The sequence below is a fragment of the Quercus lobata genome, chromosome 5 (genome assembly GCF_001633185.2).
Source record: "Quercus lobata isolate SW786 chromosome 5, ValleyOak3.0 Primary Assembly, whole genome shotgun sequence".
Classification (NCBI taxonomy): Eukaryota; Viridiplantae; Streptophyta; class Magnoliopsida; order Fagales; family Fagaceae; genus Quercus; species Quercus lobata.
In genome coordinates, this window is record NC_044908.1 from 84,812,382 (window position 1) to 84,956,560 (window position 144,179).

A 144,179-nucleotide genomic window follows, 5' to 3' on the forward strand; every position below is an offset into this window, starting at 1 on the left:
AAAATGGTAATTTTTTTTTTTGGTTATTTTACCCTGCTCTCTCACCAACTTACAAGGACCTATAGTGGTGTTTAGAAACGCCACTATAGGTCCTAGGAAAAAAAGAAAATAAAAAAGATAAAAAAAACCTACTGAATCAACACTTTCCCACCTACCCTACCCCCATTATTTCCTCGATCTCCCACTTTACCACTTGCCCTTACTTTCTTCGTTTCTTTCTTTCTATTCTCTTTCTTTTCTTTTTCTTTATTTCTTCCTTTCTTCTTCAGGTCACATGCCTAGTTCTTTCTTTTTCTCTTCTTTTCTTTTTTATTTTTTAATTTTTTTTTCATGCGCAATTCTTCTTTTCTCTCACTTTTTTTTTCTTTGTTTGTTCACAGCTGCTTCTTCTTCTGTTTGAGAACAGATTATTTAGCTGAAATTGATTTTTTTTTTTTTTTGGCTGAAAGTATTATAAATAAAGCTAAAAGCTAGCTGAAATAGTGTAATGAGACTCATAAATAATACTAAAAAGTGTAATGAGATCCATGAATAGTAGCAAAATTAAACTAAATAGTAAAAAAAAACTACATTTTTTAGTCAATGTCAAACACAACCTTAATCAATCACTATCACTTTTATCTTTCTACATTTATGCACAGATGAGTATGTTAAAACCATCTCTTGTTTTCTTAAATTGGAAAATTTGACAACCTGACCTTGTACAAAAGGTTTTACAATGAATTATAAAAATTGAGCCCATAAGAGCACCCACAGCAGATGTGGGATATGTGCCAAATGCTAAATATTTGGAACATATCCCACACCAAACACCATTTGACTCATTTATAAGATGTTTTAAATGCCATATTTTTTGCAACATGCTACAGTACCATTGCAAATTTGCAACGGTACGGAATCAGAATGGTATAAGTTTTAATCATTTTTTTGTTCACTTTTCTCTCTCCTCTCTCTTCACTTTATTCTTTTCTCTTCTCTCTCACCTCTGTTCTCTTTCACCAGTTCCCTCTCACCGATTCCCTCTCTCTTATAAATTGTTGATCTTGATCCGTCATTGCCGATCTCTCACCGATTGCATTTTGCATCGTCATCGCTGATCTCTCCGGGCATCGTCATCGTCATCGTCATCGTCATCGCCATTGTCATCACCGATTGGAATCGACGTGGGCATCGATGTTGAGGTGAGATCGTAGTGTTCGTCATGATTGTGGGCATCAACGTTGAGATCTTGATTGTGGGCATCGACGTTGAGGTGAGGTGAGATCTTGATTGTGGGTTGCCGGTGCTCGTGGGTTTTGGTTGTTGGTGCAAGTGGATTCGTGGCTTTGGGTTGACGGTGCTAGTAGTTTCATGGGTTTGGGTTGCCAGTGCTAGTGGATTTTGGTCATGTTTTCTGGGTTTGAATTGCTATGTTTTCTAGGTTTGAGTTGCTATGCTAGTGGGTGTTGCTCTGTTTTTAATGGGTTTTGTGGTGGGTTGTTGATGACGGTGGTTGTGGTGGTGGTTTTGTTTTTAGTTTTTTGTTTTGCAATGGATTGTGGCTGCCACGGTGGTGGTGGTGGTGGCGGCGGCAGCAGTGTTGTGGTTGTTATTTATTGTGTTAGATATATTATTTTATTGTGTTGTTTATATTATTTTAATGTGTAGTAAATATTATTTTAATGTATAGAATTGAATGATAAAATATCTGATAAATGAGATGTTGTAAAATGATATGGTAAAATAATAAAGTAGATATTTGGTGTGGCAAAATAACATTTTTTTTGCTGCTATGGATGCTCTAATAGTTTTGCATTTGTAGATAAAGGGACATATATATCACGTATCTATTGGCAATGACTATCAAACTTTCATTAATTTGTGGCCAAAACTGAAAAGGGGTTTCTTTGCACCCCCAATAAACATGTTTGTGTCATCATTCCATTTCCCCCAATGTTCATGGATCATGACTCAAAGCAAGGCACTTCTTAGAGTGAATTCCATGGCCCAAAGACCATATAAAAAATGGTAACATCCTAGACACCTTTTTTGGTTTTACAAGGACAAAACTTGGGCCTTGTCTTGAAGAGCATTCACCAAAATGTTGTGTTGAGAGGAGCAAATCTTCTCTTTCGCCAAAGAGGAAGTCTTCTTTTTACGTTTTGAAGGTGCAGCAACAGGTTTCCTTTAAGATGTAAGACAGACTACATTGGTCTCTCAATAAGAGTTTGGCTTGGGTTTGGGAAGAGCAGAATCACGTGAGTCGTGAGGGCTGTACTTAGTGCCCATTTGTTTCGGCGTTTTCAGCCCAAAACGCACGTTTTCAAAAAAGCCAGCTCGAAAATAGTGTTTGGTAAGTATAAAACGCAACTTTTTTGGAAAAAGTTGTGTTTTATATTTGTGAAGAAACGCGCGTTTGAGTTTATGGAGCTCTAGAGGTCCATAAACAAAAACTTATGCACGTTTTGATTTTGATCCGTTGGGCTCTTCCAAAAATTACCAAATTATCCTTGATAAATCATTAGTTCTCATCTTATCTCTCTACTCTCCCAACAAATTTCCAAATCCAAACACAAAAAAATCTATAACAAATTCCCAAATCATCTCTCTGCTCTCCCAACAAATTTCCAAATCCAAACACAAAAAAATCTATAACAAATTCCCAAATCAGCTAAGGAAAAAAAAAAATCAATCCCTTGCAAATTAGGATTCCTCAAAATGCAAAAAAAAAAAAAAAAAAAATCAGAATATAGCAAAATCTTTCAAATGGAGTTTGTACCCATCTTGCGGTGGATGAGTTCCGGTGGAGAAGAAGTTGAAGAGTCTCTCCAAGAGGACGGATGAGTTCTGGTGGCTCTTAGAACACGTTGGGAATGCAATCATTAAAGCGACCGGCACCGAAACAGTCCCCGCCATCGCCGTCTCCGTCGTAGGGACCCTCCAAATGCCAACAACCACTCGCGACTGCACCACGGCCACCGCCACCTCCACAACCACCGCCACGAAGAAACGTAAACGACCGTCAAATAGCGAATTCGTGGACGTTGTAAACAACGGCAGGGAAAAAAAATTAAAAAAAAAAACAAAAAAGAGGAAGAAGGAGAGCTTGGAGCGTTTTGGAGTTTGGAATAAACAAAGGAGGAAAGAAGGATAAAAAAGAAAAGGGTAAGGGGACGTGTGTGGAGGAGAGAAAAAGAGGGGAAAAAAAGGAAAAAAAAAAAAAAGAGAGAGAAAGAAATGCCGTGTGTGGAGGGGGAAAAATGTTATTACAATATTTTCACTATTTTTTTACAATAAATCTTAAGTGGTAGGTTATTATTAGCTAATATTGGTGAGAAAAAAAAAATTTTTTTAGAAAGAGAAAAAAATAATTTTAATAGTACGTTAAAATTAAAATCAATATAAATTTTTATCACAATATTTTCACAATACTTTCACAATAAATTTTAAGTAGTAGGTTATTATTAGCTAATATTGGTGAGAAAAAAATAATTTTTTTAGAAAGAGAAAAAAATAATTTTAATAGTACGTTAAAATTAAAATCAGTATCAATTTTTATCACAATATTTTCACAATACTTTCACAATAAATTTTAAGTGGTAGGTTATTATTAGCTAAAATTGGTGAGAAAAAAATAATTTTTTTAGAAAGAGAAAAATTGATTTTTAGGTATGATGAAGTAGTTGATTTAAGTATGAAACAAACTCCTTTATATTTACATTGTCCTTTTTAGTAATTTACCACTCAAACCACCACTTTTATAAGTGCTAGCCAAACACTCAGTTTTTTCAAAAAACACTTTTTAACAGTTTTTACCAAACACTCAGCTTTTTGAAAAATCACTTTTTCATTATGCACTTTTTTAAAACCCTACTCTTTAGAAAAAGCCAACTCTCAAAAAGCTGAACCAAACTCACCCTTATTGGGCAAGGAATGAAGTTTGAACCAGTTGCTTGATGCTTTTCCCTTGGTTTTTGGTGTTTCCATTTGCAGGTCCAGCTTTGGCTTTTGGCTTCCTCTTGTTTTCCTCCAATCCATGAACTTCACTTGATTATCCCTGGACTAGGACTGTCGTCCCATATTCCAGCAGCAGGTTGCACTAATGAGATGGAAAAAAAATCAATTAGAGAAAAATATAATTTTAAGAAGAAGGGAAAATTAGATAATTTGGTACGAAAATAGAAATTTATTTCCATACACACACATATATAGTCAACCTATCTTTTATAAAAAAAATTTAATGACACAAAACAACTTTTCACTATTTTATAATTTTGTTGGTGTATATATATATATATATATACACACACCTTAATTTCTAGTTAAAATCTAGTTTTGTCTCTAGTAGCAGCTTAATCTTGGCATCGATGAGCATGAATTGGTTCAGGTGTCTTAATAGGTCAAAACTTGAGGAACGTCTTGAGGTTGAAGAGCTTTCACCAAAGTGTTGTGCTTCATATCTTCAGAGGAGCATGTCATATCTCTTTCACTAAAGGGGAAGGTTTATTTATTTTTTTTACTTTTGAAGGTGCAGTAATATCTTTCCTTAAAGATGCAAGTAAGATTGATCTCCTCAATCAGAGTCTCTGGCTTGGGCTTGGGAAGACCAGCATCACGTGAGTGCAAGTTGCTTGATACATGCTTTTCCCTTAATTTTAGTGTTTCCATTTTCAGGTACAGCTAGTTTTAATGTACAGAAAGTTAAAACCCAAAAAGAAACGTAGATGTATAGTTATCAAAACAAAAGGAAACATACATTGTGTAGTAAACTAGCTTCCAAACTGGATCTGCTCTCTCTAAACCACCGCCGGCCCCGGCCTCATCTTATTCTCCTCCCCCCCCCCCTCTCTCTCTCTCTCTCTAAACTCAAATCATGGTTTAAAATGGTCTAATGATAAAAATAAAAAAAAAGGTTTGATATTTTTAAAGTATATACACTTTTGACTAACACACTTAAAAAAAAGTAAATACACTTAAAATTAAAATGGTCTAATGGTAAATTTTTTTGAATTTTCTAATTAATTTAATTAGATTAATAAAAAAAATCGTTTAAAACTAAAAAAGTAAAATTTTTGTTTGTTTTTTATTTTTTAAAATTAAAATTAAAATTGAGGAATTAAAATTTTTTTGTTTAATTTTTTATCAATTGAAATACTAACGTGACATTTAAAAAAATGCTAAATAATTTTTTTAATAATATTTTAATAGCCACATCAACACCATATCAGCAAGTATAACACTCCATTTGCTACGAAGGAGGTTTTTGTTAGTCAGTTAACGACAGAAACCAAAATAGAATTGATTTTCTTTTTTTAGGAACTATATTAGTAGTAAAATCAATTTAGGAACCAAAATAAAAATTGACCTAAAATATAAGAACAAAAAATGTATTTTTGCCAAAGTTTTACAAAGAATTATAAAAGTTAAGCCCATAAAGAAGCCAACGGCAAAACAGTTTTGCATTTGTAGATAAAGGGATATATATATATTTATCACATATCTATTGGCAATGACTATCAAGCTGTCATTAATTTGTGGCCAAAACTGAAAAGGGATTTCTTTGCACCCCCAATAAACATGTTTGTGTCACTCCATTTCCCCCTATGTTCATGGATCATGATTCAAAAGAAGGCACTTCTTAGAATGAATTCCATGGCACAAAGAAGGCACTTGAAATTTTGCAAGTATGAAGGTTCTAAGAAAAAAATTTTAATTTAATGGTAGATTTATCAAAATTCATATTCAATAAAAAAAGATTGAATGGAGTTGTAGTCTTAATCTACACTCAAGTTTGTTGTTAAATTTTGTTCAAAGTATAATTATGTTGAACCTAAAAAAATTTAGGGTGGTCTCAAATATTTTTTAAAGATAAAAAAATCTTAAAATCTTAAAATTTACATATAATAATTAACGTTTTTCCAAGTCGGTAGTCCTGTGACCACCTTGCACTCTACGTGGAGCGGCCGGTGGGCCCAAAGACTATATAAAAAACGGTGACATCCAACACCTTTTTGGGTTTTACAAGGGCAAAACTTGGGCCTTGTCTTGAAGAGCTTTCACAAAAATGTTGTGTTGAGAGGAGCAAATCTTATCTCTTTCACCAAAGAGGAAGTCTTCCTTTTACGTTTTGAAGGTGCAGCAACAGGTTTCCTTTAAGATGTAAGACAGACTACATTGGTCTCTCAATAAGAGTTTGGCTTGGGCTTGGGAAGAGCAGAATCACGTCGTGAGGGCTGTACTTATTGGGCAAGGAAATAAGTTTGAACAAGTTGCTTGATGCTTTTCCCTTGGTTTTTGGTGTTTCCATTTGCAGGTCCGACTTTGGCTTTTGGCTTCTTCTTGTTTTCCTCCAATCCATGGACTTCACTTGATTATCCTCTGGACTAAGACTGTTGTCCCATATTAATTCCACCTGCAGGTTGCACTAATGAGATGGCCAAAAAATCTATTAGACAAAAATATAGTTTTAAGAAGATGCGAAAATTAGATAATTTGGTACGAAAATAGAAAATTTAATTCCATACACACACATATATAGTCAACCTATCTTTTAAAACAAAAGAAGAAAAAAAAAATTAATGACACAAAACAACTTTTTCACTATTTTATAATTTTGTTGGTGTGTATATATATATATATATATATATATATAGAGAGAGAGAGAGAGAGAGAGAGAGAGAGAGAGAGAATACTACAGATTTATTATAAAGTTCATTTGTATAAAATGTTTTAATGAATATCCAATTAGTGTTGTTCATTTCTTGTTATTCAGTCTATGAGGTTTGGGATTCATTTTGTTAAATATATTAGTGTGTTATCCCATGTTATATATATTAGAGCAGATGCAGAAGAAAAAACATTGAATAGGAACAAGAGAACACATATATATGTTAGAGTAGATGCAGAAAAAGAAGCATAAAATAGAAACAGTAGAACATGAGAATTACATGATTTAGCCTTGTTGGTCTATATTCATGGAGGAAACTCTTAAGGATTATATCTTTATTATATAAGAGTGTAATACAAAACCTGTATTACAATGAACTATAACATGAGTATATATAAACAACTAAACCCTAAATTACTAGTACAAGTAAGAGTGGGTTTGAACTTATTAAATTGGGCTAATATATCTAATATATCTCTAACGCATTCAATCATGATATTTGAAAATATATTTACTTATATAATTTTCTTTAACAAGTTACATCTCATTCAACACATGGTATGTGATTTTCGAAATTATATTTACTTATATAATTTAATTTTACAATTAAAAATATCTCAAAATAAAAAAAATATATATGGTAAATATTATTTTGGTCCTTAAATATTTTTTTAAAAAAATTTGTTTTTCATCCTAAACTTTTAAAAGTTTATTTTTTGAATCATTTCCTCCTAAACTCCTAAACACTTTGTGTATGAGAGCTGCCAACTAAGTTACAAGACTTTTGATAATCATGTGACTTATTTAAATAATACATAGATAATTTTATGAGTTGTTATGTTATATGTCAGAGGAAAACTTTGTCAATATACATATGTACATTGGTATATTTATGGCATATTTTTACAAGATTTTTTAAAGTCTTACATGATATAAAAATACACACACATATATATCTATATATATATATATATATTTCATTTTAAGAATGCACCAGATATAAGAATATTAGACTACTATAGTTGAAGGTTTCTACAAGTCGAAAAACTTTATTCAATATGTTTTAGTTTGTATAATGAATCGTCTGTTTACCAAAAAAAAAAAAAAAAAACTTTATACAATCTAGAGGTGTATACAAGTATACATTTAGCTTCTCACAGCATGAGCCTTATTGGTGTGTACAGTGGCAGTTTTATGATTTTTTTTGGGAATATTATACAAAATCGAATAATTTTTTTTTTGAATATATAAATTATTAACATCACAGGAAAAAAAAATGTAAATACATGAACTTTTAAGTTAAAATGTAGTTTCTCAAAAAAAAAAAAAAAAAAAAAAAAAATCAAATGTAAATAAGTGTTGCTGGTTCTTGCTTTGGCACCTTAATTTTAAATTAAAATCTAGTTTTGTCTCTACTCTCTAGTAGCAGCTTAATCTTGGTATCGATGAGCATGAAATAGTTCAGGTGTCTTGGATAATAAAAAGGAAGGTTTTACAAGGTCAAAACTTGAGGAGCGTCTTGAATTTGAAGAGCTTTCACCAAAGTGTTGTGCTGCATATCTTCAGAGGAGCACGTCTTATCTCTTTCACTAAAGGGGAAGGTTTTTTTTTTTAAAGTTTTGAAGGTGCAGTAATATCTTTCCTTAAAGATGTAAGACAGACTACATTGATCTCCTCAATCAGAGTCTCTGGCTTGGGCTTGGGAAGACCAGCATCACGTGAATGATACATGCTTTTCCCTTAATTTTGGTGTTTCCATTTTCAGGTACAGCTAGTTTTAATGTACAAAAAGTGAAAACCAAAAAAGAAACGTACATGTATAGCTATCAAAACAAAAAGAAACATACATTGTATTTGTAACTGGGTATGGAAACTTAAAACAATTTTGCAACCTGCTACAGTAAAGTTTTATTTATATAACATACTGTAGCAAGGTTGTATCATTTTAAATCAATATCTCCTCCCTCCAACATCACAGTTCCTCTCTCATGGCAGTCTGGCTCTCTCCACTCTTCTCTGCTCTCTCACAAGTCCTGCTCTCTCTTTCTTTCATTAATGTCAAACAAAAAAAAGTCTGGCTCTCTTTGTGGATTTTGAGCTCTGTGATGCAGTGGTTTTGGTTGAGGTAGATTGATTGCAGCAATGGGTTGATTTATGGTTCACGGGTTTTGATTTGGGGTGGTTTCCGATGGGTTTTGGGGTTAGAATTTGGTATGGGTTTTGATTTAGGGATGGCTTTTCCTTTTGGATTCAGATTTTGTGGGTTTTGTGTGGATTTTGCTTTGATTTTTTTTTTTTTTTTTGTGGGTTTCGTGCATGGTGGTGGTGGTGGTAGGGTGTTTCTGTGGTGGTGAGGTGGGCTGTTGCCATGGGTCTGGGGTGGGTGTTGCCGTGGGTCTGGGCTGGGTTTCTGGGGTGCTGCCGTGGGTCTGTAGGTATGAGGTGGTGGGGGTTTACCGGGATGGTTGGGGTGGCTGCCGTGAGGTGGGTTGTTGTGGACAATACATACACCACAGTATATATACACACTCTGCTTCTGATCTATGCTACATATTGATATTGCTTCTCTCTCATGTGTCTATTAGTTTTACATACACATACATGCATGCATGCTCCCATTTTTGCTCACCTGAACACGGAGCACACACAAGAACACAATAGCTTACACTGTCTGACGCTGTTCACGCGCTTCATACAGAACTCACGCGCCGTCGGGGCTGTGGCTCGTGGCTGACCCGTGAGGCCTTTAGCGTCCACACCACCTTTTTTGTGGTTCACGCGCCGCTTAGCGCCCCCTATGAACCACAAAAAGGGACTACTAGAGTTGGGTTGGGCTGGATCCGACCCATTTGATGAGGCTCAACCCGGATTAGAGTTTAAGCCCATTTCTGTTCACAATACTGAGCCCAATTCGTGAGTGGCCTTAGGGCCATTTCACAATCCAACCCTGAAGTCCGAGACCTTGGCCCAGTAGCAGCTCTTTAAGCCCACACTTTGGATTAAACCCCACATACACATAATCAGCCCACTTTTTAATAAAGGTCCACATGCAAGTTTTTCCATAAATTAATAAAATGCCATCATATTTCCTATATTTTTGCATATTTACATGTCATTCATATTTTTTATGCTCACATTTTGATCCATATTTCCTCATATTTGCATTTTGGTCCATAAACCTTGCATATTTACATTTTAATTCCCATAATGTTTCCCAAAATCATGTTTTAATCATAAAAATTCCCCAAAAAATTGCATTTTGAACTCAAAACTTTTCTAAAATTGTATTTTGACCCCCAAAAATTTCAAAACTGCACTTTGACCCCAGTACTTTTCCAAAATTACATTTTGGCCCCTATGGTCACCAAATTCCCTTTTTAATTTCTTTAAATGAACGAAGTGTCTTGTTGGTCAACAAATTCACATGTTGATAGATTAAAATTGTCTGATAGTCTCTTTGAAATTCACATGTTTATTCGGGTCCCAATCTAGCTAATATGCTTGCCTCTCCCCATTTTGCACTAATGTTTTGGTTTGTTGTGTTTATGCATGAGAAATGAGAAAGATGTGGTGGATAACAAGAAGGTACTATTTGTATTATCCTCTATATTCTACTCACATGCTAGTTATATGTATTTAAATTTAGCCTTTACATGCTATGTATGTATATATTTCACATGCTTTGATTGTCTGTAGTCCCATCAAACAAAAGACAGTCTTTCCAAACAATATCCTTTACTAGCACCCATAATAGTTGAAACTGTTTAACTTTGTTCGGTAGCTAAAATTTTGTTAGCTCTACTTTTAGTTCTTAGGTGCTCCCAATCACAATGAGTTGCATTCCATGTGCCATCAATTATAAGTAAAAGTTTTTCAAAAAACTCATATTCAAGTTGCTTCTGAAGTGTATCCAATTCCACAACATTGACACTTCTATTACTAAGAGTTTCAAATATGACTTTCATAAGAAGCCTCAAACCAAAATATGTGGGTATGGATAACCAAAATTGTTAGCAAAATGTTTTACAATCTTATAATTCTCATAGATGATTTGTGTAACAGTTGTTTTCCAATTCCAATTGTACCCACTACTAATATTATTTCAAAGCACATACTGAAATCATTCCTTCTTACCACATTCAACATACACAAAATATGTGTTTAGCATATTTATAGAGGATAAAAAAAATCAAAAAATAGAGCAGTCTAATTATGCAATTCACAACCTAGCTAGTCACGAAATGGTTGTGACTTGCCTAGTCATAGAATGTGTGTGTTGGCATATTTACATTGGGTATAAAAATATTAGAAAAGAGAGCAATACAATCCTGCAATTCACAACTTTGTTGCAAAATGGTCATGACTTGCCTAGTTGGCAACCTGTTTTGATTCTTCTTGTCACTCATAGGCTATGCAAGTTGCCTGATGTTTAATATTCTTTTATTCACTTACTTAACTAGAACACATACGGTCCTTTACTTACATCTTTAAGGAAACATGTTACTGCACCTTCAAAAAGTAAAATAGAAGATTTCCTCTTTCGCGAAAGAGATAATCTATTCCTCTAAATAAATGTGGCACACCATTTTTGTAATATATTCTAAGAAGAAAAATATATATACTCCAATCTATCTAAACAACAATAATAAATCTCATTATTTCAATAAGCCATGAGTAATTACTAAGTTTGTATATTCACTTACCAAAGATATTGGAGTTGAGTTGATCAATGCAGAAGATAGAGAGATTCACTAGCTCATTCGAAAGAGAAGATGTGTCAAACAAGTGATCATTTGCTAAAAAGTTAAAACTTAAAAGTGACCCACTACAAGCACTCCTACGGTCCTAACCCACCCCCAACGTTTACACCATTTTTTTTAGTGATAAAAATTTGCTAAGTAAAATGAGTAGCAATGAATGTTATTAATAAATATTAGAAAGTATAATGAATAATATCAAAATCACTTTCAAAAAATTGGTGACACATCACTTGTAAAAGTTGCCTCATAAAATCCCTCTTAATCTCTCTCCCACTGAAACCACATGTTTAGCAATCAACGCAAGAAACTTCACATTGCTCATGGATATTTTAGTAGTCAAAACTCAAAACAATAACATCCAATTATACCAATATGTTCTAAGAAGAAGAAAAAAACACTCCAATCTATCAAAACAATAATAAACATCCAATTTTTCCAATAAGCCATGATTAATTAATAAGATGGAATGTTCACTTACCTAATCAAGTTCCAAATATATTGGAGTTGATTTTAGTTGAATGGAGAGAAGATAAGATAAGTTAGGAATGCAAATATTAATCAATGCCTAGCTTACTGCTCTTACTACTATGGTGTGAACTACTCATTCAGTCACATACTCACAAAGGAACTACGAAGGGAAACAAGGATTGTGATGGGTATTTGTCTAGAAAATCAAATATTTGAGGTATTGTATTTGTGTCTTAGTCACCATAACATTCATTCATTTGTGTTGGTTTTAGTTACTTTAGCATATAATAATGTTAAAATAAATATACTTCTTTGCTGATGATTACTTTGCTTTCATCTAGTTGGTTGCAAAATGGTCATGACTTGCCTAGTTGATAGTCTAATTTGATTCTTTCGTCACATGTCACTTGTGAGTTGTGCAGGTTGCTTGAGGTTGCGACTTGCCCAAGGTGTAGCTTTTACAAAAATCATAGGACTTAAGTACTTTCTATCCTAAATACAATTAACCCTAGATATATATTAAAATTGGAAAAAATACATACAAAACTTAATAATTTCATGTTAGGAAATGTATATTTCTCCAAGTCATCAACTGTTGTTTGTAACTTATCTAATAATCTCTTAATCTTGAGTAGCTCATCTACAATTTCATCTACAACGTACTAGTATCTCTTGTAGCTTTTATAATGAATATAGCCTCCTACATTCCATATGCTTTGTACGATAAAATCTTGTAGCAAAAATGCTCTCTTTACCCTCACCCTCACTGCCCTTGTTCTCGTCCTCTTCCTTCTCGTGTAGTAACAAAGAAGACCTAGGATATAATTTACTTCCTTGGTATTTGAGAAGATGCTTGGAATTCTGCTTGGAAAAACGTAGGGCCATAGAGGAGATGAGATTTGATGTGATCGTAATGCTTGGGGAAACGTAAATAGGGTTTGGTACTTTTGATTATATATTTTAAAATTAAAGAGCCATGTCCCAAGACATCTGAGTTATTTTGGTTAGGTTTTATCTTTATTTTTCATACGAATTATGTATTTTAAAATTTTATGAGTTGTCATAATAGGTTAGAGGAAAACTTTGTCAATATACATGTACATATGTATATTTATGGCATATTTTAACAAGATTTAAAAAAAAAAAAAATCAAATCTTACATGATATGAAACACATACATATCCATACAGTATATATTTCGTACTGTATATTAATAAAAGAATGATATTATAGATATTACAAATTTTATTAGGCAACTTTTACAAGTAGATGTGTCACCAATTTTTTGAAAGTGATTTTGATATTTATTCATTATGCTTTCTAATATTTATCAATAACATTCATTACTACTCATTTTACTTAGCAAATTTTTATCACAAAAAAAATGGTGTAGACGTTGGGGGTGGGTTAGGATCGTAGGAGTGCCTATAGTTGGTTAGTTTTAACTTTTAACTTTTTAGCAAAAGATCACTCACCGTATTGCGTCTTCTCTTCCGCATGAGCTAGTGAGTCTCTTTATATTCTACATTTCTTTCAATTCCCAGCTTCTCTCCATTGATCAACTCAACTCCAATATCTTTGGTAAGTGAATATTCCAACTTAGTAATCACTCATGGCTTATTGAAATAATGGGATATTTATTATTGTTTTGACTGATTATAGTATTTTTTTTTTCTTCTTAGAACATATAGAAATAATTGTTTTTTTTTTTTTTTTTTTGACTACTACAATATGGTTGAGTAGTGTGAATTTTTGTTGAATTGATTGCCAAACATGCATTCGTGGTGTCAATGGGAGAGAGATTGAGAGGGATTGTTCTGCACATGGCACAACTCCTTCTGCATTGTTTGTTTAAAACTGTAAACTGTGGAAGAGAGAGAGAGAGAGAGAGAGAGAGAGAGAGAGAGAGAGAGAGAGAGAGAGAGAGAGAGAGAGAGAAGAATTTGTGAAGGAAAGCTAAAAAAGAAAAGGTAAAGACTAAACTTAAAAGTGAGGGGTTGGGAAAGCATAGGGCCATAGGGGAGATGGGATTTTATGTGATTATAGTGTTTGGCGAAACATAAATAGGTTTGGGTGCTTTTGTTACATTGCTGAACATATGCATATAATTCTACAGTGTTTTGTTACATTGCTAAACATGTGCATATAATTCTACAATGTTTCACATTAGCAAAAGATTAAGTAGAGACAAAAGTTGTAAGCTAGTAAAATAGTGGCAATAAAGTTCATTAAAAGAATAAAAAACAAAATGCATAAGAGGAGTATGAAACCAAAACCAAAAGCATGAGCAAAAAAAATTTTCAACTGAGACAATCCTTGATCATCTTCTCTTTCACATTTCTATGTAACTGAGCTAGAAGTCTCTCTTCTGCATATCTTGAAGACTTTGTTTCTATGTGATTGAATGAGTAATTTGCATGAATATTTTTCTTTCTTAACTTCTCTCTATTGATCAACTCAACTCCAATATCTTTTGTAAGTGAATATTCTAACTTAGAAATTACTCATGGTGTTAAAACATTGACCGAGATAACCTACTGTGTGCTTTTTTCATTCAAATTTCAAGCGAGCACTATTGTATATTGGTTCCTAACTTTCAAGATAATTTTCAATAAATTTTTTTCTTATGCATCTAACAAAGCAATGATATGTCAGTTTTTTTAATGATGTGGCAATTATTTTTATTATAAAGAAATTACATGCCAGCAAACCTCACCACCCTCTGCATCCCAATCTCTCTCCTCTAATTTCCACCGCCTTGAATTTGCTATTATCTTCGGAGTTAGTAGCAGCTCCACCTTTATGTCAGGGTGGTCACAGGATCACCCTGACTTGCAAAAAAATGTATATATATATATATATATATATATATATATATATAGTTGTAAAAATGTTGAATACCCTGACTTGAGAATCACAAGAATTCGGATTCAACAAAAATAAGATGGGTTATTGGAATAATAAAATGTTTATTATTATCTTGATATATTGGAGTATTTTGTCTTCTTATAATATATTGGAATAATTGAGTGTTTTTGTTTTGAGTTTTGACTACTACAATATCCTCTAGCAGTGTGAAATTTTGTTGCATTGATTGCTAAACATGTATATATAATTCTACAATGTTTTGAAGAATTGATTTAACACTTAGAAGAATGTAATGATAACTTAAGAATCCCTTAAAGGAAGAGAATGGGTGAGATATTTCGGGTGACTACATACATAGAGATGAAAGTCATAGTTAGGTGATAGAACTATCTACATGGTCATTAATCTCTTACATATTGATAGAGAAGTTAAGTATAATAGGTAACAATTTGCTTTGTAACGGCCTCTTTCTTATATTCAAGTTTTCACTCTCTATTTAATATTTTGAATAATCTTCTATTTACTAAGAATTTGGCTTCCATAAATTCTTGTGTAATACAATTATATTATATCTATGATTTTGAAGGGAATGTTGGTTTATATAAAATATATAGCTCAAAAAAAATATTAGAATGTGCATGTGTTTGCAATGTGTTTATTTATTTATTTTTTTTATGAAGAAAATTACTTTCATCAAACACAACTAAAGAGCACACAACATATTAGAAATGCAACTCATAGAAAGAACTAAAATAGGCCAAAGAATAAACAAATCTGTAATAGAAAAGAAAAACTCAAATCACAACTCAAATCAACAAAAGATATCAATATTGGAAATTGACTTCCATAAATTCATGAATATTGCTATTATATATTTTGCATATCAAACACAACTGAAGAACACAACATATTAGAAATGCAACTCATAAGAAAAAACCAAAATAGCCCAAAGAATAAACAAATCCGTAATAAAGAAGAAAAACTAAATCACAACCCAAATTAACAAAAGAAATCAATATTGGAAATTGGCTTCCATAAATTCATGAATATTGCTATTATATATATATATATATATATATGATTTTGAAGGGAAATATTGGTTTATATAAAATATATAGCTCAAAATCAATATTGGAATGTGCGTGTGTTTGCAATATGTTTATTTATTTATTTATTTTTTTTGATGAAGAAGATTACCTTCATTAAACACAAGAGAAGAATACACAACATATCAAAAACGTAGTTCATAGAAAGAACCAAAACAACCTAAGGGAGAAACAGATCTGCAATTGAAAAGAAAAACCAAATACAACCCAAAATGAGAAAAAGATACCAACAGAACACACCCACCAAAACTACTAACAAATTGGTGACTTGAAACTTTAAGTTAGACAATAATACAAGAACATATAAGTGGCACTTTGGCTTTAGTTGCTAGTAAAGGAATTTCCTAATTAAAGCAAATCTGTCTATTTTGTGGTTTATCTTTGAATCCTCCTCTTTGCTAAAATTTTTGCCTTTATCTCTTAACAAACATTGTTTATTAGGATCTCCTAGGATTTAGCCTCCAAAAACTCCTACATTTCATTGACATGTATATCTCCCTAAACCTACTTGTAGATCATAAATACTTTATGATGTAATTTTTTTTAACAAATTAAACAAGAAATTTAGAGTATGCTTAAAGTGTGAAAAATGATAATTTTAGGTGAAGCCACAAGTAACCAATAGCAAAGAATTATATTTAGTTTGACATTATTATTTGCTTAAATTAACTAAAAACGATGTAGAGGAATGAATGCTATGTTGAAGAAAGATAGTTTATATATATATATATATATATATATATGTTGAAACATAGCATTTATTATTACTACACTCTAGTTAAACCACATCATAGCCATGTTACAAAAATTGTTTTTAGGTTTCCACTTCACACATTCTCTATAATTAATCATCTTTTCTCTTTCTCAACTCATCAACTTCTCATCATCAATTTCCCAACTTATTTTTACACATTCTCCAACCTTTTCGCTCCCTTTTACCTTATCATATCCCCATCACTATCTACTTTAATATCACTCTTCCTCTATCCCTTTATCTTACTTTTATTTTTGGCTCTTCTCATTCCAATCCTTTTACTATAAATTTGCAATTCACTCTCTCATTCTATGCACAGTTTTCCCACACAAAAAAGGTTATTTCTCTCTTCCTCTCTCTCATTTTTTGGTTGATTTTATTATTTTTCTGCATCTCTATTTTAGGTTGATGAATTTTTTGTTTTTTTATAACTCTACTTTAGGTTAATTTGATTTAGTTTTGTATTTTTAAGTTGTTATAATTTTTTTTTCTTTTTCTTTGATTTCATAGATGTTATCTTATTGAATTATAAAGATACTATATAAGAAATATAATTTTATTCTATCACCTAGCATGACTTGGATAATTTGGTATTTATTACTATATCTTTTATTTTACTTTTTTTTCTTCTCATTCTCTCTTGAAAAAATGATTATTCTCTCTCTCTTGATTTTATATTCTTCCATGCAACTCTACTTTAGTTTGATGAATTATTGTGTTTTTTAAAACTCAATTTTGGGTAAATATGTATTGGTGTTGTATTTTTGAGTTCCTCATCACAAGTAGTCTCTCTCCCTTTTATGGCTTTTGTTTGATTTTTGTTTGAGTTAATACTTAGTTATTTTGGAAGTGATAATTGAATTTGAATAAGAAATTTAAAACTTAGAACTTTAGTTGTAAAGGAAAAAAAAAAACAAAAGGAAACATATCAAATCGGTCTTGTTTGGTCCATTTCAACTCATCCAGTCTACTTTGGTCCATTTTGGTCCAACTCTGTTCAATTCAGTCCATTCAATATACTTCGTTCACTTCGGTAATTTTTTGTCCAATTCTATCCAGTTTGATCTATTTGGTCCATTTGGTCCACATTTGTCCAATTTAGTATATTCAGTCAATTTCAATTCATTTTGGTCTATTTGTTCAATTTGGTTATCATAATAACCTCATTAAAAACTTAAAAATTTTAGTTGTATAAAAAAATTAGGAAAATATAATGCATAATAACAATAGTTAGAAGAATACGGACCATTTCAAAAAAGAATAATAATATCAATAAAAAACATATAAAATTATGTATTTGTCAAAATAGAGTGATAGAAATTACTTTTGAAATTGTTTAATTTTTAGGGGAAGAACAAATTATGTACAATAAAATTTAGATAATAAATTATACATATTCAATATAAGTTTCTTATGAATTTTTATTATCATGATAATCCCCTTTAAGAGAATGCAGAATTTGAAACTTACAAAGTTTAGTTATAGGGGAAAAAAAATAGCATACTATAACATAATTTTGAAGAATATGGACCACCTTATACAAGAATAATATCAATCAAACACACTTAGGGTCTGTTTGGGAATCGCTTATTTTGCTAAAACTGAAAACTTTTTGTGGAAATTACTGTAGATAAAGGTAAAAGATAGCTAAAATAATATAATAAGACCTATAAAGAGTACCAAAAAGTGCAGTGAGACTCATGAATAGTAGCAAAAATAAGTTGAATAGTAAAATAATTTAGTTTTTCATTTGCATCCAAACGCAGACCTAAAATAATAGAATGATATATTGGTAGAGATAGAAAAATGAAAAATAATTTTAAAAATTGTTTAATTTTTAAGGAGAGCAAAATTATCTTCAACAAATTTTAGATAACAAATTATACATTATATTACAATTATAAAATGATTATCTACTTCCACGCATTGTTTGGGTATGCAATTATTTTTAGGTAAAAGATAAAACCACAAGTATCCATCACCGGCAAGAATGAAAGTTTTAGGTTGGCGTTAGGTATATGCTAAAGTAACTAAAAGTGATGAAAATGTTCAAGGAATGATTGTTATGGTTTTCTTGAATTGAGTGAGACACAAATAGTAACATTGCCCCCAAAATGTGTATAGATAAATGCCACACACAAATGCTCGTTTCTCTCTTCCCCTGTTGGTGAAAATTTTGATTTTATTTAAGTGACTTATTAATTTCTTTCTCAGCTCTCATCTTCTTTAAGCAGTGAAATTCAACTCAGCTCAAATATCTTCTTGTATTACTCTGCCAATCTTGATTAGGTGAAGTGAATATTCCATCTTATTAGTCACTTTGCTGAAAACAAGCCTACCATTGTACCTTCTACAGTTCTACTAAATTAGGAGAAAGAACGAATATCAATGGAGCAAAAAAGAACATCAATAACTGAGTCAATCCAAGTTGCAGAAAATCAATAAGAAATATTACTATTTAACAACTCCAACTAGCAAATTTAACCACTATCCCCAGTAGTACTCGCCAACAGTCAGGCCATCTGCGTTTTTACCCATTCCACAGCTCTTTAAATTCTTTATTAACAGTTTGATCTCTTACTTCCCTGCAGAGAAGGAAGAATAACTACTTACTTTAGAAGAAAAAAATATATCGAGTCTCAATAGTTATATCCAAAGATAAGACAAAGAAGTAAAACTGGGGGGAAAAAGACATTGAAAAGAAATGCAGTGAGAAAAGGAAAATAAAGGAAGAACTTCTTAGCTAGTAATGCACTTGAATTAAAGTAAATGCATAATATGACATGCATGATCAAGTTGGATGCAGCTAGTCTAAAAAGATTAAATCCTATCTAATGGTTCCACCAGTAAATTATTCCTAAATATAAGCTTTAGGTTGCATCTATGATCATAGTCTACCTAACTGTTTATCTTTGATTCCCCTTCAGTCCTTTTCTCTTTTTAGAACTAAATTAATCTGTCTTTTGCAGTAATGCTTTAACAGGTGCTTGTCACAAACGATTGAAATATTTCAGTCCACTTTTGCTCATATATCTTCAAGAAGATAAGAACCATGGTCTGGAGCGAGCACTCATGAGTGCAATTTATTTATTTATTTATTTATTTATTTATTTATTTTTTATTTATAGAGTGGAACCTCAGCGAGGTAGGGCCTATGGACCTATCCTAGGGAGTAAAGTAAACCACAGATATATGACCCCACTGTCAAAACCGTGTATAATATCATCCAGGAGAACTAGTAGGGATTGATATATATATCACCTGAATTGTAATCCATGTGAAAAAGGAAGCTAAAAAATGAAACACAAAGTAGCTTTAATAACTCATTGAGATTCATTTCTTAGTATGAAATCCTTAGCATGTTTTGAAGATCACTCCTAATCTTGGAAAATTAGCTAGTTACATGCAACCAGAATCTTTCTTGTTTTGGAAGTTCTCACCAGCTTAGTATTTAGGACCTCATTTGGTTTTTAGTTTTAAAATATTACCAATCATGCCAAACGGGCACAACCAAAGAAGTATGCAAGAGTATACACCCACGGAAATGCAAGGCATCTTGAGATTTCCAAATATTTCAATATGAAAATTAATATTTATCTTGTGGGATAGGGTGCACCCTTTATCATTCATATATAATTTATTTCCTAATAATCGCAAAGCTGACACAAGAAGCTAAGAAACTTCGGGGGGGGGGGGGGGGGGGGGGAAAGAAGCTAGCATTGACAATAGGACACTGCATACAAGTTGAACTTCAGCCTTCAGGTTACAAATCGAGTGTGTTTTTATAAGGAAGGAGAAGGAGTATCGGGTTTTTATAAGTGTGTTTCACATTTCAAACACACTTACACACATTTCCATCTACTTTTTCACCCACACGCATATCAAAAACACTCAAACAATATTATTCAAACTCTTCTACCAAACACAAAGTTATTAAAAAAAAAATTAGAATTTTTGTTTTATAATGCTGAGGTTTTAAAAATAATGATGATGTGGAAAATTGTAGGAACTTCTACAACTTCGGTTATATATATATATATATATAGATTATTATTATTATTATTATATTTTAAAACTTATAATCTTTTCAGATTATTTTTTGGCGTAAATGCACTTTTAGTCTCTACCTTTTGGCTTTTTTTCTCATTTTGGTCCCTACATTTTCATTTTACCACTTTTAGTCTCTAAACCAATTAATGCGTGACATTTAAGTCCTTACCGTCACCCAATTAACAGAAAAAGCTGAAGTGGCTGACGGCATATTAAAATAATAATTAAAAAATCTATTTTGATAATAAAAAATGCCACATTAGCATTAATTTATTAATTTTAATTAAATAAAAAAATTAAAACAAAATTAAAAACAAAAAATCACATGAATTGAGATCTAAGAACATAAGAACCTAAGAACTTGTTCTTCAACGTTCTTCTTAAATCAAGAAATAAACCCAACACGACATCAAACTCATAATCAAAGAGCAAATCCAGATTGAATATCAAAGACATCAAACCCAGAAACGACATCAAACCTACAGGAAAAAAAAAAAATGAACATCACCAAATCAAAGAGCACGAACAAGAGCAAACACAGGAAAACCCACACCAAACCACACCCAAACCAAACCATCCAAAGAATAGAAACTCAGCAAAGCACCCAACTCGTCCACTCCCAAACCAAACCATAATCAAAGAAATTTCGAATACCACAACAAGTTAATAACTTAAAAAACAAAATGAAATTTCAAAATGCGAAATTCCCAGCAAACGCCAAAACCAAATCTCCAGCAAACCCAAACCCCAAATGTTAAGAAATGATCACCAATTAGACCAACAACAACAACAAACCCTGCAATCCTAACCAACGAACCCAACACCCACCAACACCTCTTTCTCTAAACCCAGAGCTGATCAAACCCAGTCAAACCCACCAACGATCACCAATCAAAGTCGAAGAGAAAGCCCAGATCCCAGCAAACCCAGTCGAACCTAGCACCCACCATCTCTTTCTCTAAACCCAGATCCAAAGAGAAAGCCGAAAGAGAGATAGAGATAGAGATTTTGATCAGAGAGAGAGAGAGAGAGAGAGAGAGAGAGAGAGAGAGAGAGAGAGAGAGAGAGAGAGAGAGAGAGAGAGAGAGAGAGAGAGAGAGAGAGAGAGAGAGAGAGAGAGCTTCATTTTAGACGAGAGAGAGCTTTAGTAAGTTGAATCTAGTGGATGAGCAATGACCAAAATGTATTTGGTCATATTTGCTGATGTGAATATTTTTTATTTATTTATTTGGGTGAACAAATATTCAATCTTTAAAACTAAAAAAAGTAAAAATTTTGTTTGTTTTTTATTTGGATTTCAAATAAAGGAAAATGTTGTTGCTGGGTTTGCTCTTTAATTCTGGGTTTGATGTTGTTGCTGGGTTTGATGTCTTTGATATTCAATCTGGGTTTGCTCTTTTTGATTCTAGGTTTGATGTTATTGCTGGGTTTATTTCTGATTTAAGAAGAACATTGAAGAACAAGTTCTTATGTTCTTAGATCTCAATTCACATAATTTTTTGTTTTTAATTTTTTATTTAATTAAAATTAATAAATTAATGCTGATGTGGCATTTTTTAATGCCAAAATAGATTTTTTTTAATTATTATTTTAATGTGACGTCAGTCACGTTAGCTTTTTCTATTAGTTAGGTGACGGTAAGGACTTAAATGTCACCCGTTAATTGGTTTATGGACTAAAAATGGTAAAATGAAAATATAGGGACTAAAAATACATTTATGCCTATTTTTTTAATGTTATTTTAGGTTGAGTAACTTGCATTTGTAAAAAACTAAAAATCAATAACAAATTAGATAGACTTTTACCAAATAATTCAATAATATATATATATATATATATTACATGAAAATAATATATATAAATATATTTTTAATTCATCTATATATGAATATAATTTTTAAGTTATGGCTCCAAAACAATACACTAATATTAACTGATACTAAAATATTTCGTTTTGCTGGTTAAACCGAAACGACATCTGATACGAAATTGACTCCTTTGACTAGGAGTGTGTTGGTAGAGAGACGGAATCAAACTCAGTGAGTAAGGGAATCCAGTTGGCAAAGAGAGCCCAAACTCGGGGAGCAAGCCAATTTTTGACAATTGACATCTTCATAGACAACCACTTGAGAGCATCTTTTGGAAATATCCCTTGAACCTACTAGAACTTTAGGTACTTGCTCCCATTATAGACTACCATATGCCTTAATCTTTTCCGTCCCTATCTAACAATTGAATGAAGATTAACACCACACAAAAGAGGATCTAAATCCAATTAAATTTGGATTTGCACAATAAAATGGCAAACTGAATGAATTTTCAAATAATGATGCGCATTCAATGAAAAATCAAATATATTTAAGATTTGGGAGGTCTTTCTAGCACATATCCAAATTATATCGAGGCAAAAATACATTTTACTTTTTGAAATATTCAAAAAGATATTTTTCCTATTTTTTATAATGACTCGCCCAACTCAAGCAAAAACAATCAGTTTGGAGAGAATTTTATGGTACACACGTTTCATTGGCCAGGCATTTAATACAATGGTTGACCCCTATATTTACTTGGCAAAAAAACCAAAGCCTACGGGACAGTCAACTAAATCAAACAAAAATGAAAAGTATTAGATTCACTATTTAACAAAAATAAAAGCAGACAAAAAATATATATATTTAACAAAAATGAGACAAAAAAGGGTTTCAAATTTTTTCTCTTCCTCATTCAAAAAGAAACTTCTCAAGCTTACTTGGCATGAACGACCGAATGAGGTTGTGTTTCTGGGTGAATTATTTATTTATTTTAATCAGTTTCTTACCTTCTTCTCTGTCTCTTCTTTTCTATGAATTTCTCAGTCTTTCACTATCTCTCTCCGTCCGATGTAGCTTTTGTTCTTCAAGTTGTTTTGTTGACTTGTTTTCAAACACTTTAGTGCTTTACAGTGGTAATTACAAAAGCCAAAGATCGGTCTATGGAATGGAACAAGTACGGTGGCTAGTTATTTTACCCTATAATTTATTTTTTTTGGTAACCTACCCTATAATTTATACGTTCTTAATTTGATATCTTTTTAATTGTAAAAGAAAATTATGTAAAAATATAGTTGCAAAAATCACGTGTCCGTCTGTGAAGCTTATTTTTTATTGGGTTATTTTATTATTTAGTTTATTTTTATTATTATTAATATGTCATAACGTATTATTTCAACTAATTTTTACTTTTATTTATTATATTTTAAAAAAAAATTTCAATTTCAATAAAATAGCGGATACTAAACAAACATGGCCTGCTTTTCTATTTGGGAAGGAATCTTTTAATTAAAGAAAAACAGACGCCAAAAACAAAACTTTACTTTTTTTTTTTTTTTTTTTTTTTTCTTTGAGAAACCAGATACTTTTTACTCTTTAGTTGTTACCCAGGAGTTTCTATATCTATCACTTTCTCTTGTAAATCAAACAATCTATGGTGATTGCACCGCCACCAATTCTCAAGCAACTTCACCCTTCAATCACAATCACCGTTCTGGTTGGGTTTGGTTGGGAATCAAAGAAAGAAGTGAAAGATTTGGGTTTGGTGTTGTTAAAGTCGAAATCAAAGCAGAGAGAAGAGGAACTTTTACTTCTTCATTCCTTGCCCAAGCCCTCACGTGATTCTGCTTGAGAGATCAATGTAGCAGTCTGTCACTCTTACATCATTAAGGAAACCTGTTGCTGCACCTTCAAAACATAAAAAAGAAGACTTCTTCTTTGGGGAAAGAGATAATATTGCTTTCCTGCCATATCTGATGATCCGTTTAAAAACGTTAATGCTGAGAGCAAATCCAAATTTAACATGGGCCCAGAATATTTTTAGCATCTGAAAAGTTTTCAAATTTGTTTTTAACGGATATGAAATACGTCTTGAGATCCTAAAAACCTTCTGAACTGTTAAGTTTTTTAATTTTTATTTCTATTACCAATGTGTGAATCCGAGCTTTGCCTTGAATGAGAGCATTACTCTATTTTTTCCTAGTTATACGTGCTCATGTGTTTGATAATTTTGCATATAAGCTGTTTGAGAATTTGTAGCTTAATTATAACCATGGAACAGTGACTCAATTTCTCATTTTTAATTTTTAATAGGTGCTTTGCTATAATACAAGAGAATCTAATAATATATTTTTGGCTAGTTCTGAAGCATGTTATGGTATTATAATTTCCAAAAGTTATAGGATTTATAGGTTGTTTAGATACCACAAAAGACTCATGAGTCCAAAACTCATTATATCCTACCAATGAAAATGATGAGCTTGATTTGTAATCTGAAGACTAAATGTAAACTTGGTATGCAATGTCCAATTGTCAAGGTAAAAGAAAAGAACCACCAATCCAACACCCTCTAAAATCTCTAATGAGACCTCTAGAAGCTCTACTGGGATTTCCTTGAGCGAGCTGACCCATCAGTATTGAGTTTGAAGAATCCCGCAAGAGGAGGTTTCCACCCAATAAGAATGTTGTTATGCTTAGGCCTCTTCAATTGGAAGGAGAGGGAAAAAGGCCTCTTCAATTGGAAGGGGAGGGAAAAGAAAAGTTCAGTGGCAAGGGATTTGATCCCTTTGATGATTATGGGAGAATTGAAGGTTTGATTTTCCATGGCAGTTTTATTTTGAACCATCCAAATAGACCAGATGGCCATAGGGAAGAGAAAAGGGGTTTTGTGGGTGTAGGAAGACATGCTAGTTGGAGTTGTTAAATTGTAAAGTTTCATATTTGATTTTCTGCAGCTTGGAATGACTCAATTATTGGCTCTTAGACTAGACCATGTTATGAGAATTAATTTGCATACTGTTAACAAGCAATGAATTTTCATATTCTGGCTGAGTTTAGATTTTCGAGCCTAACTGTATTTTAGATATGGTTAAGCTTGGTATAGAGCAAGGATATGATATTATCTTGGGTATAGTTCAACTTAAAGGAATAATAACCAGGAGTGAAACTTAAGAGAATTGCATCAAGAAAGGGCAAAGGTACTTAATCCTAAGTTCCAATTCCATGCCGTCTTCATCTTCAAGTAACTCTTCAAAGAGCTCATTTGATAATGGGGGAGACTCGTAAGACTCGGCTCTAATCTCCAGTTCAATGTACTCAAATAAATCTTCTACTTCATATACCAAATCCTTCACTTTGCAGTAACACTCGCGGAATGGACGTTTGTTTTTGCTTGCGCCACTGCTAATTTCCCTGTGCGCAGTTATCAACCCAGGCAGTAACTTCAATAAACACTCCTTCAGCCTCTCTGAGTCCACATAGATGAAGCGTTCAACATCTTCTTTTTTCGACAAATATGTGTTCTGAAACTCGGTAATGAAATTCACCAACCAGACGATGGTGCCAGTGAACGGATGAGAGGGTACTGGTAATAGGCTTCTTGATGTTGATGGTGGCGATGTCTCGGCCTCACACTCTGCCTCCGCAGAATTGATCGGTTCTTTTCCTTTCAAGTTCGATGTCCCTATCCCCATTTGAGCTTTTCCTTTTCAAATTCAAACTCCAAACTTTGGTGTGACCAATGACAATTTTTATGATCAACTTGAAAAACGAAAACAAAAATATCGCTAACTTATAGTCGCAGTAATCCTTTTTTTTTGAGAAGCTAGTCGCAGTAATCCAATTCTTAATTTTTCTATTCTTATCCTTATCCTAATAGATTATAAATTATCTTCTTCCTAAAAAAAGTGAAATAAAGGTCTTCTCTGAACTCTCACACTTTTTTTTTTTTTTTTTTTTTTTTTAGAGTTTAGAGTTAGAGGGTTAATAAAAGAGAGATGTTACGTCTACAATATTTTTACAACAAATCACAAGTGATTAGTTGTTATTGGTTCAAATTTGAAACTAATACTAAGATTACTTTTTTGCCCTAACAATAACAACCAGTAATAATCTGCCACTTAGGATTTGTTACAAAAATGTTGTAGACATATCATTTTTACAACAAATCTTAAATGGCAGGTTGTTACTGGTTGTTATTATTAGGGCAAAAAAGTAATCTTAGTGTTAGTTTCAAATTTAAACCAATAACAACTAACCATTTGTGATTTGTTGTAAAAATATTATCTACGTAGCATCTCTCTAATAAAAAACCAGGATATATGTAACAATACAAATAGGAATAGGATTTTGTTAAAAGTTAAACAGTCGCCTGGAATTGGTTATTTTATCTGCTGCTAAGAATATTAGGAATAGGATTAATGAACCTAGTTTTTTTTTTTTTTTTTGGGGGGGGGGGGGGGGGGTGGTGTGGGGGGGTGTGTGGGTGGGGTGATTAATGAAACTAGTTAGTGTCATTGTAGTAAAATACTTTTTTTTTTTTTTTTTGGTTATATAGCTAGACTGGTAGGGTTAGTTAAAAGGGTTTTATATATAACTAGCAGCAAACTTGTGCGTTGTGCGTGATAGTTATTTTTACAGTGATTTTATTAAAAAAAAATTAACAATTTAAACTAATTTAATAAATAGTGATGTATTTTGTAATCATATTTTTATTTATTATATGAACAATGATAAATGTAATATAAGAACAATCATGAATCATAAATATAAATTTTGTTGCACTAAAATGAAAACAACAAAATTTTTTTTTTTTCCAGAAATTCAAAAGGCAAGTTAACGAAAATATTCATTCTTTAGTAAAAGTTATTTATAGCATTTTTGTGAATCATTAAAAAGAATATAAATTTGGAAATTATTCTTTCTTTTGTAAACAAATTTTCTCAAACCTTATTTTTTCTGCCTACAATTCAAAACACCGAAAAACATAACTAAAAAAATTAATAAAACTTAACAATGATTAGTTGGAACAACTAGGAAATCAATTTGTTGTTGATAATTTATTAAGGTTATTTTCTTTACAGAAATTGTAATTTCGTCCACCCAAAACATATTATTATCAAATAAACAATTATTAGCAAAATCTAAGAATTAAATTCATATATATGCATTGTTATAAAATAATAATAATTATTATTAAAATAAAATTGTAAAAGCTAAAATTTGTCACTCATCCGATTATTTTCGTTTGGCTAACTTTTAAGATTTTCTCTAAATAAATGGCATTATAGAGTACTTCTAATACAACTATTAAGAGTAATTTGACCACCACAAAGGATTAAAAAATAAACAAAAATTAGTCAAGTTTCATAGTTTGACATCTAAATTAAGTACTATAAAAAATCATGCTATGTAATAGAATATATACCAAATTATCTAAATCATGCTATGTAATAGAATAATATTATATTTTTATATGCTATATTTAATTCTTTATAACACAATAGGATAACATTTAACAATTAAAATGAAAAAAAAATAACAATTTAAAAAACAAAAATAAATCGCATTAACCCAAAGTAGAGTTCTAAAAAATATAACAAATTATCAATTTAAAGCAGAGATGCAAGAAAAAAAATCCAACAAAAAATTGAGAGAGAGAACCTCTTTATTGTGAAAGAAAACTATGCATAGAATGAAAGAGATAGTGACAAATTTATAATAAGAGAGTGTGAATAAGAAGAGACAAAAACAGAGGAATGTAAAAGGAAAGAAGAAGAATTATATTAATGTAGAGGGTACTGGAAAGATAAAAAGGTAAGGGAGGAAGAAAGATTGAAGAAATAGTAGGGAGATGAAAAGGTAATGAAGGGAGAAAGGTTGAAGAAGTATAAATATTAAAAAAATATATGTTAAAAACAATTATAAATAAATTGAAAAGAAAAAGGATAATGACATGGATGCTGATGTGGCTCAACTGGAACACAGCAACATTAAATGTTACGCTTAAGGGTTTAGTAATATATAAATTATTATTTTATTATTATTACTAGTTATAGGCCCGTGCGTTGCACGGTTTTATGAAAAAACTTATAAAAAAAAATGTATAAATAATTATATATTTTAATAGATTCAATAAAGATAAAAGAAAAAATTATCAAGTGTAAATAATTATTTCACTAAAATAAGGGTTTCTTCCTAAAGCTAAATTAAATTGATAATTCCAAATTGTTAAATTGATAATTATTTTAAAAAAATGTACTAAAAAATTGATAAATCTAAAATTAATATAATATTGATAATATTATAAATTAAAATTAAATTTGATAATTCAAGAATACATGTGTAGAACATCTTGATAATTTGATGTAACATAAAAATCAAATACGAAAATTGTTAAAATTAATCTATTAATTCTAACCATATTTAATCATTAATTCTAAGACCCTAACCCTAAGCATATAAAAAATTAAAAAAATTTTTAAAAAAAGAGAGAAAGAGAAAGTGATTGATAGCTATAAGGAATTTTGATATATATATATATATATATATATATATACACATATATATATATAAATGCCATCAACGAAGAGATTATCAAATTAATGGAGATACGTACTTTTTTTGGGATAGATAGAGATTATCAAATTATTGAAGATATATACTATTCCTTGGGATAGATTATATTAATCACCTCTTGAAGAATTTGGATTGTGCTTATCCCTTAATAATCAAGTTTTGTAGCTTTATATTGTGATAAAGTAATATTAATTTAATAATATTAAAATTTGGAAAATTTAGATAATAAATATTATCTAAATTAAATTTTTGTATGTTAAATATTATCCCCTAATTTAAGAAATATATCCTAACAAATAAAAAATAATGTTAATTAGATGATAAATATTTCTAAATTAAATTTTTGTATGTTAAATATTATCCCTTAATTTAAGAAATATATCCTAAAAAATAAAAAATAATGTTAATTTAAGAATAAATTAGAGTCCTAGTAGTATACTATTCTTTTTTAGTTCTTTAAAATTCTAAAAATTTAATAAAATTTCTGCAATTTGGTGAAGTCACGTGGCGTAATCACTGCGTCTAAACCCAACTTTTATTATATATAATATAATATAATATGATATGATTTGTTTAAGTTTGACAAAAGTTAACTTAGAGTGAATTTATTAAAATAACCTGTTGCATAGGAGGATAAGTTTAAGATATTAGCGAGGTGGTTTCGTATGGATGCATCTTAAGTCTAGTGTTCCAATGCACTGGACGCGTTGCAATTATAACACGTGTTCATTTTTATACCCATGTCACAATCAGTGTGGATCCGGTGTCAATGGCCACTAGACGTAAGCTGCAACCGTTTTGTATCCTATTCCTATATATATATATATATATATATATATAAACAGTGTTTGTTTATATTAATTGAGGAAAGTTGGCTATTCATGACACAGAAATTGAAATTGAAACCTTGAAGACTGAAGAAATCAAGAATATGGGAATGGGTAGTAAGGATCAAGAAGGAATGCCAATACCATTGCATTCGTTCGGTAGCAGTATTGTTCGGTTTGTGAGTTTGATCACTGAATTTCAGAATAAGTATTTATTGAATGAATATGAATGTGGTGAACGCTTCTTCTTTGGTGTGGAGAGGGTGAAGGAGGGTTTACGGAAGTTAGAGCCTGGCTTGCAAGTTGCTCAAAGAGAGATTCCTATATACAACAGTAGAATCCGTGATTGGTATTTGAAGGTGAAAGACATTGTTTACCAACTTGAAGATCTGTTTGAAGACATTGAACTCCAAGTTATGGCTGAGTCATATGACTCTCCCTCTTTATATAAAGACAAGTTTGAAGAGTTACTTAAAGATGACGGCTTGGAGTCTTGTATTCATCTTATTTTATTTCTACTTCTGCACCATTCTCCCGAGGAAGGAACAGCCTCACTGTCACTCTTAACTCCCAACTCAATTATGTACCAGGATATTTGTTCCTCAGCGCAAGGTATTTGCTTGTACTTGATTTATCTCATGCTGGCTTCAAAATGCTCCCTTCTTATGTTTGGGAGTTAATACATTTGAGACACCTGGACCTCTCTTATAATCCTATCCAGACCTTGAGTGGATTGATTATTAATCTCTTCCATCTCCAGACCTAGAAACTCATTTGCTGTTTTCAATTGACCAGCTTTCCCGACAACCTGCACTTATTATCTAACTTATGCCACCTTGTCATTAGTCCTAGCATTCCAATTGTGATGCCTACATTTATTGATAGATTGACGTGCCTTCAAACTCTTATGAATTTCACTGTCCTAAAGAAAGATGGATATCAAATTGAAGAGCTAAAAAACCTAATGACCTTCATGGAGAACTTAGCATCAAAAATCTCGAGAATGTGAAATCTTTGGAAGAGGCTGAGAAGGCAAGGTTGCATCTCAAGGAAGGCATTCATAAACTATGTCTGACGTGGTCCAAAAGAAAGTATAATGGGTGCAAATGTAACTTACCAAATAACAAACCAACAGAGCAATATAACCAAGGGAAACATCATGGCCCCTTGTGAATGAAACCAACTGATGTAACTACATTAAGGCACCAGAATACACCATCCTGCATAAGCCTAGAAACAGCAGCTATCATCAAAACCAGATTATGTCTTCTTAAAAGAGCAAACTAGGATTCAAGCCCCATCTACAACACAAGATCCTGTTCAAAATAGAGTTATTGGCTTTGCAATTTACTTTCGAATATGCCCTTGACATCTCTCATGATATCTTTGACAATTTGTTTATCACTCCTAATCCTGCTTGAATGGATTACATCATTTCTTTGCTGCCAAATGTGATACACAGTAGCCCACCAAGCTAGGTTGCAAATCAATACACTCAGACTATTTGTCATTGTAACCCCATTTGATCAATCTCTCCTTGTTAGGCAAATTATTTCTCATAGTTAACCAGCCAATAAAAGAGTTCCTACGTATGTTAATCTCAGACCAGACCAGCTTCCACCAAGGACCAACCTGTCCTTTCACTCTGATTTCCTCCCATGTACCGGCACAAGTAAATTTGTGTGAAGAGGCCCAAAGAGCTGTCTGCATCATGTAACTAAACTAGACTAAGCATGCTTTGAATATCAACAAGCTGGTCAGACCTGGCAGCCTTTCAAATCCATTGCTTTTCATTGATCAGAGACTCTACCTTTGCCTCAAACTGACTAGCCACATCTTATTTGACCCTATACCTATATTTTTGGAACAAAACACCATCAAGATGCCATAAATTCATGCCATAGGAAGATTCTTTTTCAGTCTCCAACCTCAAAACTCAGGAATTTTCTAGCTGTTGGTCTTAGTTTAAGGATAGTGATGCAGGGAAAGTGATGGACTGTGATATGAATTAGAACTAAATGGGATGTGAGTTGCTTTGAACAAATTGAGAGGTGGTTAGGCACCTTTGCAAAGAACACAAAGTTCTCAAAAAATGCTCTAAAAGGCTTATTTCATTCACATACAAAAACTGATTTACAAGTGCTTACATTTTGGTACTTATACTAGTTGTTTGGCATTGACAGCCTTCTAGATGATTAACAAGTTTCTAAAACCTATTGGCCTATGCTTTAAACAATCATATAACTAAGTATTTAGTTACTAAAGGATTAGGGTGTAGCTACTTGAAATGCCCGGCATCAGATAGCCTCCATCCCCCAAGTACAATCTTGGGGAACTTTGATTGTCCAAAAGCATCTTCCTTTAAGAAGGCACTGCTGCACCCATGCAACCCATAGTGAGCCAACTTGAGTGAAAAGGTTCCAAATAAGCTTCATAATAGCTCCTTTCTTCCAGTCTTTAATTCTCTTCAAGCCAAGCCCGCCTTCTTTCTTTGGGAGACAAACTTTTTCCCAAGACACCCTGACTCCTCTGCCTTCACCTCTGCCATTCCACAAAAATTGATTGAAACTATGTTCAATGGTGGCTATGACCTTTGGGAGTATGAAGATGCTGCAGCTAAATCTCTGAATGCTTTAAAAAATGGGTTGCAATAATTGAGGCCAACCTGAAAAGGATATCTCCTAGAAGACTAAGCATTGACTTTTACTAAGATCTTGGATTTTTTGTGGCCCTTTGGTTCCTTAAGTGAACTTGAGTCTCTAAGAGTCAAGATGCTACTAACTAAGATGTTTGAATTTTTTTCGGCCACTGGCCACATGACAAAATTGTCAGCAAAAACTGTCCAAAGGGACAAAAACTCTCTTATCTCTAAAAATGAAACGGAATCGTTCAAAAATCAAAATTCAAAACAAGAAGAATACCTGTATGGTGGTGACAATGCTCATTGTAGTAGGTAGCTAGGTAAATAGAAAACCCAAATGTGAAAGAAACACTCTCCAAAACCTAATCCATTCCCATTTTTCCCCAATTTGAAACTCAATTTCTCTTATTTTGTACTGTACTATTGTTCAGTGAAGTCTAAAGTAATGGTGCCATTATCTGTCAACAAGTAATCAAAAATTCAATTTTGTTTTTAGATAAATATGGCAAGCATTATTTGACAGTGATAGAATATTAAGGACTTTAAGAGCAAAGGCAGGTATTGCAAATAGGATTGAACTCATGAACATTGTCAATAAGCATATCTGGTTTTTTCATGAACCAAGATGGATTTACTAATTTGGTTCTCTTTTGAGAAACTATTTGGCTTTTGGTTTCCTCAAAATCAGTAGAATGTAGGCATCTCAACATATATCCAGAAAAACTCTCTCTTTACCCAAATTAAAAAGTATGTGAAATTCTGAAACACCCCATTAGAAGGGTCGTTTTGAATGTCATTGTGACCTTTTCAACTCATTGTATGAATCATATGGATGTGTGAAACACTGGTTTATTAATGTGAGGCATTTGACAATTTGCTAGCGCATTTATAATCTTCTAAATGAATTAGCATACTCTGTTGATAGCAATGCAAATAATCACTTTATTAAGAAGCAATAGAAATGGCTTGTGGCATGCTTGGCATTTTTGAATTGAAGAAACTTGTGGACAAAAATTCATTTGGTTTATCACATAAATCCTGGATAACAGTGAAAAAAAACCCTTCTCTATTAGCCTAAAATATGCTTTCTTGATCTAATTATTTTTTATTTACTCAGATGTTGTTACTAATAACTTTATCTCCTTCATTCATCTTGTTCTGGAGGAAGTTCAGTAGTCCTTGAAGGGAAGCTTCAGTGTCTTTGTTTCTCATCAGCTCCCCTGCAACTTCTGCAGGAGTGACCTTTACATCCTCTATAAGCCTTTCGATCTGTTGAAAGAGACTGTGATTGGCAAAGCCCCAGATGGTTCAAAGCAAGGTGATTGAATACAGAGGGGGTGCAATATGACATGCAAATATGCACATCCATACGACCAGGTCTCAACAAAGCAGGATTGAGTTGTTCTTTGTAATTGGTTGTGAAAATGATGACACGCTCATCACCACAACATGACCAAAGACCATCTATGAAATTGAGCAGTCCTGAGAGAGTCATCTGTTTATAAATCAAAGCAAATGTTAGAGAGAATTTTACTTCAAGACTATAATGCACCTATGTAAGAAAAATCGATTTGCCTAATTTGTAGTACCCATTTTCCATTTAGCCATGCTATACCTCCCTTATTATCTAGAAACTAGCTGTTACCAATTCCTCTCTTTTATATCCATGTAAGATTGCTTAAAATCTAAAAGGCATAAGTTTAAGAAGTATTAGTCAAAATTTGTGGGAGTCTTAAATAAGTAACACTATAATTTGTTTCTAGTCTTATAGGTGAAACACAGACAACTGTAGTATATAATGATGATTACCTTATTGTTTCCAGTATTGTGATCATTCTCATTTTCCCGGTTTTCTAGCTTGATAGAGCAATCAATATCCTCTATGACAAGTATTGATCTGCTAGGCATGCTGAGCAACAAAAGCCTGAGTTCAGTATTGGATTTGACATCAGATAGATCCAAGTCATAGATGTCGAAATTCAAATAATTTGCCATTGCTGCAATCAAACTTGATTTTCCTGTACCCGGGGGACCATATAATAAGTACCCTCGTTTCCAAGCTTTCCCAATTCTTTTGTAGTACTCCTTCCCATTCAAAAAGTTGTTCAAATCTTCCATCAGTTCCTTCTTAAGCTCGGAATCCATGGCAAGGGTCTTGAACTTCATTGGGTGATTGAGATTGACTGCATTCGGGTCCCAACATGATCTGTATTCAACAACCGTGTGTAGCTTCACTGTTTTGCTCTCATCTCTAATGGACTTTGCTCTTCTTAAAATATATGGCAAGTAGGAACTTAATACCTTGTCTTTATGTCGCTTGTGAAAACTTAGCTCATAGGATCTGACCTCTGACCTCAGAGTGGCATTAAGATCACTCATGTTTTTATTTCTGCAATTTGATGGCTCAACTTGTGTACAAACCAAGCTCCAATTCATCTGTATATTTTCAAAAACATCAACTACCTCTTCATTTCGATCCAAGGTAACTACTAAACTTTTTTCATTCTCGTCTTTGCCCACTCTAACTCTTTGAACTGAGGAGCTAGTTATGGTACCTAAGTAGACCTCTGCCACATCAAACATTTGATTCTTTGAGAGACCTTGGAATTCTTCTATCACAATGGTGAATCGAGAAGAGAAGAGTCTGTAAAGGTTATGTAAATTAGAGGATAGGTAGCGCTGGATATCATTTGGTATGTAATCATAGGCAATGCTCCTAACCAGCATTGCTGTTGCAGCAACAGTGGCTGCTGTTGACAGAATTTTTTGAACATTGGGAATTCTTTGGTTTAGGGACATTTTCAGAGAGCACAATCTTGTTGGCAATACGTAATTTTGAAATATTTTTTTGAGAAAAAAGGCTTTTTCAAGATTTATGCTCTTGAGGGACACTAAAAACTCTCCTACAATTTTTGTGGGATGCCTCAATGAATTTATAATGTGGAGTCTAGAAAAATTTTGTATTACTATTCCTCTACATAGGTTTTTATTATTATTATTATTATTTTTTTCATGAATAAGTTTTCATAGAAATGACCTGACATTTCTAAGCTGACTTTTAAATTCTTATATTGAAAAGTAATTTGGTCTCATATTGTCCTTTATTCTCTTTTGACAAGGAAATCAATGAGAGAAGCTTCTTTGGACTTCAAGGTATTGTCAAATTACTTGCAGGGAAAGACATGGATATGACCAGCTTGAAAGACAGCAAGCAGCCAAGGTTGAAGTTAGCAGCAGCACAAGCAGAATATTATAAACTCAAAAATGACGTCTCCTTTTGGTCAGCACAAAAAGTATATGATTGGCAAAATTCCAAATTAGAGTGAATTGTCATCTTCTTCCCTAATTTAGTTTTTTGTTTTGTCCTTGAAACTCTGATATTCTTGTCGAGTTGGTCATTCCATCCATTGCCATTTTACTCCTTAAATTACATATATGATGCAACTCTGTTTTACCATACTTCAACAATTTTATAAATATTAATGGATGGACGGACTAATTTGATAGAAATGTTACATTTAAGGACTAAAATGACAAAATAAATTTAATGACCAAAATAATAATTCACCCAAATAAACTTAACAGACTATTTAAAACAAAGATTTTAGATATTTCTAAAAAAAAAAAAAAACAAAAAAAACAAAGATTGTAGATTATGCAACCACAGAGTCTTTGGTAGGGAAGATGATGACAAAATTTCTAAATTGTGTTAAACTTAGACATGCTTTATGATGTTTGCCAAGTGACTGATAGAGGCGATGTAATTTCAAGCATTCATTTCACAAAAACTGGCCTTCAAGAACTCTACATCATGAATTATCTTAGGATTTCCCTGAGAGTATCACTTAAATTTATCCATTTCAATTCAAGTAATTTTGTAAATTATTATTATTATTATTTTGTTTAGTTCATATCCTGACACTTGATGAATAATGGAGATGACAATACAATTTTTCTTTTTCTTAAATTTTTTTCAAATTTCCTAAGTGAGTTAAACATGCTTTCTTATGTTTGTTTATCGATTACTAGAGTATGAAATTTCAAGTATTTGAAATGATGAAATGAAATTTAAAAAACTCTACATCATAATTTAGAATTATACATACCTATTATTATAAAAACTCTCCAGAATATCAATAATTTAGAATTATACATTCCTATGAAGATATAGTTGAATTTTTTTTCCCTTTTTGGTTTAGTGGTCAAGTTACTTAAAATTTAAAGGGTGGTCATGTAACTAAACTAGACTAAGCATGCTTTGAATATCAACAAGCTGGTCAGACCTGGCAGCCTTCCAAATCCATTGCTTCTCCTTGAACACAGACTCTACCTTTGCCTCAAATTGACTAGTCACATCTTATTTGACCCTATACCTATATTTTTGGAACAAAACACCATCAAGACGCCATAAATTCATGCCATAGGAAGATTCTTTTTCAGTCTCCAACCTCAAAACTCAGGAATTTTCTAGCTGTTGGTCTTAGTTTAAGGATAGTGATGCAGGGAAAGTGATGGACTGTGATATGAATTAGAACTAAATGGGATGTGAGTTGCTTTGAACAAATTGAAAGGTGGTTAGGCACCTTTGCAAAGAACACAAAGTTCTCAAAAAATGCTCTAAAAGGCTTATTTCATTCACATACAAAAACTGATTTACAAGTGCTTACATTTTGGTACTTATACTAGTTGTTTGGCATTGACAGCCTTCTAGATGATTGACAAGTGTCTAAAACCTATTGGCCAATGCTTTAAACAATCATATAACTAAGTATTTAGTTACTAAAGGATTAGGGTGTAGCTACTTGAAATGCCCGGCATCAGATAGCCTCCATCCCCCAAGTACAATCTTGGGGAACTTTGATTGTCCAAAAGCATCTTCCTTTAAGAAGGCACTGCTGCACCCATGCAACCCATAGTGAGCCAACTTGAGTGAAAAGGTTCCAAATAAGCTTCATAATAGCTCCTTTCTTCCAGTCTTTAATTCTCTTCAAGCCAAGCCCGCCTTCTTTCTTTGGGAGACAAACTTTTTCCCAAGACACCCTGACTCCTCCTCTGCCTTCACCTCTGCCATTCCACAAAAATTGATTGAAACTATGTCCAAGAAGACTAAGCATTGACTTTTACTAAGATCTTGGATTTTTTGTGGCCCTTTGGTTCCTTAAGTGAACTTGAGTCTCTAAGGGTCCGTTTGGTTGGGAGAATGGAAAAATAGGAAGATAGAAAATTGTGGGAGGTTGGAAAAGTGAGATGATAGAAAATATTTAGTTTTCCCTCATTTGTGTTTGGTTGGAAGGGTGGAAAAGTGGAGGGATGGAAAACTTTTTTGTTTGGTTGAGATAAAAAATGAGAGGATGAAAAATAAAGTTGATATAAATTTACTATTATGTCCTTACTAAATATATAAACAAAAAGTAACACATTTATTATTAAAAAAAAATTGTATGGACAATTTAATTAATTAATTTATTTATAAAATAAGCAAATGCTAAAAGGATATTAAAAAAAAAAAAAACAGATAAAAACAAACAAAAAGAACCAATGTCTACTGTGCAAAATTTTATACACAAAAAAAAAAAAAAAAAAAAAAAAACAATGGAAAGACAAAAGTAGAAAAAGACAAAAAGTTGGCATTAAATGGAGAAGGACAATTTTGTCCAACACACTCTTCTTCCTTTTCTCTCCCATTTTTTCTCAATTTTGGAGAGATTGAATTGTGGTGGGCCCAGAGAGAAAATAGCTGGACCCCACCACTTTTCTCTCCCCCTCCCCCTCTCATCCAAACACCCTTCCCACTCATTTTCTCTCATATTTTCCACTCTTTTTTTTTTCCATCCTCTCTAAAATCCACCCATCCAAACATAGTGTAAGAGTTGAGATGCTACTAACTAAGATGTTTGATTTTTTTTGGCCACTGGCCACATGACAAAATTGTCAGCAAAAACTGTCCAAAGGGATAAAAACTCTCTTAACTCTAAAAATTAAATGGAATTGTTCAAAAATCAAAATTCAAAACAAGAAGAATACCTGTATGGTGGTGACAATGCTCGTTGTAGTTGGTAGCTAGGTAAATAGAAAACCCAAATGTGAAAGAAACACTCTCCAAAACCCTAATCCATTCCCATTTTTCCCCAATTTGAAACTCAATTTCTCTTATTTTGTACTGTACTATTGTTCTATTCTATTAGTGAAGTCTAAAGTAATGGTGCCATTATCTGTCAATGAGTAATCAAAAATTCAATTTCGTGTTTAGATAAATATGGCAAGCATTATTTGACAGTGATAGAATATTAAGGACATTAAGAGCAAAGGCAGGCGTTGCAAATAGGATTGAACTCATGAACCAAGATGGATTTACTAATTTGGTTCTCTTTTGAGAAACTATTTGGCTTTTGGTTTCCTCAAAATCCGAAGAATGTAGGTATCCCAACATATATCCAGAAAAACACTCTCTTTACCCAAATTAAAAGTATGTGAAATTCTGAAACACCCCAATAGAAGGGTCGTTTTGAATGTCATTGAGACATTTTCAACTCATTGTATGAATCATATGGATGTGTGAAACACTGGTTTATTAATGTGAGGCATTTGACAATTTGCTAGCGCATTTATAATCTTCTAAATGAATTAGCATACTCTGTTGATACCAATGCAAATAATCACTTTATTAAGAAGCAATGGAAATGGCATGTGGCATGCTTGGCATTTTTGAATTGAAGAAACTTGTGGACAAAAATTCATCTGGTTTATCACATAAATCCTGGATAACAGTGAAAAAAAGCCCTTCTCTATTAGCCTAAAATATGGTTTCTTGGTCTAATTATTTTTTATTTACTCAGATGTTGTTACTGGTAACTTTATCTCCTTCATTCATCTTGTTCTGGAGGAAGTTCAGTAGTCCTTGAAGGGAAGCATCAGTGTCTTTGTTTCTCATCAGCTCCCCTGCAACTTCTGCAGGAGTGACCTTTACATCCTCTATGAGCCTATCGATCTGTTGAAAGAGACCATGATGGCAAAGCCCCAGATGGTTCAAAGCAAGGTGCTTGAATACAGAAGGGGTGCAGTATGACATGCAAATATGCACATCCATACGACCAGGTCTCAACAAAGCAGGATCGAGTTGTTCTTTGTAATTGGTCGTGAAAATGATGACACGCTCATCACCACAACATGACCAAAGACCATCTATGAAATTGAGCAGTCCTGAGAGAGTCATCTGTTTATAAATCAAAGCAAATGTTAGAGAGAATTTTACTTGAAGGCTATAATGCACCTATGTAAGAAAAATCGATTTGCCTAATTTGTAGTACCCATTTTCTTTTTAGCCATGCTATACCTCCCTTATTATCTAGAAACTAGCTGTTACCAATTCCTCTCTTTTATATCCATGTAAGATTGCTTAAAATCTAAAAGGCATAGTTTAAGAAGTATTAGTCAAAATTTGTGGGAGTCTCAAATAATTAACACTACAATTTGTTTTTAGTCTTATAGGTGAAACACAGACAACTGTAGTATATAATGGCGATTACCTTATTGTTTCCAGTATTGCGATCATTCTCATTTTCCCGGTTTTCTAGCTTGATAGAGCAATCAATATCCTCTATGACAAGTATTGATCTGCTAGGCATGCTGAGCAACAAAAGCCTGAGTTCAGTATTGTACCTGACCTCAGATAGATCCAAGTCATAGATGTCGAAATTCAAATAATTTGCCATTGCTGCAATCAAACTTGATTTTCCTGTACCCGGGGGACCATATAACAAGTACCCTCGTTTCCAAGCTTTCCCAATTCTTTTGTAGTACTCCTTCCCATTCAAAAAGTTGTTCAAATCTTCCATCAGTTCCTTCTTAAGCTCGGAATCCATGGCAAGGGTCTTGAACGTCATTGGGTGATTGAGATTGACTGCATTTGGGTCCCAACATGATCTATATGCTATAACCGTGCGTAGCTTCACTGTTTTGCACTCATCTCTAATGGACTTTGCCCTTCTTAAAATATATGGCTAGTAGGAACTTAATACCTTGTCTTTATGTCGCTTGTGAAAACTTAGCTCATAGGATCTGACCTCTGACCTCAGCGTGGCATTAAGATCACTCATGTTTTGATTTCTGCAATTTGATGGCTCAACTTGTGTACAAACCAAGTTCCAATTCATCTGTATATTTTCAAAAACATCAACCATCTCTTCATTTCGATCCAAGGTAACTACTAAACTTTTTGCATTCTCATCTTTGCCCACTCTAACTCTTTGAACTGAGGAGCTAGTTATGGTACCTAAGTAGACCTCTGCCGCATCAAACATTTGATTCTTTGAGAGACCTTGGAATTCTTCTATCACAATGGTGAATCGAGTAGAGAAAAGTCTGGAAAGGTTATGTAAATGAGAGGATAGTTAGCGGTGGATATCATTTGGTATGTAATCATAGGCAATGCTCCTAACCAGCATTGCTGTTGCAGCAACAGTGGCTGCTGTTGACAGAAGTTTTTGAACATTGGGAATTCTTTGGTTTAGGGACATTTTCAGAGAGCACAATCTTGTTGGCAATACGTAATTTTGAAATATTTTTTTGAGAAAAAGGGTTTTACAAGATTTATGCTCTTGAGGGACACTAAAAACTCTCCTACAATTTTTGTGGGATGCCTCAATGAATTTATAATGTGGAGTCTAGAAAAATTTTGTATTACTATTCCTCTGCATAGACTTTTATTATTATTATTATCTTTTTTTTTTATGAATGTGTTTTCACAGAAATGAACCTGACATTTCTAAGCTGACTTTTAAATTCTTATATTGAAAAGTAATTTGGTCTCATATTGTCCTTTATTCTCTTTTGACAAGGAAATCATTGAGAGAAGCTTCTTTGGACTTCAAGGTATTGTCAAATTACTTGCAGGGAAAAGCATGGATATGACCAGCTTGAAAGACAGCAAGCAGCCAAGGTTGAAGTTAGCAGCAACACAAGCAGAATATTATAAACTCAAAAATGACGTCTCCTTTTGGTCAGCACAAAAAGTATAGGATTGGCAAAATTCCAAATTAGAGTGAATTGTCATCTTCTTCCCTAATTTACTTTTTTGTTTTGTCCTTGAAACTCTGATATTCTTGTCCAGTTGGTCATTCCATCCATTGCCATTTTACTCCTTAAATTACATATATGATGCAACTCTGTTTTACTATACTTCAACAATTTTATAAATATTAATGGATGGACGGATTAATTTGATAGAAATGTTACATTTAAGGACTAAAATGACAAAATAAATTTAATGACCCGAAATAATAATTCACCCAAATAAACTTAACAGACTATTTAAAACAAAGATTGTAGATTATGCAACCAGAGAGTCTTTGGTAGGGAAGATGATGACAAAATTTCTAAATTGTGTTAAACTTAAACATGCTTTATGATGTTTGCTAAGTGATTGATAGAGGTGATGTAATTTCAAGCATTCATTTCACAAAAACTGGCCTTCAAGTACTATACATCATGAATTATCTTAGGATTTCCCTGAGAGTATCACTTAAAATTTATCCATTTCAATTCAAGTAATTTTGTAAATTATTATTATTATTATTTTGTCTAGTTCATATCCTGACCCTTGATGAATAATGGAGATGACGACAATACAATTTTTCTTTTTTTTAAATTTTTTTCAAATTTCCTAAGTGAGTTAAACATGCTTTTTTATGTTTGCTTATCAATTACTAGAGTATGAAATTTCAAGTATTTGAAATGATGAAATGAAATTTAAAGAATTCTACATCATAATTTAGAATTATACATACCTATTATTATAAAAACTCTCCAGAATATCAATAATTTAGAATTATACATTGCTATTTATATAATATTGACTTTTTTTTCCTTTTTGGTTTAGTGGTCAAGTTACTTAAAATTTAAAGGGTATTTATTTATTAGCTTTTGTTACTTACCAACGCAAGTGGGACCTGTTTTTATCCTCCTCAACGAGTGCACAGGGAACCGTTAACATACTCCTATTCCATTAACATACTACTTTATTTATAGATAAAATAGAGTTTAAACATAAGACATCAGCTCCCACGTCTCCATTATCATCTTCTTGTACATTGTATATCTCATAATGCACACTTCTCACATACATTTTAGCCACTTCTCAATTTTTCCATTACTTCTGCTCCAACTTTGATCATAATTGTTCATGAATATCTTGACAATGATAATTAAGAGGGTCTTCTAATCATATATACGAGACCAACTTTCAATACAATAACAAAAGAACACACAAAGAAAGAGAGTTTTCAAGCGGGAAAAATTCTAACAAACCAATGCTTTTACATGCTTAAGAGCTGATAAATGCTATCTACTTCTAAGTGTGTCAATTCACCAATACCATCTAAGAAGTGGAAGGGACTTGTGGGAAACCCAGAGCAGGAACAGATGACAGTCAAGCACTAATTAGCATATTAAGATGGCTATATATACGAGTTTTTCTTGCAAATGCAAATTTCATAGAGAGCAACTTGTAATCAAGTTCCAGAACAGAAAGGAACCACCAAACAGAAAATCATCTGCCATATAGCACAATATGACCAAATAAAAAATACTGTTGACAAGAACCACATTGTATACATAGCACTGACATGAAAGGTTGATCCTTCTTCATACTCATAAACTTGCCTGAATCATCCTGGACCAACTTTAGGAATGTCATAATGCTCACTCATGTTTGCCAGATACTGGTTGAAATCCTGAATCCTGTCACGGTGAGATTTATTAGCTACCTTAGCTAATCTATGAACATCAATTTGCTCCCTCTGTTCAATATATCGCCTTTCTGCAGGAGTGAGATGATCATCACAATGAACAGTCTTCCCATCGCCACTCATTTTTTTGGCATCATCTACATCTTCCTCGTTAGGATCAATGGATATCTCTGCAGTTTCACCTGCACCAAATAATAAGAAAAATGAATGACAAATATACAGTCATGATGTTCAACAATTAGAATGGAAAGTAGAAAAGATCTGGACCAAACAAAATGGTTTCAGTGTTCAAACAATCTCTGGATTTTACAGCAGTCTCTGCTCCATTCTTTTCGCTGTCTTCTTTAGATAACATATGTAGTCCAATTCTCAGCAAATTTTAATATTTTCATTCAAATCAAGTTAATATTGAGAATTTCCAGATCTCAGAACAAGACAAGAACGACCTTTCTTGGAAATATATAGAAATCAAATTTGCAGCAAATTTCAAGTCTGCCATTTCAAGACTTCAGTGCAGGAATACGTAGTTGACCATTACCATTACCATGTACACAGTACGAAGAAAGCTGCTTTCAGCACAAGAATCAGAGGTAGTAACTGCGCACATGGTTACCTACGGTTGCTGAGTTAAGTCTGGTAAACATGGTCATGACTAAGATTTGCTGTAACTGGCTTTATCCAGCCATGACATCTGCTACTCCCATGTCATCTGCTGCTCCCAAGTCCAGAGAAAAGAAATTATATTCCAATAAAAAGAAGACATCCTCCCGAAAGAAAAGGTCTTCTTTTGATAACCTCAGTGGACTTAGTGAATCCTCTGTTATTGCCTACCTTCGATGGAAGGACAAAAAGGAAGCTGCTAATTGTGACTCTGAAGATGCTAAGTCTCAAGAAGCCTCTGTTGCCAATGATCCTTTTTATCCTTATGATCCAATTTTATTTGGACATGATCCAGAAACCACTCCAAGGTTGTCTGTCGATTAATCCTTGGACCCATTGCTGCTAATATTGCTACTACTACTAGGCCATCCCTGGCCATTGCCACTATTGCAAGGCCATCCCAGGCCCTTGCCACCTTGATCTGTTGTTTTTGTCCTCAGAATACCGAAGACTGCTACGTCAGCACAAACTGACAAAACTGGTACCAAATTATTGCTGCTACCTCCAGCGTGTTAGCGTGCACCAACAGTTGTTACCGCTGCTTTCGGCTAATTTACCCTTGTGAAAGAAATAGTAAAAAGTACTGTGTCACTTTTACCGTTCACTCCGTGACTTTGCTGTTACTGATCACCCGTGATTGCTGCTGCCACTGTTCTATACTGTGCAAACAGTGCCTGTTTTTACCTCTATAAGGCATGATTCATTTCATTTGTAATCAGAATCTCATTTTAGATTTTAAGACTTCTATAAGCTTAAAGCCTCTAGAGATGTCTCACCTACTGCCTAGAATTCCTCTTAGGTTCTGCACCCTTTGAGAATTCTTGTTAATCCCTTTGAGGATTTGTTATCCACTACTACCTGCCTGTTAATCTTGTAACTGCTACAACTACTTGTATTCCTTTTAAGGATTTGTTTCACTGCTACTATCTGTAAGTTATTTTGATAATATACTTTCAAATTACTATCTATGTTTGATATCTGTATTAAATTACTTTAAATTGTTTTGATATATTGCTTGGCTGGTTCTACCGCCTTATTATCATTTCATTATATATATATATATATATATATATATAGATATGTATATATATAGATATACTGCCTTAGCTGCACCACCTCCCAAGTCAATTACCCTTTTTACAGTTGAAGAACCTTTAGGCCCCATAATCCCCCAAAAGTCTTCTTCACAGTCATCTAGAAAAGGAAGGTCTCCTTATATTAGGAAGCCTTTCATCCAGCACATCTCTTATATTGAGCCACATTTGGTTCATATAACAGATCCCTTAGCTCTAGCAATGGAAGTTTTGCCCCTAGAATGGCATTACCTCCCAAAACATCCTGAGAAAAACATCAAGTTCTATAAGAGCATTCTCATCAAAGAAAAGTCTGCTCGAATAAAAAATGTCATGAACAAGACAAACCCCTCAGAAGTCCTCTACCACAAGTTCATCATTACAGGATTTGTAAGTTGTAAAGATTGGGGACACCCCTCCTCACTCAAGACCCTTACAAAACTCAAGTCTCTCACAGGCTCAGAACTCCAGTATAGTTATTATGACTACATGGACGCCTTTGAGAAGGTTCTATTTTACCAGAATAAGAACTTTGACCATTCATGGTTCTTAATGTTTGACAAGAAATTCTCCAGTCCAGTGCCTTCTTGGTTCCTCAAGTGGTGGGAGATGTTTGGATCGATTCCTCAGATCTTTCCAAAGCCCCTTCAGGATGCTCTTAGGTACTTCAGCTCCAGATTTCAAGCCTCCAGTCATGGTTCCCAGTTTCCAGCAATTCTGCATATGACGATCATGTACAGAATCCATTGGATTAGCATGTGGAACTATTCAATTAATAATAATCTCCTAGACAGAGAGTTTTCAGTAAAATGGTGGGATAGTATCAGGTTTAATCAGATCATCAGTCAGATTCACAGAGACTTTCCCCCTCCAGTTCAGAGAGCCATTGCTCACAACACAAGATCTCAGTCAAGCCTAGACTCCGTCCAGATCGCCGGAAAATCTAGCAAGGAACTTAAAGATCTTGCTCAGCAGTTGCTCCTACAATCAAAGAAGTTAGAGTTAGAAGAAAAGAACTCTCCTGCCTCTTTCGAAGCTTCAGTCAACCACAATCCAGTTGACCCCTTCCAGGATTCTCAAGATCCTTATGATGGTTACAACTTGGATAGCGATTAAGTTGTTTTGGATAGCACCAGTCATTATTTAGAACAGTTCTTCAGTCCGGTTACTATTCATCCACAATACCAGTCACTATGCATGAATAGTACCCGCACTCAGCAGCCTGATAAAGACAAAAGACAGGTTACTATTCATGAACAGTAACAATCACTGTTCATCTACAGTACCCGACATAATAATCCAGAAGTACTATTTACTTTCGGTGGAAAAGAAATTCACCCTCAGTAAAAGCAATTTGCTCTTCGGAATTTCAACAATCTCCTGAAGAATCCAAGGCTTCCTCCAGCTGTATAAGGAACCCTCAGGCTGATTCTTCAGCAGGTCTCATTTTAGGTCTAGTTTAGACAACTACTTCAGAGCCTCCCTTCTCTTTACAACCCTTAGTCTTGTAAACAGATGGCATTCCCAGTTCACATTCCAGTTTACACTTGTAACACCATAGTTATGGTCTTCACACTTGTAACCTGTAATTTATATTTCCGCACCCAGATGGCCTCAGTCGGCCTCCCCCTTAGTCTATAACTTACCCTCTTTTGGTATCAGAGCCAAGTTTTGGCCGATCGTAAGTTGTAAGTTACTATAATTATTTTCAATCAAGTTGGCAGGTGTTACTGCCATAGTTATCCATTATTTTGTGCATTATCATTATTTTGAATATGTTATCTCCTACAAGTTACATTTTGTTTTATATATATTTTCTGATAACTCTTCCACTACCATTCATCACTTTCTTCATCTACTATTTCTTCTCAGTCTTTGTCTACTGCAATTTCTTTTGGTGGTAGGCCGAGCCTCCCGTTTAAGCTTCTATTTACTGTTCTGTGTTAATTGTTCAAGCTAATCAGTTACTTCCCAGTTATCAGCTTTTTCTTATCTTTGTGTTTAGCCCCAAAGTTTGTTGCAGATGTGTTCTATTGAGACATATAAGACTAGATCTATGCTGTCGTGCAGCCCAGTCAGACCCGGTATCTTTCTTGTTAGTGTTTGGTTAACCCGTGTTAGCCGAGAGAGAGGCGTTTAGGGTGGTCCCCACTGTGTAGAAAGATTGTGGCAGTAAGAGGTTGTAGTTAGCACAAGAGAAGGCGTTAGTCTCGTGTGAACACCCTGTTCCAGAGCCTCACTGTAACCTGTAACCTGTAATATCCCAGTAAGGCTCTTGATCGTAAGTTGTAGTGATTCCTTCAGTATCCATGATGAAAGGGTACAACAAACACATGAAAGGGTTTCCTAAGATGACCCTATCTGATATTTTCCTCTAGGTGCTTTGGGAGGAAATGCCATTCTGGAGGCAAGACTTTCATGGCAAGGGCCAAAGGATCCTTAATGTGAACTAAATGAGGTTCAATATAAGATATGTGCTGGACAAAGGGCTTCTTAACATAAGAAGACCTTCCTTTTCTGGGGGGATAGGAAGAGGACTTTTGGGGCTGGATGGGGCCAAAAGGTTCTTCTACAGTGTATGGGGTGATTGCCCTAGGTGCTAGGGTTACTAAGGCTGAACTATAACTGGATTGCCTAAGGGATGGCCTTTGTAGTGTTTTGTATGGAACTTTGCTTTTTCTTATCTTTGGGGTTACTATTGTCGATTTTATAGTGTTCTGTCTGGAACTTTGCTGGTGTGGGTACTGTAGCGGAATAGTAACCGGACTGCAAAAGGTTGTTCTGGAGCTGTTCTGGAGCTCTTCGGAATATCTTAATCACTATCCAAGTTGTAACCATCATACAAATCTTGAGAATCCTAGAAGGGGTCAACTGGAATGCGATTAACTAAGGCTTCTGAAGAGGCAGGAGAGTTCTTTTCTTCTGACTCTAACTTTTCTGATTATAAGAGCAACTGCTGGGCAAGATCTTTTAATTCCTTACTAGATTTCCTGGAGATCTGGACGGAGTTTAGGCTGGATTGTGACCTTGTATTATGAGCAATGGCTCTCTGGACTGGGGGAGGAAAATCCCTGTGGATCTGGGCGATAATGTCATTATACTTGAAACTATCCCACCATTTTATGGAGAATTCTCTGTCCAGAAGATTTTGATTGATTGCATAGTTCCACATATTGATCCAGTGAATTCTGTACTTGATCGTCATGTGCAAGATTGCTGGAAACTGGGAAGTATGACTGGTGACTTGAAACCTAGAGCTGAAGTATCTTAAGGCATTCTGAAGGGGTTCTAGGAAGATCTGAGGGATTGATCCAAAAATTTCCCACCACTTAAGGAACCACGAAGGTACTGGGCTGGAGAATTTCTTGTTAAACATCAAGAACCAAGAATGGTCAAAGTTCTTGTTTTGGTAAAATAGAACCTTTTCAAAGGCATCCATATAATCATAATAATTGTATTGGGGTTTTGATCCCTTGAGAGTTGTAAGGGTCTTGAGTGAGGAGGGATGTCCCCAATCTTTGCAACTTACAAATCGTTGGATGATGAACTTGTGGTAGAGGACTTCTGAAGGATTTCTATTATTCATGACATTTTCAACGCGAGCAGACTTTTCTTGGGTGAGAATGCCCTTGTAGAACCTGATGTTCTTTTCTAGGTGTTTGGGGAGGAAATGCCATTCAAAGGGCAAAACTTCCATTGCTAACGCTAAAAGATCTGTTATATGAACCAAGTGCGGCTCAATATAAGAGATATGCTGGACAAAAGGCTTTCTGACATAAGAGGATCTTCCCGTTCTGGGAGGAAGAGAAGAAGGCTTTTGGGGTACTATTGGGCCAAAATGTTCTTCGACTGTGTATGGGGTGATTGTCTTGGGAGGTGGTGTAGTTAGGGCAGAGCTATAACTGTGCTGACCATGGGGCCTTTCGTAGTTTGGTTTTGGAATGGTAGACACCAAATAACGGTTGGCAATAATGGATGGGGACACAGGTAAGGCCTTTGCTGGACTGGAAGAAAAGGGTACTAAAGGGCCAGGGTTCTTTGCCTGACTAGTACTACTGGTGGTTTACTGTTTAGGCAACTTTGGAGGTTGGGGCTTGTGCATTATTCATTGTTTTGATTATGCTATCTCCTACAAGTTATATTTTGTTTTACATCTATTTTCTGATAACTCTTCCATTCCCATTCATCACTTTCTTCATCTATTATTTCTTCTCAATCTTTGTTTACTATAATCTATTTTGGTGGTAGGCTGAGCCTCCCGTTTAAACTACTGTTCACTATTCTGTGATTATTTGTTCAAGCTAATCAGTTACTTCCTTTTCTTATTCCTGTTTTTAGCCCAAAGTTTGTTGCAGATGTGTATTGTTGAGACAAGTAAGTCCAGATCTGAGCCGTCGTGCAACCCAGTAAGACCCGGTATCCTTTCTGTTAGTGTTTGATCAGCCCGTGTTAGCCGGAGTGAGGCGTTGAGGGTGGTCCCCACTGTGTTTAAGGATTAGGGCAGCAAGAGGTTGTAATTAGCTCGTGAGAAGGCGTTGGTCCCGTTTGTACATCCTGTTTCAGATCTAAAGGTTAGATCCAGAAATTTGGAGATAAAGGTCATTAGGTTGTAATTGTTTATCTTAAGCTTTTGATTCAGAACAATGAATAGGTTGTTTAGAAGCAGCTCTTCTACCAGCATTAGATCTTCCAGTACATCCCTCCCTGAGATCCCTCAAGAAGATGGAATTCATAATTCAGAGTCTTACCAGTTATCAGACATAGATAAAAAACTAGGTGATTGGAACATACCCAAGGTACCCACAAACCAGGTCTATAAGTCATCTTCATGGTCCTTGAAAAAGACTTTCAAGACAGATTACCATGTTAGAACTATAGAACAAGTCTACAGCATCAACAAGGAGTATGAGACATGGTACTTGTTACCTTCTGCAGCATTGAAAGCTCATAGGAAAAATGGACACAAATTCCTCCATATAGGTTTAGTCCAGGTTGGAGTTAAACCCTTGATCAGGGAAGGGTTGAACAACTCAATCCTTATGGCCCTTAGAGACACCCGTCATATCAGATTTAATGACAGCCTCTTAGGAACCACAGAATCCAGTCTTAGTGGTGGACCAGTTCATTTCGACTATTTCCCCAACTTCACAGTAGCACTTGATGACCTTCACATCATGAAGGTCCTCACCCTCAACATTAAGACCCATGGAACTCTTATGTTACATGGAACTCGACAGTTAGCCTTGATATATAGAGTGTATTACAAGTGCATAAGAACGAACATGAGTGTTCAAGCCATAGACAAGAGAAAGGTGGGAGAAACCACTCTCATCCAAGCCAAGGATGTTAGATCCACAGTTCAGGTCCCTAGAACCCTAAAATGGTTGGAGATTACCTTCCCAACCAATTGGACTCTAGAAAATGAGAATTATTATCTACAGATCCAAAACCCAGCTAGAAATCCAGATCTAGATTTTGTCTAGCAACTAGCCGATGGAATGGTTAGACTAAACTTTGACCAATCCAGGTTTAGGACACCCTTAGAATATGATGAACCTAGGTCTAGATCCCCAATAGATCTACACCAACCTTTTAGGCAGCCAACTATCCTTCTTAAAGATAGACCTGCATCCTAGTGTAGCTCATCTAGAAACCTAGCACCCTTTCCCAGATCAAGGAGAGACCTAGGACCAAAATTCCAAGGTGTAAGAACCCAATCCCAGGTTAGTACCCCTTGTTACATAGCCAAGCAACACTCAGTTGCTGATCAAGAAGAAGTCAGCACTAGTCAAGATAGCCAAAAGCCTCCTTCACCATCAGGAACTGATATGAGAGATCCCTTTCAGCCAGAAACTGAAATAGATCATCAACTCATGGAGATAAGGAAGTCACTCCTGATATGGATGCCTTAGGCAAAGAGTTTGACTTAGAGAAAAATAGAGTCAAGAGAGACGCTTATAGAGCCAACCATACCAGAGAACAAAAGAAAGAAGTTTTGAAAAAATGGAAAGAATTAATGAAAGAGATATCCAGCAATGTCCCTTTCTTTGAATACTTTGAGAACCATTTTGAGTGGCATAAGAAGTCTTGTGTCATTACCAAAACCAATTGGACCATATAAGACAACAAAGAAAATAAGAAAGTTGTTAGGTCTAGTCATCCTCCCCAGGAATCCATACTCTTTAACCACCGTGGTAGTGATGTAGTCGCCTCTCCCTTCAAACACCCAACCAATGAAGCAAAGGTTGTCAAGAAGGTAATAGAGCAAAACAACTACACCAACTAGTGTTTAGGAGTTATAGGAAAACAACTTGATAGGATAGAAGATCGGATAGACAACAAGGTTATCCTTCAACCAGGAAACCCTAGCAAACCTATCTAGACTTTAGAAAAGCCCTTAGTTAAGCTCCCCACAACTAGGCCAGCAAGTCTCAGACCTAAAGATAAAACAGCCTTAGAAATAGTCGCCCAAAAACTTGAGGAACTTGTGAAGAAGGAACCAGTCACCCCTTCACCTAACACCACCTCAACCAGTAGAGGGCAACTCAGAGATAACCAGCTTGTCACTTTAGAAGCCCACACAACCTCTAGTAGTTCTAGTAGAACCTCCTCAGAAAACGAAAAAGGAGATAGAACATCTCGAAGACCAATTTCGAGGTTTACAAATAAATAGGCTTTACCAACCCAAGGTAAACCCAACCAACCTAACCAAGAATTGGTATCCCAGACCCACACCCCCTGACCTCCTGTACGAGGAAAGAAATAGCCAATTCACAGTACCCACTGGTAAACTCTATGAATGGAACATAGATGGTTTATCAGAACAAGAAATCCTAAATAAGATTCAGCACATGTCCATGGTAGCCAATAACTACCTAAATGATGGACATCAGCACACAGAGGTCATAGAGCTCATGATTTTAGGATTCATAGGAAAACTGTTAGATTGGTGGAATAACTGTCTAACAGAAGAGTCTAAAGAAGACATTAAGTATGTTGTCCAAAAAGATGAGGAGGAGAACCCCATCTTTGACGAACGCATAGGAAGAGGTGTTCCCGATGGAGTCAATACCCTGATCTATATGATCGTGAAACACTTCGTAGGTAAACCTAGCAACATCACATCTAGGATTTACGACCAGTTGGGTAACCTTAGATGTAAAAACCTTGGTGAATACAGGTGGTATGAAGATGTGTTTACCACTAGAGTCATGCATAGAAGCAATTGTAACTCTCCATTTTGGAAGGAGAAGTTCATCAATGGCTTACCCACATTATTTGGTGAGAAGGTCAAAGAAACCCTTGCTAGCCCTTTAGGTGTCATAGATTATGATAACCTAACCTATGGAGACATCTCTAGCACAATCCGAAGTGAATGAATGAAGATGTGTAGAGATTTGAAAATCCAAAGCCAAGCCAACAAGAGCAAAGCCAAGTACGAAGTAGGAAACTTTTGTACACAGTATGGCTTACCTTCAGTCATCCCAAAGAGAAAATCCAAGCATAGAGGAAAAGAACCCTCTGAGAAATCCCATAAGAAGAGAACAACATCCAAGTATTATAGAAAACAGAAGTTCAAAACAGATGATTTCTATAAGAAAGGAAAATCCAAGTCCACAAGAAAGTACATACCTAAAACATTAGGAAAATGTTTTAAGTGCGGGAAAAGAGGTCATTTCCAGAAAGAGTGTAAAGCTAAGGCTAAATCCTTTATCAACACCTTTGTTAGTGACCAGGCCAGTAAAGAAGAAATCTTCAAACTCTTAGAACTTGACCGCTCAGATATTGAGTCTCCTAATAGTTCTAGTGAAGAAGAAAAACATCAGTTATATAGGTCATCCTCAGAATCCTCTAGAGTCTCCTCTAGCTCCTCTAATGGCCCAGATGAAACCCTAGCTTGCAAATGTAGTTGTTGTAGGAACAAGACTATCAATGTTCTTTCTAAGCAAGAAGAGCTCCTCTTAGATCTCATAGAACAGATTGAAGACCCAGTCATCAAAACTCAAAGGCTTAGTGAGTTCCATAAAACCCTAGTTAAGGAAGCCAGCGCATCCAGACCTAGGATTCAGGAACCCAAAGTTGATTTGGAAAAAATCTATAATAGGTTTACCAAATCCAAGAAGGAAGTTACCGTCCAAGATCTCTAGAAAGAGATTAAGGATACTAAGTCAGAAGTGAGAACCCTTAGGCAAGAGTTAACCATCCTCAGGGTAGATCACAATCTCATGGACCAAAGAGTCAAACAGTTAGAAAATACTTCTCATCAAGTCAATGAGGAAGAAACCTTATTACAGAATCCTTCAGATGATGAAGTTGATGAAACAGTTAACCCTACAGCTGACATGGCACAAGAACCATCCAGTGAGACATTCTTGCAAACCATCAGTAGGATTAACTTCCAGAAATGGCATTCCAAAGTCAGGATTGTCATCAGCAAAGATTTTGAATTTGAGGTCGTTGCCTTAATAGATTCAGGTGCTGATCTCAACTGAATTCAAGAAGGAATTATTCCCTCCAAATACTTCAAGAAAACCAAAGAAAGGTTAACTTTTGCAAGTGGAGGTAAAATGCAGATTGAATTCAAAATCCCAAAAGCACATGTTTGCCAAGACAATACGTGTTTCAAAACCATATTTGTCCTTATCAAGAACATGACAGACAGGGTCATCTTAGGCAACCCTTTCATGTGTTTGTTGTACCCTTTCATCACGAATAGTGAAGGAATCACTACCCATCCTTTTGGCTAACTAGTTAAGTTTAAGTTTCTTAGGAGCCCAGAACCTAGAGAAATTAGCAGTCTCCAGGAAGTTTCTATCTCTAAGACCCTTAACCTTATCAATGCCAAGACCCAACAACTTATGTACCTTACGATGAATTAAGCTACAAAAGAATTGATGAACAGATAGCTTGCAAAAGCTACTAAGCCGAGATCAGAAAGTTTGAAGAAAAACTTAAGCAGGAGGTCTGCTCTGATCTTCCCACAGCCTTTTGGCATAGAAAGAAGCACGAGGTAGCCCTCCCTTATGTCAAAAATTTCTATGAAAAGAACATCCCTACCAAGGCTCGACCTATCCAAATGAGTCAGGAACTTATGGATACTTGTAAAGCCGAAATAGAGGATCTTCTTAAGAAAGGAATTATCAGAAACTCTAGGTCACCATGGTCTTGTCCTGCCTTTTATGTCCAGAAAAACGTTGAGATTGAGAGAGGTGTCCTTAGATTGTCATCAACTATAAGCCCCTTAACAAGGTCTTAGAATGGATAAGGTATCCAATCCCCAACAAAAGAGACTTAGTCAATAGGCTTAGTAAAGCAATGGTTTTTAGTAAGTTTGACATGAAGAGTGGTTTTTGGCAGATACAAATCAGAGAGTTTGATAGGTACAAGACAGCCTTCACCACACCCTTTGGCCATTACGAATGGAATGTAATGCCCTTTGGTCTCAAAAATGCACCTTTTGAATTCCAAAACATCATGAATGAGATTTTTAATCCATTCTCCAGTCACACCATTGTGTACATTGAGGATGTACTCATCTTCTCAGAATCCCTGACACAACATTGGAAACACCTCCGAGCATTCCTCCATACTATAAAGCTCAATGGTCTTGTTGTTTCAGCCCCAAAGATCAAACTTTTCCAAACTAGTGTTCGGTTCATAGGTTTTGATATAAAGCATGGTGTCATCAAACCCATAGACAGAGCCATTCAGTTTGTAGATAAGTTTCCAGATGAAATCCTAGATAAAACCCAGCTCCAGAGATTTCTAGGATCTCTCAATTACATTGCTGATTTCTATCAAAATTCAAAATCTCAGACAAAAGTGCAAACCTCTCTTTGATAGACTTCGCACCAATCCTCCTCCTTGGACTCTTGATCACACCTTCGTTTAAGAAATCAAAAAATATGTCAAAACACTCCCTTGTTTAGGAATTCCCTCAGAAAATTCCTTCAAGATTATTCAGACAGATGCCTCTAATATTGGTTATGGTGGCATCCTCCTTCAGCGTGTTAGTCCCACTTCCCCTAAACAGATTGTCTGTTTCCACTCCGGAATTTGGACTCCCACTCAGCTTAATTATAGTACTATTAAAAAAGAAATTTTATCTATAGTACTATGCATTTCAAAATTTCAAAGTGATCTTTTGAACCAAAAGTTTTTAATAAGGATTGATTGTAAATCTGCGAAACATATTTTAGAAAAAGATGTTCAAAACATTGCATCAAAACAGGTTTTTGCATGATGGCAAGCCATCCTTTCAATTTTTTATTTTGACATAGAATTCATACAAGGAACTCAAAACAGTATCCCTGACTTCCTAACCCGTGAATTTTTGCAGAGTCCAGTCCAAGATTTCTGGGAAAAGACCTGTACAACCCCTACCTCCAAAGTTGCCTAAACAGCAAACCACCAGTAGTACTAGTCAGGCAAAGAACCCTGGCCCTTTAGTACCCTTTTCTTCCAGTCCAGCAAAGGCCTTACCTGTGTCCCCATCCATTGTTGCCAACCGTTATTTGGTGTCTACCATTCCAAAACCAAACTATGAAAGGCCCCATGGTCAGCACAGTTATAGCTCTGCCCTAGCTACACCACCTCTCAAGACAATCACCCCATACACAGTCGAAGAACCTTTTGGCCCAATAGTACCCCAAAAGCCTTCTTCTCTTCCTCCCAGGACGGGAAGATCCTCTTATGTCAGAAAGCCTTTTGTCCAGCATATCTCTTATATTGAGCTGCACCTGGTTCATATAACAGATCCTTTAGCCTTAGCAATGGAAGTTTTGCCCTTAGAATGGCATTTCCTCCCCAAACACCTAGAAAAGAACATCAGGTTCTACAAGGGCATTCTCACCCAAGAAAAGTCTGCTCGCATAGAAAATGTCATGAATAATAGAAATCCTTTAGAAGTCCTCTACCACAAGTTCATCATCCAACGATTTGTAAGTTGCAAAGATTGGGGACATCCCTCCTCACTCAAGACCCTTACAACTCTCAAGGGATCAAAACCCCAATACAATTATTATGATTATATGGACGCCTTTGAAAAGGTTCTTACTTGCTCACTCCCAAGTGCAGGAGATCGTAGCAATATAATTCTCAGAGTACCGAGGTCGAACCATAAGGAGCAGGGTAAATTCAAAGACAATATAATTAAATAACAATTTGGATGAAGAAGAAAAATACTTTTGCTTGGTGATTTTTAACAAGAATAATAATAAAAACTGATTTAAATCAATAATGTAAATACTAGGGCATCGGGGTGTTTCCCTATATCGATATGAAATTCTTTATGATCTAAGAAAATATCTATTTCATAATTGATTGTTCTTATACAATTAAAAACTTATGATTCAGTTGAACTAAGACAATTCAAGAACGCATGATAACCTCGATTAATAATGCGGTTAGAAAAATTTTCAGAAAAACCCATTCACTTTAAAACCTGATTTCTATTTGAAACTATTAGAAATTCATCTAAACAATAAGAAAAACATGATTGAACTTATTGAAAGCATGGAAGAACTAATACATAAAAAGAAATCTAATTGAACAATCAAATATGTTATTGATAAAATCCTAGAAAGAATCACATTGAATATTCATACCGTATAAAAGAAACATAACCCCTAGCCTTAGCAAAGAGTTTAGGCTGCCATTAGAGAAAGAAAAATACAAGGTTTTCTCTGCCAAAATTCGTTCTCCACAGCCTCCCTCAAAACCTTAATGTCTAAGTGTTCAAAGAAAATAAAACATTTACTATTTTAATTTCCGTCCAGGTTTACAGCGGTAATTTGTGAGTTAATTTCGGCCTTCAAAAATTGAGAATTTCGAAAAACTCAAAACTGGAAAGTTGTAGATATTTAAGTCACGGTTCCAACTCATCTAGCTTTGTGTCAATTGGATTTTTGAGAAGAGAGATACATCCAAAATACTGATCAGTGCTCAAATCAGATTTTTCCTTTTCAGATTCTGCTTCTTTGATTTCTTTCTTTATTTGAAGCTTCCAATCATGGTAGACGATCCAAGCACTCGAGCTGCACCTCCTTAGACATTTAAGCATGGTCCTTTAGCTCCACTTTAATTCTAGTTTAGCCTCCATTCTCTCACAAATTCCTGTAAACTCATCTTTCTCACATAATTTCCTAAAAGTAGAAAATTGCACACAATGAATAGCATTTTATTCAAGAAATTATGTAAAGATAAATAATAGGGACTAATGCAAATCATGGCTTAATTATACAAATTAAGCATAATAATAAGGAGATAACGCCCATATAAATATATAACAAGTATACATTTTAAGGCGTTATCAGTTCTATTTTACCAAAACAAGAACTTTGACCATTCTTGGTTCTTGATGTTTGACAAGAAATTCTCCAGCCCAGTACCTTCGTGGTTCCTTAAGTGGTGGGAAATGTTTGGATCAATCCCTCAGATCTTCCTAGAACCCCTTCAGGATGCCTTAAGATACTTCAGCTTTAGGTTTCAAGTCACCAGTCATACTTCCCAGTTTCCAGCAATCCTGCACATGAAAATCAAGTACAGAATTCACTGGATCAATATGTGGAACTATGCAATCAATTAAAATCTTCTGGATAGAGAATTATCTGTAAAATGGTGGGATAGTTTCAAGTATAATGACATTATCGCCCAGATCCACAGGGATTTTCCTCCACCAGTCCAAAGAGCCATTACTCATAATACAAGGTCACAATCCAGCCTAGACTCCGTCCAGATCGCCAAGAAATCTAGTAAGGAATTAAAAGATCTTGCCCAGCAATTGCTCTTACAATCAGAAAAGTTAGAGTCAGAAGAAAAGAACTCTCCTGCCTCTTCAGAAGCCTCAGTTAATCGCATTCCAGTTGACCCCTTCCAGGATTCTCAAGATTCGTATGATGGTTACAACTTGGATAGTGATTAAGATATTCTGAAGAGCTCCAGAACAGCTCCAGAACAACCTTTTGCAGTCCGGTTACTATTTCGCTACAGTACCCGCACCAGCAAAGTTCCAGACATAACACTATTCATCCACAGCACTAGTCACTGTGCATGAACAGTATTCCAGAAAAGTAAGGGGACAAATCACTATTTATGAACAGTGACCGTTACTGTTCATCAAACAGTGCCCGATAGAATCATGCAGAGTTACTATTTGCTTTCGATGGAAAAGAAATTCACCTTCAGTAAAAGCAATTTACTCTCCATGATTTCCGCAATCTCCTGAAGAGTCCAAGGCTTCCTCCAGCTATATAAGGAACCCTCAGGCTCAGTCTTCAACAGGTCCAGTTTTAGTCCAGTTTAGGAAAACTACCTCAGAGGTCCAATTCTCTTTACAATCCAGAACTTGTAATCAGATGACCACTCCAGTTTCTTTCTAGTTTACACTTGTAACACCATAGTCATGGTCTTCACAACTATAACCTTTAGTTTATGCTTCAGCACCCAGATGGCCTCAGTCGGCCTCCCCCCTTTTGTGTAACTTACCCCTTTGGATTGGGTTCTTACACCTTGGAATTCTGGTCCTAGGTTTCTCCTTGATCTGGGAAAGGGTGCTAGGTTTCTGGATGAGCTACACTGGGATACAGGTATATCTCTAAGAAGGATAGTTGGCTGCCTAAAAGGTTGGTTTAGATCTATTAGGGATCTAGACCTGGGTTTATCATATTCTAAGGGTGTCCTAAACCTGGATTGGTCAAAGCTTAGTCTAACCGTTCCATCGGCTAGTTGCTGGAAAAAATCTAGAACCTTTAATTTATGCTTCCGCACCCAGATGGCCTCAGTCGGCCTCCCCCCTTTTGTGTAACTTACCCCTTTTGGTATCAGAGCCAAGTTTGGCCGATAGAAAGTTGTAAGTTACTGTATATTTTCAATCAAGTTAGCTGGTATTACCACCATAGTTATCCATTATTTTGTGCATTATTCATTATTTTGATTATGCTATCTTCTACAAGTTATATTTTGTTTTACATCTATTTTCTGATAACTCTTCCATTCCCATTCATCACTTTCTTCATCTATTATTTCTTCTCAGTCTTTGTTTACTGTAATCTATTTTGGTGGTAGGCTGAGCCTCCCGTTTAAACTACTGTTCACTATTCTGTGATTATTTGTTCAAGCTAATTAGTTACTTCCCAGTTATCTGCCTTTTCTTACTCCTGTTTTTAGCCCAAAGTTTGTTGCAGATGTGTATTGTTGAGACAAGTAAGTCTAGTCTTGCTTGGCTGTGTAACAAGGGGTACTAACCTGGGATTGAGTTTATATATATATATAATGCCCTCAGGTAATTTGCTACCAGATTCCAAGCTTCACAACATGGTTCCCAGTTTCCTGCAATTCTACATATGACAGTCATGTACAGAATCCATTGGATAAGCATGTGGAACTATTCGATCAATAGTTCATCAAAATCTTTAACATAAGGCAAATCAACAATATGTTTTCCTTTATGCCAAAAGGCATTAGGAACATCAGAGCAAACACCATCAATCATAATTTTCTGAAAATTATCAATTTTTGATTGCAACAATTTATCAGAAAGTTGTTCAGCAATTTTCTTGTATCTAACTTCTTGTTGAAGGAAGTTAAGATGTTTGGTTTTAGCATGGATCAGATTTAAAGAATCATCAATATCAATTTCAAACTTTGAAGCAAATTTGAATTTTACTTTCTGTCTAAAAGGATCAGTAGTAATTCCATCATGTTCAATAAGAAAAGGATACAAAGCATTTATAAATGGCAGACCAAGAATCACTTTATCAGTCATGTTTTTAACAAGAACAGAAGGAATCTTGAAGCAAACATTACCATAACAAACATAAGCATTATTTAATTCATATTTAATCTTCATTTGAGTGCCATTAGCAAAAACCAATCTTTCAGTTGACTTTTCAAAATATTTTGAAGGAATTAATTCTTTTTGGATACAGTTCATATCCGCACCAGAATCAATCATAGCAATAACAGTGAAATGATAATCATGAGAAACAATAATCTTAACTTTTGTAAACCATTTTGGAGGGAGCACTTTGTTAACAAGATTAAGTTAAGAATTATCAACAATACCTTTGTCAGAAAGAAGAGCCTGTTGACTGGATTCATCTCCATCCTTGTGCTCATCTTGTTCATTATCAGATTGGTGTTTATCAAGATTTTTATCAATTTTTAACAGTAACAATTGTTGTCTAAGATCATTGTTATCACTTTTAATCTTTTTAAATTCATTTTTTAATTCAATTATTTCTTGTTTAACAACAGTGATCTCATGTTGTAGATCATTAACAGTTAAATCTTTGGATTTCTTTTTATTAAATCTTTTCAAAGTTTCTTCAAGGCTTATTGTTGATTTTAGTTTTTTACCAGTTTCATCTTTTATCAGATTTTTCTTAAGCTTATCCAAATATTCTTTTTGCAATTCAGGATTTTCAATTTGACTTATCAATTTAATCAACAAACTTTCATTTTCTTCACTTTTGGTGAGAACATTAACAGATTTAATAACATTGCAACAGGAACCTCTACAACCAATTTTAACATTAGGAAAATCAGAAGAATCATCAGCAGATTGATAAGAAGAATCAGATGAGAAAGAAAAATCGTCTTCCAAGGAATCAGACGAATTGTTTGATTCAAGGATTCGAAATAATTCTTCTTGTTCTTTTTCATCAATATTTAACATGTTAAACTTATTTTTTTAAGTTACCGGGTTTTTGTTTGCAATCTTTTCTGTAGTGTCCAGGTTTTCCACAGTTAAAGCATTTACCTTTACTTGATCTTTGTTTATCATATTTTTTAGAAACATTTTTCTTTTTAGTATAATAGAAACCATCCGGTTAAACAAAGTTGGTTCTGTATTTTTTATATTTTTTATGGCTATAATTTTTGTGACTTTTATCATGTCTTTTACCCTTTTGCCTGGAAGGAGCAATAGGGGGCAAACCATATTGTTCACAAAAATTACCCATTTCATATTTAGCTTTTCTTTTATTCTTTAATTGGTGTTTTAACAGTTTTTCATCATTGCACATATTAATACCAAGTTTTTTAATAGTGCTTAAAATATCACCATAAGTTAGATTATCATAATCAATAGAATCATTTTTACCCATTAACTCTTGTTTTACCTTATGAGCAAAGATAGAAGGCAGACCGTCAATAAACTTTTCTTTCCAATAAGGCTTGTAGCAATCTTTCCGAAGCATAACTCTAGAAATGAAAACATCTTGGTACCATCTGTAATTAAACATAGTAGGACATCTCAAATTGTTTAGATAATCAGAAATTCGAGACGAAATATTAGATGGAGTACCAACAAAATGTTTGAGAATAGTATAGATCAAGGTATTAACACCATCAGGAATACCTCGACCAATACGTTTATCAAAAATGGGCAAACCTTCAGCATTCTTTTTAACAGCATGTTTAATAGATTCTTTGGAGTCTTCTGTGAGATATGAATCCCACCATCCATGAAGAGTACAGGAAAAACTAGTAACAAGGAGGTCAACAATTTCAGGGTAATCAAGATTATGATTATTCAGATAAACAATTCCAACCATAGACATATGACCCATTTTATTAATGATTTCTTGTTCAGACAAACCATCAATATTTCATTCATAAATTTTATCAGCAGAAACAGAAATTTGTGTTTGAAAAGATCTTTCTTCAAATTGCATATCAAGAGGAGTAGGTTTGGAATACCAATTTTTTTGTAAAAGACATGGATTTGGAATTTCCAACAAATCTTTTAATTTCTGGCAAACCATCATCAAAAACCTTTTTAGCAGAAATAGAAGATACTGAATCAGAATCTGTGTTTTCATCAAAAACAATTTCTTTTTCATTTTTTGAAATAGTTCGAGTAGCAGGAGTACTTGTAGAAGTACCTTCAATTTTAACTTTTAAATCAGAAAGCATTTTCTCAACAATGTCAAGAGTTTTAGCTTGAGAAGTTTTAAAATTCACTTTTTCTCTTTGATAGGGTAAATCAATCAAAGGTTTATCAATTTTTGAAATAGGAGTTTTTTCATCAATTTTTTCTTCAATACGGTCAAGTTGTTGACCAATAATATGCAAGGATTCATTAGTAAAATTGTTTTGTTCAATAAGACTAATGATAGGGGTTTGATCATCAGCAATTTTGAAAGGGGAGGCCTTCACTTCATCCTTTTGACAAGTTATCAAAACTATCTCAAGAGGTGGATGAGTAGACCTAACAATGGTTTTATCTTTCTTAACAAAATTTGATTTCTTTATCACATTTAAATGATTTTTTGAAACTTCATCTTTTGGAACATAATAGTTTTCAAGAATATCAAAGAACAAAATATGTTTTTTCAATTGGTTCATTTTTTCTTTCCATTTTCTTTTAACACGGTCTTTTTCAGACTGAGCAAAAGTATTTTGGTAATATTTTCTTTTATCTCTGTTTTTAGCAAGCATAAATTCTTTAAGCAAGGAAACCATATCAATTTCAAAATTTTCATTCAAAACTCTTAATTGACTTTGAAAAACAGGGTTTTCAATGGGAGGAAAATCAGAATCAGATGGACAAACAAATCTAGTGTCTTCTTCTTCTTCATTAGCAGTTCTGCCATATGGAGAAGAAGTTTCAGGCTTAGTGGAATAGAAAACAGTGCTAACTTGGGATTTATCACTTGAAACACCTTTTAGCTTTAAATCAGTGGGTTTTTAAAAATTCTTTTGTAAAAATTCATTAAGATTTTGATCTCTTTTTGAAATACTTTCAGATCCAGCAAAGGAATGTCTTCCTTCGTTGATCCTCAAGGGTTGATTGTTTTGAAAACTTATTGTAACAGTACCATCAAGATATTGTTGAGTATCTGTAAGATCTAACTCATCAAAAACAGGTTTAGCAAGAGGGGATTCTTGTTCCAACAACCATTCAGTAGGAAGCTTAACGTCTTGCCATTGAATCATTTTTGGAACTTGAACTTTAGCATCAGGGGTTGAACATTGAATTAACATGGTTTTACTAGAAGGTTCTCTATTAATCTTAACACCAGGGTTCAATTGAGTACCCAAAGTCAATAATAAATGCGATAAATCAAAGCAAAAGGTTTACTACCTTCTTCAATGGGATAACCAGATGAAGCAATATTCAAAGTTAAAGCTTTAACAATATTAGGATCATCCAAAGCAAGAGTAATATCAGGATAATAGTTAAAATATACAGGACCATCATACAGAGAAGCAGTAATCATACCAAGAATGCTATCTTTAAATTTCTTAAATCTAGCATCTCTTAAACACATGAGAACAGAAGCATTTATTCCTTTTCTAGTAAGTGGTTTAACAACAACTTGAACCATTCCAATATGCAAATAACTGAATTTTTTAGCAGCAATAAATTCACTAATATTTCTTTTAGAAAACAAGCAACATTTTTCATGAGTTTTTGAAATAGAGAATATTTGTTCAACAGTTCTAACTTTGTAAGCAGAATGAAAAGCATTTTCAGCCCAACTAGTTTTGTAAACAACTTTAGTATCAATCTTGGGGATATTCCATTTCTGAAAATCAGGAAACTCATTATCTTCAACAGTATGATCTTCTTCATTTACAATATCAAGAGGACAACCAGTCCTGGAGCTGACAAATGAGTTGGATCTCCACAATCTATCCATACTATCCTAGTTTTAACACTCAATTATCATGTTTTTCTTAACACTGTTGCATTTCGTAACACATACCCTAACCAACCCTATACCTTTCATGCTCTACATGCTTTCCTAGCTCAAATGGGCCTTACAATTCGGTTCTGGGAATTCACTTTATGACTAGGGTGGTGCCAACGATGGTAAAAAGGGAACACAACAAAGGAGTACCAAAGTTTCGGGTAGTCACAGATAGACAACAGAGAACACAACAACACTATCACTGACCAAAAAAGAGTGGCTCTGATACCACAAAGAGTGGCTCTGATACTTGCTACTAGTTACTTTCCCCCAAAGTTTCATTGGATCCCTAAACATAGTGAGAAAATTGTGCAATACTATTCTGATATTTTGCGCCATGAGAATTTAGTCACTATTAAAGCCATACTTGATAAGAACAACACTGCTAAGATTATTTATCATAGTGTTTTCTCGAATCATATTATTTCTGAAGAAATCTGGGGCCCCAACCTTGCCTCCACAAAAAGGTTACCAACCTCCCTTGTTCATTATTCATATCATGATTATCTCACTACCTGGTTCAGATTCATGCATCATTAGAATGAAAACATGTCTCATTCATGGTTTGTTAATTTTTATAAGGATTTTAATTCTGATTTACCTCTCTGGTTCATTCGTTGGTGGACTCAGTTTGGATCTGTTACTAAAATACTCCCAAATTCATTGGTGGGTTCTTTCCAATATTTTACAAATGTATTCAGAGTTGATGCTTATGGGGCTAAATTCCCTCCTTTGCTCCATTTCATTAAGAAGTATAAGGTTCCTTGGATTTTGAAATGGCAATATGATAAGGATGGTGATGTTCTCACACGCCATTGGTATGTTAAATGGTGGGGTAAGTTCCCTCACACTCAAGCAATTGTTAACAATGTTACTAGAGAATTTCCATCCCCAAATACTCTACCTGCTGCTAAGACCAATACCCCGATACAAAGAGCTGAACTAGCTGCTGCACCTACTTCTACATCTACTAAGACTATTAAATCCTCTACTAAGCATAAAAAGAAGGGTTTTCCTTTGGATGAAATTCAAAAGGACCCTGATGATCTGTATGCCCTCATCAAGATGATATCAATGCACAATGGCCAAAATGCTACAATGTTTACCCCTGGTGAGGTTCTTACTATTGTATTACTACTGGCCCATACAAATGATGATGTTTTTAAAAAAGAAGATTCTTCATTATTTTGGTCACCTCATGCTTTCTTTCAGCACATTTGGCTTTTTGGATGGAAGAACCAAACAAAGCCCTTGCTCGTGATGATTTGAGTCAAAAAGTGAAAAATCACTATTCACTTTTTATTGTTCACTGATTACTGTTCATTTTTTTACTGTTCACCGGCACTGTTCACTACACTTTTCTATGCCTATTTAAGGGGGGATGTCCCTTATGTTAAACTCAGAATTCTCTAGAGCCAGAACTCTCTTTAGGACTCCTTCTCTCCTTTAGAATTTCCACTACTACCACTATTTCCCTACAAAGCCTGTAACTAGAACTAGTTCAAAGCCTTGTAACTGTTGAATTGTTTCAATCTTGTAACTACTACTGCTGTAAGTACTGTTATCTATTTACAATAATAACTACTTTTAGCTTTGTGTTTAATATATTTGCTGCTACCACCTCCTTGGTCGGTTTTATACTTTAAAATTGTTTTGATATACTACTTGGCTGGTTCTACTGCCTTATATTACTGTTTTAAACTACTTTGTTTATATCTTCTTGGTTGGTTTTATTTTGCTTACCTTATTTGGTATCAAAATAGTATTGCACAGTTTTCTCACTATGTTCAGGGATCCAATGAAACTTTGGGGGAAAGTAATTGGTAGCAAGTCTAAAGGGATCAGTAATGGACTTCCTATTTGGCTCAATGGAAAACAGGTTTTGAAAATATTGTTTTTTAACATACTAAGAAGCATTGGCGGCTTTGGGAAAAACAGTTTTAACAGGCTAGTTAACTTGGGTTAAAGCATAAGGATCATAGGTTGAGGCCAAAACAGAAGAGTAATTGGGCTTAGGAATGGTACCTAAAGGAGTGAAACGGTTAACAATCTCCAAAGAAGAAACAGGTTCCCTTTTAACAATTTGGTTATCAGTGGCAGGGCTCTTGTCTTTCGACCACCTACTTACCATTGTGACACTGCAGAAATTCACAGGTAAGGAAATCAGGGATGGTATTTTGAGATCCTTTAATATATTCAATATCAAAATCAAAAACACTTAAAATAGCTTGCTATCTGGCAAAAATATGTTTTGAAGCAATATTTCAACATCTTTTTCAATAACATATTTAGCACTTTTGCAATCAATACGTAACAAAAACTTTTGGTTTAATAAATCACTTTGAAATTTTTGAAATACATAGTACTATAGATAGAAAATATAGATTCTGATTCATTATCCTCTGTTTCTGTTAAAAAGGTTTTTGATGATGATTTACCATAAATTAAAAGATTTGTTGGAAAATCCAATCCTATGTCCTTTACAAAAAAACTGGTATTCAAAACCTACTCCTCCTGATATGCAGTTTGAAGAAAGATCTTTTCAAACCCGATTTTCTCTTTCTGCTGATAAAATTTATGAATGAAATATTGATGGTCTGTTTGAATAGGAAATCATTAATAAAATGGGTTAAATGTCTATGGTTGGAATTTCTTATAACAACAATCATAATCTTGATCACCCTGAAATTGTTAACCTTCTTGTTACTAGTTTTTCTGGTACTCTTTGTGGATGGTGGGATTCATATCTCACAGAAGATTCCAAAGAATCTATTTGTTTGTTTTTAGACCCCTTAAAACCACAATCAGATTAACCTAGGTAATTAGCCAAGTGATTACTTAGTCAAATTAACAAATCTAGGTTATCATAATCAAACAATCATATCATGCATAGCAGCGGAAATATAAATAACACAATGATATGATGACCCAGGAAACCATACCGGTAAAAACCTAGGGAGGATTTAACCTAGCTATCCTCAAGGTAAAAAGCAAATCCACTAGAAAGAATTGAAGTTTTACAATAGCGACTTAGAACACTAACATCCTATTGCTACCCACTAGTAGAAACTTACTGACACAACCACGTGCAAGCTCCGAGACCATGGACTCCTTCTTTCTTGGATTTTACAAAACACAAACACCCACGTTTGTGACTTTGAGATCCCATTCAAAGGTTTAGCAACACAAACTCTCCTGTTTGTGACTCCAAGACCACCCTTGAAGGTTTAGATCATTAGCACCTTTGATGACTAGAGAAGGCAGTAACTTCTACAATACCGGATCTTGAGATTCTTCAAGTAATAACACCGGTAGAAGACATAAGAGAGCTTTTTAGGAACAAAACCCTAAATACAAAAGAGGCACACTCTTCTCTCTCTGAAAAGCCTTATAAAAACGTGCTTAGGGTTTCCTTTATATACTGGGAGAAGTAGATTTGAAACCCTAATCCTTAATAGGCTTGAACTGCTATTTGGGCTTAATTAAAATTTCGCAGATATGACTTTCGATCGATTGAGCCTATCTTTCAATCGATCGAACCAGACAGATTATGAAACCTTCTTCCTGCAGCTTGTATGTTCTTGAATCTTGACTTGAATCACCTTGAGCATTGTCTAATAATACCTATAAACACTAAGATCTATATCTAGACAAGTTTGTGTTCACGATTTTCCAATTGTTCTAAATTTTTAGAACCTAATACTATTAAACATGCTGTTAAAAAGAATGATGAAGGTTTGCCTATTTTTGATGAAAGTATTGGTAAAGTTATTCCTAATGGTGTCAATACCTTGATCTATACTATTCTCAAACATTTTTTTGGTACTCCATCTAACACTTCGTCTCGAATTTCTGATTATCTAAACAATTTGAGATGTCCAACTATGTCTGATTATAGATGGTACCAAGATGTTTTCATCTCCAGAGTTATGCTTCGGAAAGATTGCTACAAGCCTTATTGGAAAGAAAAGTTTATTGATGGTCTACCTCCTATCTTTGCTCATAAGGTAAAACAAGAGTTAATTGGTAAAAATGATTCCATTGATTATGATAATTTAACTTATGGTGATATTTTAAGCACTATTAAAAAACTTGGTATTAATATGTGCAATGATGAAAAACTGTTAAAATACCAATTAAAGAATAAAAGAAAAGCTAAATATGAAATGGGTAATTTTTGTGAACAATATGGTTTATCCCCTATTGCTCCTTCCAGGCAAAAAGGGAAAAAACATGATAAAAGTCACAAAAATTATAGCCATAAAAAATATAAAAAATACAGATTCAACTTTGTTAAACCCAATGATTTTTATGCTAAAAAGAAAAATGTTTCTAAAAAATATGATAAACAGAGATCAGGTAAAGGTAAATGTTTTAACTGTGGTAAACCTAGACACTACAGTAAAGATTGCAAACAAAAACTTGGTAAGTTAAAAAATAAGTTTAACATGTTAAATATTGATGACAAAGATCAAGAAGAATTATTCCGAATCCTTGAATCAAACAATTCGTCTGATTCTTTGGAAGAGGATTTTTCTTCCTCATCTGATTCTTGCTATCAATCTACTGAAGAATCTTCTTATTCACCTAATATTAAAATTGGTTGTAGAGATTCCTATTGCAATGTTATTAAATCTATTAATGTTCTCACCAAGTGAAGAAAATGAAAGTTTGTTGATTAAATTGATAAGTCAAATTGAAAACCCTAAACTACAAAAAGAATATTTGGATAAGCATAAGAAAAATTTAATAAAAGATGAAACTATTAGAAAACTAAAATCAACAATAAGTTTTGAAGAAACTTTGGAAAGATTTAATAAGAAGAAATCCAAAGATTTAACTATTAATGATCTTCAACATGAAATTAATATTGTTAAACAAGAGATAAGTGAATTAAAAAATGAATTTAAAAGCATTAAAAGTGATAACAATAATCTTAAACAAGAATTGTTACTCTTAAAAATTGATAAAAATCTTGATAAACATCAGTCTGATAATGAACAAGATGAGCATAAAGATAGAGATGAATTCAGTCAACAGGCTCTTCTTTCTGATAAAGGTATTGTTGATAATTCTCAACTTAATCTTGTTAACAAAGTGCTTCCTCCAAAATGGTTTACAAAAGTTAAAATTGTTGTATCTCATGATTATCATTTCAATGTTATTGCTATGATTGATTCTAGTGCAGATATGAACTGTATCCAATAAGGATTAATCCCTTCGAAATATTTTGAAAAATCAACTGAAAGATTGGTTTCTGCTAATGGTACTCAAATGAAGATTAAATATGAATTGAATAATTCTCATGTTTGCCATGATAATGTCTGCTTCAAGATTCCTTATGTTCTTGTTAAAAACATGACTAATAAAGTGATTATTGGTCTGCCATTTATAAATGCTTTATATCCTTTTCTTGTTGAACATGATGGAATTACTACTAATCCTTTTGGACAGAAAGTAAAATTCAAATTTGCGTCAAAGTTTGAAATAGATACTGATGATGCTTTAAATTTGATTTAGGCTAAAACTAAACATCTTAACTTCCTTAAGCAAGAAGTTAAATACAAGAAAATTGCTGAACATCTTTCTGATAAATTATTACAATCTAAAATTGATAACTTTCAGAAAATGTTGATTGATGATGTTTGCTCTGATGCTCCTAATGCTTTTTGGCATAGAAGGAAATATATTGTTGACTTGCCTTATGTTAAAGATTTTGATGAAAAGAACATTCCCACTAAGGCTCGCCCTATTCAAATGAATGCTGAGACTGTTGAATTCTGTAAAAAAGAAATCAATGATTTACTTCAGGAAAAACTCATCAGGAGTAGCAAGTCCTCCTAGTCTTGTGCTACTTTCTATGTTCAAAAAAATGCTAAGATTGAGAGAGGAACCCCTCGCCTAGTTATCAATTATAAGCCCTTGAATAAGGTTTTAGAATGGATCAGGTATCCTATACCCAACAAAAATGATCTGGTTCATAGATTATGTGAGGCCGTGGTATTTTCCAAGTTTGACATGAAATTTGGGTTTTGGCAAATCCAGATTAGTGAGAAGGATAAGTATAAAACTACTTTTACCACTCCTTTTGGACATTATGAGTGGAATGTTATGTCTTTTGGTCTTAAGAATGCCCCTAGTGAATTTCAAAATATTATGAATGATATTTTTAATCCTTTCAGTCACTTCACCATTGTTTATATTGATGATGTTCTTGTTTACTCCAGCTCTATTGATGAACACTGGAAACACTTGTATTCATTTCTGGATACTATCAAAAGAAATGTTCTTGTTGTCTCTGCTAAGAAAATCAAACTGTTCCAAACAAAAGTTTGCTTCCTTGGCTATGACATCTTTGAAGGACAAATTCATCCTATAGATAGAGCCATTCAATTTGCTGATAAATTTCCTGATGTTATCATTGATAAAACTTAACTCCAAAGATTTCTTGGGTCCCTGAACTATGTTGCTAATTTTTACAAGGATATGAGGAAACAATGTAAGCCCCTTTATGAACGGTTACAAAGTAATCCTCCTCCCTGGTCTGATGTCCATACTTCCCTTGTTAAACAAATCAAATCTCATGTTAAGACATTGCCTTGTCTTGGTATTCCTACTGTTGATGCTTTCAAAATTGTTGAAACCAATGCTTCTGACATTGGTTATGGTGGTATTCTAAAACAAAGAGTTTCCCCAGAGTCATCTGAACAAATTGTTCGTTGTTTCAGAATACCTCTATAACCAATGTCAAAGACATCAGTTTCAACAATTTTGAAAGCATTGACAGTAGGAATACTAAGGCAAGGCAAAGTTTTAACATGAGACTTGATTTGTTTAACAAGAGAAGTATGAACATTAGACCAAGGTGAGCATGATGGTATTACTATTGACCCTTTTTGGGCAAAAAGTGAAGTTTAAATTTGCTTCAAAATTTGAAATTGATACTAATGGTTCTTTAAATATGATTCATGGTAAAGCCAAACATCTAAACTTTTTTAAGCAAGAAGTTAGATACAAAAGAATTGCTGAACAACTTTCTGATAACTTGTTACAATCCAAAATTGATAATTTTCAAAAAATTCTGGTCAATTATGTTTGTTCTGATATTCCTAATGCCTTTTGGCATAGGAAAAGACACATTGTTAATTTGCCTTATGTCAAAGAATTTAACGAGAAGAACATTCCTACTAAGCTCGCCCTATTCAGATGAATGCTGAAACTGTTGAACTTTGTAAAAAAGAAATTCATGATTTGCTTGAGAAAAAGCAAATTAGGAAAAGCAAGTCCCCTTGGTCTTGTGCTGCTTTCTATGTCCAAAAAAATGCGAAAATCGAGAAAGGAACCCCTTGCCTAGTGATCAATTACAAGCCTCTGAACAAAGTTTTAGAGTGGATTAGATATCCTATCCCCAATAAAAATGACTTAGTTCATAGATTGAGTGATGTTATGGTGTTCTCCAAGTTTGATATGAAATCTGGTTTTTGACAAGTCTAGATTAGTGAGAACGATAAGTATAAACCTGCTTTTACCACTCCTTTTGGTCATTATGAGTGAAATGTTATGCCTTTTGGTCTGAAGAATGCCCCTAGTGAATTCAAAAATATTATGAATGATATTTTCAATTTCTTCAGTCATTTCACCATTGTTTACATTGATGATGTTCTTGTTTATTCAAACTCTATTGATGAACACTGGAAACATTTGCACTCGTTTCTGGAAATCATCAAACGTAATGGTCTTGTTGTTTCCACTAAGAAAATCAAACTGTTTCAGACAAAAGTTTGTTTCCTTGGCTATGATATCTCTAAAGGACAAGTTCGTCCTATTGATAGAGCCATTCAGTTTGTTGATAAATTTCCTGATGTTATTATTGATAAAACTCAACTTCAAAGATTCCTTAGGTCTCTAAACTACATTGCTGATTTCTACAAGAATTTGAGGAAACAATGTAAACCTTTGTTTGATTGTTTACAAAACAATCCTCCACCTTGGTCTAATATTCATACTTCTCTTGTTAAACAAATCAAGTCTCATGTTAAAACTTTGCCTTGCCTTAGTATTCCTACTGTCAATGCTTTCAAAATTGTTGAAACTGATGCCTCTGACATTGGTTATGGAGGTATTCTAAAACAAGTGTTTCACCAGACTCATCTGAACATATTGTTCGCTTCTATTCTAGAGTCTGGAATACTGCACAACTAAATTATAGTACTATTTAAAAAGAGATTATATCTGTAGTATTATGTATTTCAAAATTTCAAAGTGATTTGTTAAACCAAAATTTTTTATTATGAATTAATTGCAAAAGTGCTAAATATGTTATAGAAAAAGATGTTGAAGATGGCAAGCTATTTTAAGTGTTTTCGACTTTGATATTGAATATATTAAAGGATCCCAAAATGCTATCCCTGATTTTCTTACTCATAAATTTCTGCAATGCTACAATGGCAAGTAGAAGGTCGAAAGACAAACACCCTGCTGTGGAAACTGCTAAACAGATTGTTAAAAAAGAGCCTGCTTCCCCCATGGAAATTGCTAACCGTTTTACCCCTTTAGGAACCATTCCTAAACCAAACTAATCCTCTGTTTTGGCATCATCCTATGATCCATATGCATTAACCCTTGTTAACCAACCTGTTAAAACTGTTTTCCCCTAAAACCCTAATGCTTCCCAGTATATTTCAAAATGATATTGCCAAAACCTGTTTTCTATTGACCTCAATAAAGCATCAATCAATGATCCCCTCAAGTGCAACCAGCTGTTCCTCAACTCACAGTGTATGCACCTGCTACCTTATCTGCTAAAACCTTTGCTAAGAAGAAAAAGTCTCCCCTTGATGATCTTAGTGGAGATGCTCTTTATGCCCTCCTAAAGCAAAAGTGGAGGGACGAAGAAGCTGCTGATAATGCTACTTCAAAGGAAGGTTCACAAGCATCCTCTGAGGCCTCTGTTGCAGATAATAACCCCTATTACCCTTACAATCAGAAGTTATTCGGTCATGATGAAGACTCCACAGCCGATTTAGGGGAGAATTGATTCCTCTGGCACAAATGGCTAGAAATGCTAAATTGATACCCCTGTTAAAGTTCCAACTATTGCTCTGCCTGCTCCTCACGAAGGATTATGTTGCTACTTTCGGCACAAAATGCCAAAATGTTAAAGTCGGCCCTTTTATTAAAGCTCCACGTTTTGCTCCTGCTGTCCTACACGAACCTGTTATGAATAGTGAAAAAGTCACTATTCACTATTACTATTCACTATTTAAATCATGCTTTTTCTACCTATATAAGGGGGGATGATTCTGCCTAAAGGACATCCCCCTTATATAGGTAGAAAAATCATGATTTAAATAGTGAATAGTGACTTTTTTCACTATTCATAACAGGTCCGTGTAGGACAGCAAGAGCAAAACCTGAAGCTTTAACAAAAGGGCTGGCTTTAACATTTTGGCATTTTGTGCCGAAAGTAGCAGCATAATCCCTCATGGGGAACAGGCAGAGCAATTGTTGGAACTTTAACAGGGGTATCAATTTAGCATTTCTGGCCATTTGTGCCAAAGGAATCAATTCTCCCCTAAATCAGGTGTGGAGTCTTCATCATGACCGAATAACTCCTAATTGTAAGGGTAATAGGGGTTATTATCTGCAACAGAGGCCTTAGAGGATGCTTGTGAACCTTCCTCTGAAGTAGCATTATCAGCAGCTTCTTCTTCCCTCCACTTTTACTTCAGGAGGGCATAAAGAGCATCTCCACTAAGATCATCAAAGGGAGACTTTTTCTTCTTAGCAGAGGTTTTAGCAGATGAGGTAGCAGGTGCATACACTGTGAGTTGAGGAACAGTTGGTTGCACTTGAGGGGTAGCAGGTGATTGAGCTTTAATATTGGGAATTGAATTAGTAGCTAGGAATTCCCAAGAAACATTATCAATAACACTTTGGGTGTGGGAAAATTTATCCCACCATTTAACATACTAGTGGCAAGTAAGAACATCGCCTTCTTTAACATATTGCCATTTTAAGATCTAGGGGACCTTGTATCTTTCATCAAAATGGAGTGAAGTAGGGAATTTAGCATTGTGGGAGCCAACTTTAAAAACACTTGCGAAATATTTGGAGGAACCCATCAATGGTCTTGGAAATATTTCAGTAATAGAGCCAAATAGAGTCCACCATCGGCCGAACCAAAGAGGAAGATTAGCATTGAAATTTTTATCAAAATTAACAAACCAAGAATGAGTCATATTATCATCCTGGTGAAGCATGAACCTGAACCAAGCAGTGATGTAATCATGAGAAGAATAGGCAATAGGAGAATTTGGTAACATTTTAGTCATAGCAGGGTTGGGGCCCACTTTTCTTCAGAAACAATGTTGAGTAGAAAAACACTGTGATAAATAATCTTTGAAGTATTGGTTTTGAAAATATTTGAAGGAACCCATCAATGGTCTTGGAAATATTTCAGTAATAGAGCCAAATTGAGTCCATCATCGGCCGAACCAAAGAGGAAGATTAGCATTGAAATTTTTATCAAAATTAACAAATCAAGAATGAGTCATGTTATCATCCTAGTGAAGCATGGATCTAAACCAAGCAGTGATGTAATCATGATAAGATTAGGGAATAGGAGAATTTGGTAACATTTTAGTCATAGCAGGGTTGAGGCCCCACTTTTCTTCAAAAACAATATTGAGCAAAAAAACACTATGATAAATAATCTTTGAAGCATTGGTTTTGAAAATTCAAATAGCGTATAAAATACGAATGAACGTTTAGACCCCCAAATACAAAATTACCAACATAAGCTTATAATCAAACAATATATGTGCGGAATATGAAATATAAGCTATATCCAAATTGGTAACACACTCTAAACCAAAATTAATTACAAACACAACAGCAATTAAAAGGTAAAGAGAAAGGAAAGAGAGACGCAAACACAAAGATAACACAGTGATGTGTTATCGAAGAGGAAACTGAAGTACTCGGCAAAAAATCTCTCTGCCACCCTCCAAGCGGTCAATAATCCACTAAAGAATAAAGTTGGGATACATGAATAGCAGAAGACCCTCCAAGCCTAATCTACCTAGTGCATCTAAGCCCTCCAAGCTTCTTGCTCCAACAGGGTTACGCCGAATCTTGTCTTCTCTAGCTTACCAGATCCCACAATAAGCCCATTGCATCAAACAAATGAATTGGTCCCTTCTGAATTGCTTCCCAAGCACTGAAAAACCTCCTTACTAATATGGGTATGGTGATATAAGGATTTGGCAAATGTACCTCTCAAGGATATGTCAATGGAGAGGTTGAGAGTAGAGGAATTTGGAGAATCAAATGATAAAGATTGTGAATGAGTCAATCTTATTTTTCTCTAGGGTTTCTCTCTCCAAATTTTCTCTAGAAGCTCTCTACATTTCGTGGGTATTAAGGTATTTATAGTGGTGTGTATGAGGAATGCGAAAAGTCATGTTTCAACCAAACAGGGCATTCTAGTGACTCAACCTTGCGACTGGAACGAGTCGCAAGCTAACTGCCTGGCCAGACTGGAAGTTTTGTCCTGTAGTGCTCCAGCTTTCATGACCCTTCAGCTCCCCTACATGCTTCATATGTGTGCCACCTTTGGCGACTTGCCAGTCGCGAGATCCAGTCGCGAGGCTCTTCTTGAGTGCACACATCTTGAGTTTTCTCCACACTCTCTCACACACAACCCTTACATAATTTCCACCTAAATACAGGGTATCTAATTGCTAAATTACAATCAAATTTGGCATGGAATAAAGCCAACACATGATTGAATAAATTCAACCTTACAGGTTTTATTAGTTATGGGTTTAATAAGAATTGATTTCTCATGAAGCAGGATAGCAAAATAATATTGCAAATTTTTCTCAACATGCTTAGGGATCCAGTGGAACCTCTAAGGGAAATGACTTGTAGCAAGTTTGAGGGGATCATTGATTGATGCTCTGTTGGGCTTAATAGAAAACAGGTTTTGGCAATATTATCTCACCAAGGAGAAGTCACAATCACAATCTCTCTCTTGGTACCGTTTTCTAGGAAAATAAAATTAAGGATTATTTATTTATTTTTATGGAATGGATTGAACGAGTTACGAATCTAAATGATAAGGGTTTTTATTTTTTGTTTTTGAATGAGTTTTTGTTCAATATATTGTTCAATTGTTGTTATTTGGTCTAATCTTGTTTATTTTTGGTTTTAAAGTTATTTGGGTTCATTTTTATTGTTATTTTAACTTTTTTTATTTTTTTTTATTTAAGGGATTAAGGATTATGTTTGGAGGACTAAAAATATTTTTGTAAGTAATGCTATAAACACAACAAAATGTCACAACCAAAAAAAAAAAAAAAAAAAAATTAATTAGCTATTAAGAAAAAGCCTATGTATGAGTTGGTATGCTAATTTTGAAATGTTGTAAATTGTTTTTACTATGTCCTTAGCATTATTCTTATTTTGATTGAATTCAAGTTCTTGAGATTATCAAATCAGGGTGATCAAGACTTTTTAAGGTAGACAAAACGTGTCAATTTAGATGTAGCATTTAACGTTGCTATGCTCCTATTGAGCCACCTCATCAGCCACATCATACTCTTTTTCTTTTTCTTTTTAAATCATTTTTCTCTTTATGATTTTTTTGATATCACTCAAATAATTAATAGTACTCTCAACCTAAATTTGTATTTCGCCATTCTTAAGTACGTACACCAAATTGGACCGAAACTTATCATATAATTACAGTTGATATTACTAAAATAATTAATAGTAATCTCAACCTAAATTTGTATTTCGCCATTCTTAAGTACGTACACCAAATTGGACCGAAGTGATCTAAAATGGACCAAATGGATTGAATAGACTGAAGTGGGACGAATAGATCGAAGTGGAATGGATTGACTGAATGGGCCAAATGGGACTGAAGTAGAATGAATAGACCAAATGGACTTTAATGGACCAAATAGACCAAACAAGACTAAATTGACCAAAGTAGACCGAATGGATCTAATTTAACTGAAGCGGACCAAAGTATACCAAATTGGACCAAAATTGATCGAAGCAGACTGAAGTAGACCGAATTGATGAAGTGGACTGAAATGGATTGAATGCGATATGTTATTAGCGTAGCAAAGATTGTGTTTTGATATAAATTCAAATTCTTACTTCCAAAATAATTAGGTATTAACTCAAACAAAATCAAATCAACCAGTACTATAAGAGAGAGAGAGATATACTACTTGTAATGGGGAACTAAAAAAGATAACACCAAAATATATGAACCCAAAATAGAGTTATAAAAATCACAATAATTCATCAATATAAAATAGAGTTGCAAGAAAGAATCATAAATGAAGAGAGAAAGAGAGAGAGAGCAACCACTTTTTAAGAAAGAACATGACAGAGAATAATAAGAAATTTATAGAAAATAATATGAGAAGAAAAAAAAAGAAAAAAAAAAACCAAATATTGTAATAAACACCAAATTATCTAAGTTATGTTATGTAATAAAATAACATTATATTTTTCTATACTATCTTTACATATAACTCAATAGGATGACATCTATGAAATCAAAGAAAAGAAAAAAGATAGCAATTTAAAAACACACAACTTAATCACATCAGCTGAAAGTTCCATATTTCAATATATATATATATATATATATATATCCATAAACCTAGAGTAGAGATGCAAGATAAAAAATCCACCAAAAAATGAAAAAACAATGAGAGAGAGAGAGAGAGAGAGAGAGAGATTACCTTTTATGTGTGAGAAAACTATGTATAAGAATCTCATATACTTATGCAAGTTGAAATCATAAAATATTATAACAAGGTAAAAGACATTAATCTTTATCTTTATATAACTAAAAGCTAAAACGTAGAAATTATTGTTGTTATGCTCCTGTTGAGCCACATCATCGCCCACGTCACTATTTTTATTTTTTGGTTTACCAACTCTATTAATTTTCTATTGCAAAATTAATTCTTTGTGGCCAACATGATGCACTACACTTTACCATAAACTCTATTGTCTATATTCAAAGTTGAATTCAAAGTTCCTTTCAACATTGAGTGTTAGTTTTAATGTAAATAGCATGGGATACAAGGTGGTCTTTTGCACTACCACCATAAGTTAACTAAAATTTCTTTTCTTTTCTTTTCTTTTTTTTTTTTTTAAGAAAAGAAAGTACTACTATAATCACTTCTACTATATGACACATGTCATTTCTTCTTAAAGAGAAAATGATTATAATCACTATTCATCTATCACTATTTTTTTCATTTTCAAGAAGCTGTTAATTCCATATTAATGTAAAAATGGTCTTTTGACAGATTTTCTCTTTTGTGTCCCATTACTACTCAATTCAATGAGCATAAAATGCTCAGACGGTTTATAACTTTATGGCCATACATTTCTGTCTTTTGGTCTAACGTTTTAATACATGAATCTTATCTTTTTACAGCCCATGTAATTAAGTTCTAAAATTTATTTTGATATCAGGTATCAAATGAAAAGGCTGTCCGTGAACTTTTTATATAACTGGTGTAAGTAATGGGATGAGATATGGATTTTTCGATCTCTAAGCCATTTACATAGTTTACACTTTGATAGGCCACAAACTGAATGACCCCTTGTGATAGAAATTAATTAATTAATTAGCCAAGTTATTAATTAATCAATTTATCATGCAAACGCGTAGTAGCACAAACAAATCACCAATAAACTAAATATGCAGCAGAAAATAAAAGACGCGGTGATTTGTTTACGAATGGGGAAAACTTAACGGCAAAAACCCCACCGGGTGATTTTCAGATCACCACTCCTAAAACTCCACTATTATCACAACAAGCGGTTACAAGTAAAGGAATTCAAGTACCTTACCAACCTACAGTTGAACCCTTACCCCAATACCCAATTGGACTTATTCTGTAGTGACAATTCCCTTTTCAGATGCATGACTCCCAGTATGTGACTAACCAATTGCGCGGATCCCAGTACGTAACTTCAATCACCAACTAAGAAGGTTGTTGGTTGCAAAGTTCTTCAGTTCATCCACACGATGAAGATCAAGAAGATGTTTGGTCACAAAACCCTACGGTGCACATACACAACAACTTCTTCAAGAGAAATAGATGAACTAGGGCAAGAACTTTGTTTCCGGTCACAATTTGCTTGAATAGAGTTTGCTCAAAGCTTGTACAACTTGTGAACACTTTGACGGCCCTTAAACTGATCCTTTTATATGTCTAGGGTTAGGAGAAAAGAAAACCCAAAGACACATTCACGGATCCCAAGAAAATCATATTGAAATTCTGAAAATCTTAAACCTCAACAGATAGCAGCTGTCGAGAAGGTGTCGAGCACACCGAATGTAGAACAGCTTCCTTAAGCTCGATAGATGCAGCTGTCGAGCCAGCTGTCGAGCTTTAATGAATTTGCACTCTGAACTTGTTTTCTTGAACAGACTTGAAGACTTCAATACTTGATCTTGAAACAAGGTTTCTTGAAGTATTTAAAGACATCTTAAATCTACCAAAATACAAGTAAAATGCGTTTTGTCAAAGGATAAGTCAATTACATAAAATCATGACATATGTTCTTAACATGTGAAACACATATGTCCTAACACACTTTGACAATCAACTTTCAGCTATATGTAAACAAAATGTTTACATATAGCTTAGTAATTTAATATTATACCAAAATGTTTTCTTTGCTATATGTAAACAAACAACACCAATCTGGTGTGGTGCCATTGCAAATGATGCCTTCAAGTGCGAGAGAGCAACAATGTTTGGTGGCTTCAAAGGTGACAATGACAACGTGGAGAAGGATGCCCCAAGTGTTGAAGAGAGCCTTGCCATAGGAAGGATGCCGATGTCAAGGGTGATGAGATTTCTTTTTATATTAACATATTCTTTCTTTACGTAGATATCATGCTTGATGAGAGCTATACACTGAGTAGATTCTTCATTCCCACTGGCAATGGTATCCAAAAAAAAAAAAAAAAAGTAAAACCTCTAATTTGTATAATACACTATTATATTTTGTTGGTAGTATTCGAATTGGGACCATGTTCGACATTAGCAGTAATTTATGTCTTTTTTTTTCCTTTTTTTTTGTATTTTATTTGTTACCATAAGTTGAACAGTTGTTTTTTGTTTTTGTTTGTTTTAATTCTGTATTGCAATAAGAAATTAGAAATATAAGAAACAAAAAATTTATTTTTTGGCATATGTTTTTTGATATTTTAGGGCACTTTTTTTGTGATATGTTAAAATAATAAAACAAAGTAAAACTCAATTTTCTTCCTTCTTTCTTCACAGTTTGTTCTTTCTTGGCCATCATGCTTTTTACCCTTTTTTTCTGTTTCGTATATTGTAACTTTTGTAATGCTTGGTGCTTCCAAAATTTTTGATATTTCATATGTGATGTGCATGACATGTAAATCAGCTTGAGATAATCCAAGATACATACTGCATGGCTACAACTAATAATTCGCACATAGGTAGCAATTATTGTTGTATGCTCCTGTTGAGCCACATCATCGGCTATGTCACATTTTTTTTTTTGGCTGACTTTATTTGGAGAAAAATCATATTATAATATGTCCTATTTTGTGTTGTTGTCAAGTTTTAGTTTATTTGGAAAAGAACAAGATAGTCTAGACAATATAATGAAGAATAGTTTATGCAGTTGAAGAAGATAGTCTTTATGTAGTTTCCTTTCACTGTTTGTAAATATTTTGTTTAACAAATTAGCAATTATTATTTCTTTGTTATATGATGTTCTATACTAGAGTAATTGTTTTAAGTGTTTACGAATATCTGATATTACACTTCATCTTCTTCATCTCATTGGTGTACTTTTAAAGATTTTTAAGAAAAAAAAATTCAATTTTGTATTTAAAATTATTTATTTATCTATTTATTATTCACATATTGGATTAGATTATGACAATATTTACACAACACTTCTTCTTTTTGTCAAAAAATTTTCTCTACTTTTTCCTCCGTTGGAATTGTAGTCTTGGTTTATTGATTTATTTTTACATTTTTATTTATTTATTTTAATATTATTAACAAAAGAAATTTTAAAATCATTACATATAAAGCTACAATCAGCACTTTTGCTTAGAATCAACCACCTATTTCTATTGTGTAACTTCAAAACCTTATTAAAATTTTGAAATTTGATTGTGCATTTGATATTTGGCTTGATTACATCACATTTGATACGTTTTACATTTTGGGAAGGAGTTTGATTATGATGTGAGTTTTATTTTTCCCTATATCTTTTATTTTAAATTGTAGTTTTGTTGAGTTTTATTAATTTTTTAGATATATTTTTTGGTGTTTTTGGTGTGTAGGATAGAAGAAATTGGGTTTGAGAATTTTCTTTTTAAACCTAAAAGAATAATTTCTAAATTTTGTATACTTTTTAATGATATACAAAATGTTATAAGTAAGTTTTATAAATAAATAAAAAATGAATATTTTCGCTAACATACCTTTTGAATTTCTGGTAAAAATTGTATTGTCTTCATTTTGATACAACAAACATTATATATTACATTTGTGATTTTTCCTATATCAAATGAAAATATGATTATAAAATACGTTATTCTTAATTAAATTAGTCCAATTTTCCAAAAAAAAAAAAAAAAACTTAATGAGACCACCCTAAAAGGATTATCACGCACAACGCGCGGAGCCACGACTAGTTAATTAATTAAATTGTTTCCTTAGATATTGCAATAACACAAGACAATGTATCACACGTATCAAATATATGCAACTTTTCACAGCATATGGATTATAGCACAATTAAGGATGGTAATGGAGTGGATTTAGCGGGTCTCCCTAATAATAAGGATATATGAGATTTATTTGGAAAATGGATTTCTTGCTCAATTTAAGTTTTTTGACAACAATTGTACAAAGGAAGATTAAATTTCATAACACCTAATCAAGAATATTAAAATAAAGTTTGTGTTTCAATTAACTAGTGAAAAAATTAAATATATGTCAATTCACTCGAATAACCGGACCATTTTTTTAGATGCAATAGGATCATATTCTTAATTATATCAAGCTATATTTCCTCTTTTTTCATTTAACTCAAACCGATTGGTGTCTTAGCATAATGATAAAAAGCAATCATCATGGAACAAACGACGTAGGTTGAAATACTATCGTATCTATCAAAAGAAGTAAGCATAAACTTTTGCATTTAGTCACCGAGATTATGTATACTACTGCTCTATTTGTTTCGACATTAATATTTTCTGAAAAATAAATTACTTTTCACAAAACATTTTCTAGAAAATTATCACATTTTCCTATATTTAGTAGCGATCTTAAAATGAGTTTGAAATTATCTCTTAACTTTCCTTATTTAACTTCACTTGAAATATAGTTGTTTTACTTATTTAGCTTCGTGTGGGATAAATTAAATGTTCATAAAATTTTACTCGAAAACAACTCTATCTCATGCCAAGTTAAATAAAAAAGTTAAAAGATAATTTTAATACTACCAAAGACAAGGAAATGCAGAAAATTATCTTCAAATAAGGATATGAAACCAAGTTAACCAACAGAGCATACACTTTACGATAACTACTCTAGTGCATAAACATGAATAACAAACAATAAAAGTAAAGTACAAGAGTAAGGGAAGAGATATGCAACCACAAGATAACACCAGGACGTGTTATCGAAGAGGAAACTGAAGAACTCGGCGAAAAACCTCTCCGCGACCCTCCAAGTCAAAATCAATCCACTAGAGAATAAAGTTGGAGTACACGAATAACAAAAGACCCTTCAAACCTAGTCTACCCAATGTACTTGAGCCCTCCAAGCTCCTGCTACCAACGAGCTTCTTAGAGTCATGTCTTCTCTAGCTTTCCGAATCTCGCAATACGCCCGATAGCATCCGCCAAGCCTCACTGACTTCTTTTGAAAAATCCCTAAAGCTTCCCAAGCTCCAAAACACTCTCTACACTCTGAATAGATGTGTGTTGTGTTTAGGTACAAATCTCCTCTCAAGGTATGACAATGGGAGAGGGAAGGAGAAGAGGCTAGAATGATTTGTCACTAAAGATGAGTAGCTCTCTCTCTAAAAGATGGGTGTGTTGTGTTGTAGAAAACCTATCTAGTGTTTTCCTATCTGAATGGCCTCTCATACTTTTGTGGGTAATGAGGGTATATATAGTATGGGTGAAGGGTAAGAAAGTTACACTTAAAAATCCTCTAGGTAGAGAGTTTTACAGGTATCTCGCAGGTTAGCCCTTCTCGCGAGACACTCATGAAACTGACAGCCTGGCACGACTCTTCAGCTTCCAGCATGTGCTTCTCACGTGGCTACTTCACAGGTTAGCTTCTCGCGAGACACTCACGAAATCCACTTGTTCATCCAATACATGCTCGATTCTTCACAAACTTAATACTAAACCCAATACAATAGAATCCCACAAAATACAAGGAACAAAATTAAAGCAATTACAACACTTTTTGTCATGGAATAAAGTCAACATAAAATATAGTTTTAAATCACAACTTTACACTGTCAATGAATATCCATCGTATAATTTAATAATAAAAGCCTTATCTCTATTGCCAAATCTTCCCTACATTATCGGTTTTGCACAAAATAAAAGAATTACTTCATTGGGAAAATTATCCTTTACCCTTCATTGGAAAAATTCATTGCAGTAAACAAGCCTACCATTGTCCATTATGTGAGAGGAAAAGAGTATATTACAAATAGTACCTTCTACTAAATCAAGAGCAAGAGTGAATATCAATGGAGAAATTGTAGCCCGACCCATGGATGCCCGACCCGTGGATACCCGGCCCGACCCTAATGGGTTGGTTTTACTCGGCCTGATAAAGAATAGGGTTGGGTTTGGGTTTTAAAAAAAAACCCGAAGTGGGCCCGGGTCGGGTTCGGGTTTTTGTTAAAACCTGGCCCGAACTCGGACCCGAGCCGACCCGGTTACAAGTTAATACAAAGAAAACCCTCCTATATTTATATATATATACACTTATAAACCCTAAAACTAATCCTCTCTCATTTCACAACACACACTCTGAACTCACCAGCCGCCTCTCTCCTTTCCCACTCTCACTCACTCTCAATATGACCGATGGCCCAAGCTGTCACCGCTCTCCCTCAAGCGATCAAGCACCACACAACCGGCAACTCACCCAAGCCACCATAGCCAAAAGCAAGCCCAGAAAACAAGATAATCCTCACCAACAAGCCCAACCACAATCAAGTGATCAAGCACCTTTCCTTACCTCGCTGGACCCTCCTCCACCTCACAAGGCCATAACTCTCCCATCTCCCTCACCTCATTATGAACTCAAGCTTTTGCAATGAAAATCTTTCTTTTTGTTCAAAGAATCAAATTTGTATTTTCTAGTTTAAGTGCTATTTTTGTTGAATAGGATCGGCTTGTTTGATTTGATTTTGTAGGGTCTTCTTGTTCGAACCTAGGGTTTATATGTTAATTCTTGTTTTTACTTTTGATGTGGGAAAATATTGTAATGAAAAAAAAAAAGGTTTCCGATCTGTTGGTTTCTAAGAAAATAATGGGTTTTGTGGGTTTCCAATCTATTCAGATATGGATTTTCTTGAGTGTTCATTTTTCCCTACTGTTTGGTTGCTAAGAAAATTAGTATCAAGCAAACAATTTTTTTTTTTTTGGATTGGGCCACGGAATGGGCCCTGAAGTGGCATGGCCCAACGGGGCCTGTGGGGCTCGACGGGGTGGGTCTGCGCCCTGAAAAGAAAATCCGTTAAATAATCGGGCCGGGTTTGGGTCGCAAGTTTGGGCCCTCAGGCCAGGTTCTAGTCGTGGGTCGGGTCTGGGTATTAAAAAAAAAAAAAAAAACTCGGCCCGAACCCGACCCGCTGCTATTCCTAAGAACATGGTCAAAGGCTAAGAGCCAATAACTAAGTCATTACAAGTTGCAGAAATCCAACTAGCAAATTTAACCACCATCCCTATTAATACTTTCACGCCATCTGCATTTTTACCCATTCCAGAGCCCTTTAAATTCTTTATTAACATTTTGATCTCTTACTGTCCTGCAGAGAAGGAAGAATAACTACCTACTTTAGGAAAAAAGAAAAAATATTGAGTCTCAATCGTTAAATCCAAAGATAAGACAAAGAAGTAAAACTGGCGGGAAAAAGACATTGAAAACAAATGCAGTGACAAAGGAAAATAAAGGAAGAAATTCTTAGCTAGTAATGCACTTGAATTCAACAAAACGCATAATGTGACATGAACAAAGTTGGCAGCAGCTAGTCTAAGAGATTAAATCCCATCTAATGGGTCCACCTGTCAATTCTTCCTAAATATAAGCTATAGATTGCATCTACGATCATAGGCTACCTAACTGTTTATCTTTGATTCTCCTTCAGTCCTTTTTATCTTTTTAAAACTAAATTAATCTGTCTTTTGCAGTAATTCTTTAACAGGTGCTTGTCACAAACGATTGAAATATTTCAGTCCACTTTTGCTCATATATATTCAAGAAGAACCATGGTCTGGAGTGAGCACTCATGAATACAAAATAATCATATATCACCAGAATTGTTTTTTATTTTTTTATTTTTTATTTTTTATTTTTTTATAGAGTGGAACCTTAGCAAGGTAGAGCCCTTTGAACCTATCTTGGGGAGAAAACCACAGATACATGACCCCTCAAGTCAAAACTGTGTATCAGGTCATCCTGGAAAACTAGTAGTTATTGATATATCACCTGAGTTGTAATCCATGTGAAAAAGCAAGCTAAAAAAGGAAACACAAAGTAGCTTTAATTACTCATTGAGATTCATTTTTTAGTATGAAAACCTTAATATGTTTTGAAGATCACTCATAGTCTTGGAAAATTAGCTAGTTCCATGCAACCAGAATCTTTCTTGTTATGGAAGTTCTCACCAGCTTAGTATTTAGAACATCATTTGTTTTTTAGTTTTAAAATATTACCAATCATGCCAAATGGGCATAATCAAAGAATTATGCAAGAGTATACACCCACGGAAATTCAAGGAATCCTAAGACTTCCAAATATTTCTATATGAAAATTAATATTTATCTTGTATACTTCTTGTGGGATTGGGTGCACCCTTTATCATTCATATATAATTTATTTCCTATAAATCACAAAGCTGACATAAGAGGCCAAGAAACTTCAGGGGAAAAAAGAAGAAAAGAAGCTAGTACTGACAATAGGACACCGCATACAAGTTGAACTTCAGCCTTCAGGTTACAAATCAAGTTTTTATTTTTCATTGGTAGGTTAAAGTCAGTTTTGGGCTCATAATCTCAAATTAATTCAACCCAATTATTATAAAGGAAGGAAACTACATTTGAGTTTAGAGTTCATTGGCAGGTACAAACTAAACTCATAACAAGAAGTTAAGATTTTTATTTTTTTTGGTAAGTTACACACACATCCAATGGGTCGTGAGTCCACAACCTCACCCTTCACCAAGAACTTAGAAGAGAAGAAGCATGATGAGTCGAGTTTATATTCCCCAAATGACTCAAAGCAATGTCTACATACACAATATATTAATCAATGAATATCTTTTTTAATAGGTAAGTAAGAGTTTTATTGATCAGAATATATTAATAAAAGCACAAAGACAACATACAAAAGAACAACTTACATTGTTTCCCTTCAATTGTAAATGTAACTTCAAATTTTACTGATAACAGCCATAACATTGTGAAATTCTTAAAAAAAAAAAAAAATGTAGGTAACATATGTTCTAAACCAGGTCAAATTAAGAAGCTAGTTTACAAAAAGGAATCATATTAGTTAATATAAAATAAAAACCAACAACAACAGAGGACTATTGTACCTGATAAATCAGTCTAAACCACTGACATGTGAAAATTTCGGGCAATAAAAAATCTTTATTTTGACAAGTGGCCGCATCTTAGGTAGATTCTTCAACTTCTTGCAATCACTCAGATAAATTTCTTTTAGCATTGGGAAGTCACTGGATTTGCACCGAGCCCAAGTTTCCAAATCATTCATATGCCAAATTTTCAATGTATGTAAAGATGGGAAAGCAATTTTGACAATTCCCCATCGGTAAAACTTGGGGCCAATATGTTTAACCCCATTAACATTCACAATTTGAAGAGATTTCAAGAGAGGCAATGGACAAAATGATGGGAGTTCTTGACTTAAACAATTGGTCAGGGTGATATATTTAAACTTTGTGAATGAAGGATCTGACACCCAAGATGGAAACTTGGAATTATAATTGAAAATCTTCAAAACCTTGAGATTGCAATGAGGTCAAAGAACTTGGACAATGTCAAAATTCGCATTAGGGTTGTTTTCGGACCAAACCAAGGATAATTTGTGAATACCAGTCTTAAGATGCAACCTTGCCCCCTTAGCCCATTCTCAAGATTTTCAATGCTAAGTTCCCCACAAAGGTTATTTAGGTTTCTTAGCTCTATAATTTGACATCCATCTTTCCTTAGAACAGTGAATTGAAGTAGTGTTTGAAGAGAGGTCAATCTCCCAATAAATTTAGGCATCAAATTTAATTTAACAGGACTAATAACAAGGTGGCGCAGGTTAGACAAAAAGTACAGATTGTCGGGAATGCTGGTCAACTAATGACAACAAAAGAGATTCAAGGTTTGAAGACGGAAGAGACTGATGATTGATCTACTCAATGTCTCGATTGGATTATAAGAGAGATTTAGAGACCTAAGATGCAGCAAATCACAAACATAATCCAGAAGAGTTTTGAACCCGGCATGTGACAGATCAAGTATGCGCAAGTATCTTGCCTTTAGGAACAAAAATCCAGCATCATTCAATTGAGAGTTGGAGTAACAGTGGGTGCCTCTCCTCCTAAGGAAGATTGTGCGTAAACCCCTTGAAGGTTCTAGCCATCCTCAGATATGGAACAGCGACCCACAGAAGCATGGCGTGCCTTCTCTCAGACAAGACCATCAAACAGACATTGCCGCACGAATTCATGATCCATGGTAAAGGAATCAATGTTTATCAAGTCAAATCTTAGTTCGTACAGAGGAGGGTCTAGGTCCAATGATGTAAGACCTGGTTCAGGGTGATCTGGATATGCGAGCATAAAGTAGTTCCAAGACACCATTAGATCAAAGTAATGCCCTGCTTCCTCCTCCAAGCTACGTCCAACAACAGGGTGAACAAGTCCCCCAGCTACCCATAATAAGACTAAATCTTTCTTGTAAAAGGTGAAACCAGGGGTGAATATGAAGCAGAATTCCAGGCATCTTCTCAAATACCAAGGAAGTAAATTATATCCTAGGTCTTCTTTGTTACTATACGAGAAGGAGGAGGATGAGAACGAGGGCAGTGAGGGTGAGGGTAAAGAGAGCATTTCCTCTACAAGATTTTCTAGATGTTCCATAATGAGGGACATTCTTTTTACCGTACAAAGCATATGGGCAGGTAGATAATCTTTGAGAAAGAGAAACTCCTTTGCCCTCCACTGCCTTTGAAGCAATAAATACCACAATGTTAATGGTTGTGAAGGAGGAGGAAGAGGAAGTAGAGAATGTGAATGTTTTTTGAGAGACCAAAGGTACTCAATCCTATATTCCATGCCGCCATCATCTTCAACTAACTCTTCAAAGAGTTCATTTGATAATAGAGGAGACTCAGAAGACTCCGCTTTAATATCCAGTTCAATGTCTTCAAATAAATCTTCTACTTCATATACCAAATCCTTCACTTTGCAGTACCACTCACGGAATGGACGTTTGCTTTTGCGTGCGCCACTACCAATTTCCCTGTGCGCAGTTATCAACCCAGGCCTCAACATCAATAAACACTCCTTAAGCCTCTCCACATAGAAGAAGCATTCAGCATCTTCTTTTTTCAACAAATATGTGTTCTGAAACTCGGTAATGAAATTCACTAACCTGGGCCGGCCCTAGGCTTAGGCCAATTAGGCCATTGCCTAGGGCCCCCTTACTAGAGAAGGCCCATATTTGGGGGCAATTTATTTTATATAAATATTTTTTGAAATATTAAAATATTTTAGTTTACATTTTTTTTTTCACTATTAAAAAGGCTCAAAGAGTTAAGTAATGTTAGAGATAAAGATAAAACAAATTTAAATAAATAAGTTTTACAAATAGACGTGTTACTAATTATAAGTAATTTAAATAGAAAAATATTAAAAATACTATAAATTTTACTACATAAATTTTATTTATTTAATTATTTTTATACAAAATAAAAATTTTACTCTAGTCTAATCTAAGTGTATATATGTGCGAAACTTTCTTTTAGAGACTTAAATCTTAGTCATTGCCCCTCCTACATCCTACAAAAACTTATACTTGTGGAATGATCACTCCACCAAGAGTACGTGGTGGTCTCCATAACTTTTATAATTTGATGTGACAATGAATATGGTAGTAGAATTTCAACAAACTATTGAATATATTTTTGAATGAATATTTGTAATTGGTGATGTATCTTTATAGTTTTCACGTTATAAATTTTATAATCTTTCTAGTATTTTTGTAAGACTTATGTCATTGATCATATTCATTACAATAATAGTTTGTAGTAAAATTTATTATAATTTTAGTATTTTCTCAAAAAAAAATCATATTAAAAAGAAAAAAGAATAGATCTTTAAAAAAAAGAATTAATGTATAAAATATTAATTAAATATTATTTAAATGATAATATAAAAACCCCATTTAAAGATTTCGTCGCTTTCGAAACGTTTGGACCGGTCCTGTCACCGACCAAACGATGGTGCCAGTGAACGGATCAGAGGGTACTGAAGACTGCTACGTCAGCACAAACTGACAAAACTGGTACCAAATTATTGTTTCCACCTCCAGACGTGTTACTGTTCACCAATAGTTGTTACCGCTGCTTTCGGCTAGACATGGCAAAACGGGTCAGACCCGTTTTGACCCGACCCGTTTGACCTGCAACCCGTTTGACCCGTAACCCGATTGACCCGTTTAAAAATGACCCGTGACCCGTTTTGACCCGCGACCCGATTGACCCGCGACCCGATTAACCCGACCCGAACCCGAACCCGAACCCGACCCGCACGTTTTGCCACGTTTACCAATGTTGAGTAGATTTAGATTGAGGTGTAATTTTTATAAAATATTTACTTATTCTTTTTTACTTAATATGTTATGTACTCCATTATAGTTTGTTATTTTTTACTTGCCACCTTTATTTTCTCTTCCTACTTTAAATAGATTGAAGATTATACCAAGATTAGTTTCTAGAAAGCTGGAATAAGAGTTGCACCAAATTTGGGTATCAATTCAAGTGTTTAGTGGTAATTGGTAACAATATCACTAGTGAGAATCTAATCACAATTAAAGAACTCATAAACAATTGACAGATTGCATCTATTTCCAAAAAAAAAAAAAAATTGTTTGAAAAATACGGGTCAACTCGACCCGACTCACGACCCGACTCAACCCGCGACCCGTTTGACCCGCAACCCGATTGACCCGTTTTAAAAATGACCCGTTTTGACCCGTAACCCGTTTAACCCGCAAACCCGATTGACCCGACCCGAACCCGACCCGACCCGCCCGTTTTGCCACGTCTACTTTCGGCTGATTTATCCTAGCGAGAGGAATAGTAAAAGGAGTTTACTAATCTGAACACAATAATTAATTATTTTTGAAAAAAAAAAATTTGAAATTAAAAAAATATTAATAACTTTTTTAGTTTTGAGAAAATATTTTTAAAAATAAATGACTTAAGTGCCGTTTGGATTCAGCGGAAAAGCTGCGTTTTTACTTTTTTTTTTTTTTTTTCCTCACTTCACGCGTTCCAGGGATATAAAGTACTGTAGTAGTACTGTAGCAGTATTGTTTATCACTGTTTATGTATTAAAAAATATTAAAAATAGGTCACACGATACTATTTACACATTTAAAAATTATTTTGCTACAGTGTTTTTAGTTTTCAGTTTTCAATTTTAAGTTTCAGTAACAATAAGTTCAATTCAAACAGACCCTTAATATATATTCTGCGGTACATATTAACCGAACCCTAAAAAAAATACTGTTATTTTCACTATTCATTCCGTGACTTTGCTGCTACTGTTCACCCGTGATTGCTGCTGCCACTGTTTCACACTGTGCAAATAGTGCCTATTTTTTACCAATATAAGGCATGCTTCATTTCATTTGTAATCAAAATCTCATTTTAGAGTTTAAGACTTCTATAAGCTTAAAACCTCCAGAGTCCCAGTTCCAAAAAAAAAAAAAAAAAAAAACCTCCAGAGTCCCAGAGCATGAACCAGCAATATTTTTTTACTTGATTTTTTTTCTGAGAAACTAGATTTTAACTTTATTTACATTTCTTTTCTTGTGATTTTAATATATATATATATATATATACATACGTATATTTATGTACTTTAAATTTGACATTATTGTTGTGCATTCCCATATATTGTTGTTTCGCCCCTGGAAGGGTTGTTGTGTTTATTCTACAGTGTTCCGCCTTCCCGAGTTGCTGGTGTCTGTTGTGTTACTAGTCCCTGTCTGTTGATAGCTGTTGCTGTGTCTTTGTACCTTGTCCCTTTAGCGGTCTATTGTCTTCTGACCTTTTGACTCTTGCCTGTTGTGTTTTTTTTTGGATACGTTGCCGTTGTTCCTGACACAAGCGTAAAAGATCCCCAGAACCAAACAGTAATTCCCGTCAAGCTAGGAGAGCGTTAGGGTATGAGCGGTAGGGTTGCCTTCGATTGTCACACAACGATGTCAAGAAGGAAAAACATGATAAGTGAGTGTTTAGAAGCTAGTTCTGTTAGTGAGTATCATCATCATTATTCTGTTAATAATGAAAATACTTGTTCTGTTTGTTGTTATGATGATAATGATACTCACTCTGTTGCTTGTTATTCTAGTGATAGTGATAGTGATAGTGATGATGATGACGACGACGACTATCATAATAGTAATCATTCTTGTTATTCTAGTGATAGTGATGATGATGACGACTATTATAATAGTAATCATTCTTGTTATTATAATAGTAATCATTCTGTTGAAAGTCGTGTCATTGGAAAACTTCCAAATTATTTTAAAAAGAGAAAAAATCCCCCCAAAAAAGGAAAAGATGTTACTACTTCTATTTTCAAAACTCCTGTTACTCTAAAGGTTCCCCCAAAACCTTTTGAATTTGATTATATTGCTTTGTTTAATGAATATAATTCTCCAAAAAACAAGGAAAAGAGAGATTGCTACCATGCTTCTTTTGACCGAATGGAAAAGATTCGGATCGGAGAAAAATGGATAGAAAAGATGCATGCTTTGCAAAAGCACATTTTATTTTTTGATTTTATTGAAAATTATTATACTTCAAAACCTCTTGTTTCTACCAAGAAACCTGTTGTTTCTGCAAAGAAACCTGTTACTTCTGTTGATTCTTTTAAGAAACCTGTTTCTTCTACAATTGAATTGGTTGATAAAATGCTTGCTGAATTACAAAATGAAAAAAAGCTAGCTGCTAATACTCCTGTTTCAAAGCCTCTTGTTTCTACCAAGAAACCCGTTGTTTCTACAAAGAAACCTGTTATTCCTGTTGATTCTTTTAAGAAACCTGTTTCTTCTACAATTGAATTGGTTGATAAAATGCTTGCTGAATTACAAAAAGAAAAAAAGCTAGCTGCTAATACTCCTGTTTCAAAGCCTCTTGTTTCTACCAAGAAACCCGTTGTTTCTACAAAGAAACCTGTTATTCCTGTTGATTCTTTTAAGAAACCTGTTTCTTCTACAATTGAATTGGTTGATAAAATGCTTGCTGAATTACAAAAAGAAAAAAAGCTAGCTGCTAATACTCCTGTTTCAAAGCCTCTTGTTTCTACCAAGAAACCCGTTGTTTCTACAAAGAAACCTGTTATTCCTGTTGATTCTTTTAAGAAACCTGTTTCTTCTACAATTGAATTGGTTGATAAAATGCTTGCTGAATTACAAAAAGAAAAAATGCTAGCTGCTGATACTCCAGTTTCAAAGCCTCTTGTTTCTACCAAGAAACCTGTTGTCATAAAAGAAAAATAAGAAACACCTTCTTCTAGTAACACATGTACTTAGATGCTGTTTTCACAAAAATTGGTCCTCCAACCACTTCCCCTCATATTATTGTTTCAAAAACTGATCCTGTTGATTTTATAAAATCAGCTTCTTCCCAAAGTGGGATAGATAGTAAAATGTTTCCTGATCCGAAAGAAGGAAAAACCTTCTCGACAAATGCTTCTGAGGATATCAATGTTGTTTCTAAATCTGATTCCTTTCATCCTAGGCCAATGTTGCTGTTAGGCTTTTCCAGGCCCTTGCCACCTTGATCTGTTGTTTTTGTCCTCAGAATACCGAAGACTGCCACGTCAGCACAAACTGACAAAACTGGTACCAAATTATTGCTGCTACCTCCAGACGTGTTACTGTTCACCAACAGTTTTTACGGCTGCTTTCGGCTGATTTACCCTTGTAAAAGGAATAGTAAAAGTATTATTCACTGTTACTATTTACTCCGTGACTTTGCTGCTACTGTTCACCCGAGATTGCCGCTGCCGCTATTTCACACTCTGCAAATAGTGCCTGTTATTACCTCTATAAGGCATGCTTCATTTCATTTGTAATCAGAATTAAGGCATGCTTCATTTCACACTCAATATGTTATTGATAATGTTACCTGGGAATTCCCAATTGCTAATGCCACTTCCAATGCTAAAGCCCAATCACTGGCTTACCCTCTAGTGCAAACAGCTGTACCTCAACTTACAGCAAATGCACCTTCTACTTCATCTGCTAAATCCTCTGCCAAGTCCAAGAAGAAAAAGTCTCCTCTTGATGATCTTAGCAAGATGCTCTTTATGCCCTCCTAAAACAAAAGGGGAAGGAGGAAGAAGCTGCTGAAAATGCTACCTCAGAAGAAGAAGATTCTTAAGCATCTTTTGAGGCCTCTGTTGCAAATGATAACCCCTATTACCCTTACAATAAGGAGTTATTTGGTCATGATGAAGACTCCACACCTGATTTAGGGGAGAATTGATTCTACTAGCTCAAATGGCCAAAATGTTAAAATGTTACCCCATGTTAAAGCTCCGACTATTTCTCTGGCTGTTTCCACGAGAAATGATGTTACTTTTGGCACAAAAGGCCAAAAATGCTAAGCTGATACTTTTGTTAAAGCTCCGGGTTTCCCTGCTGTCCCTCACGGACCTGTTATGAATAATAAAAAGTCACTATTCACTGTTTAAATCATGCTTTTTTTTCCCATCTTTCCTTTCCCACGCATGTTATTCAGAACACAATATTACCCCTTGTCACTCACAAAGCTCGTAACCAGTTTCAAGCCTTATTGCTAAACCTTGTAATCTTGTAACTGTTAAACTGTAAGTGTTTCAATCTATTTTCAATACTATCAATCTACTTTCAGTTTTATTACTATACTAGTTTATATATATATATATATATAAAGCTACAAATATTAGAAAAATTAAAAAATAAATAAAGCAAAGAAATGAGTGGATAGTGGTCCACCAACACTTTTTTTTTTTTTGGGTTTTTGATAACAATTGAGTGATACTACATCTACAACATTTTTACAACAAATTTTAGATAGTAGAATTTTGTTGGTTTTAATTTTTGCTCTCCACTTATGTCAATGTTAAATTATTATTAACGGATTGCCACCTCGGATTTGTTAAAAAATGTTGTAGACGTTGTATTACATTAAAAAAAAAAAAAAAAATTAGTAATGCTAAGGACACAACAATTTCACAACATTCCTATATTAGCATAGCAAAAGAAAAAAAGAAAAAGTTTTTGGTTAACCCATGTATGAGTTGACACGTTAATTTAGGAATGTTGTGAAATTATTATAACATTTTGTTGTGTCCATGGCATTAATTTTTTTTATATAAATTTATTGGCTAATATTTGGGGCCTTATTAATACTCTTATAGGTATAAAAATATCCATATTGGTTGAAATAACAAAACCATTGAATATGACAAAAGTATGGTCATATATGATAGTACTGTTTAATGTGATAATGGAACCGTCAAATATGAGTAAAAAATAAGAGAGCTATTTAATGTAACAAAAGTACAGTTAGATGTAAGGGGTGACTTTGCTGCTAATTGTGTGTGGTGGCTTAGCCATTGAGGTGTTGTGTGTGTGTGTGTGTGACTTTGATGTGTGTAATTGGGTAAGGACTAATATTTTATTTGAAATTTTTTAAAAGGGAAGGATGTTTGTTTTGGGTAAAATTGATTGATTAAACTTATTTTTTTTAGTTTTATTATTGGTAATTTGTGTTATTAGACTCATTTTTTTGGGCTTGTATATTTTGTTTTAAAATTTAAACTTATAGATTTTTTATGGCCATTAAAAAGAAGAAAATGCTAGAGCTATAAATGTTTTGGTGAGTGGTTATTGGTAAGTAAAAAGTGGTGTAAGTGTTGGGTCTAAATGCAAACCAATAAAAATTTTCTACCCCAATAGTCTGTAAAAAATATTGTAAAAAAATTTGTGATTATACCAAGTCAAGGGCTACCTCCATCTCTAAGTACAGTCACTACTCTCCTAGGCATAAACGGTCATAGTATAATACTACAAAAGAATTTTAAATTACAACAATGTTTCGAAATAGAACATTATATTAAGTAAAATATGCACAATTTAAAAAAAAAAAAAAATTGGCAAAGGTGCAAATTACACGGCTAAAGTTTGGAGGTTTTTAAATTTTACACCTTGAAATTTTCAGAATTAAGATTTAACCCAATAAAGTTACATCCTATTTGCATCAATAGCTCATCTGTCCATATTTTCACTTAAGTGACGCAGAAGCTAGTTTGCCATGCATGTTTAGTTTATCTAATAAAATAATATCATGTTACATAATGAAAATGACATAAAATTATTTTATTGGATAAATTAAATACGTGTGACAAGTTTATGTGGCACTTAATAGAAAATATAGATGAAATGACTACTGATGCAAACAAAATGTAACTTTAGGAGTTAAAATCCAAATTCGGAAACTTCAGGATGTAAAATCTAAAGACCCCTAAACTTTAGTCATTTTTTTGGCTTCACTTTTCAATCAGTTTTGTTGAGATGCAATTCTTGTTCATTGAATTATTAGTTGAGACTTAAAATTGCAATGTGCATTAAACTAAATGGCATGTCTTCATCAAAGTTTAAAATTACACCAATTCATGTGAATGTGGAAATTTAGAAATTTTCTTAGTTACCTCTAATAATGCATTGGTTGGTTTCAGCAAGGAAATGCTGACAATAAGTAAAGGCCTACTAAATCCATGTCATGTCCTTGTAGAAATAGAGTCCTAACATTAAATTCATGCGCTAAATGCTAAGTCAAGTTTTGCGTTTTCCTTCAAGACTTTCATGCGCATTCTTTTTCGAGTTTGCAAGTATTGTTTATTGCATAAGATTATTGCTTTCGGCATCGAATTGCAAAAGATAAAGGGTCTAATCAAAATATGAATGTGAATCTGTGTTCTTCAACGTGGAAATTTATGGCCTGTTTGGAAGTTAAAAAAAGGAGGGGGAGTAGAGTAAAGGGAGGGAGAATAATTCAATTACCTTATTTGGAAGTTTTTTAAGGAAGGAAGAGGAGGGGTTTAGAGGGGTTTGGAAGGGTTTCAACTACCTATAACCCCTCATTTTTAATTCTCCCAAATTGGAGAGATTTGGAAGGAGAGTAGAGTAGATAAATTATTGACCAAATGAATTCCTCAATTTACCCTTTCTAAATTAACAAAATTACAAACCAATTATATAAATAATCTTTGTTTGTTTCTTGAGAAAATTTAACACTACAAATGACAAATCTTCCCAGTGCTTTCTTACAAACCAAACACAATTTCTACTAAATTTAGTATCTTTACAGTTTCTATCCAACATTTTTTCAGCAACCAAACAGAAAAGAGAAACCCAGAGCCGAATACTACACAAAGTCTCTAATTGCATAGATCCAAAGATCCAATACCCAAATCCATAAACTAACATAGCAACGATCACAAAACACAAAATCAGTCACACCCAGTTTCCCACATATTCTCGGCATCCAAACACCCCCACGAAATCGAATCAAAAAAAAAAAAAAAAAAAAAAAATCAAAGGCTAAGCTCCGCAGCAAGGTATTCGAGCACAGCGAAGAGGTAAACTAGAGCTCCGGCACCGACACGTTTGGCGTACTTGCCGGCTTTTAAGAATCGGATCTCTCGCTGGTCAGATTGTCGATTCCAACTGCATCTAATCGTCGGAGATGCAGAGACAGTCAAGATGATGAAGGAGAACGACTACTTCTTCTTCTGCTGATGCTACTACTATGGAGGCTCATTTGGGAGGCTAGGTTTTTTTTTTTTTTTTTTTTTTCTTGAGAAAATAATGTTTGAAAAAAATTTTTTGACCCACACTTTCTCGAAAACCAAATGCTTACGAGAGAAGTTTATTTGAGTTCATTGGTTAATGCACATGACGGTTTGGTAAATTATAAGACTGTCCTATCAATAGCTGCCACATAAGCGAGAAAGTCAACACATAGCAAAATAAGTATTAAATATTAAAATCATCAGAAATTGGGAATTAAATTAAGCATTTTACGGTTGCAAATGGAATAATTTATGCAAAGTGAATCCAGATGTTGAAAAATGTTGATTCAAAGTTTTATATAATTTTGTCACTCAATGAATATATTGAATATTTGGATGGTTTAATTATTATCTCTAAATAACATTTTTTTTCTTATTTTAATTATTATCAATTAAGGATGGTTTTTTTTAGTATAATAAAAAGCAGAAAAAATATTTAATCATAGACCAATGTTGATTATTTAATTCACATTAGAAAAAAAAAATATCAAAAAAAAAAAAAATATTGCATGCTATAGTCATAATTATTTAATCTAACAAATTAATCATAGACCAATGTTGCAAGTCTATTTTCAAATAATGGTAAATTTGTCTATTTAAATCATTTCCACTTATTTCCATCCTAATTTTTAAAATATCCAAACAAGAGGAAGAGCTAATTACTCACTTCCCCTTAATGATTTTAAAAACATCCAAACAAGGTGGTAGAAAACTATTCTCCACTACTCTCCTCTCCTCTACTCTCCTCCCTCTCTAAACTTCCAAACAGGCCATTAAGGCATGCATTGACTGACTTATATTATTTAGGACGTTTTTTGCAAGTTGAAGGAAAATTAAAAAAAAAAAAAAAAGGATGTAAGCCAAAATTGTATTCTTTGTGGTTTGCAGGAATCGGAGTCCCTCATTTGGAAGTATATTTCTCCAAGTTTAAATTTGCAAACAAGGTCACTTTCACGCATCATCTATTGAAGAAAGTCCTTTTGCTAAGACAAAATTGTCTATCACTTCGAAATTGCCTATCACTAAATAAAACAATGTTTTTATCCCTTTTTTTTTTTTAATGTTAATAGAGTGGGATGGGACATTGGGACTACATATGATGCATAGGAAGGTTAGGGCCCGTGGCACAGCTAAAATCAATCAATTGTGGACATTATTATTGATACTTCCCAACTTCTACGCCTTGACTTCCACTGAAAATTGACATTATTATTGATTTCAGTTTTCTGCAGGCTTTCAGATAATTGCTGCAAAGCATAATAGAATAAATATCTTCTGTAGGACTCATGCATGATTGGCAAATTAACCTTAAACTAGTCGCATATTCACGCGATGCGTGGGAATATGCAACTATTTTATAATGTAGTATAATGTATGATTTATTCTAAAAAATGTACTGAAAATATTATTTCTAAAATTATTTTTCATCTCTCCATCTCTACAAATATAGCATTATATTATTTTTTTATTTATTTTTTTAACTTAGGTGCATTTGATTCATATTATTCCTTTTTTTTTTTTTTTTTGAGATAAAAGATAGAAATAGTATTCTTTTTTTCAAGTGGTCTATATTATTCAAACTTTTATATAGTGTGTTATGGCTTTTTTTTTCCTACAACTAAAATTTTTAAGTTCCAAAATTAATTATTTGAATTTCTCGTTCTTTTAAGAAGATTATTATGATAACCAAACCTCATCACGTATTTACAATTGATATTACTCAAATAATTTATAGAGACATTCAAATACATAATCATCTCACTTCTAAAATATCTAAAAATTAACTCAAACCATAACTATAAGAGGGATGGAGACTACATGTGATATATAACTCAAAAAACACACCACCAAAGTGTATCATCCAAAAGTAGAGACAAAAAAAAAAAATTCATCAATCTAAAATAGAGTTGCAAGATAGAATTAATAATACAAAGAGAGAGAGAGAGAGAGAGAGAGAGAGAGAGAGAGAGAGAGTATTCACCTTTTTGTGTGAGCAAAATATGGACTGAATGGAATAGAAAATAACAAATTTTTATAGTAAAAAAATTTGGGGCGAAAAAGAGTCAAAATAAAAGGAAGATAAAGGGATGGAGAAATTGTAAGGTTAAGGTATAGAGTAGTGGGGAGATAAAAATGTAAAAGTAAATAAATGTTAGAGAAGGTATAATTGTAAAGTGGCATATTAATAAGGAGAAAAATAATTTAAAAAGACAGAAAATATTGAAAATAGGTTGATGATGTGGTGCTGATGTGGCTCAACAAAAGTACAACAACATTAAACTCTATGCTTCAGCTTTTAGATATATATAGATTTGTGCTGCTTCTAACAGAATGTTGCCCATTTCATATTTAGCTTTTTTACTATTTTTCAATTGTTGTTTTAACATTTTTTTTATCATTACACCTGTTAATACCAAGTTTCTTAATAGTGCCAAAAATACCACCATAAGTTAAATTATCATAATTAATAGTATCATTGTTACCAATTAATTCTTCTTTTACCTTATGAGCAAAGAGAGGAGGCAAACTAGCAATTAACTTTTCTTTCCGGTAAGGTTTTAAGCAGTCTTTCCTAAGCATGACTCTAGAGATGAAAACATCTTGGTACCATCTGTAATCAGACATAGTAGGACATAAATTGTTTAAATCTCACTGATTCTAGAAGAAATATTGGAAGGAGTACCAACAAAATGTTTAATAGTAGTATAAATCAAGGTATTGACTTCATCAGGAATACCTCAACCAATACTTTCATCAAAGATTGGTAGACCTTCATCATCTTTTTTGACAAATTTTCTAATGGATTCTCTAGATTCTTTAGTAAGATATTTTTCCCACCATCCACGAAGAGTTCCAGAAAAACCAGTAGTAAGAAGATCAACAATCTCAGCATGGCCAAGATTATGATTGGAAAGGTAAGCATTAGCAACCATAGACATGTGGCCCATTTTATTAATAATTTCTTGTTCAGACAAATCATCAATGTTCCATTCATAAAGTTTATCAACAGAAACATAGGTTTTGAATACCAATTTTTGTAAAAGACATGGGATTGGTTTTTCCAATAAATCTTTTAATTTCTGGTAGTTCAAAAATAGTTTTATCTGAAGCAGAGGATGAAGAGTCAGAGTCAGTGTTTTCATCAAAAACGGTTTCTTTCTCTTTTCTTGAAATAGCCCAAGCAGTACTAGTAGAAGTACTTTGCTCAGTTTTTACTTTTAAATTAGAAAGCATTTGTTCAACCTTTTCAATGGTTTTAGCCTAAGAGGTTTTAAGACTCAACTTTTCTCTTTGACTGGGTAGATCAATCAAAGGTGTCTTAGGTTTGAAGAAGTAGGTTTCTCAACAATTTTATCTTCAATATGGTCAAACTGTTGACCAATAATGTGTAAGGAATTATTAACAAAATTTTTTTGTTCAATAATTTTGTTTGTTTCAGTGGAAATAGGAGCATTAGTATCAATAACTTCAACAATTTTAAAAGGAGAGGCATTTATCTCGGTCCCTTTACAGTTAATAATAACTGCATCTAGGGGCGGATGATTAGACCTAACAATGGTTTTGTCTTCTTTAACAAAATTTGATTTCCTTACCATATTCAAATTATTTTTTGAAACAAAGTGATTTTCAAGGAAATCAAAAAACAAAATATGCTTTTGTAATTGATTCATTTTTTCTTTCCATTTTCTTTTAACACAATCTTTTTCTTTTTGATCAAAAGTAGTTTGGTAGGTTTTTCTTTTATCTTTGTTTTTAACATATTTAAATTCATTGAACAAAGCAACCATGTCAATTTCAAAGCTTTTGTTTAAAACTCTTAGTTGACTATGAATAATAGGGATTTGAAAATCAGAAGCAATTGGAGATCCGGATTCGGTCTCTTCTTCTTCTTCAATCTATGTGTAGAAGGCGGTTTTGTTTTTGTGGAGTAAAAAGTAGTGCTAACTTGGGAGTTGTTACTTGAAACTCCTTTTAGCTTTAAATCAAGTTTTTCAAAATTCTTTTGTAGAAATTCATTGAGATCTTAGTCTCTTTTTGAAATATCTTTAAATCCTACAAAGGAATGTCTTCTTTCATTGATCATCAGGGGTTTATTTAAACTTATTTTAACAGTTCCATCAAGATATTGTTGGATGTGATCAAGGTTTAATTCATCAAAAACAGGTTTAGCAGGTGGAGATTCTTGTTCCAACAACCATTCTTTGGGAAGATTAATATCTTTTCATTGAATCATATTTGGGACTTGAATCTTAGTATCAGGGGTGGAACATTGGATTAAAACAGTTTTTCCATCAGGGTCTTATCCTAGCATGAGGGTTAAGTTGAGTACTCAGAAGTCTGTAATAAATACGATAAATGAGAGCAAAAGGTTTGCTGCCCTCATCCATATCATAACCAAAAGTTAAAATATTTAGAGTTAAAGCTTTAACAATATTAGGATCATCTAAAGCAAGAGAAATATCAAGATAACAGTTAAAGTAAACAGGACCATCGTACAAAGATGCAGTAATCATGCCAAGAATGCTATCATAAAACTTTTTAAATCTAGCATCTCTTAAACACATGAGAACAGAAGCATTAATACCTTTTCTAGTAAGAGATTTAACAGCAACTTGAACAAGGCCAATATGTAAATAACTCAATTTTTTAGCAAGGAAATCATTAATATTTATTTTAGAAAATAGGCAACATTTTTCATGAGTTTTTGAAATAGAATATGTTTGTTCCATAGTTCTAACTCTGTATTGAGAACAAAAAGTATTTTCAATCCAACTAGTCCTATAGATGGACTTAGGTTCAACTTTAGGAATATTCCATTTATGGAAATCCGAGAGATCAGTTTCTTCAACAGTGTGGTCATCTTCATTTTTTAATATCAGGAGGGATACTAGTCCTGGAGCTAACAGAGGTTTAACACTCAATTATCATGTTTTTTTTTCTATCATCGTTGCATTTCGTAACGCATACCCTAATCAACCCTATACCACAATTGTAACGCCCCAAAATCATAAGCAATAAAAGTCTATTTAATCTGAATAATCCATAAAAATATTAAATGAAAGAAACCAGCAACCTCAAATCTCATCACAAATGTCAGAGCTCTAATCCACAAAAGACAAAACATCCTCAAAATAATTCTACAATACAATGTTTAATGTCATAAAAATAATAATAAAATCCTCAGTTCCACAAAATAATTCATAATTGCTGTCTCTCAAGAATCTCTACTCTAATAATCCCTCTAATGTATCTGTAATAGGAAATAAAGGGGGGTGAGATAACTCAATAAGTGGAATTCACTAACATTGGGGTGTGGGAACAAACCTTTCAAATAAATAATTCTTACAACAATTTCATAACTTGCAACTCATCAATATTTATCATCAAATACTTCATATATATATAAAATATCTTTATATTGTGAGCCATCATAATATATATATATATATATATATATATATATATCATCACATAAACAATTTCCTAGACTTTTCTCGTGGTCAACATTTACACCCCGTTGACAAGGTTGTGTTGTCCTCTTTTTGGGACTGGAACCTCCTTTTCATCTCCTTTCTTAAGGATGGCTCCTTTCGAATCTAAAGGTGCACTCCCTTGTTAAGGAGCTTCCTTTTTGGATCCTCAATAGTATACTCCCTTGCTAAGGAGCTATCAAATGTGTACTATCCCCTTTTCTGGGACCGTCCCTTGCTAAGGACTAGCTACAATATGATGGTCCCTTACTAAGGACTAAATACAATACTAAACTTTTAATCACGACTTGTCATAGGTTTTCAAAACACATTTCAATATGCTCACAAAAATAATCCATTCATAATTCTCAAAATATAAAGATATATTCACACATACAAGTTTAAATAAATTTAGGTTGTCCCACAAGTTTTTCATAAACGAATAGTCAATGTGCATATCAAACATTTATAAAATATCAATTTATATATAGAATATCAACATATTTTTTTGATATAGAATAGTTTAATAATCAACACTATTTTGGAAAAACCCCCAAAATTAGTAAACATCATTTACCTTTTAGTTGCAAAATAAAAGGAATCAATCGCCCTTGAGTCACAATGAATCAGTAGAATTAAAGCCTAGCAACACCAAAAATAGGTCCATCAATACATGAATTTCCCACTAAAATCTGTTTTCATACTTAGACAATATAATCTTAGACAACACTAATATTTCCAAAATTTTACATTTATTTACGTAACTCTCTAGTTCACTTTCAGCTTTAATCTAATTGTTTTATTTCTCGCATTTTTACTATCTATTAATAAGCGTGATTGTACTGCAACTCAATAAAACTCTAGCAATTCACTATAGGTCTAGCCATCATATATTCTACTATTCCTTAGAAGCCACATGATATATATACCTATCTGATCAACCTAATATTTATATCTATTAATCAAAAGTAGAAGCCACATATTATAGTATTCTTAATTTATCAATCCGATTGCCTATATTTTTCCCTTGATGCCGCTGGACTAGTACTTGGACCATAACAAAAGTGTAATGGTTTGACAATCAACAATTGAGGCTATATGCGATTACATATTAACCACAAGCACCCTTTGCCCATTAAAATAATCATAGTTTTACATCCAAGATGGCCATATACGGATATACATATAAAACCACGAAGCAACCTTTTTCCTTTCACATGATAAAGTCCAAGCCTATTACTCTATTAGGTACAATTTCAAAGCTTGTGGCCCTTTCCTGACATATTACCATTCCTTATCTAATATATTACAATTATAGGAGCCCTTTTCTATTAGTATAATGATAGTCTAGGTTCATGACAATTGCTAGCTATTGACTATTCAAACTTCTTAAATTTAGAGCAAGACAAACCATACCTGAACTACTTGTGCACAGCCGTAGAGAAGAAAAGAAACAGCTCACTCATGTGTTGCGGCTGAAAACAAAAGGAACTTTTTTATGTACATACACATGTAACTTAAAAGGTAAAATCAAGGCCCATATATTTACTTATGTCATCTCATTTGGGCTTCATATCCCATGATATTTATCTTATTTTTTATATCTTAGGCCCAAATCAATTTAATCCATTTAATTGTAGGCCTTCTTTATAATTTACGTACAATAATTAAATTGATATCAAAATTATGGGGTGTTACACCTCTCATGCCCTAATGCTCTCCTAGCAAACGGGCCTTATTGTTCGGTTTTGGGACTTCTCTTTACAACTAAGGTGGCGCCAACGATGGTAAAAAGGAACACAACAAGGGAGTATTAAAAGTTTGGACGGAACAAGACAGGATTATCAAGAACACAACACCACTATCACCAGCCAGAAAAGAATGGCTCTGATACCCCATATATATATATATATCCCTTCTCTGTTCAAGTTCATGTTACACCAAGATAGTAATATGACTCACTCTTGGTTTGTTTCCTTTGATAAAAATTTTGATGCTCAATTGCCGCTTTGGTTCAGCCGCTGGTGGATTCAATTTGGTTCTATTACTGAAATATTTCTAGGACCTCTGGCTGGTTCTTTCAAAAATTTCACAAGTGCTTACAAAACAAATTCACATGGTGCAAAATTTCTTGCTACACTTCATTTTGTTAAAAAATACGAGGTCCCGTGGATATTAAAATGGCAATATGTTAAGGAAGATGATGTTCTTACTCAACAATGGTTTGTTAAATGGTGGGACAAATAATGCTTGCCATGTTCATGAGTTCAATTTCGTGTTTAGATAAATATGGCAAGCATTATTTGACAGTGATAGAATATTAAGGACATTAAGAGCCAAGGCAGGTGTTGCAAATAGGATTGAACTCATGAACATTGTCAATAAGCATATCTGGTTTTTTCATGAAGCAAGATGGATTTACTAATTTGGTTCTCTTTTGAGAAACTATTTGGCTTTTGGATTCCTCAAAATCCGAAGAATGTAGGTATCCCAACATATATCCAGAAAAACACTCACTTTACCCAAATTAAAAAGTATGTGAAATTCTGAAACACCCCATTAGAAGGGTCGTTTCGAATGTCATTGTGACCTTTTCAACTCATTGTATGAATCATATGGATGTGTGAAACACTGGTTTATTAATGTGAGGCATTTGACAATTTGCTAGCGCATTTATAATCTTTTAAATGAATTAGCATACTCTGTTGATACCAATGCAAATAATCACTTTATTAAGAAGCAATGGAAATGGCATGTGGCATGCTTGGCATTTTTGAATTGAAGAAACTTCTGGACAAAAATTCATCTGGTTTATCACATAAATCCTGGATAACAATGAAAAAAGGCCCTTCTCTATTAGCCTAAAATATGCTTTCTTGATCTAATTATTTTTTATTTACTCAGATGTTGTTACTAATGTAAGGTTGAATTTAATCAACCATGTGTTGGCTTTATTCCATGACAAATTTGCTTGTAATATAGCACTTAGAAACCTTGTATTTAGGTGGGAATCATGTAAGGGTAGTGTGTGAGAGAGTGTGAAGAAATGCTCAAGACAGTGCAGTGAAGCAGAGACTCGCGGCTAGGACTCGCGGGTGGCTCGCGGCTTGCAAGCCGCCAAAAGTTGCTCACGTGCAGAGCATGCAGGGGAGCTGAACAGTCACGCCACCTGGAGCACTACACGACAAAAATCCAGACTGGCCATTAAGTTAGCTCGCGACTTGAACTCGCGACTCAGTCAAGTCGCGAGGTCAAGTCGCCAGCCAGCCCTGTTTTTGGAAAAACTGACTCTTCGTATTCCATTCTCACACCAGTATAAATACCCCTCATTCCCACAAGATATGGGTGGCTATTCAGAAAGAAAAACCCTAAGAGAGGTTTCTTCAAAACACCCACCCAATTAGAGAGAGCTACTCATTCTTAGAGAGAAATCTTTGTAGTCTCTTCTCATTCCCTCTCTCATTGTCATATGTATTGAGAGGAGATTTCTATCCAAACACTACCCACACCCATTTAGAGTGTTGAGTGTTCTTGGAGTTTTGGGAAGCATTGGAAGATGCCAAGGATGGCGGATGCTATGGTTTAGTAGCGGAATCCGGTAAGCTAGAAAAGAAAAAGGTTCGGCGCAACCTCGTTGGAGCAAGAAGCTTGGAGGGCTTAGGTACATCGGGTAGATTAGGCTTGGAGGGTCTATTGCTGTTCATGTATCCCAACTACATTTTCTAGTGGATTTTTGACCGCTTGGAGGGCGGCGGAGAGGTTTTACGCCGAGGGCTTCGGTTTCCTCTTCGATAACACATCGCGTGTTGTCTTTGTGTTTGCATCTTCCTTCCTCTCTATCTTTGCCTTTTTATTTATCTGCTGTGGATATTAATCTGTTATGGCTTAGATAGTATTTAATCAATTTCGTTTGATAGCATATGTTAAGTTTCTGCACACTAGTTGTTTGACATATTGCTTGAATTGATTAAGTTGTTATTTGGGGGTCTAAACGTTCAAAGGTGTTTTTGTACACGTTTTTGAACTTTCAACTAATAACTTTATCTCCTTCATTCATCTTGTTCTGGAGGAAGTTCAGTAGTCCTTGAAGGGAAGCTTCAGTGTCTTTGTTTCTCATCAGCTCCCCTGCAACTTCTGCAGGAGTGACCTTTACATCCTCTATGAGCCTTTCGATCTGTTGAAAGAGACCGTGACGGCAAAGCCCCAGATGGTTCAAAGCAAGGTGCTTGAATACAGAAGGGGTGCAATATGACATGCAAATATGCACATCCATACGACCAGGTCTCAACAAAGCAGGATCGAGTTGTTCTTTGTAATTGGTCGTGAAAATGATGACACGCTCATCACCACAACATGACCAAAGACCATCTATGAAATTGAGCAATCCTGAGAGAGTCATCTGTTTATAAATCAAAGCAAATGTTAGAGAGAATTTTACTTCAAGGCTATAATGCTCCTATGTAAGAAAAATCGATTTGCCTAATTTGTAGTACCCATTTTCTTTTTAGCCATGCTATACCTCCCTTATTATCTAGAAACTAGCTGTTACCAATTCCTCTCTTTTATATCCATGTAAGATTGCTTAAAATCTAAAAGGCATAGTTTAAGAAGTATTAGTCAAAATTTGTGGGAGTCTTAAATAATTAACACTATAATTTGTTTCTAGTCTTATAGGTGAAACACAGACAACTGTAGTATATAATGACGATTACCTTATTGTTTCCAGTATTGTGATCATTCTCATTTTCCCGGTTTTCTAGCTTGATAGAGCAATCAATATCCTCTATGACAAGTATTGATCTGCTAGGCATGCTGAGCAACAAAAGCCTGAGTTCAGTATTGTACCTGACCTCAGATAGATCCAAGTCATAGATGTCGAAATTCAAATAATTTGCCATTGCTGCAATCAAACTTGATTTTCCTGTACCCGGGGGACCATATAATAAGTACCCTCGTTTCCAAGCTTTCCCAATTCTTTTGTAGTACTCCTTCCCATTCAAAAAGTTGTTCAAATCTTCCATCAGTTCCTTCTTAAGCTCGGAATCCATGGCAAGGGTCTTGAACGTCATTGGGTGATTGAGATTGACTGCATTGGGGTCCCAACATGATCTATATGCTATAACCGTGCGTAGCTTCACTGTTTTGCACTCATCTCTAATGGACCTTGCTCTTCTTAAAATATATGGCAAGTAGGAACTTAATACCTTGTCTTTATGTCGCTTGTGAAAACTTAGCTCATAGGATCTGACCTCTGACCTCAGAGTGGCATTAAGATCACTCATGTTTTGATTTCTGCAATTTGATGGCTCAACTTGTGTACAAACCAAGCTCCAATTCATCTGTATATTTTCAAAGACATCAACTATCTCTTCATTTCAATCCAAGGTAACTACTAAACTTTTTTCATTCTCGTCTTTGCCCACTCTAACTCTTTGAACTGAGGAGCTAGTTATGGTACCTAAGTAGACCTCTGCCGCATCAAACATTTGATTCTTTGAGAGACCTTGGAATTCTTCTATCACAATGGTGAATCGAGAAGAGAAAAGTCTGGAAAGGTTATGTAAATGAGAGGATAGGTAGCGGTGGATATCATTTGGTATGTAATCATAGGCAATGCTCCTAACCAGCATTGCTGTTGCAGCAACAGTGGCTGCTGTTGACAGTAGTTTTTGAACATTGGGAATTCTTTGGTTTAGGGACATTTTCAGAGAGCACAATCTTGTTGGCAATACGTAATTTTGAAATAATTTTTTGAGAAAAAGGCTTTTACAAGATTTATGCTCTTGAGGGACACTAAAAACTCTCCTACAATTTTTGTGGGATGCCTCAATGAGTTTATAAGGTGGAGTCTAGAAAAATTTTGTATTGCCATTCCTCTACATAGACTTTTATTATTATTATTTTTTTTTTTTTTTGATGAATATGTTTTCATAGAAATGATCCTGACATTTCTAAGCTGACTTTTAAATTCTTATATTGAAAAGTAATTTGGTCTCATATTGTCCTTTATTCTCTTTTGACAAGGAAATCAATGAGAGAAGCTTCTTTGGACTTCAAGGTATTGTCAAATTACTTGCAGGGAAAGGCATGGATATGACCAGCTTGAAAGACAGCAAGCAGCCAAGGTTGAAGTTAGCAGCAACACAAGCAGAATATTATAAACTCAAAAATGACGTCTCCTTTTGGTCAACACAAAAAGTATACGATTGGCAAAATTCCAAATTAGAGTGAATTGTCATCTTCTTCCCTAATTTACTTTTTTGTTTTGTCCTTGAAACTCTGATATTCTTGTCAAGTTGGTCATTCCATCCATTGCCATTTTACTCCTTAAATTACATATATGATGCAACTCTGTTTTACTATACTTCAACAATTTTATAAATATTAATGGATGGACGGACTAATTTGATAGAAATGTTACATTTAAGGACTAAAATGACAAAATAAATTTAATGACCCGAAATAATAATTCACCCAAATAAACTTAACAGACTATTTAAAACAAAGATTGTAGATTATGCAACCACAGAGTCTTTGGTAGGGAAGATGATGACAAAATTTCTAAATTGTGTTAAACTTAAACATGCTTTATGATGTTTGCTAAGTGATTGATAGAGGCGATGTAATTTCAAGCATTCATTTCACAAAAACTGGCCTTCAAGTACTATACATCATGAATTATCTTAGGATTTCCCTGAGAGTATCACTTAAAATTTATCCATTTCAATTCAAGTAATTTTGTAAATTATTATTATTATTATTTTGTCTAGTTCATATCCTGACCCTTGATGAATAATGGAGATGACAACAATACAATTTTTCTTTTTCTTAAATTTTTTTCAAATTTCCTAAGTGAGTTAAACATGCTTTTTTATGTTTGCTTATCAATTACTAGAGTATGAAATTTCAAGTATTTGAAATGATGAAATGAAATTTAAAGAACTCTACATCATAATTTAGAATTATACATACCTATTATTATAAAAACTCTCCAGAATATCAATAATTTAGAATTATACATTGCTATTTATATAATATTGACTTTTTTTTCCTTTTTGGTTTAGTGGTCAAGTTACTTAAAATTTAAAGGGTATTTATTTATTAGCTTTTGTTACTTACCAACGCAAGTGGGACCTGTTTTTATCCTCCTCAACGAGTGCACAGGGAACCGTTAACATACTCCTATTCCATTAACATACTACTTTATTTATAGATAAAATAGAGTTTAAACATAAGACATCAGCTCCCACGTCTCCATTATCATCTTCTTGTACATTGTATATCTCATAATGCACACTTCTCACATACATTTTAGCCACTTCTCAATTTTTCCATTACTTCTGCTCCAACTTTGATCATAATTGTTCATGAATATCTTGACAATGATAATTAAGAGGGTCTTCTAATCATATATACGAGACCAACTTTCAATACAATAACAAAAGAACACACAAAGAAAGAGAGTTTTCAAGCGGGAAAAATTCTAACAAACCAATGCTTTTACATGCTTAAGAGCTGATAAATGCTATCTACTTCTAAGTGTGTCAATTCACCAATACCATCTAAGAAGTGGAAGGGACTTGTGGGAAACCCAGAGCAGGAACAGATGACAGTCAAGCACTAATTAGCATATTAAGATGGCTATATATACGAGTTTTTCTTGCAAATGCAAATTTCATAGAGAGCAACTTGTAATCAAGTTCCAGAACAGAAAGGAACCACCAAACAGAAAATCATCTGCCATATAGCACAATATGACCAAATAAAAAATACTGTTGACAAGAACCACATTGTATACATAGCACTGACATGAAAGGTTGATCCTTCTTCATACTCATAAACTTGCCTGAATCATCCTGGACCAACTTTAGGAATGTCATAATGCTCACTCATGTTTGCCAGATACTGGTTGAAATCCTGAATCCTGTCACGGTGAGATTTATTAGCTACCTTAGCTAATCTATGAACATCAATTTGCTCCCTCTGTTCAATATATCGCCTTTCTGCAGGAGTGAGATGATCATCACAATGAACAATCTTCCCATCGCCACTCATTTTTTTGGCATCATCTACATCTTCCTCATTAGGATCAGTGGATAGCTCTGCAGTTTCACCTGCACCAAATAATAAGAAAAATGAATGACAAATATACAGTCATGATGTTCAACAATTAGAATGGAAAGTAGAAAAGATATGGACCAAACAAAATGGTTACAGTGTTCAAACAATCTCTGGATTTAACAGCAGCCTCTACTCCATACTTTTCACTCTGTCTTCTTTAGATAACATATATAGTCCAATTCTTAGCAAATTTTAATATTTTCATTCAAATCAAGTTAATAGTGAGAGTTTCCAAATCTCAGAACAAGAAAAGAACAACCTTTCTTGGAAATATATAGAAATCAAATTTGCAGCAAATTTCAAGTCTGTCATTTCAAGACTTCAGTGCAGGAACACCAAGTAGTTGACCACTACCATTGCCATGTACACAGTACGAAGAAAGCTGCTTTCAGCACAAGAACCAGAGGTAGTAACTGTGCACATGGTTACCTATGGTTTGCAAACATGGTCATGACTAAGATTTGCTGTAACTGGCTTTATCCAGCCTATTGAAAATGAAAACTGCATTGGTCTAATTCTTTGCAACTCTGAACTTTCACTGGCTATCTCCATACAGAATACAGATGAACCAAAAAAATATTTCTAACAAATTGGAACGAAACAAACTTGGCGCTCCATTGAGGCTACTGAGAAATCGCTGGTTTAATTAAAAGATTTATGCCAGAGAACTCTTTTCGATTGGCCAAGGTGTTTGGGTTCCTCGAATTGCTCTTCTATCCTAGAGTTTCCTTTTTTCTCTTAGACTAGTCCCTTGAGTCCTTTAGTTCTTTGTTGTTGTTAACATCTTGTACTTTCATTCTCTGTTTCTTTTTTGTTATGCATAATATTACTTTTATTACCTATCCCAAAAAAAAAAAAAAAAAATTAAGAGCAGCTTACACTGCTCAACCTTTTTCTTTTTTTGACAATAGGTACATGCAAAATACAAGACTGAATTGGAGATGAACAGAAAATACGAACCTGGTGGAAGCTCATTTTCTGTAACCTCTGAAATCTGATCCTGACGTTTCTTGTTTTTCTTTTTCTTCTTCAGTCCACCAGCCTTCACATCCAGGGCTTTTCCCTTCAGCTTCAGCTTTCCCCCAACCACATTCTCATAACCTGACATTCTCTCTCTCTCTCTCTCTCAGTTTTCCGGTTGGGGTTTGGATTTTGGGGGTGGGTTCGTTTTTCTGATTTTACGGTGGGGGTAGGGGACGACACCGTTTGGGGATTTGCTTGCTTTTTTTATTTATTTTATATATATATATATATATATATATATATATATATAAAAGTTAAGAAATAAATAAGTAAATAAAAATTAAATATTAATTTAAGGGCAAAACAGGGTCATTTTGGGGGGATTCAACCAAGTTAATGGATAACTGAACTGAGGGGTTTTGAAACTTTGGGTACTAAAATGAAAAATAGTAAAACTTAAAAAATGAGTTTTGGAATTTGGAAAAAAAAAATAATTAATGATTGATAATTAGAGCGTTTTCGGGAATTTTTTCAAATTTTTGTATTATTTGAAGAGTGAACAATTACATTTGTCTTTCACCTACTTACTTTATCCTCCGTCTTCTACTCCACCTCTACCACTTCTTGTTCTTGTACCCCATCACCAACATGTAGCCCAGATGGTCTGATTTTTTTTTTTTTTAATAATTTGTTTTTCTTTTTAATTATTATTTATGTCAAATTTCATGACAATCGAATATTATTTACTATTTTATTAACAAACTTGTTTTTTATGCATAATTTTAAATATAATAAAGATGGTGTCTACTTATACAATTTTAAATTGGATTTTATTGTTATCACGAACTAATTCCAATCCCTAATAAAACAAAATGGTGCGGTCCAATAATTAAACTGAGCTTCCCATGTGATACGCTTGTATGCTATAAATTTATTATAAAATATTTGAAAAGAAATTATTTGATGACTAGATTGTAATAGGAAAAAGTTTAATATTTGAGGAATAATACTCAAGTAAATATTATAATATTTGAGGAATAAGATTCAATTATTTACAAGCCATTAGATAAAGGGAAAATAAAATAAAATATAATATAATATTATAATAATTTAAAATATGAACCAATTGTAATATTCTTTGCGTAAATTGACAAATATTTAATTACTTTTCAAACTTAAGAACATAATTATCATTTTTTATAATTATGTGTTAAATTGTTTTTGTATTTTTTTTTTTACACCAAACTTGTACAGTGTAAATTATATTTTTGCATATATACGCGTTTGTGTGTTTTAATACACTTATTGATTGATTAGATTCAAGTAATGGAGAAGCCAAAAAATTATATAATGGGTGAGGAAGTTTATTCTAAACCATGCAATCATGGAATCTATTAATTCTATTTCTTCCCATCAAAATCTAAACTAATTAAGCATAATGTGTGCAACTAATATTCTAAACCGTTCACAGTGGTATTGGCACCCGAATGTATTTCTTTCTTTTTCTTTTTCTTTTTTAATTAAAAGAGAAAGAGAAGTGTAAAATTGAGCTGTTTGATCCCTCGGTAGCATCTAGAAAATGACTATGTTCGAAGTATTAGAATTATGGTTAAATAATTAAATTCATTATTTCCTAATAACCTTAAACTTTTAGGATAATAGTTAATTTAACATTGTATCAGAGTAGGAGATCTTGAGTTTCATCTCTAACCTTACTCTATCTTCCATTTAAAATATTAAAAATCACACTTCTTGTACCTTACTTATTAAGAGGGAGTTAAGGTCCAACATGTGAGTGTGGGAGTGTTAGAATTATAGTTAATTGATTGAATTTATCTTCTTCTTCTTTTTTTGAGAAATATATCATTTCTTAATAGTTTAAACTTTTAGGACAATTGGTAATTTAATATAAAGTACTAGCTTTGAAACATTTATGGTTTCCTAAAAAAATAGAAACATTTATAGAATAATGAATCTTGCTCATGGAGAAGATGTCATCCTTGCTTTACAAGCATAGAGAAATTGAATGCCTTGGGATCACGAAAACCCGCACCCCCTTCCTTTCTAGGAATAGTAAGCTTTTTCCAACAGAGCCAATGGATTACTCATGTGTTGGATTGTCTCCACAAAAATCTGGCACATATAGCATTGAGTTCCTTACATAACTTGATTGGGAGCTTAAACACACTCATTGTTTAGGTCGGTATGATTTGGGCTTGATTAGGATTTCTTCACTTGCTTGAGACAAAAACTTACCATTCCATTAAAACAAACAAAACCTCCAGAGAATATAGATTGTCTTATACCTGGTCCATCCCTAATTGATCTCATGGATTCAGTAACCTGAAACACAATTAGGAGACATCATTTAGATTATTGTGGCTGTCACAAATCTTTTTCCTACAATGATCATATAACATCTCTAGTTTTTTCCTTTTTTTTGCAATAGTTTCTCTACATCTTTCACACATATTGCGGCAAAAATGGGCAAATACCCCTTTTTAGCAAAATTTTCAGCGATATGCCCCCAATTTGAAACTATTTAGGTTTATGCCCCTATTTTGAAACTCAATTTCTAAAAATCAAGTTTCAATGTGAAACTTGACTTTCTTGAAACTTGATTTTTAGAAAATCGAGTTATAGGCAAATTCCGAAGCTTAAAAAAAAATAATAAAAATTGTGGAACTTGAGTTCCACTTGAAATTTTTCAAGAAACTTGAGTTCATGGAACTCGAGTTCTTCACTAAAACTCAATTTTATTAAAATCGAGTTTCAAAATAGGGACATATGCCTAAATAGTTTCAGAAATTAGACATATTGCTAGAAATTTTGCCAAAAAGAGGTATTTGCCCATTTTTGCCCACATTTTGCATAACAAAATCTTGGATAATATTTGATACAATTAAGGTCATTATAGGACATGACATCTTCATGCCCTACTGCAAAGCACAACCATAATCCACATTATCACTAATTCTATCACCATGCTTTCATGTATATTTCTTCTATAGATTATAGAAATCTTTGGTTTTTTCAAAGTTCAATGCCCCTGATTCTTAATAATACATATTATCATCAGGCATGATGAGCTTTCGTAATGAAATTTTTTTTAGAAATTTAATTTTTTATTTAAACAAATAGTTGTAATTTTTGGCATAATGTGATGTCTTTAGATCCAACTGAATTTTCCTTCAACTCCTATCCGTTGCTTATGGTCATAAGCTTTCAGAAGAAAATAAATAATATATTTATTAAGTCATCAGAGGTTGCATCTACTTCTAGGGTTTTAAATTGGATTTTATTGGTTTCTCAAAAAAAAAAAAAAAAAAAAAAAAGGATTTTATTGTTATTATAATTTAATCCGATGTTAATAAACAAAAAGTTGCGACCCAATTGAGTGTTTTTTTTTTTTTTTTTGTGAGAAGAAGGTTCGATCCAATAGATTAAATGTATTAGATTGATGTATTGGAGAAGCCAAAATTATTTAATGGGTGGCCAATTTTATATGAAAAACTATAGAGTTAGTCACCTATTCAAATAATAATTCCTTTTCGATGATAATAATAATAATTTTTTAAACAATTAAAATTCTAATGAAAATATAATAAAAGCTATAAGTAGAAAAATATCATCATGTATATGTATACAAATTTGAAATTAGTAAACATTTTAATCAATTTAGCTTACTAAATGGCACTCAGACTTAATTCACTTTACATTTAATATAAGCAATATCATTTTTTTTTTTATATAAATAGTTCATAAATCAGTTTCGTAATTATAAAACATAAAGAGTACCAAGAGAAAGGTTCATGTAGAATGAAAAATGGTTGCCAGAGATTCAAAATTGATAATGTAGGTGACTTCAACAAATTTTCATTTTTCTTTTATTTCATTATTGCTTAGAATTACAAAAAAGAATATCGAAGATTGATAGAGATTTGAAAACAAAGTTGTTTCATACGCTTTTGACCTTAATTGACAAAATTAAAAACTTGATAATTATGGAACAAGGCGTAAACAAAAGTCCAATGGTTAAAATGTGTTAGATTGAAGTAATGGAGAAGCCAGAGATTCATTTAATGTATGGCCAAGGTTTTTTTTTTTTTTTTTTTTTCCTGAGAAACCATGTTTGGCCAAAGTTATAAATAATGATATAAAAATTTTTAGAGTTACTAGCTTGGCGAAATCATAATCTCTTTTAACAATGCATCATCATCTAGTGACAAAATATTAAAAATTACAAGTTGAAAAGATAGCATGTATATATAATACAAATTTGAAATTAATAGGCGTTTTGAGTTAATTTAGCCTTACATTTTTTTCCCAAAATAAAATAATAAGAGTAATGCTATAAGCACAAACTATTTTACAACATTTTTACAAACTATTGTTGTGGTAAATTCTTGTTAGTTCTAATATGGGTCTACTACTAATATCATATTTATGTTTACCAATAATTATTTGAAAATTACTAAAACCACATCAGTAGTTTTTAAAAATATTGTAAAATAGTTTGTATTTGTAGCATTACTCAAATAATAATAATAATAATAATAATCTCACATTTGTGGAGTGCTTTTGCGTTGGTATATCAATATTTAATTTCAAAAAAAAATAATAATGAAAAAATTGAGTCTATGAATAGAACATTTGTGGGGCATTATATTCAAGTGACTATTTAATATAAATAAATAATTAATTTTATAAGAGATCTAAATAATGCGCTTAAAATATAGATAAAGTAAAAACATATAAGACCATTACAAAATTTTGGATATTAGAAAGTATTTGAGAAAACTTAATAAGATACTTTTTTTATTATTATTATTATTTTAAGTTAGAGGAAGATATGAAAATGAGAAAGAAAGTGCATATTGACAAAAATTACCTCCCCTACCATTACTCTTATATATCATATAGATTATTAATGTCACATCTACCATGTTTGAAGTAGATGCATAAAAATTTAGCCATGATGAACTTAACCTAAGAACTCAAAATAAATAAATAAATAAATAAAAAAACTTAGGAGCTTTCATCAACCTAAGAGCTTGAAATTAATTTAGTAAATCTAGAAGATCTTAATACCAGAAACCATGTAATTATATTTACTCCCCAGTCCCCACCTTCCTAGATTACGCTTTGAATACATTTATTTCAACTCTTGTTTGATTTGCACTAATGATCTACTGCCAGCTAAAACCACTTCTTCTTTTTTTCTTGTTCTCTTAATAATAAATAAAATAAAATATGTCCTGCCAAACCAATAAAACTGAGAAAGATTTTATTGCTAAAATTTGATCATTACACATTAGAAAAGTGATCTAAATAAGATATCCAGACAAAATTCCACATAAGTGTCACTTTAATACCGAGTAAAAGCTAAATCCTCCTAGATCATAGAAAAGACTTGGAGAAACTAACACACATCATACATTGTACTACGAGACTATCACCAGTACACACCAAAAGCAACTTTCGCAAAGTAAGCCTAGCATGAGTTAAGCAATATACAATATTGCTTAACTCAAATAGAGGGTTTGGTATGATCAATAGAGACAATTTTATTCCGTAGATTCCAAGAATGGTTTAGTATGATCAGTAGATCCCGGGGATGATCCTGTATGGAACCTTCTCGCAATATAATTTCCAATACTTTCCATACCTGCAAGCAGGAACTTGTCAGAATTTGCACGCACATGCAAACACACACACACACACACTATCTTTATCTAAGTAAAACAATTGGTTGATAATATTTCAAAACTGTCTTTGTTTGAAGCATTTACAAATCATGGGGTGGCGACATCCAAGAATATAAATGGTTTACTATCCCTACAGTTCATCACATTACTATTCCTTTCTCATCCGTAGAGCATTAGCATGAAGTAAGGGGCACACCAATCAAATCACCAAAAAATATATATATATTCCTCTCTCATGGTATTAGAAAGTTCTAGCAAGATGATTTTTAGTGCATGATTGCAGTTCAAGACAGAGAATAGTAAAGATAGCACAGAAATTTGTATTTGCTTACTTGGACCGACATCGATCATCATCCCTTTTTGCTCGGTCAAAAAGAAGGATAGTAAGAAATATCACATAGAAGAAAGGTAGGAACTGCAAAAAAACAATAAAAGAATGAGTTACACACAAAAAGAGAGGGAAAAAAAACACACACACAGAGCTTACATGATTGAAGAGAGCTGGGACAGTCCAGAAGAAAGCAGATAATATTTCTGGTACATAATGGAAATGACGAGATAATCCCCACCTGCAGGAGCCACAGAAAAGCATCACAAAATTAGTTTTAGTCAAAAGCCAAATTTCAGTATTCAATTCCATTAGATGAACAGTATGAATGCAAGATTATGCAATGCAGTGAGATGAGTTCCCTCTATCTGTTATTAAAAAAAATTTAAAAAAATTAATAGAGTTCTCTCTATCAAGCTTATGCATGCCCTCATTAGCATCCTCAATGTATGCACAAATTAATTCACCAATAAAGAATTAAAGATACTAACTTCCATGAAACATTTGATATTTGTCAATTTTGGAATTATCTGACTGTCTCACCCAAATATATAAAACAAAAAAATAAAAACCAGCAAAAGGGTGACTTCAACCCCCTTGGGCTTGTGGGACAGTGTAAAAGAGCTTCTTAGTCCATTTTGCATAAAATTTCAAATTGGTAAAATGGTAAACTCACCATCCTGAGGTTAAAAGAAGGCTGCTTTTTGTTTCCCCCGATGTGGTAGTATACGAGGCAACTATCTGTGTAAGCAATTGAACTAAATCATTTCTCTTTCTCAGGAGATAATTATGGAAAATTTGCCAATCCAGCAATTAGATGTCTTAGAAAATGTACATAATAACAAAAATCAAGTAATGAGTGCCAAGAAAGAGCACCTTTGAAGGAGCTTTTCCCCAAACTAAGCATTTTCCATTTGTTCTGCGAAATTCTTGCCTTTGCCTGTCACAATCATAGTTGGTATATATGCAAAGAATGCCTGCCACTAGAATATAAAGTGCTAGCTGAAACAAGAGATGGATATTATCAGAAAGAGGGAAAGAAAAAGGAACAAGAAATAGAAATTTCAGAAATTTGTCAAGACATGGACAATTAAATGCTTGAGCTCATCCAATAGGATAACTTTAGCCCAGGCATGGTTTTTAACTTGCAACCATTCGGTACTTTTTATGCTTAAGAATGATCCACCAGACCAAACCAATTTAGCTGGGATTAAACATTATTTGAGCTCAGTCGAAGTTCCTTCTGTAGATTATGGCCAGAATCCAATTATTCTCGGGGAAAGAATTAATAAAACCTGACTTTTAACAAATAAAATTTACCACAGAAAAAAAATTTATTCTGATGGATCTCAAAATCATCTGATATAATTCATCCAATTTTAACCAAATAAACCAATGTTTTTTTTTTCTTTTTTCGTCTCAACCATAGTGCTTATACTTCATAAATTGATGTAACTTTGTTTATTCAAAACATAGTTTTTACCATCCAACCTTCACCCCAATTTGCTTCCAGAGCCTGAGTGGTGAATTTTTAATCAAATTAATAACCATAACTACATCGCAAATGCTCAAAATGTAGAGTGCAAGAAAAAAGAGTGCTTTTTACTTTGGCAAATAGAACGTGTTTCATGTTGGAGATTGCGAACATCTTGTCAAAACTACAACATAGCTTAAATCCAAATGCCAAAAGAAGATAACCAACAAAAGTATGCTTCAAAGTTCCAAGATATTGACCAAACCTGAGTTCCGAGGTTAACAGGATGGTTGACTAAGTACATGCCTGGAGAAGTATAGATAGATGGAACCCATACCAAGCATCCCCAGCAAATATAAAAGCCAGCTGCCAGAGCCATATGTACAATGAACAATATTGAGATTGAGCATGGATAACACTAGAAGCAGGGTGAAGAAACCATGATAAATGAGATAGACTACTGTCAAAACATGATGTTTCTGACATTTTCATGTTTAAGGACTAAGCATACTAAGATGTGTGAAAAAAAAAAACTGTAACTTATCTCTAAGAAAGTACGCAGCAAGTTTGGTACATATCTGACATTATTTGTGGGAAAAAAAATATTAACCATGGTTTTAGAAAAAATTCAATTGGTGCATGGTTGAGACATGATTCACGCTGATAATGCAGTGCATGTCATGCATGATTTTATAGCACGTAATATAGAAAAAGAGAGGGGGGGGGGGGGAGGCAATAGGTAATTTACTTATACACATAAATTAGAATGTCAATTAAGGCTGAATAGAGTTAAGCTTATATGTAGTACATTCTTCTCTTCTTTTGTAATCAATTTCAACCACCAAACACCTTTATATTGTATCCAGCAAAAACTAGTATTCAGAGATCCATCTGAATTCTAAAGACAACCACTGAAATCAAGTCCTTTCTACTCAATGGAAGAGAAAAAAATGAAAGCAAAACTTTATCTTGAGATTTTTTTAATGTGATGCTAGTTTACATTTTTTTTTTTTTTTTTAATAGGTAATCGAAGATTTATTTCATAAAAAGAACATCATGTTCACGATGGTGAACGCTCAAAACTTGAAATGAATAGAAGCACCTTATGATACAAGGTTCTTTAATAAATTTAAGCTGTGGGAGAAACTAAATTATTGAGTTTAAAGCAAGAGAAAAGTATCCCAAAATTAAAGAAAGGTGGATTAAGAGGAGATATCTGACAAGGTCTCATTTGATTATGAACAATGGAAGCAAAAGCTATCTAAATTTGAATGAAGAAAATAAGAAAGATGTGTTCAAGGCATATGAAGGCTAATCTAAAACCAAAAATTGAAAATCATCAGCCCTTTTTTTGATAAGTCAACAATAAAAAAGGCAAAGATAAATCCTATACTATTCAATTGGTCTCTCACTCAAGACAGTTGGCCTACCTTGATGAACTCAAAATGTATATAAATATATACACACACACCATCACTTATAATGTTTATAAGTAACCAAATATGTTCTCAAAAAAAAAAAAAAAAAAAAAAAAAAAAAAACACTAACCAAATGAGAGCTTGAGACAGAGCTCATTGGCATGTCTATATCCCTTTTGGTATTCTCATCTCCATGAAAGTCTATTCCACTCACAAGTTTCTGTCTCACATGTAACTAACTCATCATATTAGAACAAGAAAAACTGCCCATCTACCAACCTCCTATATATTTATTTTGATAATTTGATGATTGGGGGACGGGGGATTTGAACCCTTACAAATTGAGCTACAAGAGACAACACTCTTCCTCTCCCTTTATCAGCCCTCTGTGGTTTGGACTCCACTAAATTTGTAAAGATATACTATCCCCCCACCCCCCTTTTTCTCTCCCTGCATTCTCTCTGCATTTATAATATATACTTATTGTTTCACACACTTGTTGCATCTTCTCACTTCTAGTATGTATAAAAGTAAGCACAAACAACCAATGAGCTCTGACACAAATGGCACTTCCTCCTTCCAAAAATTGGAGGGAGGAGGGGGTAAGGTCATGGTTTTGAACCCACTGGGTGCATATCTATCTAAAAAGAATGAGGAAAGACAGAACGGAAGTTCAAGAATGAGTGCCGTGGTTTAGGTGATGAGTTTAAGCATCATTTGGTGGGTTGGGATAAGGTTTGTACTCTTATTGCAAATGGGGGGTTGGGGATTAGGAAGCTTACAACTTTTAATCAGGCCTTGTTGGAAAGTGGCTATGGCAGTTTGGGGGAGAGGAATCACGATTATGGAGGCGTGTTTAACTAAGAAGTTTTGAGAGGATTGGGGTGGTTGGACCACGAAACCTGCACAAGGTACTCATGGGTGTGGTTTGTGGAAGAGTATTAGGATGGTATGGGAAAAATTCCTGCAGAACATTCTGTTTGATGAAAAGAATGGTGCTGGATTCATTTTTGGCACAATTGTTGGTCTGGTGAACAACCCTTAAGGTGGTTTACCCTGTATCATATGAAAATTCCACTAATGGAAAGGCTTTAGTGGAGTCTTTGTTGGTGATGCATACCATGGAGGAGATGAAGAGTTGGGATGTTAGATATGTTCGGGACTTTAATGATTGGGAGTTAAATTTGGTGGCCTCATTCCTCCAACTCTTAAATTCCCATATCCCTAGAGGATGGTGATCGGATAAGGTAGAAAGTAGAAACTTAAGAAGAGCAAGGATTTTGATATTCATTCATTCTATAATGACCTAAGGGAGAAAGCCGTTTGATATTCATTCATTCCTTGGAAAGGCATTTTGGGTGTGAAAGCCCCACAGAGGGTCTCTTTTTTTGTGTGAACAGCAGCATAGGGGAAGATTCTTCCATGTGATAATCTCATAAAGACAGGTTATACTTTAGTAGGATGGTGTTTCATGTGCCAGTGTAGTTGGGAGACGATGGACCACCTTTTGACTCATTGTGTGGTTGCTCATAATCCATGGAGTTTTGTTTTCATGTACTTCGGAATCCATTGGGTTCCACTGGGGAAGGTGATGGATGTCATGTCTGGTGGGAGGAATTGGGGGGGTAAGCATACCTCGGCTATTTGGAATATGGTTCCTTTGTGTTTGATGTTGGACTATATGGAGGGAGCGTAACCGCCAACATAGAGTGTACGGGGAGTCAATTGCTAGCAACTTTCTCTAGCTCTTAATTTGATTGGTCTGGTGCATGGGGTTTTATGCATTGTGATTCTATTGTGACATTTGTAGGATCATTATATTTGTACATGCTACTATCTTGTAATTGTCTAGCCTTCTTCATGAAGTAGTCTTTTCTTAATAAAATTATTTTTATCTATCAAATAAAATAAAATGATCAGAAAGCTAGAAAATGAGAGTAAGATTAAAGAGAAGCTAAGAATACAGATAGCTAAAAGTAATAATTAAGTTGGTTTAGACATGCACCAACACATAACAAATGGTAGCATCAATAAGATGGGCTACCAACATGTTCAAGCAACCACTTATTTTCATAGGTGGAAGCTTAAATATTGTGAAGGCATGTACAGAGAACAGTGCCTCTGAACTGCAATAACAGAAGCATGGGTAATGCACATAAGGTTTGAGATCAACTACTAGTACAGAGCTGCCTGTAAGTACTTTTGGAATTTGACGTATTCATATTACCCCTGGTATTTTATTTAAATTCATGCTTAACCTAATCAAAAGATCATGCTACTGACCATTATTTTGTGAGCTCGGTTTGGAGCTAGAATGTCTCGCTCATGTCTAAACCAGTATGTGGATGATCAATTTTCTGCTACATGTGTGCTATTCCCCAATTTCAACAATTTCATGATTTATATTGTGGAGCCCACATGCAATTTCAAATTGAAGCAATATGTTTCATAAGTAGTTTAAGTCAAGGGTCAAAAAAAATTTTAGTTTTAATTGATGATTAGGAGTTATTTCTTTTATTCATTGGCAGAAACATTCTTTATGCAAATGCTGCAAAAATTTATATGCAGTCTTTTTAGGGTGCCGTCTTAATGTTTTTCTATCTTAGTAGGTTAAGGAAGAGTTAAGAATCTTTATAGATACAGCTTACTTACACAAAGAAAGTAGAGTTGTGCTCAAACCCTGAGGCAAGATTTCCTAGAATGTGTTCTCTCTCTCCCTTCTTCTTCCTCTCATAAATCATACCCTTCTTCACTTATCAAATATATACGTGTGTCTACACACACACACACACACAAACCCCTCTTCAGACCAAGTCAGAAACCAAAACATAACAATTAGGTAATAGCAGCTCATGGTTATAGAATGACATTACAATCAACCAAGGAAGCATAATTAAAAATTTTACACAACAAGGTAACATTTCATATTAGATGCACAGGTGATTCTTTGTTATTAGCATTGCTTCATAGTTTATCAACAAAAAAAAAAAAAAAAACCAAAGAAAGCAGGCTTTATAACTATGTATTAACAAAACACAAGGACAAAAAAGTAGCTTGTGAAACACTCAAACAATAGAGCACTTTCATACCTCGATCATGTGCAATATCCATGGTACTCCAGTATCCAGCTTCCCACCAAAAAAACTTTGTAACATAGACTAGCATCAATACAGTATTCACAAGCATAGAATCGGCCACTCTCCCATTAACTTCATACTGGAAAAGGAGATCGATATTAGAGAAACAAGCAAAAGATCATTTCCTATGTGTGCATGTTTGTGTGTCTCAAAAAAGAATGGGATGGACCAATGACATCCACTTTATGGTAGCTGCAAATCACCACAATGTCAAGACACCTGGTAAAATAGGAAGATCAATTACACAAATCTATAAGAACGGTAGTGAAACAGTTGGTCACTTCCTATTGCATTTGACTTGTGGCTTGGGAATTGTGGTCATTGGTGTAACCTTTATTTGGGTTGCTTTGGGGTGATGCCAGAAAAAGTTGAGATTTTAGCATGGTATAACAAGAGAAAGGGAGGATTGGTCAATATGACAGTAGTAAGATTTTGTATGTTGTAAACTTGTAATACTTCACCTAAGATAATTGCAGTTTTTTTGGGGCTGAATGCCTAATGTAATTGCTATGAAGACAGAAGTAACCACATTAAATTGTGTCAAGCTGAATTCAAATATGCTTAAGTCGCTTTATTATACTATGATTGGATAATTGCATTACTCAGATCATGGATTATTATCAGACCATGATCTGATAAAATCCCTAATTAAATAATGCCCCCTAATCCTATACTATATCCAACCAAACAAGGACATTCATCAAAGTTCAATGAGGCATTCTGAAGAGAGATTCCCTCACCAATAGCAATTCCTAGATTATGCAACAGCATCTAAGCCAAAAGCAAAGAAGGCCCAATAGTTTATTTTGTCTAGCCCCTAGTTATTATAAGACTATCTTTTCTTTTCTCTATGTTATATTTTATTTATAATTATGTCTGGAGTATTTGAGTATTTTAAAAGGTCAAGTTACTAGCATATGACTTTTAATGCAGTTGGATAGTCAGGATTTAATTGTTATAAGTAAAATGAAGCTATAGGATTCTAGAATTACTAAATGCTATTATAAATAGCCTCTTTGAATCGTTGTAGGATGCCTTTTCTTATCTAATCTACTTTTTTATAAGTAAATTAGTACTTCATTATAAATGACCATTTCAAGTACACGGGTTTTCTTTTTTAATCCATGAAATTTCATATAAAAATATTTAGTGTTCCAACATGAAATCCTAATATCGTATTCTTTGCTTTAATCAAGTTTATTGCTGTAATCTCTCCTTAAGCCCTCTTCTACACTAGATCTAAAACCTGACCACATCACTAGATTATTTTAGAATGCAATAAATTAAATTAGGATTTCACTAAGAATGGCAAGATCTACCCATTCCTATTTCCCTGCTCATACGCACCCTAAGAAATTAGACAAGGGTCAACTATTTTTTTTTTTTTTTAATAAGTAAGAAGAGAATATTATTAATAAAAGAAAAACAAGAAAAATACAAGGAGTTCACGGTAGTGAACGAAGGAAAAAAGAAGCAAAAAGACAGAAGCAGCCCCTAATCTATTCTAATAATGGCAAGGGTCAACTCATTTATTTCACTAAGAATGGCAAGATCTACCCATTCCCCTATTTTTTTTTAGTTCAGGCCCCAAGAGAATGGGGAGTAGAAGACTCGAACTAGTGACCTCTGCTTCAAGAGGATCAATTACCAGCTGATTGTGTTACCCATTGGGATTAAGAATTTACCTATCAGGTTTAGCTAATGGAAACCTGGATGATCATTATGTACCCATGTAGACCAAACAAAATTGCAGGTATCTGCTACCCACAAAACATATTTGCTTCACCACCACCACCTTAACCTCCTACTTTTCAACATTTTGTTTCTCTCATTGACTGTTCAACTTAAAAGTCTTTTCTATATCCTCAAGGACCTCAACCAGAAATTCCTTCACCATGTGCTTCAGCTTCTCCTATGCCTCCAACTGCTTCACTTCAAAATTAGTTTTTGGCCATGACCAGCCCACACCTCAAATTTTATCACATTTTTTAATGCCTTTTGCTTTTTTTTGTTCCTTTACTTCTAAATCTTTGAAGCTGATATGGTGCTTTTGATTTTTGCAGTGGCAATGCCAGTCATGGTGTCAATGATTTGGCAATGGAATGAAAAAATAGAAAACGCAGTCCTCAGATAGAAAGTGACCACAGTGGTTGCAGGATGATCATGGAATAGAGTCCATTGTTTCAATGACAATTTACCTCCCATCGTTTTATTTCGATTGCTTTGATCTTTTTGTGTTTAGTAGCCAATAGAAAAGACTATAGAGAGACTGCAGATTTGTATTTTAATAAAAACCTTTTTTTACATTAAATTGCACATAGAGAGAGGAATCAAGCAGAATGATGGTTTAATTTTTTCGAAATATTCAGCCAAAAAATTATCAAAAGAGAAAATCGATGAGGTTAACCGCAAGTTGGAGCCCATGCAAATTATTAGAACAGGTGGACAGTAGGAATTTGACATATCCCATATGGGTTAAAATGGGAAACTGGGAAATAAATGACTGATTCAATTTATGATCTTCCCTAACCTGCCCATATGTCACACTTAGATTGCACAATTAATTAATGTAACCAACAGAATGTCACGCTTTAAACATCACACACCTTGAAAGTAACATACTACCTGACACAATATATGTAACTTTGATATTTGTATACAGAGATATCCTTGGAGCACCTACCTGCTTTATGCAATATGTCACAGCAAGAACTGCCCATGACATCATCCCAAATCTGCAGTTTGTGAAAACTTTTATATCAAAATGTTTCCCAATTCGAGGATACAGCTCCATACCCTGCAAGAATGAACGGGGTTAACTAAAAAGGTACTTTTACATAAGAGACCCTAGACTAGAAGATCCATTGTTTTCTCAAACAAATCTTGTGCTGATGAGTAATTATTATAGCATGGACAGATGTAAAAGGGGTAATTATCAAAAGAATACTTCACACCATAATACAACATGATCATATGTAAAGGAGGACAATTTTTTTATCTTGCATAATCATCAAATAAATGTAAGGAGAAGCACACAAAAAAAGTACAAGAGAAGGGGCACCAAAGAATTTGTAGGTTACAATTTAAGCATAGCATTTGGCAGCCTGAATTCATCTCTTTAAGTACATTTTTCTACAAATGTGGATTATTAATAGCATGGTACTGATAGATAAACTGAAAGGCCCATATTAAGATGGAGCCTTTAATTATTTTTCATTTTCAAATGGTAGCACATGTGGATTCTTGATTGCATGGTCTTGATATGTGACACAAAAGGGTACGGAAAGCAACATTAAAATTTAGGAGTGACACTTAATGAAACAACAATATATAAAAAGTCAGACAGCTGCAGAATATACATAAAGTTCTTTATTCTCACATTCTTAGAACCAAAAAGGATCTTAAAGATGCAGAAATACTTTTTAGAATATAATAAAATAGTCACATCGAGTCAGAATATATAAGATGTTGGACAACTTTACTAAGGAAAATAAGGAAAGTAAACTATGTAACATCATATACGATAATGATTAGAAAAGTATACCACATTATTAATCAATTGCAAATTATAAAAATTAGATACGTAAAATCTGAAAATCATATATATCTGAAGACACTTACCCAGTAGAAATCAATTATTACGTTTCCAGATGAACCAGAATCAGTGGAAGATGGTGCAACATGACCCTAATATACATAAACCGTTAGTCATAGAAATATAAACTGAAGTTGTGTGTGTTGCAACTTGAAAAGAATTTTTACATCAAGGTTCAATCCTCACTTTAATGTACAAGAAAATACAAAAGACAAAGCTTCCAAAAATAAGCGCCGAAAATATTTCTCCCAGATGATCATAAACAACTGTGGGGTTGAATATCCCAAACCTGAAGAACATAGAAAGGAAAAAGATCAAATAACCTTGAAATTTAAGTGGTATTGACATATAAAAAACCAAAGCCAGTGATATATGTAGCTTGAAAAAGACAACTACAAGGCATCCAAAAAGAGAAATGTGTTCATACAAATAGGAACAAGCAATTTGAAAATCAACTGATTAGAGAATCAGTAAAGTAAGATACCACAAAACCTTTAATATAGTCTTCTAGATAAGGGTATTAGGTGAAATATAAAGTTGCTAAAAGTGAGAAAGAACTCAAAGAAGCAAATGGAAATTTCTAATTTGATAGTAAGGCTAGTGATGCGAAGTATTCAAAGATCAATAATCAGGTACTAACCATAGCAGAGTAAGAAAAAGTCATATCATGATTTCTTGATGCCAAAATACTATTTCGTAACTTTTCATTAAGAGAAAAACACAGCACAAAAACCCAGAATGACAATAATACTGCTTTTTCTTGCTTGGTATTCTAACATTTTAGTGCATCAATAACTAAAGACATGACAAATAAACAAATTTTCTATGCAATCCACAATAATCACAGAGATCAGTAACTCTGCACTTCCCTCACAAAGAAACTACAAAACAAAGACTGCTAAAAGCGGCAGCTGAGAGAAGATACACCAAGTCTTCAAAAGACACAACATATCACACTCAAAAACCAGATGGACACGCTTAAACACTGGATTTGATGGGAAGAGTCCTTACCACCAAAGTCCAAGGTAGGTAACCAAAGTCACTACATATGCCGCCATACCATTTGCCTGCAACATGCATTAGCATAAGAATAACATAAAGTAAAACATTAGTTTTAACATATAACAACTAAGTAATATATACAAGTAAAAAAAAAAAAAAAAGTGGTTTTTTTGTTTACAAAAAGGCTATTAGATTTGATGCCCATCGTAGAAAGGAAGTTGATGGAAGCTTGTGATTTGTGTATTTGATAGTTTTGGTCTCCATTTGTATACTTCCTGTATACTTTGGCAACTCTTTTTATGATTTGAATAAAATTCACATTACTTATCAAATGATATAAATATATAAGTAGAGAATTTTCCTCCCTTTGCAGAGCACAAGAAAATTCAAAGCAAAAAATATTTAAATTGATAATCTATCAAGTATACAAGCATAAATGCGACAAAACTGACAAATCACTCAGAAAAATTCAACAAATAGTATCAAGTACCTTATAAACAGGTCGATTTCCCATTGTAGTTAATGGGCCCTCAACCCTTTTCCCAGGTAGAAGAAGTTGAAGTGCAGCCTCAAAGGCTGAATAACAAGCAATAATTTTCCAAGCAGTGGCAGTGGGTCTTGGCCATATATCTATGAGTCCCTTAAGCCCATGCTGCTTCAAGTAATCAAAAGTTTGGGACACAGACCCGTCAGCATGTACCATTGTATACCATCTGAAAGAAATGCCAAATTCTGATATCAATACCCAATATGAATGGAGCAGAACTTAACAATCAGCTACTAAAATACATCTCAACCAAAGCTTATCCCTTTACAAAATTTAACGCTTTGTTTTAATCTTAATTTATGTATTTGATAATATTCAGATGAATCCATCAGGATTTCACATAACTTGGATACAATCACACCCCACTACACATCAAAACCCATTTCTTTTTTAACTCAGAAAATTCATTCCCATAGAAACAAACGCCAAAAAAGAACATCCTTTACACATCTAAGTTAAGTAAAAGTTTTTGCTAGAAAAAGAGTCTTCATGGAAACAAACAGAAAATCAAAAGAAAAGATCAATGAGATTCAGGTGTAACTCTAATGTCCCTTCACTTGAAATTCAAAATCACACCCCATTTCTCATTTTTTCTGATTTTCCAGAGAAACAACAAAAAGCTTACAGTAAGATAACAAACGGTGGACACAGTGTAAGTAGAGATAGCACGGAAAAATATGTCAGCAACGGTGAGTGTACGGTCTTGGACTCTGCCATTCTCTCTCTCTCTCTCTCTCTCTCTCTCTCTAACTTCTCTCTGAATCTCAAACTCTTTTGGCTGATGAGCGTGAGAAGCATACAAACAGAGAGACAACCTTTATTGTAGACTAGTGTTTTAGTCAAGCCAACTGGTCGCTAGCCAGCCTATGCAAAACAGGTCATTCTGATTTACACATTTGCCCCTCAAGTTGAGGTTAGGTTAGTATCCAAATCTCAAACCATAATTAGCAATTAGCATTTGATTGGGCTCCCTATTTCAGGATAAGGCTCTAATTTATTTACTTATTTAGATAGAAGAGTCCAAAAATACTCTCATATAAATTTGACTGACTCTCTTAGGTTTTTATTTTTAGGCGTAGCAAATGGATTGGGTTAGGTTGAATTCAGGTCGATTATTTAATCGAATTATTTCAGATTATAAGTATAATTAAATATATGAAAAATAATATATTAAATGTCAAAAATAACAAAATACTAAAAAATTAAATTCTTATGGTTTCACAATTCAAAATTTATTGCTATAAAATTTAGGTGATTTTATTGTAAAATACCTAAAAATGACGTAATTTTTGGTTTTTCAAAAATTTCTTTCATTAAAAAATCAATAAAATTAAAAAATAGATATTTTTAGAAAAAATAAAAAATTAAATAGTAGGTTCTCATAACTCTGGTGTCATTATCGAGCAACAGCATGGCATTCTCTCGATTCTCATCATCTCAAATATCAATTTTGTTTCACTTGAAGACTGTAAAAGAGATATATGTTCATTTGTAGCATATGAGACTAACAATGGCATTTTATTGCCAAATTTTGGACTAATGCTCTAAGCTTTTTATCGCATCAAAAGATGTAGCAATGTTGTTTTAATTTAATCTACTTGATGCTCTGAAAATAGTAAGTTTTGCTTTGCAAATGTCATGTGAAGACTCGTATTGAACAGTTGTGTTCACCTAATTCCTCTCTCTACTTGTTAGATTAGTTGATGATTGTCAAAGTTATAACAGTGGATACTTCATTGTTTTAGAGAAAATACTTTATCTAAATTGATCAATTTGTTATGAATTTTGGGGTTCTAAATTTGATAATTTTGAAATAATTTTAGGATGTATATGGTAGTCTAATTTTCCCTATTAAAGTGCATGTTTGGTCAGTGCTTTTTGGGTCAAAATCGTAATTGACTCTTGAAATTGAGTTTTTTAGTCTTATAAACATTATAAAAAATAATAATAATAAAAAGTGCATTTTCGTGTTGCATCCTCTGAGCAGGAATTGTAAAACTTTTTCAAAAAGCCCAAAATAAATAAAACTGACTAATTACCAATGCTGAAATATTGTAATGACATTCTGGCTGATTATATTTTTGGCATTTAGTTACGCTATGTTAAATTCTTAAAAGATAGTATACCAAAACCATAGGGTTCAATTTGCTGCCATATAGGCATTAATTTAAGCTTAACGTTATATGAAAAGTAATGTATCTAAACCTTTGAATTGAGTTCGATCATTGCATGCTACACTCCTTTTTGGGATATTTGTATCAATGCATAGTATTTAGTTTATGTTAAGTAGATATGGCAAAGTGGGTCAGAAATTTAGGTTAAGTAGACATGGCAAAGTGGGTCAGAAATTTCTGAACCAACCCAACCCAACCCAACCTGACCCAAAAATCTCAACTTGAACTTGATTTTTTTTACCAGAGGCAAAAATGGGTTGACCCATGACCCGACCCGACCTAACCCACAACTCAAACCCGAACCCGAACCATTTTGTTAAAACTTCTTTTTTGGTAAAAAAAAAAAAAAAAAATAGTAAAATTAAAACAATATTGGTTTAATTGTTTATTGTGAGTTTTAAGTAAACAATTGATACATTTACACAACTGCATGTAAATTAATTGAAAGATAAATGGTTGAGCATTCTGTAATTAGTAAAGATTTTTAGATATCAAATAGTAAAGTACATGTCAAGATAATCTGGTTGCAGTAGAATTAAAAACATAGATTTAAAATTATAGGCATGTGTGAGAAACATTCACAAGTGTGAAATAGTGAAGCCAAAGTATCAAATTAGCATAAATTATGAACGCTTAGACCTATTTTTTAACAATTTATGTTCAAAATAAACGGCTTTTCAAAATAAATTATGATATTTCCTAGAGTGTGTGTTGTTTAACAATGAAATGATATTCAAAAAAGAGACCATGTATAAATAAGTAAGCAATCAAACTTTAATGTATATCTCAAATTGAAATAGAGTGTTGTACGGCACCGAGATCCCAAAACCCATATGGGCCCTAGGCCCAGGCCTAATGGAATGGCCCCATTGCCCTAAACCCTTCTTGAAACTGCCTTCATGTAAAAACAAGTTTTGGGTCTTGAATCCTGAGAAGTGTTCGGCATAAGCTTTCCCGAACAAGCATATGAACCCTGTCTGGGAAAATCATGAAATACTCGGGGAACTGCATTACCGAGCACAATCGACTAAGCTGGAACCAAGTTCCAAGGCCATAAATGTTGCATCCCACTCTCACCTAAACACCCACTTAAAGCAGATAATATTAGACCTTCAATAGCACTAGCGGTGGCTGTAATCATAATCTCCCCACTAACCTTAGCTATAAATAGCAGAAGTTTGGGAAGAGGAGGGGGTTTAGAAAAATAGAGGGAAAACAGTCAAGGAGGAAGAGAGAATGAATGTTGTTTTGAGTCTCTTTGCCGAGAACGACCCAGAGTAGGAAATCTTGAAACCCACTACAAATAAATTGTGAGCCTAAGTGAGTTTAAGCCCAATAGTCTCATCTCTGGTTCCCATAGTTGGCGCCCACCGTGGGGCTCTCCTACGAAACTGTGGTTCAACTGAGACTCAAACAAGGGAAATATCCGAGGAGCGTTCGGGAGGGCGTGCACCAAGCAGTTCCATAGGATCTTCTCGAGGATCGACGTGGAGGGAGAGAAGGCAGAAACGACAGGAGGATAGGGAGCACTCCAGAGGAGAGGAAAGGTCCGAATTGGGAGAAGGGTCGAATCAGACCCACCGAACGGTTTCGGGTGTCTCGGCGCATAGGCAGTATGATGATAGAGACTGAGAACTGGAGCGGTTGCGCAGACTGGTAATGGATCTAGAGCTGGAAGTAAGGGGTCGACGCCAAGAAAGGAATCGCAACCTCCGGCAAAGGAGAAATTGGGGCGAAGAGGGCTCCAGTCGATCTGGTAAGCAACGATCCCAAAACCGATCACGCTCTCAAGAGTCACGCCGGCACTCCCGAGAGACACGTCATCACCGGGACCGTTCACGGTCGCATGGATACGATGACTGAGGGTCAGAATCACCGGAGGAACGGCAGCCCCACAATGCTGCCATGGACGCCATGAGCCGAGAGCCTTACGAATGGCTGCCCGGTCACCGTTCTCTGATGAGATTGAACGGGCCCCTATGCCGAGTAGATTTACACGACCGCCATTCAATTCCTACGATGGGAAAACAGACCGTGTGGAGCATATCAGTCATTACATCCACATGATGTCCTTACATGTATACAATGATGCGTTGATGTGTAAGGTATTCCCCTCCAGTCTCGGCTCAACGGCCCTGAGATGGTTCAATGGGTTACGAAAAGGCTTCATTCGTAGCTTCGACGAGCTGATTCAAGAGTTCAGCAGTAGATTTGTGACATGCAGCAGAGTGCCACAGCCGGTGGACGCGCTACTTTCCATAAAGATGAAGGTCGGAGAAACCCTTCGGAGTTATGCCAGCCGGTACTAGGAACTCTACAACGAGATTGGTGGAGAAAATGAGAAAATTGCGGCAAGCACCTTCAGGATGGGGCTCCCCGAAGATTTTGAATTACGGGAGTCATTGACGAAAAGACCTCCCGAGGATATGAGGCAACTTATGAGACGCATAGAGGAGTACAAACGCCTGGAGGATGATCTGCTGCAGAACAGGGGGAAAGCTACGTTACTCGGGAGATCTCAGCAAGGCGTTATGCCGGTAAGACCCAAAAAAGACTTCAGAATGCAGGAACCAGAGGTGAAAATTGAAGGAGTTAATGTGGCGTTCAAAGAGCCCGTGCACAAAATCTTAGATCGGATCAAGAACGAGTTATTCTTCAGGTGGCCAAACAAAATGGGGGGCGACCCATCTCGGAGGAACCAAAACATATACTGCACATACCATAGAGACAAAGGGCACACCACCGAGCAGTGTCGGGTACTAAAAGATCACCTCGGGCAGCTAGTAAAGGCAGGGTACCTAAAAGAGTTTGTAGTAGACTCCACTGACCGAGAAGCCAGCCAAGGCTTCCAACAGAAAAGGAACCCCCTCCCGCCACCACTAGGGGTGATCGAAGTCATCCACGCTACACCAAGAGGAATGGCAGCAGCAAAAAGGGTATTGACAGTGGCTTGCACGGAAAGAGATTCAGCCGAGAAGAAGAAGAAAGTTGAACGGCTGACCATCTCGTTTGGAGAAGACGATTTGGAAGGGACGGTCCAACCTCATGACGATGCATTGGTGGTGACGGCTCAGATAAGTGGGTTCCTGGTGAAGAGGGTGATGATCGACCAAGGAAGCGGGGCTGACGTCATGTACCCGGACCTGTTCGAAGGGCTCGGATTGAAGACCCAGGATTTCACGAAATATGACACGCCGCTGGTCTTATTTGACGGGAGAGTCATAATTCCCGAGGGACAAATCTCTCTCCCGGTGGACATGGAAGGCAAAGGAGTTATAGTGACCTTCATAGAAGTCCGATCATTCTCACCGTATACCGCAATCCTGGGGAGGCTGTGGATTCACACAATGAAGGCTGTTCCGTCCACCCTCCACGTGAAAGTAAAATTTCCCACTGAATATGGAGTCACCGAGGTGAGAGGGAACCAAAAAGTGGCGAGGCAGTGTCTTGTCGTTGCGGTCAGGTGGAAAAGTGAACAGTTCGGACAAGCGGAATAGATCGAGAAAGAAACTTTATAGCAATTACAGAAGCCCCAAGGGGAAACGGGGGTGGACGTGGCCGAAGAGGTATTGAAGGTTAGAATTTTTCCAGATACTAACAGGTATTTCCAGATAGGTACAAGCATGAATGACCGAGAAAAGGTAGAGATGTTGTTGTTCCTTTTGCAGAACGTAGACGTTTTTGCCTGGAGCCCGTATGAAGTGCCCGGCGTAGATCCCGAGTTCATTGTCCACAAACTCAACATGGACCCATCATTTCCCCCGAAGAAGCAAAAACCGAGAAGAGTGTCAAAGGAACATGTCGACGCAGTAAACTTGGAGGTCCAGTGGCTCAAGGAAGCCGGAGTGATAAGAGAAATATTCTTCCCGAGATGGCTAGCAAATACCGTTGTAGTGAAGAAGAAGAATGGTAAATGGAGAGTTTGTGTGGACTTCACAGACTTGAATAAGGCGTGTCCCAAGGACCCATTCCCAATGCCTAAGATTGACCAACTAGTAGACGCCACGTATGGCCACCCGAGGATGAGCTTCCTAGATGCTTTCCAGGGTTACCACCAGATTGCCTTAGCGCCCGAGGATTGAGAAAAGACAGCATTTATCTCCTTGAGTGCAAACTATCACTACGAGGTCATGCCGTTTGGATTGAAGAACGTCGGGGCCACGTACCAGCGGATGATGATGAGAATGTTCTGAGAAAAAATTGGATGCACGGTTGAAGTATACATTGACGACATGGTGGTAAAAAGCAGAAAAGAGCCACAACATACAGAAGACCTCTGGGGAGTATTCGAGATACTACGGCGGCATAAATTGCGCCTGAATGCCAAGAAGTGCACTTTCGGTGTGGGGGCTGGCAAGTTCCTGGGTTATCTGATCTCTACTCGGGGAATAGAGGCTAACCCCGACCAAATAGAGGCCGTGAACCGTCTCAGACCACCAAGCAATCCCAAGGAAGTGCAAGTGCCTACCGGGATGTTAGCCGCCCTAAACTGATTCATCTCCAAATTTGCCGATCGCTGCCGGCCGTTTTATCAACTTCTGAAGAAGTGGAAGGGGTTTCATTGGGACGAGGGATGTGATGAGGCTTTTCGAGAGCTGAAGGAATACTTGGCAAAGGCGCCAAGGTTGACAGCCCCAGAGCCCGGAGAGGATTTGTTTATGTACCTATCAGTCACCGACCATGCCGTAAGTGCTGTGTTACTAAGGGACCAAGGAGTACAGATGCCAATGTATTACATAAGCAAAACCTTGGTAGATGCCGAGATGAGGTACCTGCCCCTGGAGAAGTTGGTTTTAGCCCTGGTACACGCCACTAGGAAGTTGCCACATTACTTCCAGGCTCATATGGTGTTCGTCCTCACCGAGTATCCATTGTAGTCACTGTTAAAGAGATTAGACTTCACGAGCCGAATTGCCAAATGGGGGACTCAGTTGGGATCGTTTGACATAAGGTACCGACCGAGAAGCTCAGTGAAGGGATAGGTTCTTGCAGATTTCATCGCAGAATTCACACCTAAGAGTGACGGCAAGGTAATCTGTAATGTAGAAATTCGTCCGTGGAAGGTATTTGTAGACGGTGCTTCAAATGCTATGGGGGCCGGGGCTGGTATTGTCATAATCACCCTGGAGGGCATTCGATTGGAACACTCCTTCAGATTGGGATTTAAAGTCTCAAACAACGAAGCCGAGTATGAGGCCCTACTGGCCGGTTTGAGGGCCATGCCTACAAAAGATGTTGAGATTTATTCAGACTCTCGACTAGTTGTTTATCAAATCATAGGAAGCTTCGAAGCTCGAGACTCTCGAATGAAAGCTTATCTAAGTGCAGCCAAGCAGATTATCGGTCAATTCGGAACTGTAAAGGTGTCCCAGGTAGGTCGGTCACAAAACAAACATGCCGACTCACTAGCCACGTTAGCTTCATCGGCTACCGAGGATACGCCATGGCTAGTCACAATAGAGCTTATAAGGGAGTCAAGCATCAATGTGAAGAGTATTCACGACCAAGCCAGAATGGAGGTTGCCAAGGTAGCGATGGCCAATCCGTGCTGGATGAACCCGATCATAGATTTCCTTACCGAGGATAAAGTTCCGGATGATGAAGACGAGGCCAAAAAGATTCATCAGGTAGCTCCCCGGTACTGGCTGTCTTCGGATCACAAACTGTACCGAAGGTCTTTCGCAGGCCCTTACCTTTTATGCTTACATCCCGAGAAAGTAAGCGAGCTTCTAACCGAGCTACATGAGGGAGTGTGTGGCGGCCATGTTGGGGGATGATCTTTAGCGCACAGAGTGATGACCCAGGGGTTTTGGTGGCCACATATGCAGAAGGATGCCGCCGAATATGTCCGGAGGTGCGAACAGTGTCAAAAGCACGACCCTTTGATCCATCAGCCAGTAGGTCGTCTGAACCCCGTCAGCAGCCCGTGGCCGTTCGCGCAATGGGGCCTTGACATCCTCGGCCCATTCCCCCGAGCAATAGGAAACCACTTTTTTGTATTAGTGGCTGTAGATTACTTCACAAAATGGGCGGAAGTCGAGGCCTTGGCAAACATCCGGGATACTGACGTGAAAAAGTTTGTATGGAAAAACATAGTCACAAGGTTTGGGGTGCCAAATTCGCTAGTAACAAACAATGGGCTATAGTTCAATAGCAAAGCTTTTCGGACCTTCTGCAGCGATCTCGGCATCAGGAACAAGTATTCAACCCCGGCTTACCCACAAAGCAACGACCAAGCTGAGGTAGTGAACAAGACAATTTTGAACGGGCTCAAGAGGAGGTAGGACAGGGCAAAAAGAAGATGGGCAGAAGAGCTACCCAATGTATTATGGGCTTACCATACGACCCTCAGAAGATCCACGGGCGAGACCCCTTTCTCTTTGACATACGGGGCGGAGGCTGTGATACCAACCGAGGTGAGCTTATGCAGTGCACGGGTCGCGGGGTTTGACCCCGCCCAGAACACCGACCTAATGATGGAGCGTTTGGACTGGCTAGAAGAATGCAAGGAGGCCGCAACCATACGGCTCGCCGAGTATTAGCAGAAACTAGACCAAAGATACAACCGAGATGTAAAGGGGAGGGAATTCAGTGCCGGAGGATTGGTACTAAGAAAGGTCGTGGGAAACATGCGAGACGTAGCTGCAGGGAAGCTTGCTCAAACTTGGGAAGGACCGTACAGGGTTACCGCCATCGCCGGTGCAGGGGCCTACTACTTGAAAGACCTTGATAAGAGGCCGCTTCCCCGGCCGTGGAATGCCAACAACTTAAAGAAGTTCTACGCGTGACCATCCGTGTAAGCCAAAACTTGTATTTTGCTAAAATCAAGATTATGATGAAGTTGTTTGTATATGCTGTTTTTGATTCCATAATTGCACACCGAGAGAATTGCAAATAAAAAACTCTAAAGACAGAAGCCTGGCCCTCGGCTCAATTAAAATCGTCGAGCAGGTGGAAACCTTATCACTAAAAACTCTAAAGACAGAAACCTGGCCCTCGGCTCGATTAAAATCGCCGAGCAGGTGGAAACCTTATCACTAAAAACTCTAAGGACAGAAACCTGGCCCTTGGCTTGATTAAAATCACCGAGTAAGTGGAAACCTTATCACTAAAAACTCTAAGGACAGAAATCTGGCCCTGAGCTCGATTAAAATCGCCGAGCAGGCGGAAACCTTATCACTAAAAACTCTAAGGATAGAAATCTGGCCCTCGGCTCGATTAAAATCGCCGAGTAGGTGGAAACCTTACCACTAAAAACACTAAGGACAGAAACCTGGCCCTCGGCTCGACTAAAATCGCCGAGCAGGTGGAAACCTTATCATTACAAAGGAATAAAAGGATAAAGGACAAAAACATCATCCTCGGCAGGATCAAAATCACCGAACATATGGGAACCCTAACCCTTTACAAACATTAAATCCATTATCACTCTCAGATTCTCCAAAGCACCGCGCAATAAGTTTTGGGGTATCATTCCATTTATGGCCAAAACACTGGCATAGTCCAAGCAAAACATACAAATAGATAGAAATTCATTCAACGAATTAAAACCAAAGTTAAAAAAGGAAGCTGTTTACCGATCCAACAAGCGAAATAGAGGAAATTGTTCGTTCACCACATCCCGGTGACATAGGCAAATAAACCATTAAGAAAATAAACTAAAAAGGCGATAAAAAAAAAAAAAAAAAAAAAAAAAAAAAAAGAGGCTGTAGAAAATCAGTTGGAGGGCCGGGTCGGATCCGTCACTCTGGCTGGTCGGTTAGGGGGACACGCGAGTCTTCGCCGAGAAGTTCCTGTACAGTCGGGATGCTGGTGGCTTCCATGTCCTCTAGCTCGGCATGAGCGTCAATTTGTTCAACAAGCTCCCTCATGCTTGTCGTTTCCTCCTCCTCAGCGGCAGCCGGGGGATCCTGCACGACAGTAACGGGGCTCGGAAAGGGAATCTGGTCGGGGTCTCTCAGGTGGGAATCCTCGGGAACTCCCAGTGCTTGAAGAGCGGCGAACCACCCGGTCTCAAAGCCCAGGTTTCGAGCCTGGGCCACTATCGGCTCTGCCGATTTCTCGGTATCAGCAAAGCCTTCGTTGTACCACTTCTGCTCACAGGCCGCCAGGGCTATCCTGAGGTCGACTAGTTCCTCGGCATTAGATGTGTTGAAGCTGATGGCTTTAGCTAGCTTCAAGTCCGTTTCGTTCTGCTTAGCCAAAAGCTCTGCACACCTTTTTTTCGCCAACGCCCTATTTTTCTCCGTGGCAGCGGCCTTCTTCTCGGTGGACTCAGCTACCTTTAGTTTTTCCTTCGGTGTTTTGGCCACTGACTCCCACGCCCCCTTTTCACGCTCGACTTCCTCGGCAAGATCCCGTGCCTGGCCAGCCATTATGTGAGCCAGTTGAGTAGCCTAGCAATCACAAAAGTTAGTAAGGAAGCAGAAGTAAATGTATGAGAAGAAATAGATAACTAAAGAATTACCGCGATAGCGTGCCACTCTAACCGGCACCCCACAGACTCCTCAGATCCCTCCTCAAAGGCGTGCACGTCCTCGGGAAGAAGAAGACCCTCGGCCAGGGTTTAGGCAATGCGGCCACCCTCGCCTTTCTCCCACATCCGCACACAGGCGGTCGAAGGCAAAGACTTGCCGTCCAACAAGAACTTAGGCTTCCACGCTGGAGCCGCTTGGGAGGAGGACGCAACCCCCAGACCAACCTGGGTCTGCGGCTCACGGATAACGATCCCCCATGTTGGCTGGGGAGGAGTTTGGACGGTAGCATCTCCCAGGCCCGTGGATGGTTGATCGGTGACTTTTTGTTTCTTACGGGCCCATCCAGCTTGAGAAGAGGGTAGAGGCTGAGGCACCTGGCCCCGACCCTGAGAAGGTGGGGGCTGGTTGGGCTGCCGTGCACCGGGCACGAAGCGGTCAATGGTCATGACCTTCCTTGACACCATCCTTCTGCTGAGTTGGATATCTTCAGCCGACAAGGCAACCGCTTCAATCACTGGTTGCTGGGGCTCAGTGGGCGGATTCTCGGGCTGCGGCTGCTCTTGAATAGGGTCCTCTTGTTGGATAGCTTCGTGGGCTAACTCTCTAAGGCGCCGAGACACGCATTCCGCGGACTCGTCTCTCAAAGGGGCTAGCTCGTCCGAGTAGGTGAAGCGCCGTCCAAACTCCCTCGCCTCCCCGGTTGTAAGTTTTTGCGGCAAAAAGTTTGCGTACCGGACGTCTATGTATGACAGTAGGGGGCTATCAACTAGAAGTGCCTGCTTAAAGTTCTGCCAGGTGGAGTAAACTGGCTCTACTCCGTGGATCAGGTGCGAAGTCCGGAGTTGTCCGTCCCAATACACGTATATCTCAGAACGAAGGATGAAGTTCAAATCTTTGGCATGGACGGTTCTGATGTCCGGAACAAACACTTTGCCGTCTGCAAAAGAGCAAATGTCATATCAGTATCTGATAATAAAGATTTACTTCAATGAAAAGAAAAGGAAAAGGGGAGGAAAACAATTAGATCAAGGGATTGGTACAAACTCACTTCACGCCGTGAAAGGGGGCAAGGGACGTCCCCAGCAAACCAATTGCCGCGCACCCGAACGAACTCCCCAGCGGAGTTCCTGTTCGAATCAAGTAGGCATGATATCAGTCGTACCCGATTATCTCTTATCTTTAGGTAATAGTTGGTAGCTTTGTTCCCACAGAGGCTATACATATGGTTAATGTCATGATAATTTAACTGTAAATCAAAGGTATGGTTCAACCTACTGACGCAGCTAACTACCCGGTAAAAGTTGGGGGGAAGCTGGTCGGGACACAGCCCGTAGTACCTAAGTGTATCTGTCAAAAGGGGATCCACGGGAAACCTAACCCCGCCCTCTAAGATTGACATCAGAGGAAAGAAGGCTGTGCCTAGTCCTCGGTGGAGAGCAATATCACTCTCATGGCAGTAAGCCACTTCCACGTCATCGGGAATACTAAATTTGCTCCTAAAGGTGGCCAAGGCAGCCGAGGACTCTAGAAGATAAGAGTAACCCATCTATGATGATTAATGCTATGAAAGGGAACTTGAAAAAATAAAGCTGAAGGAATAGGAAGGGGAAGAAAACTTACTTTGGGTTCTAGGGAGGAAAGGAACACTAGGCAGGTGAGTAAGCACATAGAGAGTTGGTCAGCAGAGAGTAAGCTCGAAAAATCAGAGGTGGAGGAAAAATGAAAGAATGTTCAGAGGGAAACTATTTATAGAGTCAAAAAGGGGGGCAAAGAAACCTTTAATCAAGCAATAAATGGGCACAATTTACGAATGGCCCTGCGAATACCAAAGGTAACCGATATACGCGCTGCTTGGTTCACGAACCATCAGGCAATAATGACAACTGTACCTGACGCCGCGAAACGGCACGTCTTTTGAGATGAGCATTAATGAGAAACCATAATCACGAGTCCCAGGCCATAAGATCTCCGAGATCAAAAGGCTCGACCAGCTCCTTGATTCTTCCCGGCAACCAGGTATGAATCAAGGGGGGGCTAATGTACGACACCGAGATCCCAAGACCCATATGGGCCCTAGGCCCAGGCCCAATGGAACGGCCCCATTGCCCTAAGCCCTTCTTGAAACTGCCTTCATGCAAAAACAAGTTTTGGGTCTCGAATCCTGAGAAGTGCTCGGCATAAGCTTTCCCGAATAAGCATATGAACCCTGTCCGGGAAAATCATGAAATGCTCGGGGAACTGCATTACCGAGCACAATCGACTAAGCTGGAACCAAATTCCAAGGCCATAAATGTTGCATCCCACTCTCACCTAAACACCCACTTAAAAGCAGATAATATTGGACCTTCAATAGCACTAGCGGTGGCTGTAATTATAATCTCCTCACTAACCTTAGCTATAAATAGCAGAAGTTTGGGAAGAGGAGGGGTTTCAGAAAAATAGAGGGAAAACAGTCAAGGAGGAAGAGAGAATGAATGTTGCTTTGAGTCTCTCTGCCGAGAACGACCCAGAGTAGGAAATCTTGAAGCTCACTACAAATAAATTGTGAGCTCAAGTGAGTTCAAGCCCAATAGTCTCATCTCTGGTTCCCACAAGTGTCAACCACAATTAATAATAAATTATAAAATTAATTTTCAAGATTGTAAATTTCTTATATATTTTAGTCTTTATCAAATGAGTTATCCAATAAGACATTTGTAATTTTGTTTTATGTTTTAGAATGTTGATATTGTGTAGAAATAAAACTTGTGTATTTATTTTACTTATTTTTGTGCTATTTTGTTTTAGATAGCAATGTTAGGATTTGTATAATTTTAAAATTTTTGAATAAAAATTAATAAGTTTAACTAAATTCATTCTTGATATAAATGGTGAATTCAAAATAATGCATTTTACATCAAGTAATTTGTTGCATAACTTTCCAAGTAGCAAAAACATGTTGTTTTCTTTATAAAAAATTAAAAAAAAAAAAAAGTTGAAAAATACGGGTCAACCCGACACGACCCTCAACCCGATTGACCCAAACCTGTTTTTAACCTGCTTAAAATGACCCATTTTGACTCATGACTCGTTTGACCCGCAACTCGATTGATCCGACCCGAACCCAAACCCGACTCGACCCACCCATTTGGCCATGTCTAAATTGTTAAATTTATCATATAGCATTTTGTTGGCATAAACGTAACAAACACATTGTATCCCTTATGTTGGTGTAGCAATTAGAGTTAGCTGACACAAATTTATCTTGCCTTAGATGAGGTAATATGAGTTATGTATTTTGGTAAGACTGTGCATAGATATTAGATAGGCCACGATTCATGTAGCTTATGATTACCAAACATGAGACCTTAATTTTGCATTGAACATGACAATAGGCAGCTTTGATTTAGCACTCATGGATAACAACTAAACTGTACCAAGAGTTGAGTGAGTGAATAGATTTCTGCTTCATTGGTGTATTAAGACCATGGATTATTGTTAGCAACCCAATTTATGCCTTTTTGGTGACTTTTAAGTATGGCAGCCTATAAAGTTGAATTTATTCAACTATGTGTTGGCTTTATTCCGTATCAAAATTGCTTGTAATTCAACATTTAGAAACTCTATATTTAGGTGGGAATAATGTAAAGGTTGTGCGTGTGAAAGTGTGAAGATTTGATCAAGAGTGTGCAACAAGATGTGACTCGCAAGTGATGACTTGCCAAAATGTAGCACACGCATGAAGGCTTGAAGCATGCAGGAAGTTGAAGGGTCAAGACAGTTGGATCACTACAGGACAAAAAGTACAGTCTAGCCAGTCTAGTAACTGGCGATTGGAACTCACAACTCATCCCAGTCGCAAAGTGAGTTGCCAATGCACCATGTTTTGCTGAAAACTGACTTTTCACATTCCATTTCTTACCCTACTATAAATACCCTTATACCCACGAAATGTAGAGAGCTTTTAAAGAGAATTTTGAGAAAAAAAAAACCCTGAAAAAAAACAAGATTGATTCAACCATAATCTTATATATTTGATTCTCTAAATTCTTCTACTCTTACCCTCTCCATTGTCATACCCATGAGAGGATTGTAAGCCAAATCCTTCCCTCACCAAATTTAGAGTAGTGAGAAGGTTCTTGCTGTTTGGAAACCAGTTCAAGAGAGAACCAATTCATATTGGTTGATGCAATGAGCTAATTGCGGGATTCGATAAGTTAGAGAAGATACAGTTCAGCGTAACCTTATTGGAGCAAAAAGCTTGGAGGGTTTAGGTGCATCGGGTAGATTATGCTTGAAGGATCTATTGTTATTCATGTATCTCAGCTGATTTTTTAATGGATCATTTACCTCTTGGAGGGCGGCAGAGAGGTTTTTTACTTAGTTCTTCGGTTTCCTCTTCAATAACACGTGCCGGTGTTATCTTGTATTTGTATCTCTCTTTCCCTTACTCTTAACTTTTAATTTTTGCTGATTGTGATTATTTAATGGCTTAGAGTATTTTGATAATTTGGGTACTGCTTATATTTCATATTCCACACATATATTGTTTGAATATAAGCTTGCATTGGAAAATTTGTATTTGAGGGTCTAAACATTCACAAGTGTTTTACACACTAAGACTGTGTTTGGATTGCGCGTTTGCTCGTCCACGT

General features: G+C 34.8%; 3 protein-coding genes and 3 pseudogenes across 4 annotated transcripts; 1 reads left to right on the top strand and 5 right to left on the bottom strand.

Moving 5' to 3' along the window:
- Positions 1-33,617: 33,617 nt before the first annotated feature.
- Positions 33,618-35,303, bottom strand: LOC115991345 (annotated as a pseudogene).
- A 4,033-nt stretch (positions 35,304-39,336) lies between these two features.
- Positions 39,337-41,020, bottom strand: LOC115991346 (annotated as a pseudogene).
- A 1,708-nt stretch (positions 41,021-42,728) lies between these two features.
- On the bottom strand, positions 42,729-111,945 carry LOC115989538 (protein FAM32A-like). 2 transcript variants are annotated; one of them, XM_031113247.1, is made up of 2 exons: positions 111,683-111,945; positions 42,729-43,431 (listed from the first exon to the last, which is right to left on the bottom strand). In XM_031113247.1, exons 1-2 carry the CDS (start codon positions 111,828-111,830, stop codon positions 43,169-43,171), a joined length of 411 nt encoding a protein of 136 aa, XP_030969107.1. In that variant the 5' UTR covers positions 111,831-111,945; the 3' UTR covers positions 42,729-43,168. The 2 variants fall into 2 exon arrangements, with proteins under 2 accessions (XP_030969107.1, XP_030969106.1); XM_031113246.1 differs by lacking the exon at positions 42,729-43,431 and adding an exon at positions 110,013-110,715 and having other exon boundaries at positions 111,683-111,941.
- LOC115989536 lies at positions 105,448-108,383 on the bottom strand (annotated as a pseudogene).
- A 5,004-nt stretch (positions 111,946-116,949) lies between the features above and the next one.
- LOC115989537 (7-dehydrocholesterol reductase-like) lies at positions 116,950-129,681 on the bottom strand. Its single transcript, XM_031113245.1, has 13 exons — positions 129,520-129,681; positions 128,838-129,060; positions 128,357-128,412; positions 127,532-127,634; positions 127,372-127,437; positions 126,434-126,547; positions 123,703-123,829; positions 119,461-119,561; positions 118,598-118,723; positions 118,398-118,462; positions 117,881-117,962; positions 117,726-117,808; positions 116,950-117,353 (listed from the first exon to the last, which is right to left on the bottom strand). Exons 1-13 carry the CDS (start codon positions 129,609-129,611, stop codon positions 117,287-117,289), a joined length of 1,305 nt encoding a protein of 434 aa, XP_030969105.1. The 5' UTR covers positions 129,612-129,681; the 3' UTR covers positions 116,950-117,286.
- Positions 129,682-133,986: 4,305 nt separating this feature from the next.
- Positions 133,987-134,565, top strand: LOC115991347. The gene has a single exon (XM_031115050.1). It carries the CDS (start codon positions 133,987-133,989, stop codon positions 134,563-134,565), a length of 579 nt encoding a protein of 192 aa, XP_030970910.1.
- The last annotated feature ends 9,614 nt before the right edge of the window (positions 134,566-144,179 follow it).

Bases quoted from the DNA above. Each gene is read 5' to 3' on its own strand.
- LOC115991347 (XM_031115050.1), top strand. From the start codon at position 133,987: ATGGCAGCAGCAAAAAGGGTATTGACAGTGGCTTGCACGGAAAGAGAT.
- LOC115989537 (XM_031113245.1), bottom strand. From the start codon at position 129,611: ATGGCAGAGTCCAAGACCGTACACTCACCGTTGCTGACATATTTTTCC. The intron at 128,413-128,837 runs GTACTTGATACT...TGCATGTTGCAG, and splicing joins GAAATCGACCTGTTTATAAG to GCAAATGGTATGGCGGCATA. The intron at 117,809-117,880 runs GTAAGCTCTGTG...GTTTTTTTGCAG, and splicing joins TCCCAGCTCTCTTCAATCAT to TTCCTACCTTTCTTCTATGT.
- LOC115989538 (XM_031113247.1), bottom strand. From the start codon at position 111,830: ATGTCAGGTTATGAGAATGTGGTTGGGGGAAAGCTGAAGCTGAAGGGA. The intron at 43,432-111,682 runs GTTCGTATTTTC...TATTTGGTGCAG, and splicing joins AGAAAATGAGCTTCCACCAG to GTGAAACTGCAGAGATATCC.